At 40.1% G+C, this 144,179-nt stretch overlaps 9 protein-coding genes and 1 pseudogene across 10 annotated transcripts in view; 4 read left to right on the forward strand and 6 right to left on the reverse strand.

The window, feature by feature from the left end:
- Nucleotides 1–6,660: 6,660 nt before the first annotated feature.
- Nucleotides 6,661–14,070, reverse strand: LOC133997618 (sterile alpha motif domain-containing protein 9-like). Its single transcript, XM_062437287.1, has 4 exons — nt 13,970–14,070; nt 12,370–12,507; nt 11,571–11,604; nt 6,661–11,484 (listed from the first exon to the last, which is right to left on the reverse strand). The coding sequence occupies exons 1-4, from the start codon at nt 14,068–14,070 to the stop codon at nt 6,661–6,663; spliced, it is 5,097 nt and encodes a 1,698-aa protein (XP_062293271.1).
- Nucleotides 14,071–30,283: 16,213 nt separating this feature from the next.
- LOC134001039 (adipose secreted signaling protein) lies at nt 30,284–36,198 on the reverse strand. The gene is made up of 5 exons (XM_062440576.1): nt 36,180–36,198; nt 35,341–35,477; nt 35,003–35,156; nt 32,559–32,684; nt 30,284–30,384 (listed from the first exon to the last, which is right to left on the reverse strand). The coding sequence occupies exons 1-5, from the start codon at nt 36,196–36,198 to the stop codon at nt 30,284–30,286; spliced, it is 537 nt and encodes a 178-aa protein (XP_062296560.1).
- A 6,403-nt stretch (nt 36,199–42,601) lies between these two features.
- On the forward strand, nt 42,602–46,633 carry LOC133997726 (GTPase IMAP family member 9-like). Its single transcript, XM_062437428.1, has 3 exons — nt 42,602–42,617; nt 43,134–44,128; nt 46,622–46,633. Exons 1-3 carry the CDS (start codon nt 42,602–42,604, stop codon nt 46,631–46,633), a joined length of 1,023 nt encoding a protein of 340 aa, XP_062293412.1.
- Nucleotides 46,634–64,120: 17,487 nt separating this feature from the next.
- LOC133997822 (GTPase IMAP family member 4-like) lies at nt 64,121–66,057 on the reverse strand. Its single transcript, XM_062437538.1, has 2 exons — nt 66,021–66,057; nt 64,121–65,193 (listed from the first exon to the last, which is right to left on the reverse strand). Exons 1-2 carry the CDS (start codon nt 66,034–66,036, stop codon nt 64,121–64,123), a joined length of 1,089 nt encoding a protein of 362 aa, XP_062293522.1. The 5' UTR covers nt 66,037–66,057.
- A 2,620-nt stretch (nt 66,058–68,677) lies between these two features.
- Nucleotides 68,678–78,657, reverse strand: LOC133997977 (GTPase IMAP family member 9-like). Its single transcript, XM_062437720.1, has 4 exons — nt 78,494–78,657; nt 76,899–76,947; nt 75,473–75,566; nt 68,678–69,672 (listed from the first exon to the last, which is right to left on the reverse strand). Exons 1-4 carry the CDS (start codon nt 78,655–78,657, stop codon nt 68,678–68,680), a joined length of 1,302 nt encoding a protein of 433 aa, XP_062293704.1.
- Nucleotides 78,658–80,922: 2,265 nt separating this feature from the next.
- LOC133998361 (uncharacterized) lies at nt 80,923–86,616 on the forward strand (annotated as a pseudogene).
- A 14,826-nt stretch (nt 86,617–101,442) lies between these two features.
- On the reverse strand, nt 101,443–107,332 carry LOC134001570 (zinc finger protein 239-like). The gene is made up of 3 exons (XM_062441063.1): nt 107,292–107,332; nt 105,614–105,703; nt 101,443–104,028 (listed from the first exon to the last, which is right to left on the reverse strand). Exons 2-3 carry the CDS (start codon nt 105,629–105,631, stop codon nt 103,018–103,020), a joined length of 1,029 nt encoding a protein of 342 aa, XP_062297047.1. The 5' UTR covers nt 105,632–105,703; nt 107,292–107,332; the 3' UTR covers nt 101,443–103,017.
- A 9,392-nt stretch (nt 107,333–116,724) lies between these two features.
- On the reverse strand, nt 116,725–128,947 carry LOC134001586 (P2X purinoceptor 3-like). 2 transcript variants are annotated; one of them, XM_062441064.1, is made up of 13 exons: nt 128,928–128,947; nt 127,138–127,260; nt 126,103–126,238; nt 125,702–125,773; nt 123,790–123,859; nt 123,546–123,639; nt 122,634–122,711; nt 122,393–122,534; nt 121,057–121,193; nt 120,404–120,497; nt 118,287–118,352; nt 117,468–117,545; nt 116,725–116,850 (listed from the first exon to the last, which is right to left on the reverse strand). In XM_062441064.1, the coding sequence occupies exons 1-13, from the start codon at nt 128,945–128,947 to the stop codon at nt 116,725–116,727; spliced, it is 1,236 nt and encodes a 411-aa protein (XP_062297048.1). The 2 variants fall into 2 exon arrangements, with proteins under 2 accessions (XP_062297048.1, XP_062297049.1); XM_062441065.1 differs by lacking the exon at nt 128,928–128,947 and having other exon boundaries at nt 127,138–127,262.
- Nucleotides 128,948–134,642: 5,695 nt separating this feature from the next.
- Nucleotides 134,643–140,358, forward strand: pold4 (DNA polymerase delta 4, accessory subunit). Its single transcript, XM_062441069.1, has 5 exons — nt 134,643–134,736; nt 136,442–136,560; nt 136,683–136,766; nt 139,216–139,327; nt 140,147–140,358. The coding sequence occupies exons 2-5, from the start codon at nt 136,455–136,457 to the stop codon at nt 140,169–140,171; spliced, it is 327 nt and encodes a 108-aa protein (XP_062297053.1). The 5' UTR covers nt 134,643–134,736; nt 136,442–136,454; the 3' UTR covers nt 140,172–140,358.
- Nucleotides 140,359–141,832: 1,474 nt separating this feature from the next.
- The window catches only part of si:dkey-28b4.8 (sarcoplasmic/endoplasmic reticulum calcium ATPase 2), a 30,872-nt gene continuing 28,525 nt past the window's right edge, over nt 141,833–144,179 (forward strand). Inside the window, exons 1-3 of the mRNA XM_062440991.1 lie at nt 141,833–142,215; nt 143,622–143,741; nt 144,156–144,173. Coding sequence (XP_062296975.1) covers nt 143,624–143,741; nt 144,156–144,173 — 136 coding nt within the window. The 5' untranslated portion in view covers nt 141,833–142,215; nt 143,622–143,623. The remainder of the gene's footprint in view (nt 142,216–143,621; nt 143,742–144,155; nt 144,174–144,179) is intronic.

Raw genomic sequence — 144,179 nt, forward strand, 5'->3', positions numbered from 1 at the left:
CTAGTTAAAGTCTTGTGAAATTATGTTTTTGTAGAGAAATTACAAAATAATCTTCTTTAATTTCCGCGGCTCCACTTTAACGTCATCTCCTGAGCTTACCTTCAGCAGGAGTTTGGGTGACAGCAGCTGACGGGAGGGCGTGAATCACAGTAGATTAAAAACATGAAACAACAACAATTCGCTGCCAATAAAAGTGGGCGTGTCCGGGGCGCACTGAGCTGCGCCCCGTGAGAAATGTGACGCAGGCCAATGAGAGAGCAGCCTCAGGTCATGTGCTTGTCAAAAGTTTGAGGGCTTGCACTGACTCCCATTAGGTCGGCGCCCCGCATACAGGAAATACATATAGAAATTAATAAAATACAATTTGGAATGGATTTATAATGAATGCTGACCGGTGCTGAGAGACAGGTGCATTTTACAAGCAAATACTTTTTATTTCATAATGATTTAGCATTATCTAATTAATTTATATTTAATATGTTTAAGTAGACTTTCTCTAGATTATTGGATGGGGCGGCGCCCCAGCGCCCCGCATTGACCAGCCGCCACTGCTGTCAATCCCTCTGCGACTGCTCTTCCTTTTCCACATTCAAGTCTGAGTTAAAAACTTTTTTTTTCAATTAACATTTATCTTCCTCCTCCTCTGTTTATTTTTATTTTTATCGGTTTTGTTTGATTTTTTAATCATTTTTTTTCTTTCAGTAAAATTCCTTTAGGATTGTGAAATATGCGCCATATAATTTTAACTGGGACAGTTTAGATTTTCTCAGTGTCCTCAGAAAATACAGTCGCTGCTGTGCCTTCTTCACCAGAGCAGTGGTGTTCTGAGTCCGTGTAAGGTTCTGTGAAATATGTGTTCCTAAGAATTTAAAGGAAGGCACTCTCTCCACGATGTCTCCTTTGATGTGTAACAAAGCAGGATCCTGAAACTCACTATCATCTCCTTTGTTTTGGAGATGTTTGTGGAGCACCACTCAGTCAGTCTATAGACTTCATCCCTGTAGGCTGGCTCGTCACCGTTCTGTATCAGTCCTACCACAGTGGTGTCAACTGTAAATTTAATGATGGTGTTTGTGCAGAAGGAAGACAGTAGAGGACACAGCACACAGTCCTATGTAGTGTCAGTAGTGGTCTAGTTGAAACCAATTGCAGAGACTGAATGTAAAAGCAGGGCTGAAGAAAAAGGTTTTTAATCTTGGAAGTGTGGCCAAAAACCAAAAAGCTGCTGAGCTGAGAAACAGTGAGAACAGATGACTCAACAAAGACTGAACTGAAAACTTGACTTAAACACAAACTGAATTAATCAGACAACAAGAAACAGGTGATAGATGTGAGGAGGAGCACATACACGCAGGAGGAGTGAAGGAACACACAAGAGAAACAGAGCAAACCAAAACCCAGAAAACACACCTCAATAACAGCCTAGTATAAATCAAACTGTCCCAGAACACAACACCACAAGCTAAGAATTCAAGAAGGTCCTTTACAGTCAAATAACATAACTGAGCAAAACCAAATGACCCAGAGGACTAGGCAGCATAAAACCGAAAGATCAAAACATAAAGATTCCCAAAACTATGAGATCACGACAACCTTCTCAGCCCATGTTTTACTCTCCTGCATTTATATCATGACAGTAGTCGGTCAATTTTGTTACCTTGCCCAATTTTTGCTCCTAAAATTTAGCTCATTCAACTTTTCATTCACATTAATTTATTATTATTAAACCTTTATTTAACCAGGTTACACTCTGAGATTAAATCACTTTTCCAAGACAGACCTGGACATTAGCAGCAGAACAAACAGTTCCAACACATAAAACACAACACACACACACACACACACACACACACACACACACACACACACACACACACACACACACAAAATAAACATTTAGACAATAGACATTCCAAATAAATTTTATTCAATCAAATAAAGTTCTTGGAGAATACCATTATCAGTCAAAACATTTCCAAGTTTGTATGGACTCAAGAATGCTCTGCTATTAATTCTATTATTCATTTTCATATTATGCTTACATTGTCAAAAAAGTGATAATTCTACTTTATGTTTATAATTGAGGTTGTACTAAATGGTCCTAATATTTTGTTCTCTCTGTTAACATACATGAGGGGGCAAAATATTATGAACACCAGTCAATATAATGCACCCCGTTACACCACCATCACCCACTATGACCTCAATAGTAAACATGAAACAGTTTATTCAAGAGAATTTATAGTCATGATTGCTAAGATCACTTCTAATATTCATGTGTAAACATCAGTACATTCTCCAAAAAATGAAAGTGTGGATGCCAGGCAGAGCAGGAGGTGATGTATTTATCTACATCTCACAATACCAACAAGTGTACCTGAGAGACAAAAAAGAGAACCACCGACACCTGGTGGTGAAATACCTGAATGACTACTGTATAACTGTAAAAACAAGCAAATGCCTGACAAAGTTTAAATATTTAATTATCAACATCTTGTAATGAACAGCACAAAACAATCCTGTGGCTACGGGATTGTTTAGCAGTAGTCAGTCCAAAATCCAGCCTCTGATTTAAAGCCATTTTGAAATTCCAAACACTAAGATGTCTCAAATAATAAACTACTATTTTTTAAATTTAATGTAAACTTCATAGCTGGTGATATTTAACTAATTAATATGTATGTAGATCTAAATCTTAAAATGTCCATATCGCACATGTTAAAATAACTATAATGGCTCATCCCTCCAACATAGAGCATACCTGTCAATTTTGAGCTTTGAAAATAAGAGAGATTTACCGGGATTCTGACCCAAAATAAGGGAAAATTTGCATTTCTTTACGAAGAGATGATGAAAATATTTTCATTGTTTCTTTGAGGTTTTGATCTCCGAATCATTTAAACAATCTGTAGTAGACATACAAAAACACCTTTTATGAGTTTTTTACAAACTTTATTAAATATCTCACTCTTTTTTTTACATCAGTAAACATAACAAAAATTACAATTTCAGTGCTTTGTTTTTTTGAGACATGTAAGAATTTCATTGTTTATGAGCACATAACATGAAACTTAATACAAGTGTGACAGAGGTGTGTGTGTGTCTGAGTTGAGTGAGGTGTGTGTGTCTCTGAGTTGAGTGTGTGTGTGTGTGTGTGTGTGTGTGTGTGTGTGTGTGTGTGTGTGTGTGTGTGTGTGTGTGTGTGTGTGTGTGTGTGTCTCTGAGTTGAGTGGAATGAGGTGTGTAGGGGGGCTGTGCCTCTCCTACCTCGACATCCATGACGACCACCCTGCGATTGATTCAGCCAGTCACTTCCTCTAGTTCTAATCCTGATATAATCGCAGTTTTTGAATAGCCCACGGACTCGCTGCAACCTGCTGTTATGGAGGCGACCTGCACAGATTCTGTACCTCACTGACACTTTAGTTCTACCAGGTTCCACTCTCTTTCCAATCTTAAAAAATCACAATGTACAAATACTGGATTTTTCCGGGAAATTGTTCAAATTGGATACCAATGGGTTTTTTGTTTTTTTTTATTACAGGAGAATTGGGGGGAGGGTTGACAGGTATGATTTAGAGTGCCCACAAATTCACAATTGATCATACATTCACAGGTCTTGAAATTTTACAAAGAATGTGTAAACTTGAATACATATTAATTTTTATATATATTTCCTGGAGCACAATCAAGAATACCCCACAATACGGCAATTAAATTGGATTCCTCACGAGGCTATGCGCTCAACGTCTTACAAACTGTAGATATCCATTAATTTTAAATGAGCATCACTTGATATTTCATACCAACAGTCACAAGTTTTACAAGATATTTACCTTCAAAAACAGTCCATACTGTCTCATAGGCATAGCGTGGTCATGTCACTGTAGAGTAAAGATGTAGTGTGACCCCAGCTCCCTCTCTAAACCGTTCCTCAAAATCCCTTTCCCTCACAGGAGTGTCCTCTCAATGTACACAGTGCCATCTGGTGGCGTTAACAAATAACATCACATTTTCCAACCCAGCCACATACACTCACTGGCCTCTTCATAGGTACACCTGTGCAATCTAATGCAATCCAAACAGCTCTGCTATACATTATGTATAATTACATATTATTACATTACAAATACATGACATAATAATTCTACTATATGTTTATTACTGAGGTTAAAGTGGGTGATGGTGGTGTATTAGGGTGCATTATATTGAATGGTGTCTAATATTTTGTCCACTCCATAAACCTACATAAGGGGGGCAAAATATTAGGAACATCACTCAATAACATGCAGCCCAGTACACCACCACCAGTTAGTACGACCTCAGTAATAAACATGAAGTATAATTATCAACTTTCTAACACTTCACAAATGTAGAATTTATAGCAGAGCTGTTGTATTTAGTTGAATTAGATTGCACAGATGAAGTGACTGTATACACACTACTAGAACAAAATTATTGGGACATATCTGTTATTCATTGAATTGAAGTGTTTTATTCATACCTATGGCCACAGGGGTATAAAATCAAGCACCAAGCCATGCAGTCTACATTTACAAACCTTTGTGATAGTATAGGTCGATTTGAAGAGCTCAGTGTATGTCTCTCTCTCTCTCTCTCTCTCTCTCTCTCTCTCTCTCTCTCTCTCTCTCTCTCTCTCTCTCTCTCTCTCTCTCTCTCGCTCTCTTTAAGTTAATCAATATCAGGGGTGAAATCTTAAGTCTAGGTCTTGTTGTTATTATTATTATTATTATTATTATTATTAATGATAATAATTAGTAAAGCTTGTATATTTAGGCCTAATCATTTTTAAAAAAATATTTTTTGTTTTAATATTCTATTTACATTAGAGACTATACAAACAAAAACTACATACAAAAACAACTATAATCATACCTGGTGATATATGCACAGTATTAAAATAATCTATAATGCTCTGTTCTGCAGTTCTTTATGTTTTTTATGTCATTTTGGATTTCTATAACTGATGATAACTGATGACTGATTTCATCAGTTAATGTGACTGAGGTGAGAAAGACTCAGTGCCCCCATTTTGTGTGCACGTACTGGTTATACTTATACTTGAGGCCCCAGATGTTGCAACCTGGAGGGGAAATTCATTATAGGCTAGTAAAGTGCTATCAGTGTAAAGGATCTTCTCATGCTTAAGAACACATTCAGTTTGTCATCAGTGTTACAATTTTAATCCCAGATCATAATAACAGATAATATCATCATTACATCACATACACACATGTATGATTCCGCTTTCAATATGACAGTATGCCAGCTCTCAGTAAGAACAACAAAAACAACAACAAAAAAGTAATCTGAATCATATATTAAAAATTGTTACTGACGAGATAAACATGATTTCAACCTTAACAACTCAGACCTCAGACACACATTTAGATAAAGGCACTTGTGATTGCGTGGAATGTTTTCCCATCATTGAGATCTGTTGGAGGAAATACAACCCAACATTCATAATCTTAAAAAAAATAAAGAAATAAAAAGTTGTCCTCAGTAGCAAATACAGTGCATAACAGAGTAGAATAATCTGACAGCTCTCAATCAAAATAACGACTAAAACAACAAAAAATCCAATGAAAATGAACCAGAAACATATATTCAGAAATGTTTTACTGATAAGAGATAAACATGAATTCAACCATAGTAATTAATCAATCAATCAATCAATCAATCTTTATTTATATAGCGCCCAATCTCAACAAAAGTCATCCCAAGGCACTTTACACATAGAGCAGGTCTGAACCGTACTCTTTACTAAGACTTCAGATAAACATTTAGGTTAAGGCACTTGTTATTGCGTGGTTTGGTTTTCCCATCATTGAGATCTGTTGGAGGAAATACTATACAAACATTCATAATCTTTAAAAAAAAAAAAAAAAAAGGTTGTCCTCAGTAGCAAATATGGAAGAGTCACAACTCTGACAGCTCTCAAAACAACAACAGATAATCCAATAAAAAATGAATCAGAACATTTATTTTTTATAAAAGATAAGATAAACACGAATTCAACCTTAACAACTTAGACCTCAGATACACATTTAAGTAAAAGCACTTGTGCTTGCACGGTTTGGTTTTCCCATCATTGAGATCTATTTGAGGAAAGTATTCATAATCTTTAAAAAATGCCTTCAATAACATATATAATGCGTAAAAGAGGGGAATAATCTACCAAGCATGCATTAAACAATGAAATTAATAGACTGACATAGAATCGGATCTTGGTCTTTATGAAGAAGTCTAGATGTACTTTATGGAATAAATCATAGTAATAGAGTAACTAGCTTGGATGTACACATGTTACATACAAATTATTTTCAAAGAAACTGTACATTTGATATCAAATAAACATTGTTTGTTCCTTCACTCTGTAATGATGTAGTCCTTTGAAGGACTACAGTCCAGATGCTCTTGAAGAAAAGAAGACTGGGTTACAGTCTTGCATGTTGAGCATGCTTTAATGGCCTACAAGTAAGTAATCAGTCTCAATACTGGGTGATATGCCATTCACTTCTAGATCAAAGCCAGACATAATACAACACCCAAAATATATGAATTGGTAGGGAGGTGTGCACCAGCTATATCTTTTTTTTCTTCTAAATTGTCATTTTGTTGGATGAATATATATGCTCATTGGTCATTTTCATACTTAATATCATAGGCCACAGGGCCTTCCATGGTGAATCCCAGGTAGAAGGATACTTCCTCCCTGCTGCATCCGCTTCGAATATCACCCAGGTAAACTGGGCGCACCAGCATTTTTAGGTTGCCACCATAGTTGACATAAATGTCTCCATTTTCTGATTGTCCTTTAATGCGTAACAGCTTTTCCTGGACCTCAGGCTCTTTCCATGCTGCACCACTCTGCCAGAGATAGTGCAAGTTACGTGGTTGAGTACTTTGACTTTTGCTGGAGGCTTGTTGCTTTGAAACACGGATCAAAATTTGATCAAGCCTCACTTTGGAAACTATTCGCTTCAGTCCATTGGAATTCCCAAGGAAGAAATGAGCAATAGAACTCCTTGCTGGAAACATGTGGGAGAAGCGTCGATGAAAAGATTTCTTGGCTGATGTGACATATGTGCTGATATTTTTATATGCCGCTGAGTTTTCAAGCCTTTGGTCTTTTGTAGGCCACATGAACAGCATTGAGAGGTAGTACAGCTCTGTCAAATTTGAATGTGTACCCTCGATTTGCAGTGCCTCATTGAGAAGGTCAACCAATTTTTCATATTTATACAGCAGTTTGGAGGATGGCTTGATGCTGTGTAGAACTATGTTTGCCAGGATGAAGTTAACTGTATCTGACACATATCTACTTGATGACTTGTCAAAGATGAACTGCCATTTTTTCACAACGTGCTCCATTTCCATACCGTGGACTTCTGAAGACAGGCACTGCAGAAGTCCAGCAAACGTGTCTGCTCGCTTCATTTCCAGATACTGCCTCTGATCCTCAATTTCCTGTCGGAGACTCAGATTGGGTTTACTTACTTTTTCAGATGCTTTTTCTTGTTCTGAAATGCTAAATATTTTCAGGTATTTTTTGAAGTACTGAGAAAGTTTTTGTTTGTTTCTTTCATCTGCAGTTACCCTTTCCTGTGGCACAGACCTAGGTCTGAGGTATGTGAAATAGTTCTCAAAGAAACTGAAAATTTCCTTCAGTCTTGTCTTCAGAGAGACTAGAAATGTCTCATGGTGTGCGAGGACAGCCACAAACTGGTTGATGTTTGTGTTGCTGTGATCATATAAATTGCTCACTGGGTGGTGACCTTTGAGAAATTGTAACATTTTATCTCTTTGGTGTTGGTCATGAACAGTGAAAAGAGGAAGCTCTTTAATGATATCAAGAAGGATCATTATGACTTCAGTCTCTCCAACATAGCCTGATGTGTTGTAGGACTTTGGTCTGTTTTTGTTATGTAGCTCAAATGGATCAACTTGTTCATCTTTCTTGGCAAGTTCCTGTGAATCCTGGAATGCCATTACAGCTTTGGATCCTAAGGTTAGGCATTTTTCAAGTAATTCAGGAGTGAAATCCTTTGAATCTTCAATTTCCTTTTTGAGCTGGCTTTTGTACACTTGTCCAACTGTATCTGAAATATAAGAATTAGATCTTTTCCCTTGTGCATCCAAAGCCCACTTGAGGGCAGATTCAAAGTCTTTCTCTGTCAAGCAGAAATGTCTTGCTAGTGCTTGTGGCAGTGTTGCACTTCTGTCGAATCTCTCAGTGGCTCTTTTCAAGAGATCTGCAATTTTGTCTAGTCCTTCCTTACCTATTTCTTCAATCAGAGGAGAAAAGAATGAGTCTGTGTCATCCCCTTGATCTTTTCGGTGACGTTTCACAAGCATGCTGTGGATGTTGTGCACCAGGAAATCCTTTCCCATGCATGACTTGTAGACTTTGTCATATAACAAAAGGTCAGTAGTTATCTCAGCCAGAGAAAGTTTGTGTTTCTGGGAAATGACTTGAAGACAGTTACTAGCAATCATTTGGTGTAAGAATCGTACTGCCTGATAGGTACCATGCTCTTCAACAGTGAAGGTGATCAGCAATGTGGAGTAGGGATTCATTTTATCATCAAGAGTTTCTTGCTTCCACAGAGGATTTCTTATTCCCACTAACTCCTCACACAGAGAGAGTGACATGTAGGATCCATTGACATATGTGTTTAGCAAAGCTAGGAAGGAGAAAAGCCTACCCTGTTGGGTGGTGGTGTCAAGATCTTTCAGAGTGTTGGTCACCAGATTAGTGATGTAATCCTCACTGAAATTATTAGTCATGATCATGAAGGCATAGAAAGTCTCAGGCTTTTCATGAAAATCCTTGAGTTGTCGAAGTTTCTCAGAAAACAAATTCTGCTCTTTGCCTGACAGCTTGTTGGTGATGAACACATTTGTAATGCGGCTGCCTGTTGAGTTCTCAACAGGGAACTGGGTTCTCTCACAATTCAGTATTATTACCATGAGATTGTTCCGTTCCCTGGCCCCATTCAGAATGCACTGCTTTAGGTGTTCTACATCATCCCAGTTGTCCACCAAAAGGAGAACAGGTGTATAGCCTGGCTGCTCCTGTTTCCCATAAGTCAACAGTGTCATGACTTGGGCTGCTATTTCAGGATTTGTTGCCATGGTGTTTTTTACAACGGCACATCTGAATTTACTTCTCAGGTCCCAAAGAACATGTTTTGCTAGAGTTGTTCCCCCACATCCTGGATGATGAAGGAGATTGATCATAACACAAGGATATGGGTGGCCTTCCACAGGCGTGATCAAGTCATACAACTCTTTGTATTTGTCTCGTTTGATGAATGGCAGGCAGCCTGGCGTCTCAGAGAGGTAAAAGTTCCACCATGAGACTTGCCCTCCTCTGTAAAAATTCTCCTCTGTTTTCAACTTGAACTCCTGGAAGGACTCCTTTGTTTCAATTTCTGTGTTCTCACATTCATTTTCACATAAGATGTCCAAAACAGTCATCAGCTCCTCATCTTTTTTTGTTAGGAGGACCGAGCTTGAGCCTGTGGATGGCAGATATCTCTGAGAAGATCGTGTTTGAGGTTCTTTAAGCATTTTGATGGTGCTAGATATTTCATTTAGACTCAGTTCATAGATGCATTTACTGGTGATGTCTTCCTTACAGCGATATTCTATCAGCGGCTTCCACTGGTTGAACACAGTGGAGTCTTTGCATATGCACAACATATTGTCAACCCCTTCCAGTGTACGATACATTGCACAGAAGGCCTCCAAAATAGGACTTGAAATGTCAGCAACAACTGAGTGAAGAATGAAGACCACTAGGAGTCCATCTTTGGAGAGCAAATCTGGGTTGCAGAGAAACGAAATCATGGTATTGATATCACCAGAGCGTTTCTTGAGCCATTCACTAGTTGTTAGTGGTTTGTCTGTCTCACCCTCCTCATTCATCCGTCCGTTGCAGAAAATCCAACTTGTTTGCTTAAACAAGTTCAGCTTTCCAATAACTGCAGTTACATTGTCCTGAGTGGTGTACATGCGTGGGTAGTGTAGATTGGCTATGCGATCTCTTCTGTAAAAACTGCATGTTCCATTCACATCAGACTCTGGGTCAAATTCAAGGACAGCAAACAACTTCATCTCTTTCAGAAAATCTAAGTGCTCAAGTTGGCTTGAGTGACATTTGTCAGTGACAACGATGACTTGAATGTAATTCTCGAATGCATCTCTTCCACGAGTGATCAGTTGTTTGAGTCTGTGGCCCTGATGGCCTCGGGAGGGCTGTGTTTCTGGCTTTTCTTCAGCTGACTTGCGTGCTGATGCCCAGCATTTGACTTTATGAATCAAATCTTTCATCTGCTCTTGGACTATTCGAGGATTTGGATCTGCTAAAATATTGATGGACCTCGGACCATCCCGGACAAAGAGACATTCAGTTTTGGATTGTTGCGTCTTTTCTGTTGATGCAATACTCAAGAGAGTATAAAAAAGATTCTCTTGTGTCTCGGAATATGTTGGAACAACATCGACCTCAATCACCCATTTGTCTGAAGTTGTTCCATCTTGATTGTGAACCTGAATGAATTTAGGAGGCCTTATGCACATTCTGGCAGCATTTATGTGTTGTTCTTCAAAATATTCACTCAGACATGATTCAAATGCCTCATTGTATTTACTGAAGGAGGTGATATTGTGCCCAACTACATGACCATATCCCTGACCTGGCTGGGTTTTCACTCCAAAATGAATAGTTCCGTTAGTTCGTGAGTTCATGCAGCTTGCTGAAAAACTAAATACTTCCTTCGTGAATTCATAAAGGATTTCTTTTTCACTGGCCTCATTTGCACTAGGCAGGAGCTGGTACTCATGGACAGGGTCAAGAAGATTACTTGGACCTGCTACAGCAGGAAAAATGTCATTTTGTGCATAAAAGATGGAGGTGTTGCTTTTGTCAAAGGGCTGAATCTGACATATTGGCTCCTTTAGCTGCAGAAATATTGCATTGTCAGTAAGTTCTGCTGTATATATCTGCTTGTCATCTGCTGTTGTCTGATCTATTGCAGATCGTATTCTGCTTCTTACCTTCTCTAGCATCAGCACTGTGGAGCTTACACTTTGAATTCCTGAATCTGATGACATTGTATCATCTTCCACTGATTCATCCATATTTCCTGATACATCGTGCATCTTTACATCTTTACTTTTCCATTGTTCGCCTTCTCTGGATTCATTATAACTCTTTTGTATCCTCACACTTGCCTTAAACTTCTCAACCTGCCGCATGATTTGTATTGCTGGTGCTCGGGGAACACCTAATTCTAACAGGTCTTGTTTCTCATAAGAGAGCAAGCAAGCCCCTGACAACTCTTGGTCATAGAGATTCTGTGCAGTTTGCGGTGATACTCTGAGTGTAACAATCAGCCATTCTTTCACGTGTTCTTTAGTCCAGTCCTCCATCAGTGGTGGAAGTGGGCGGTCCTGTGCACCAAGAAGATAAGATTTTTTTTTTTAAATGATGAATTTGAAAGCAAACAGGTTTTCAAAACCGAAGGTACTATACATACCGGTTTTGCCAGTGGCTCATCTGGTGGCACATTTCTGTAAACAGACAACAAGGAACACACTTAATTATAGCAAAAATATTCTGTATGATTACTCCAACTGAGTTTTTATCCAACATTTCATGAAGTGATTTTAACTCCACCCGTGACAGCAAATATGGTAAAAGGCATTGTGTCCACATTATGCCTTATTAAGACCAAAATTTGGTCCAACTGTGTGACAATCAATCAGCATACATGCATGTAAAGTCAATGGTATGTTTCTGTGCTTTCAGATATTGAAACAGATTGTGAAACTTGTGTACATACTTTATTTTTTTGTCTCATCTTAATTTAGACAGAGACACTTGAATGGACCATTTATAGCAAATTGTTACACAGATTCAGTAGAGAAGGCTTTAATCTGATTTTAACTCTCAAAAAATCTCAGCAGCATTGCTGAAAGAGATAATCACCCTAATACATTTACATGAACACAATATTAAGTTAAATCAACAAAATGAAATACCACTTAAGGGGTTGGGAGTCGGGGGTAGATGGACCTGTGGCATTGATATTAGTATAATTAACAAGTAAATAATGGTAGTGTCAGGTCAGCACTGTACACCTGCATGACTGGATGATACTTGCCACACAGTTTATGAATGAGCCAATGTTTGAGAAGCATTTTTTTAAAACTGCTTATGCCAGTCAGTCATATGCCAGTTCACTTTCAGTGCTTTGACTGAACTAACATTTTAGTTTAACTCTAACATTGTTACATTACTACAACATAAAGTGAGAGACAGACAAAAAGTCTTGCCTGTCTTCTGTATTTCCAGAGTTAAAATCTGGTGGTGGAGTCCGTGATCTTGCACTCTTCAGAGACATACAAGTTGGTGATGTAACTCTCTCCTTGCAGTTTGCATCCATCCTGTCTGTCTCAGCAGATGTAGGATTCCTAGAAGTGACATATGCCGTATTATGAAAGGTGCGAGGCGAGTTTTGGTATTGCACTGCATGTAAGTTTCATGTATTTAGGTCATGTTTTTGTTTTTTTCCCATTATTCAGTTCTGCATTTTCTGTTTTACTTGCTGTTTTACTTTTCTACTTACTTTGGTGACTAACTCCACAAGGAAGTGGGCAGATACCTGTACACTTCCGTGACTTGGGTGTCTCCCTCTCATGTCACCGTAATTATCCCATAACGTAATTCACCTGTGTCTTATTATCATCCTTCTTCTTGAGTATTTAGTGTGTGTGCTCCCTGCTTCCTGTGCCAGTTCATTTTAGCCTTTTGTTGCAAGCATTCCAGCCTTTGTATTCCTAGTGATAGTGTCCTCGCCTGTACTATTCAGCAGAATTTGGGGTTAGCAAGGTAAATTCAGGTTTAACCCTTTTCAGTCCTACAAAGGTCTGGTTAAATTCTTACTGGGTACATCACCATGGTAACTAATGTTGAACAGCAAATCAGTTTTGGAGCAGGTTGACTTCAGAGGATCGGATCATAACCTGTCAACACTCAGACCACTGACCAATCAAAACATTGGATAAAAAGTGTCATAATTCCTTCAGGATCCTGACGTGGACAAATCTCCTGACTTTAAAATAAAGTGACAAGTAAAAAAGAGAAATATATATATATGTGTGTGTGTGTGTGTGTGTGTGTGTGTGTGTGTGTGTGTGTGTGTGTGTGTGTGTGTGTGTGTGTATATGTTTTTGGGGTTTTTCTTCATAGGTTAGTAGAAACCTTTCATTGTTCAAGGCTTCCTATATCCACTTTGGTGCTTATAACAAACAGAGAGATCAACAGAGCTCCAAACAGAGATTTTATCCCTGGAGTGACAGCTGACAGTGTGGATGATTTTACGCTCTGACTCCATCACTGCAGCTCAGAATAACATGAGACAACTGTGTGATGATAATTGATGTTAGCTAGAAATAGAAACAAAAAAAATTCTTGTAGCAGAAAAATAATGAACGGCCTGTTAATTGGCTCAAATTAGGCATTTGCGTCAGACAGACCTCGTCGGTCATTAACTATCACTCTCAGTCAATTTACTTTTCACTTCACTGAATATGACTTTTGGCTGCCTAAAACAGATGTTCCCCACATGTTCAAGCTGCAACAAATTCATACATAAAACATTTGTACACACAATTTAAGTGCACATTTATGTGTATGCACTGTTTGTGAATGAGGCCCATTGTCCAAAAGAGAGATTGTAGGAAAGCCACCTTAACTAATAGCCTAATAACATGATATCTCTATGTATTATTCCCCTGTTAGAAAGGATTTCTTTAATTATACACTTAAATGATAATAACTACAAAAGTTCTCTAATCATGAGGTAGCACGTGGCTGGGCTCATTGTCTTACCTACAGAGTTGCACCTGGTTTAATGTAAGGTGGTAAACATACCTGTTTTTGTTACTGAAATATGGAGGATCCTCTTTTGAAGCATGACTGGTCATAGAAACACAGCTTGATGAACTGCCTTTTTTCCTCTGCTTTGGATCCATGATCTGTCATGAGGTTTAGGACCGGCCTCCTTTACCTTTTCATGATGCCCTGCAGTGCAGAGGGACAATTATGTTAAAGTCAATACTGGACACACACATTCATCTCTACTGCTCAAAGAGGACCTATTATGCTCATTTTCAGCTCCATATTTTTATATTTGGACTCTAGAGTACCTTTGCATGATAGTTCAAAAAACTCTTTATTTATCTTATACTGGCCTTTAATGTCGCCCTTCAGCCTCTGTCTAACAGTCAGCCTTGGCTCCTCTCTTTTAGGTTCCCCACCCAATAAGTAAACTCTGTTCTGATTGGCCAGCTTTGCAGAAGCCTGCTGAGGAAGTAATACCAGACTTATGTTAAGTTACTGCCATGGATGTATTATAAGAGCTGGATAGGATGCCATCACTTAGCCTGTCTGCCAACTTTTGCTAGTGGCTGCTAGCTAAACAATCCCCATGTGGCCCAAAAAGCATTTTCCCCATAGACCACCATGGTAAAGAGGGGTCTGTAAAACTTTTGACAGGGCACCTCAAGCTGCAGACAAGGTCAATTATGATTCTCTATTATCCAAAGTGTTTTTTTATTTGTAAAAATTTCCTTGAGCCCATGTAATGGCAGATTCGAGACAACAACGACCACAAAGGTCAACACATGCATCAGTGTGAACATGTACAGGCTGTTGCCACATGTCCACAGCCTTAAAAGGATGTTTCGAAAACAGTATTGTGAAACAGTCTTATTTTAGAAGCAACCAAATCTGGTGGACGTGCCGGTCACTTCGACCTGGCACACACCACCAGAACGCCTACGTGCCAAACCAGTGTATAAGTAGTCTAGAAGATGGGCAGAGCGTCAGCTGTTTACGATAGTCTCTGTTGATGAATGCTGTGTTTTACCGCTTCTTCAATAAATCCCAGGTGGCTGACCTACTACATCTGTTCTCAGACTCTTACTTTAAAAGATTAGTAAAGTATAGTTATCAAGGAATTATCTTACATATTGGCGTCACGAACAGGATACGAACCTGTGCGGGGAAACCCCATTGGATTTCGACTATGTAGTGGCAGATTCGAGACAACAACGACCACAAAGGTCAACACATGCATCAGTGTGAACATGTACAGGCTGTTGCCACATGTCCACAGCCTTAAAAGGATGTTTCGAAAACAGTATTGTGAAACAGTCTTATTTAAGAAGCAACCAAATCTGGTGGACGTGCCGGTCACTTCGACCTGGCACACGCCACCAGAACGCCTACGTGCCAAACCAAAGATAGCCAACCAGGGTCAGGAACAACCTAAGGGGTGTAAAGAGACAAGTGTTGAGACTACTGAGACAAGTCCCACTCAGACAGAAAATACTCAGAAAGAACAGAAAGAAAGCAGGTATCCTACCAGACAAAGGAAGGCTCCAGGCCACTTAAAGGAGTACCAGTGTAAAGCTGAGTGTAACAATGATGAGAGTGAAAATGTTGATTATTTCTACAGAGTGACTTATGGTGTACCAAAAACACCATAGAGAGGCTATGGACTCTAAGAAGTCAAAAATGTGGGCTGACGCGATGGAAGAGGAGATGAACTCTTTAACAGAGAATGAGACTTTTACTCTGACCCCACTGCCACAGGGCAAGCAAGCAGTGGGAGGTCGCTGGGTATATGCAGTAAATGAGAGCTCAGATGGATCTGAAACGTGTAAAGCCAGATATGTCGCAAAGGGTTATGGTCAAGTGGAAGGGATTGACTATAAAGAGACTTTTTCACCGACAGCCAACATGACCTCTGTCCGAGCATTGATGAAGGTGGCTGTACAAGAAGATCTCCTCCTACATCAAATGGATGTGAAGACTGCTTACCTCCATGCTCCGATGGACTGTGAGGTATACATGGAACAACCGGAAGGTTTTGAAATCAAGTCAAAAACAGGAGAACACATAGTATGTAAACTCAACAAGTCACTGTATGGTTTAAAACAGTCCGGGCACAACTGGAACATGTTACTGCATGATCACCTTACAGAAAATGGTTTTGTACAAAATGATGCTGATCATTGTGTCTACAGCAGAGAATCTGAGAAGGAGAAAGTGATTCTGTTAGTATGGGTAGATGACTTACTCATAGCAGCAAGTAACAACACCTCACTCAGTGATGTAAAAGAGATGTTGAAGAGAAGGTTTAAGATGAAAGATATGGGTCCACTTAAACACTTCCTGGGTATCGATTTTAAACAGAGCGAAGGAGAGATCAAAATGACTCAAAAGAGACACATAGAGAAGATGTTGACTAGGTTTGGAATGTCTGAATGCAAACCAAGATCAACCCCATGTGAGCAAAAGTTAAACTTCGACACTGAGGGTGAAGTTATTGACTCAACAGGCTACAGGGAGATAGTAGGTAGCTTGATATACATTATGACATGTACTAGACCTGATCTGAGCTGGGTTGTGAGTAAATTATCACAATACCTAGCATAACCAAAACAACAACATTGGGCTACAGCAAAACACCTACTCAGGTACTTAAAAGGTACTATAGACCAGGAACTACACTACAAGAAAAGTGAGGCAAACCTACACCTTGAGGGATATAGTGATGCTGATTGGGCAGCCGATCAAAATGACAGGAGAAGCACACTGGATACTGCTTCAGCTTAACTGAAAATGGTTCAGCTATATCTTGGAAAAGTAGGAAACAGCCTACAGTGGCACTGTCAACCTGCGAAGCTGAGTATATGGCACTAGCAGCCACTACTCAGGAGAGTATGTACCTTGTACAACTACTTAAAGGAATAGACAGCAACAACCAGCATGTACCAGTGAAGGTATACGAGGACAACCAGGGGGCGATAGCTTTATCAAAGAACCCAGTATGTCGACAGAGGAGCAAACATGTAGATATAAAGTTTCACTTTATAAGGTCTGCACACACAGAAGGGAAAACTGCTATAGAATACTGCCCTACTGCAGACATGGTAGCTGATATCCTTACCAAACCAGTGGTGAAGGCTAAGCTTGACAAGTTCAAGAGGTATTTGTTTGGAGAGTGAAATGTAGTGAAAGATGTAAAGTTTTTATTTTGTTATTAACACTGTCAATAAGCCAAATGATTATTTTTGGAGTTCTGTAAATTTTTGTTTACTATTAGAGAGAGCTATACACATGTCTTTGAGTGGGAGTGTTGAGTATAATACTGAATGGTGCTGTTGCGGTTTGAGTGTCACATTAACCTGTCACCTTCAGTACCCTGGACAGTGCCGCAGAGGAGCCACGGAGAGGCCGCACGCTGAGTGCGTCTGCGCTCAGAGCTAATTAGGACCTGATGTGCATCACCTGGGAGACGCCACTGAGAGAAAGCCACTCTCGCCACAAAGAACTTTTCCCCCTACCCTTTCCCCTGATTTTATAGTTGTTAAAGTATAGAAAATAAAGTAACACATTTTTTACCTGCAACTTCGACTCCTCCTATATCCGCACCTTACATTTTGGTGCCGAAAACCCGGGAGAAGAAACAAAAAGAACGCATGACAGCTGAAGACGCGGACAATAGGACAAATCAACAATGTCGAACCTGCAAAGACAAAAGAAACTAAGGGGAGCAGTACGGGCCGCTACGACGCGACTCTTGGACAAGATTGATCGGGAGGTTGGAAAAGAAGATCCCAGCATAGATTTGCTGGATGAATACTTGGAACATCTGACGGCGAGAGAAAGAGCTTTGTTGGATAGTGACCATGACATTGAAGCGGAGACAGCAGTGGATGATTTGGAAGATGAGGTTAATTCAACCTTTGAATACATGGATCGAATCATATCAAGAAAGACCAGGATAAAACGCAACCTGAGAAATACGGACGACAATCAGAGCGCAGCTTCAGTTGCTTCCCAATATTCAAACAATGAGGTGAGAAGATTTCCAGCAGTCAAGTTGCCAAAATTGGTCATGGAGAAGTTTTCCAGAGATGTCAGTAAGTGGCAAAGTTTTTGGAGCCAGTTTGAGACAGCAGTTGACAATAATGCAAGTCTAACCAAGTCTGATAAATTTACCTATTTGAAATCGTTTTTATATGGCACAGCAGCTAATGTAGTTATGGGACTTTCTTTATCAGACGAAAATTATGACAATGCAAAGAAAATGCTTATCAGCCGATTTGGGCGTAAAGATCTCATCATAAATGCACATATGAATAAGCTATTAAATCTGGCACCAGTAAAAAAGGCCTGGGATGTCGCAGCTTTATGCAGGCTATATGATGACATTGAGATACAAGTGCGCAGTTTAGGCTCAATGGGAGTAGTCTCTGACAGTTATGGCAACTTGCTCTGCCCTATTCTCATGAAGATGATACCAGAAGAAATGGCTTTGCAGTTCACCCGTCAAAACGGTAGTGAACTGGATGATGCAAATAATGACAACACGTTCAGTGTCCAAAGCCTGATGACGTTCTTCCAAAAAGAGGTTGAAAGTCGTGAAAGAACAGCTAATCTCACCCAGAATGTGCAACAACCAGATAAAGAGAAACAATGGGAAAGGCCCTATGCGGAGAAGAGAATACCGGAAAAAAGGAGATCTTACATAGCCTCTACAGCCTCGTTCCACGCTGTCAGCGTCAGAGATGAGCCAAGGTGCGTATTCTGTGGAGGAAGCAATCATAGATCTAAGAACTGTACAGAACTGACTCTTGAACTGAGGAGAGAAAAATTGAGAAAAGAAGGAAAGTGTTTTGTGTGTTTAGGTAGCAGACATATAGCGTGTAATTGTAAGACGCAGGGAATTACCTGTGAAGAATGTGGACGAAGACACCACAAAGTAGTCTGCCCTCAATTATCCAATCAACAAGAAAAACACACAGAAGAGAGACAAGAAAACACACAGCAACTTGCCCGAAATCTTACAACAGATGCAGTGATAGCAAGTGCAGCTCCCAGTAGTTCTATGAGTAGTACAGTTTTACTCCAAACAGCTACCGTTTGGATAGACGCACCCACTCAAAGTCAGGTGGCTAGATGTCTTTTGGATGGAGGTAGCTCACGTAGTTTTATTCGAGAAGACATATCCAGAGCACTTAACCTGCCAGTAATAGGTAAAGAAACACTGAATGTTTTTGTATTTGGCTCCAAAACACCTCAAAGACTGATGTGCAAGAAGGTGAAGGTGCATTTAAGGAACATCAGAAATAATCAGAATATCGAAGTTCAGCTCCTGGAGACGCCCAAGGTGAGCTCTTCAGTTATTAAAATGGCAAATGAAACGATAAGAAATGATTTGGAGTCAAAAGGAATGCCTATGGCGGATGTTCCCGTGAGAGGAATGGAATCAGAAGAACTGGGAGTCCTAATTGGAGGAGACCAGTACTGGAGAATTGTCACTGGCAAAATGGAAAAGCTGGAAGACGGACTTGTTGCGCTGGAGAGTGTGTTTGGATGGCTTGTGCAAGGAGAAGTCACCACACTGAATATTGTCACCGAAGCTGTTGACGTTGAACTGCTGCATGTCTGTGTGGAGCAAGACCAAGCGCTCTCCAACCAGTTGCGCAGTTTTGGGAACTGGAGTCACTCGGAATAGGTAAGGAAGAGTTACATTCCGAGACAGATGAAACAGTTCTGAAAAGATTTGAAGAAACTGTGAAGTTTGTTGACGGCAGATACGAAGTCCGACTGCCCTGGAAAAATGAGCATGTAACTATGTCCTCAAATTATGTTACAGCTAAAAGCAGATTTGATAATCTAATGAGAAGGCTTAAAATTAATCCAACTCTTTTTGAAAGATATGACGCTGTTATTCAAAACTATTTAAAAGAAGATATAGTGGAAATAGTCAATGATAATGTGACAAATGACCCAGTGTACTATTTACCACATCATCCAGTCATAAAAGAAGACAGAGCTACGACAAAATTAAGAGTTGTATTCGATGCCTCCTCTCATGAGAAATTTAGCTGCTCATTAAACGAAGGTCTGCTTATAGGTCCAAATTTAAATCCTGACCTTTTGAATATTCTGATCAAATTCAGACAATATCCAGTAGCTGTAATGGCAGATATTAAGTCAGCCTTTCTGCAAATCTCCCTCGACAAAAGAGACAGAGACGCACTGCGATTTCTCTGGACAGATGACAAGCTGATGTCGCAAAAGGAGATAAAGGTGAAAACACTCAGGATGACCAGAGTCCCGTTTGGAGTGTCATCGAGTCCTTTTCTGTTGGCAGCTACTGTACGACACCATCTGAAACAACATGAAGAAGAAAATCCTGAAGTCGCATGGACAATAAAAGAATGTCTTTATGTGGATGATTTCATAAGTGGAGCCGACAACAGTGACGCAGCGGAAGAGCTGTGTGTAAAGGCCAGAGAAATCATGGCAAGTGCGGGGATGGATCTTTGTAAGTGGAAAACAAACAGTCCTGAACTTCAACAAAAATGGTCACAGGAACAACAGGAACAAGGGAACGATTCCACTCCATTAAAGGTCCTGGGCCTCGTCTGGAAAAGTGAAACGGATGAATTCGTCTTTGAAATAGCAGAGCCTGTCCAGGTCACAGACAACAGGAAGGTGGATGGAGAACAGCTGACGAAGCGCTGGAGTTACCGCCGCAAACTGGTGGGTGAGTTTTGGAACAGATGGAAAACAGAATATCTGATGGAGTTGCGTTCTGCTCACTGTACCAGAAGTGTGAAATCAACTTTATTCAAGGTTGGAGATTTTGTTCTTGTTCATGATGAAAGGCTGCCACGTCACATGTGGAGGATGGGTCGAGTGGAGGAAGTGTTTCAAGGCCGTGATGGAAAAGTAAGATCATGTTCTATTCGTTTACCTTTCAACATTATTCTAAGAAGACCTATTCAACTGCTTTATCATCTGGAAGTGGAGTGATGAACGTGTTAAACGTCCATCGGCCCAGAGTTTGTTGCGGTTTGAGTGTCACATTAACCTGTCACCTTCAGTACCCTGGACAGTGCCGCAGAGGAGCCACGGAGAGGCCGCACGCTGAGTGCGTCTGCGCTCAGAGCTTATTAGGACCTGATGTGCGTCACCTGGGAGACGCCACTGAGAGAAAGCCACTCTCGCAACACAGAACTTTTCCCCCTACCCTTTCCCCTGATTTTATAGTTGTTAAAGTATAGAAAATAAAGTAACAAATTTTTTACCTGCAACTTCGACTCCTCCTATATCCGCACCTTATAGGTGCAAAGCCATGTTTAATAGCCTACAATGTGACGTCATTACGTCAGCGTGCGTGCCTGCGTGCACTGTTAATGTCATGTGAAGAATGTCTAACGTAACACATATGCACCAGCCAAGCAATTCTTCTAGAAATGAATGGGCGCCATCTTTGGTCCGGTATGCAGCTCTTATAATATACATGGTAACCAGAAAGCAGAAACAGCTACATAGATAGATAGATAGATAGATAGATAGATAGATAGATAGATAGATAGATAGATAGATAGATAGATAGATAGATAGATAGATAGATAGATAGATAGATAGATAGATAGATAGATAGCTTTTATTGTCATTTCTCAAGTACATGTACATAAGAAACGAAATTGTGTTTGATGACGTTTCACGCAGAGTTGCAGATGATCAGCACACCTCCAACAGCTTATTTATTCAACTTTTTTGTACTTTGCAATGGGAACACTCACAGTACTACAATCATGGCTCAGTGTGAATAACACCAAAACAATGGAAAAATTAAGACAAAAATAATAACGTTAGCAGAGTGGAGCAGTGAAGTGGCACACTGTGTGTGGAGCAGATGACCATATAAAGAAATTCATCACAAGACGACCAATCACAGAGGTTACTTGTACTTTTACCTCCATTATTTGACAATTCAGCTATGTTTAATGTCAACATCCGACATTGTAACATTACATCTATGATTAAAATTAAGGAAAAGCATAATAGGTCGGTTTTAAAGACCAATTTTACATCATTGTTTGTGCATTGTGGGGGAGTGGCATTACTCACCAATGGCAGCTTTCTATGTGACAGATCTCCTTGTTTGCCACAGATGTACAGCTCTTTCCTGGGGGGAAAAATAATTTAAAGTTAGTACAAGGAACTTTCATATTGTGTTCTTTTGGTGACCCCTCTGGGCAAAAATAGGAGTGCTTTCTTGGAATCAAGACTGCATTTCCCATGAGCACCACCGTATGGTGTCGTAAAAATGTCGATCTGACTGGCACATGCATTTGTTTTGAAAGCAAATGAGATTTTTTTAGAATGCATAGTGATGAGGGAACATATGTAGTATTAATAATTGTAATATGACGATGGTGAAGTAAAGTAAACGTTGTTATAGTACCGTTCATACACTCATGTGTATGGCATGTAAGTCATTTACATCAAATCCAGCAAAATAACATTGCTATCATATTAAATAACAAACAACACTGTCCTCTAAAGGCTTGTCAAATCACACATTAAAGAGACATACAAATCTACATAACTATAACATCTCCTACCACTGGCTCAGACAATATAAACTAACATTCAACTATCTCTTTTTGTCTTGCATGGAAGTTTAAAAATAGACACAGTATGAAGATGTTTGGAACAGGCATGGAATAACAAATTAACACTAAGCACTTAGTTTAAGAACACCATATGTAACATGTATTATATGCAGTACTGCTTGAACGTTTGTGAACCTTTTAGTATTTGTTCTATTTCTACATAAATATGACCTACAATATGACCAGATTTCTGTCCAAGTCCTAAAATTAGATAAAGAGACATCAGTTAAACAAATGAGACAAAAACCTTGTTTATTTATTAAGGAAAATGATCCAATTTTACATATTTGTGTGTAGCAAGTGTAACCTTAGAATAAGTGATGCTGATACTCAGCAGGCTGGAAAGGGTTACAAAACCATTTCCAAAGAGTTTGGACTCCATCAGTTAATTATCATGCAGATTGTGTAGAAATGGAAGACATCCAACAGCATTGTTACCCTCCCCAGGAGTGGTTGAACAACAACGATCACAAAAAGAGCAAGTGTGTAATAGTCCAGGGGCACAGGGATTCCAGGGTGATGTCTGGGAAACTAAACGCATTTATTGCAATGGCTACAGTCAATGTTCATGAGTACACCATCAGGGGGGTATTCCAGGTAGGAGGTTCAACAAGCTTTGAGTCTAACCCAGAACTCTGAGTTGACTTACTCTGAGATGGGAAACTCTGAGTATCCGGTTCCAGAACAGCTGATCTGAATTAGTTCAATCAACTCTGAGTATGTTCACCTTGAGTTTGGCGCGTGCGCGTCCACTATAAAAAGTCATCATCAATGGAGCCCCGATACCTTGATTCACCATGGCAACTACTGAGAAAAAAAGCTCGAGTTACGTCACTGGAACTGGAGCTCCCCCTGCAGGCCTGTAGTGAATGTTCATGTTCATATTTCACAAAAAGTAACACCGCTAAGGAGAAAGAAGCGGCATGGGAGAAAATTGCTACCCGAGTCAATTCTTAGGTTTTAATGCACCACTCCACTGACTTAACTTACCTCACTTAAAATTGTAGCATATGTGAAAAAGTGGTGTAACGTATTTGGAAGCAGCTAAAAATGAAATAAAAAAACAAAATTCAGAAAAGTAAGGCACATTTTGCTGGGCTATGATTGTACCTCGCTTTGATTTTATTCATAATTGACGTAGGCTATTAAACAAAGTAAATATTAATTCAGTGGCTATTTCAACATTTAAACCCCCAACAGAAAGATGTTTAACACATATGTCCTCTCATCTAATATCCTGCTTAGTAGATTAACACTTAAAACAATTTTAACACTTTTATTTAACACAATTTTACCTATTATACACATTGGAGTCATTAATTTTAAGACTAACATGTGACGATGTGTACATGAATATTAAATAAAATACTTCCTAAAAATAAGATTAACAAGAAGGCAGATATGGCCGGACAATGTTAAGAAAGGATTGAGTGTAATGAACAGTGATACCGTTCTAACAGATATTCATCTCGGAATGAAAGCACATCCAATTGAGCCCTGAGTACATCTCCCGACATAAGGCATTGCGAATTAATTCTGCCTCGATATCTATCGGATTGCGAAGAAACTGACAACCCATGTGTGGCAGCTTGCTTCAGGTGGGAGGAGACCGGTAGAAACTCAGGGTTTCTGAAAGAAAACCTGCCAGCGAGCAGGTTATGTTCACAGTGTCAGTTACCATGGTAACTGACTCAGAGTTTCAGTTACCTCTCTTTCTGGAATGGATAACACGGAGTTTCCCTCATCTCAGGGTTAACTTACTCTGAGTTTTCACATAACCTGCTTTCTGGAATACCCCCCAGGAGAACATTGAGCATCAATGGTGTACATGGCAGAGTTACAAAGAGAAAGCCAGTACTCTCCAAAAATATCATTGCTGCCATCTACAGATTGCTGAATACCACATGGATAGGCAGAAGGCCAAAATAAAACTTTTCAGCTTGAATGAGAATCATTTTGTCTATAAAGGTCAAACACTGCATTCAAACACAAGAACCTCCTCTCATGGTTTGGGTCTGCTTTGCTGAATCTGGACTAGATCAGCCTGCAATCACTGAGGGAGCTATGATATCTGAATTGTACCAGCAAATTCTACAAGAAAATTTCAAGGTATCCATCCATGACCTGGAGCTCAACAGGAAGTGGGCTATGAAAAAATACAACAACAACAACCACACAAGTTGTTCTACCAAAGGATGGTTGGAGCAAAGGAAAGTCAAAGTCCTGACCGTAATCCTACAGAAATACTGTGGAGAGACCTGAGGCAGGCAGTTCATGCCAAGTAGCCCACAAACATTACTGAGTGTAGCTGTTCTGTGAGGAGGAACAGGATAACATTCCACCAAATTGATGTGCATGGATGACTAACAGTTACAAGAAATGTTTGGTTGAAGTTATTGCTGTGAAAGGGGGTCACACAAGTTGTTTAAAGCAAGGGTTCACATGTTTTTTCCTCGCACAAATAGGAAAGATAGAAGACGATGTAATCATTTTCTTCAACAAATAAATGAATACACTTAATGTTTTTGTCTGGTTTATTTTATTGGGTTCTCTTTATCTAGTTTTAGGACTTGTGTAAAAATCTAATCACATTTGAGGTCATATTTATGCAGAAACAGAGAAAATTGTTGTGGTCACAAACTTTCAAGCATCACTGTATATAAGAAATACATCAAATGTTAACCACTATTGAAATCTCTCTCACACAATAACTTTAATCAACAATCAAATCTTCGAATCTGTCCCACTAACTCACATATGGACAACAGCAAACCTGTTTTAACCCGATTTAACCTGTTTACACAAGGTACAGTACTGAGATTCAGAAGACTTTCCCCCAAATCAATTTTTAAATCAATCCAAATCTTTAATAAACAAATAAACAAACACTTGAATGTGGTATATCAAGTCATTTGTTATATAGTATTTGTAATGAACATGTTTTTTATTCTCAGTAAAAAAATCCTTTCATTCAGTGAAACCTTCCAGTGTGGCACGCCTTAACCAGTTTATCTGCATTCCAGAGAGGACAATCTTCCCTATAGGCTATAGGCAAAACACATAGAAGAACAGAGTAGCATTTATCTTCACAGACTCAAACAACTCGTTAACCAGAAGCAGCACAAATTTCACGACATAGTAAATGCAGTGAAAAACAGATTAAAAGATCAGATTTATGACGCAGTTGAGGATAGCACAAAGTTTCTTACCTCAGTGTCGCATTTCCTTGATTTTCGTACTTCATTCTTTGCAGACCAAACTGACAAATATGATTAAATCTCTCATCTTGTTTCTTAAAACCGACATTGAACAATCTCAGTTTATCGTCAACTTTTAAATCTACTCTGAAGATGAAACCTGATCATCCCAGATTTTTGTTCCAGGACTGTGTGCCACGTATGTGTGTGGGTGTGCCCATATTGGTCATAGCAACCTGAGCCAGAAAAGAAAAGAGCTCTGTTTTTTAGAGGAAACAGTATGCCATTCAAACTGATATGATCACACAGGAACAAAGGAAGATAGTTTACTGCAGGTTTGCCTTGCATCTCAACATTTATAAGGTATTTTTAGACCATGCCAGCTTTGTCTTCCAGATATTAAATTCTTACCAACAGGATATAATTATTCGGAGTGTCTATTTGCACCCCTGGTACAAATAGCCTTGGCCACACAGCTGAGCTATTTGCACCCTAGACGTATAACAACGTGAAAACATGGCCACGCCAGCAGAAAAGTGCGAATTTAGAAAGGATTCATCTCTAATGTTTGTTCTAAAGACATTCTGAGACATTTCCTCAGTGAATGCATTCGAGCGTCAGTTTATCAGTCAGAAATTATTTGTCGCCAATATTGATCTTCCGTATTAGCAAAGATATTGGGCTGTCACATTCCTTTGTAGGAATGAAGCGGTGGTGTAACGGGCAGCGTGTCTGTCATTAGTTCAGGAGACTCTGGTTGGAGTCTTTGCAGCTGCAGCAGTTATATATTGATGTTTTCAGCGGAAAAACTTTGCTACATTTTCACTTGTTAAGTAAATGCATGCAACCCGAAAATGTCTGAATTTACAACTTTCAGTTTGTTATATGATGGGTATCACATTTTGACAGATCTATGGTTGCCATGGTTACCAAATACATTTCAGACCTCTGAAGTCTCAGGCCGTGAGACATGCATTTCAAGCTGCTCTCACGCTCACACGCCACACAGCTGTCCCGGTGGGATACGGGAGTCTTCCGCATATCTCCAGACGCTCCCCTCCGACAGCATGCACTCCTGTACTGGGGTGCAAATAGCATTCATTGATATTTGCACCAGGGGTGCAAATAGCCTTTGCCATAATTATTTCACTGAAAAACTAACTAACCTTGCTGAGTGCTGGTGTATTACTAATCTAAGTTCTGTGTATGTCAGCCTTTTCTGGCCCGTGGGGCTTGTTGTCAGTTTCCAAAGTTCACCAGCAAATAACAGACAGAATATATGTGATATACATTCAATTCAAAATAAAAGTACACAACCATGTCTAGTTTACATGTGACGATGTGAGACGATACTTTATTTATATTCAGGTAAATAGACACATGGTATAATCCTGATGGACACAAGTGGAAAATAATACTTGCTGTATTGCACCATTAGTAATGTTTAATCTAACAGAAAATGTAATCAGATGGGTCAATCAGTCTTTGGGAGATTGGAGGCATCAGAGCTCCATTCCAACATTTACAGTAAACATTCAGTTCTGAGTACAGACCACTGGTATGAAAAGTGTTACTGTGGAGTCAACTAGCCTCAACTTCGCTGAATGATGAGAGGAAAATCGACCACCAACTTGACCCTCCATACAGACTGGTTGTTCCTTTCTTCTTTAGTCTTTAGTTGGTAGCACGTAGCATGGGCAGTGGCATGTAGAGCAAGACAACAGCCAAAGCTTACATTTTATAGTTTGGTCAACTGACAGGATTCATGTTAGTTTGTGACAGTTATATTTTCCTGACAGTTATCATTATATCCTGCAAAACTGACTGCCAGCTTACTGAGATATTGTTACTAATGGTTTAATTACCATCACGGTTCACGGTTGCAGTTTCAGTTGAAGAATAATTTATCAATGAGAACAGTGACTACTCAATAGGCTACACAAAATGCAATCATTGATGTGCTTTATGCTAAAGGGATAGCATACAGACTCAACAGAGTGAATGCTGAAATGCTGGCATGGAGCTGATGATCTGCCATGAACACATTATAGTAGTGTTACAATAGCCTCATTCAAAACGTATTCAAATCAGACAGTCCACCAAATACTTGGTCTATTCAAATAATAAAGAAGTGTAACACTGTTGGCTACAGATTCCTTTTTTGAAGTTACATTATGATAAATACAGTATAGTCAAACCAGAACAAAACATTTCACACATTCCATTGCCACTAAAGCTAAACATTCACCTGACCGGTCTTAGTTCTCCGGTCAGGACAGTTGATTTGGTTACATTTCATGACATTTACAGTGCTGATGAAAGTTTGTGAAACCTTAAGAGTTTGGTCTATTTCTGCATAAATATGACCTAAACCGGGACCAGATTGTTTTGGAATGGTCGAGTCAAAGTCCTGGCCTTAATTCTATAGAAATGTTGTGGAAGGAACCTGAAGTGAGCAGTTCATACTAGAAGCCCAACAACATGCCTGATCTGAGACTGTTCTGTGAGGAGGAATGGGCTAAAATTCCTCCGAGCTGATGTGCAGGGCTGATAAACAGTTACCAGAAACATTGTAAAAGTTACTGCTGAAAAAGGCGATAACACTTGTTACTAAGAGCAAGGGTTCACATACTTTTGCCTCACACAAATATGTAAGATTGGAGAATTTTCTTCAATAAATAAATAAATAAGTTGAATTTTTTGTTGTCTTATTTGTTTAATTGGGTTCCCTTTATCTAGTTTTAGGACTTGCAGAAATAGAGGTAACTCTAAGGGGCTCAAAAACTTTATAGCAGCACTGTCAATCATGCAAATATATGAAGAAAATAATTTAATCTCTTTCTCTGTTACATTAGCAGTGTCTTTTAAAGAACTCACATTTGACATGTATCATTTGCTGATGAAAGCTGTCATCATACACATAAAGAATGGTATGCTGATCAACAGAAATAAGCTTAAGGCAGATTAATAGTTGTTGTTTTTTCACAACAGAAAATGCAAAGTATTCTTTAGTTTTGAAAGATTTGCAGATGATAATAAGAATTATAATAATAGTATTTCCAGTGCAATAACAGAGTGACAGATTGTTTTCAATTAATGTAATTGCCAATAATGTGCCACATACAGTAAAAAATAGTAAGTAGCAAATGATTTAAATAGTATCATGCTGTTTAATACTTCGAAATGCAATATTGCAGTTATACACGTTTATTGGCGAGCCACAGTTAAAATACATACAGACAAAGTGGTTATATGGAAAATCCTCATGATTTTATCGTCTTCATTTATGGCTGCTCGGAAATAGAATGGTATACCCTCGTTTTGTCGTGTGATTGTAAAGTGTAACGGCAGACATTGGTTAAGAAAGCTGCTGTTCAGTCACAAGTGGCTTATTTCAAACTGTTAATGCTGCTAAAGTGCACTTGAGCAAGTGGTCCCAAATAAACTTCAGTCACTGAAATCAAATCAATTGTCTTAACACGATTGGTCAAAAGTACGATGAGAATTATATTGGAGCAATCTTAAAGTGAAATCATTATATTTGGTGGCCGCAGTGGGAAACTACAGCAGTAAAAATGTCATCCTGTATAAACGCTGCTAACAATAACTAGTTTTTAGCAAATTCTATATTGGGATTATATGTTGATTTTCAACCTTACTGCCTGTAAGTAGTAAGTAAGTAAGTAAGTAAGTAGTAGTAACTTAGGAGAAGACCTAAGAAATGTGGGTGACACCAGGCCAGCTGGCTGTTTTTGAAGCCATTTAAGTAACAGATGAGCGACCGGCTTGGATCAGCAACATTGAATGATACTACCAAATTATTACAAGTATAATAATTATGCAAGTCTACTGTGTGTATCTGGATGAAAATCACAAACATTGTGCTGAAGCATATTCTAAGGAATGTTCTTAATGGTAGGTGGAAAAATGATCATCTCTTTACTTGCAGTTACAGTCTAATATGTGTGTGCTCATCATTTCCTTATTATTCCTTGGTGTGTGTGTGTGTGTGTGTGTGTGTGTGTGTGTGTGTGTGTGTGTGTGTGTGTGTGTGTGTGTGTGTGTGTGTGTGTGTGTGTGTGTGTGTGTGTGTGTGTGTGTGTGTGTCATGTACAGGCTGGCATGTGTTCAGTGCTGGTTTACTGTACATCTCCAGGGACAGAGGCTTCATGGCTATTTCAATTGGATAACAGTTGTTGCCCATCCAGAGTCTTATTATCAACTATAATATAGTTTTGGACTGACATGACTCAGCATGATTGTTGTGAAAACACATCTATTTTAATTTGTTCTACCTATTTCTTTCCAATGAATACTTTGGGAATATCACAATAGAAAACATAGCATCACACAGACTCATTATTTTCCAGTCAAGTGTACCTGTTTCTAATTTGGGGAACAAATGTGGATGTTTCCATGCTAACACTCAGAGTCTCAGCCTAGTCACTGAATAATAACTGTTGTCAATACATATAGATATACGTGTGTGTATCTTTTGATCACAACCTCTTACGGTCGCTGCTGTGCCTTGTGTGGGCGTCTCTTTGAGCACCCAGGCACCTCACCCCCTCCATCAGCATGGGAGTTCCATGGTGTGGGTCTGGACAGAGGGAGAGAAAGACAAACAGACAGATAAAATGACGTTTGCCATTCACTTTTGTTCTGACACTTGCCAGGTGTCAAGACTAAAATGGCAAAAAAGAACTGAACAACATTAAGCTGACTGAAAGACTAAGCTTTCTTAGGAAACAAAGAGGACTGAATGAAGACTTTAGTATTAGAGAGTTTGTATAGCATTCTTAACAATAATTAATAAAGGTTTTGCTGTTCTGTTGGAGTTCTTTTTCTTTAACATTTACCCAGGTTTTTCCTTATTTTGTGATGGTATGTCGTGACTGTGAGATGTCTCTCATGATTCATTTTATTGCATACTTTCATTTCTGTGCTGGAGGTGCATCACCCTCTGGAGGCTGGCCATCCATGTGTCTAACTCTCATTGGATAATAAGGATCCAGCCTTTTTGTAGAGTATACAATATGTAGACTTTTTTTTACACACCCTGATGAAAGGCCCATTGCCAAAAAAGCATTGGTTAAATGAAATAGATTCTTCCAGATCTGCGGCTTAAAGCTGCCAAGTTGTTGTTTATTCACATTTGTTCCTTTTTTAACTTGAGCACACAGTTGGCTGGGGAAGTAGTCACAGCACATTCCTCTTACAGGTGTCAGACTGAGACAAAGCAGAATTACAGCAACACACTTTCTGATGTCTGTTCATTGTACATTACTCTCATGAAACTATTGTGTATGTTATACTACCATAACCATTGAGTGTAGTACTTATACCATGACCATTTAGCAAATAAAAAAGTAGGCTCCGTATATCCTTGTTATAAAGTTTGTTTGTACTTGGTTTGGTTGATTTTGTAAGTGGCATTAAATACTAATGTAGTGTGAAGCATAAGTACTACCCACCCAGCATGTCCATGTGGGCCCGATAAAGGTTAAATTTGGGTCCCAGGTGGGGTTGTCCCCAGTTTCCATGGTGGCCCCACTTGTGTCTGCCCATATGGGCTTCAAGGGGTTCTGACTGAGTTTCAGGTTGGGCCCAAATGGGTGAGATCCATATAGGCTCCATATGTTTGCCCATATGAGGTCTAAGTGGGATCAGATTGGACCTGAAATGGGGCCCATTTAGCTGACCCACATGGGCTTCACATATGGGGTCCATACAATTTTCCCTGTGTATGCCCATGCCCGCTTAGCCCACTTACATCCCTTATGGGGCTCATGCAGTCAGCCCACATGGGCTTCACTTACCCACTTAGTACCCACGTAGCCTGCATTTAACCCATGTGGGGCCCACATGGACATGCTGGTTGGGTATTGGTATGCTTAATCACTGTTAAATACTGCATATCTTAAGTTGATTTAGTAGTACTTTGTTTATTGGGAGCATGTACAGTGTTAAACATAACTGTTACTATTTGATGTAATTTATCAGAGTTAGTTCATTTTCATCTGCAGTCCCTTCAGTAGGTCAAAATTAAAACATTACAATAGCAAACAGTAGAAAGCAGAAACCACACAGGACACATACAAAATACAAAGCTACACACAATAGCACATCACATACAATGTAGAGTCAGTGGTTACCAAGCTGAGAAGCTTTTAGCGGACTTTTTAATTTGGTTTTAAATGTGCTGAGAGAACTGCAGCTCTTCATATCATCAGTTAGATCATTCCACTGAGTTGTGGCTTATACTGATACTGATAAATGTAGTGCAATGAAATGTTATGGTACAATGTCTTATAGAAGATATTTTGGAGGATCTAACAGAACTTTTGAGTATACATAAACGTATCACTTTAACAATTTAGGTTACTTTCCATTTATATTGACATTTTAATGCAAATGAGGCATCTACTGGCAGCAATGCTCTTTTAATTATTCATTATTTCCATTTATTAATATTCTGTTTGTAAGTTTCTAATCTAATAATCCACATTATGATGAGAATGTGGATAGTAGCATGTATGTTTTATGGGAAGTGTGAAAATATATAAATATATCTCATGTGAAAATACCCTACCTACTTCTATCAGGTTTCTACAGGAATGTTTAACCTCATAGAAACTGATATTTAATTAAAATGTGTTTGTTGCTGCAAGAGTGTGTGTATGTGTGTGTGTGTGTGTGTGTGTGTGTGTGTGTGTGTGTGTGTGTGTGTGTGTGTGTGTGTGTGTGTGTGTGTGTGCGCTCACATGCACTTACCAATGATCCTGGCCTGAAGTCTGACCTTCAGACTTCTGTCTTTCCTCCCTCTGGTTACCATAGTGATCTCCTCCTGCAGCACCCCCTCCTGGTGAGTCCTGTACTCACACGTCACCTTTACTCCTCCTACAGAAAGGAAGAGAGAGTATTCATCATTTATACATTTACTAACACTATTTTGTTTGTTTTTTTCCTGTATTTTCATGAACCCTGTTTAATAAGCTTTGCATGGAACAGGTTTTATCGAGCGGGTCAGACGAGCTCTTTGGACTAATGTGAGTGGAGCAGAGAGAGGGAAGTGATATTGAGACACAGATAAATTAGAAGAGCTAGGACAAGAGTGACATTAATTTCCTTCATTTAGCATGAAAGGTCATCAAATCAAATTCTGGCATAGGGGAGTTTTCAGTCATATAAGCTTGTGTTTGGTATCATCTTTTCCATTTCCAAATAAGGGGTGTTGAGGGCCTTTCACCCTCTAGAAACAAACCCCCTTACCTCAGACCCAAGCTAAGACAAGCTTACTGGGAACACTGAGACCTACACATGTGGGCAGGTTTTGCAACAGTAGTCAGCTAAGTGTGAGTCCTGGAGCGAGGAAGAGCAGCAGGTATCAATCACAGCTGTCAATCAACGCCCACACTGCAGACATTCAAGCTCCTATAAGTCTTCAAATCTTATTTATGGAGCAATAATTTCCAAAGTGATCACCAGCACACTCTTTAGAGGGCCAGAATTAAGAGATTAAGGTCATAATGACTCATTGAAAACAATGATTGACTTAGTATTTCAAGAGAGAAATGAAGGTCTTTGAATGGGAGCATCTAGTAGCTGTCATGGGCACTTCAAGGTTCTTCAGCATTGGCTTCAGCCTCAAGCTGTGATAACTGCCACTTGGCTTCAACATCATTTATCTGTGTAGTGTATCGCCCACTTAGTTATGCATTTAAACGGTGTCAGTCCCTTGAGCTGCATCATACATATTTGATGCATGAGCTTAATTATTTCTGTTTGGCAGACTGTAGAGGGAGGCTGAGGTAGTAAGGTCTCCCTTCACTTTACTCACTTCTGTACCTCAAGTGGGTTTTATTGCCCTGAACAGCTGAAACCTGTTTTTGGAGTATCTTGTCCATACCTATGGGATAAATGGCTTGAAATAAATAGTTTAAAAAAAACAAAAGCTAATATAAATACATTTTTTAATGGCTAATGGAGCCCCTTAATGTGTTGACAGTGTGCCAGTGGTTCATACCCATGGGATATGTTGTTGATGGTAAAAGAAACCCTGTGGGAACAGGAACCGCAGCAGGCTAGGAGACGGTGTGGGATATCAGTTATGATGGCTGCTGGTGCTCATCCCATTTTAACTCTCCATGCAGGCTCTTTATGTCTGCTTAATATTAGATTCTCTGGATACAATAACTGCAGGCCACCTGAAATCACTACCCCAGAAAGAATACTGCTAACCATTTGATATGCCCAGTAATCTAAACGTAAACCTGGATCTCTTGCCAAAAAAAGGCAAGCCTGAAATCTCAGAGGTCAGCTCATATTTCCCTTTGTGTCTACAGATGAGTGTGTGCATGTGTGTGTGTGTGTGTGTACTTAGAGAATATCTACTAATGCACAATCTTTAGGTTACCGTCTGATGATAACAGTGGTTTAACCTCTGTGTCCTCTGTTGGATTGATTTAGAAGAAATTATACAGAAAGAGCGTAACAGGAAAAAAGAAAGGCAGATGAATAGACTGGGCAGCGAGCCAATCAGCACACTGCACACACAGCCAGTCCAGCCAATTATCATGGAGGTAGACACAGAGGCCTGCTATGTATATTTATCCACCATCACTGCGACTCCCTTCAGTTTGACATCAAAATCTATGTTTCTATATCCATTAGTAATTGTTTTATCATTTCTTTAGATACCTACTCTCCCCAGAGGAACCTGCTGCAAGATTTTGGTGAACCCTTGACCTTTCATCATCAGTTCAAAATTTCTACTGGAGCACAAGAAATATATTAATCTCATGGGGAGACTGTAATGAATTGTACGTTCTCACTCCAGAGGGAATAATCTGTTCCTCTTGTGCCACCCGCAGGACAAAGTTTACATTTTCAGCCCCACTACTGGTGAGCTTTATGAGGCTATTTAGACTGAAAGTACCACTGTGTTGAATACACTATAAAAAGTAAGTTACAAATAAATAGAGGCTTGATAGTGCACTTGTAAACAGAGCTCTGTGTAACTTCAGTTTAGAAATGTTTGTTAACACTCTGATAATACTAAAACTTATAGATAAATCAACCAATAAGTAATTATCTCACCATCCTATTAATGACAGGTAGACTTTCTACTTTTTTCCCTAACTGGTCCCAACTGGTCTTGCACACTTAAGCAAGAAAGTAAACAGTTTTCTGTTGCTGAGGCTGAGGCTGCGACTTACCCTCCAGTGTGGAGTTAATTTGATGGACCCGGAGGCTGGAGGACCTCCGAGTCGGAGAGGACATAGGAAGACAGAGAAGTTCTTTGCCCATTGTGTGGACATCTGGGAGGGTGAAGATTATCTCATAACAGTGGTGGCTCTTCAAGAAACCAGCCTGGAGAGAGGAGCAACAGAGTGGAGGCACCAGTACACCAGTATATCACCCAAACCTTTGTCTGGTAAATGGCGTGAACAAGTGCAACTACATTGTATGCAAATGACTGCTTGAATATCACAGGCCATTGGACAGCCCCCCCTTTTTGTTGCATGTAGACACGCACCCCACATTATGAACACACCTTGACTAGATAGCTGCCATCCTTCTCTTGTATGGCCATGAGAGTCGAGAGGTTTGACTGGTCATCTCTGCGTGTTGGAGAACCGGGGGGCTCGTCATCATCAGGGAAACGCACCCCACCTGCTTTAGAGGTGGAGCCTGGAGAAAGAGAGAGAGAATACTTTACATCATCGAGCAACCAAGGCAAACACAATTATAGAGAAAATAGTTACTCCAAAGTCACTTCTAAGCAAAAACATTTAGTTTAACACATGCTGAACATCACAGGGTGTAAGTCAGTAGAAACATCTGGATCAATCAGTAGCATGTCCACCACTTCCTGCTGGACTACACCACTGTAGCTACGGCACTACAAGCAACTAATAGCCAAGACAGATAAACACTACAGACACTAGACTGACTGATCTTGTGAAAGCAGGTCAGTTAGACACTAAAAACACCCTCCTTGATTTTGTTATAGATACTTCCCAATCCCTGATTTTTCTCCCACTCATTGACTTCCTGAGTTTTAAAGCATTATATAAGATTTTGGGATGTAGCTGAAATATTTGGAGCTATAACAACACTAGAGGGGGTATTCTTAAAGCAACACAGTTAGCTGTAGCCAGAGGTGAAAGTCCAATATATGGAGGCTAGAGTGTGTGTTGGATCATCACACACACAGACGCTCAACCTGTGTGACTTCTGACTCTTTTGTGGTGTTGCAGCTCCTCTTCTTTTTTTTCTGTGTGTTAGCGTTGAGCTGTTTGAGAAGCCAGGAAGAGGCTCACTGCTCTCTGGTGATCACAGACTTAACCACATGAAAGCCAGACACACGGACACATGCAGTGTCAAACGTACCTTTTCTTCCTGTTGCCATGGTAATGTGGTTAGGAAGTGGGAAGTGTCAGACAATACCCGAGTGATGTCATCACTGACCTCCTAAACACAGACAATGAGGGAGAGAACAGAGACAGAAACATGTTATTGTTATGTTTGAGTTTCAGCTTTGTGTTGAATAATTTACTGAAGTAAAAAGTCTTCACACGTCTTTGCTGTCACAGGCTTTATATGAGATGGTACAGAGTGCATCGATACACAAAAACCATCAGTACAGTACATGAGACAACATAAAAGGTCCCATTCCACATTAAAACAGTTCATAATTGTAGCTTGCATCTTATTAGTCACTCTGCTGTGTCAAGGATGCTGACAGCACATGGAATGATGGATTTCTTAAAAACATTTTTAGTAGTCAGAGGGACTCTATAGCTCAAAGCCTTAAACTGGCTATATAGAGGATGGAAACTGTCCTTTAAAATGAAGATGTGATGACAAGGCCTTTTCAGGTTTGCCAACAGTTTTGCTGGCCATTGACATGATCCTGGACACAGTGATGAGCACAGGGTCATCAGCGGTACCATACCCCCAGAGGTATTTCCCCCCCTTAGTTACTAGATCTTGATCTTATACATCAATCCCCTCGTGTCTCTCTGTCCTACGCTTTTCTCTCTATCTATTATACCAAAAGATGCTGACATATGAAGTGTGCAGGTTGTACACATATTTCCAGCTATCCAGTTTTGATAGAGAGGCTGGCTTGTGACCCTAAGGTCCTTAGTTCAGTCCCCAAACTGACAGGAGAAATGTGGGTAAGAGTGACAGTGATTACCACCACTGAGTGAGGTCCTTAAATCTCTCTCTACTGTAGATCAGATGTACTGGGCAGCTTGTGAGTGAGTGTGAACAGCTTGTTCCTAATAAATACATGAAGTATTGACTATAATAATGAGTCACTCTGACTCATTTCCATGTTTACACAGAAGAGAATCTGAAGTACCTGTCAAAAAAAGGCGTCTTTCTGACCTTGGAATCGGAATTAGTACCTTTCTGAAACACACAATGAGACAATAACACCAACTATCCACAGGTATGCAAAGTGAGGGTAGGTAGAGCTTGAACATCTGTCTCAGGCTCTCTTTTTGTGCGTACAACAAAGTGCAATAACATGAATGCCTTCGAGGAGGGACTTAGCAAGTGTGCAACGTTCTCCTCATATATACAATCCACCGAACTAAGGCTACAAAGATTCACAAGACAGATACGTCTTGGAGAGAGATCAAGGAGTCTGTGGGATGCAGCCAGGAGGAGCTCCCACTTTAAAGTGTGTCCGTGTGGAGCTGCTGACTTTATACATGGTCACATACATACTTGAACCTTTCTATTTGTATTTAAAGTTTTTTTGGGGGCAGTATTGACTGATGATCATAGATTTACTTTGTAATGCAGTCTCCACTCTCTTTAGGGCAGCTGTGGCTCAGGAGGTAGAGCGGATTGTCTACTAATAGGAAGATCAGTGGTTCAATCTCCTGCTCCCCCAGTCTGAATGTTGAAGTGTCCTTGGGTAAGATACTGAACCCTTAATTGGTCCCAAAGGTTGTGCCATTGGTAGAATGGGTCCAAAACACAAACAACGATGCAATCCAAGAGTAATAAATACTAGCCTACCTTTAGTATTACTACCTGAAATTTCACAACATAATATTTAGTTAACCCATAAAAAACTAAAACTATATGCAGGATAGATACTAGGTGGGGTATTTCTTTCCAATTTAGGTTAACCATGTCATGAACTCAAAGCTTTTGACACAAAGGGAAGCTATTCTGAAATCTTACACCTCATTTGAAGACAATTCACCATTTGGATCAATAAGGTTTTGTAGGAATGATATATTGCTAGCAGTATAACTTGAAGCTCCTATGCCAAAAGAGTCCGTTGGTGATTGCCTTGATAGGTAACTTCAATAGTGAGTAGCTGCTCCATTTGAAAGTAGCAAATGGGATGAAACTGCCATAATACATTCTTCATATTCATATGTTTTCATAATGGTGCTTATCACTCCACAAGACAGAGAAAGGAATCACTGAGTACCAGAGGAAATACAAAATAAGACATACCAAACATGTCACTTTTTAAATGTATATACTGGTCATTGTTATCATGCATACCTTTGATATACAGTGGACACAATCTTAATGCCAGCTAATCTTAGTAACACAGTGTCAGCAGTTTTAAAGCTTTTGCAGAATTTCACATATGCTCTTACTGTGCAGCAGAGAGCTTTGACAAACTGGGACACAATACAGTGTCTGCATTAAAATATGTGATAGTCTACAAGGAAGAAAACAAACAAATGTCCTGAGAATGTTGTTGTAGGGGGGAGGGGGGGGGGGGGGGGGTCATTAAATTAATAAAAAACGTGAATATTTTCGGCGAATTTAGTTTGAAGTAGGGCGACACTAACAGCTTTTTTAAATGATTATGAATTACTAAAGAATAATCTGATGTCCCATTTCTGGGTTGAGTGTTCCTCCTTCCAAACCGTCCGAACAGGAGGCAAGCAGACATTATCTGACTGTCTCGTAGAGCTCTACTCCACCTCTAATCGTGATCCTACATCAGTTTGCAATATAACATCGAGCTTATTGTGTGTGTGTGTGTGTGTGTGTGTGCGTGTGTGTGTGTGTGTGTGTGTGTGTGTGTGTGTGTGTGTGTGTGTGTGTGTGTGTGTGGACTGATGAATGCAACTGTCTCAATCGTTTTAAAAACACAGATACACGCCCATCAATCCAGCATCCTGCAGCATCCCTGCCGCCGTTCTCCGCTATCAACCACCAGAAAACAGTCACACAGATACGCACCGTTCAGTGTGGATGAGCTGGATGTTCGCACCGCCTGTCTACACCCATAACACCAGCTCTGACCTGCTGTTATTCCCCTCTGAGCAGAACTAGTAGTATTCGTCCTCACTGCATTGAACAGACTTCTGGGAGAAGGCTCAAATGTGTTTAGCGCGCACGGGTGTGTACCCTCTCAGCGGACGCGCGCGTGACGTTCGCGTCGCGCGCTTGCAGCTACGTCTGCTCTGTAGTACCTTTACATACAATCCATCATCTGGAAGTATCTTTATATACAGTCCATCATCTGTAGTACCTTTACATAAAGTCCATCATCTGGAGGTATCTTTATATACAGTACAGTCCATCATCTGTAGGTACCTTTACCTATACAGTCCATAATCTGGGGGTACCTTTTTTATACAATCCACAATCTGGAGGTATCTTTGTATACAGTCCACAATCTGGAGGTATTTTATACAGTCCATAATATGGAGGTATCTTTATATGCAGTCCATAATCTGGAGGTACCTTTATATACTACAGTGCTATATATAGTGCTTTATATACTATAGTACTTGAAGATATACACTGTATATGAAGTACCTACGCAGTATACACTGTATAAAGGTAGATTATACACTATATAGAAAGTGCCTATAAAGTATACACTGTATATACACTTTATATATACCTTTATATACAGGTAAAGGTATACCTTATACAGTGTATACTTTATAGGCACTTTGTATACAGTGTATAATCTTTAAGTACCTTTAAGTGCAGTTAATGGTCTGTCGTTGTATACAGTGTATACTGAGTAGGTACTTCATATACAGTATATACTCGTCAAGTACCTTTATATACAGTGTACACTTTGTAGGTACTTCATATACAGTGTATACTCTGTAAGTGCTTTGTATACAGTGTATAATCTTTAAATACCTTTATATACAGTGTATACTGTGTAGGTACCTTGTAAACAGTGCACAAGCGTATACACAGCGTGGTCAAATTAGCACAAATATAAATTGGTTTTCTTTTAAAACTGAGCACTGCCACAGCCCGGCTCTAAACTGTATCAAACCGGGTCATATGGGTGTTATTAAAGTTATATTGTTTAAAAAGAAATTTCTCAAAACAAACAAAACTAATAAATTGGAGGGGTAAGTCTGTACAGTCAGGAATGTAGGGAGTGGATATGCTCTATGGTGAAACATAGGAAAAAAGAACCAAAAACCAACACAGGAGTGTGTGGGGAAGAGAAGAGAGTCTCGACTGATAACGTCTCTGGTTTTATACAAAGGGCACACCAGGCCCAGGTGTGTCCCATGCTGCTAATCAGTCAGCCCTCAGTACTTGGCCCTGCAGACAGAACAGCAGCAAGAAGAGTGCAGTAGAGGGGCCATCACAACACTAAATAGGAACTAAAAAATAAATATAATGTTAGGCTAGTAGGTGTTGCCAGTAGACTGGTAACTGGTTTGTATTCGTTCACACCATCAGGCAACTCTACATTGACATACTGTACTTGACTCAATTTAAACTTTGTCAGGTTCTGAGATGAATTTTGATAGTTTCAATTGGATATTATGTGCCCAAAGAATGAGGTCAGCTGCCTACCTGCATATACTGAATGACCAGGTTATTACATCAATGGATTTTTCCTTCCCTGATGGCATGGGCATATTCCAAGATGACAATGCCAGGATTCATTGGGCACAAATAGTGAAAGAGTGGTTCAGGGAGCATGAGACATAATTTTCACACATGGATTGGCCACAACAGAGTCCAGACCTTTAACCCCATTGAGAATCTTTGGGATGTGCTGGAGAAGGCTTTGCTCAGTGGTCCGACTCTCCCATCATCAATACAAGATCTTGGTGAAAAATGAATGGACTGAAATAAATCTTGTGACATTGCAGAAGCTTATCGAAACAATGCCACAGCGAATGCGTGCCTTAATCAAAGCTAAATGCGGTCCAACGAAATATTAGAGTGTGTGACCTTTTTTTTGGGTGGCGGCTTTTTTTTTGTCCAGGCAGTGTAGTTCATAAGTATGGATGCTCACATTGTTATCTTTACAGTTATAGTTATTGTTAAAGTTATTGTTCTTAGTGTGGACGGGCCGTTAATCATATGCAGATCCAACCTCTCTTTGTATTTAACTGGTGAATAGGACACATCGGTGTATAAGACGCCCTTCATATGTCACAGGCATGAAGTGCCACCACTGGGAGTCAGCCTGCACAGTGCAGACGGGCAGGGAGCCTCTCTGGTGGGGAACTCCAGCATCAGTGACACACAGAGCTTCTTTTCTTGACTCCTTCTTGCTTTCTGTAGCATTGGTTCAAATTGGGACTCCTACCTGTTGTTTTACCTGCTTCCAGACGGACATTTGGTCTTATTATTCTCTTATTTTTGTAGTCAGTTATTATTATTTTCCCTCCTGACAGTTAGTTTGGAGGTTTTGGGAACTTGGTTTCATCTAGAAGGATTTTCTTTACTAGAAGCGATAACAGCAGGGCTTTAACTGGAGGAAAAATAAATGAAAACACCTGTCCTGTGTGAGGAGTGTATGTGGCTGGCACAAAAGTAGTTTCACAAGTGACAAGTTTCTTTTTCTGTCTAAACTAAATATGAAATTTGAAAATTACAATAACAAGGCTTTGGTTCATTCTTATCGTTTTCATTTGTCAACATTTTTTATTACTGTCTCAGGTGTTCTCACACTTCTGCTTGTTCTTTGCACACTGTACAGAACTCCAGGATAAATTGCCTTGTCAATCATCACCTTGACAACCTGTTCAGCTGTGTGTCATCAGCTTTCTCACTGTTACAGTCTTAAATACTCACTGCTGCAACATGAAAAACAAGGTAACATGAAGTTGAGTCAGTCCTGTGCATATCTAACTTTTTATAATACAGAATAGTTTAAGTACACAGCCCCTCCCACCCCACATTAACACAGTCTGACCTGGATCATCTCTTCCTCCTTGATTTACAAGAAATTAGAATATTTCCTTTAAACTGCAGAAAGTACCACACACATCTGCTCCCCTTATTAACTGAAAAAGTGGTTGCATGTTTGATATGAGGTTAAAATACTTAAGTCAACTTAAACATGTACATAAAAAAAGATACTGTTGTTGTCCTCATCCTGTGCAAAAGAACCATAGTCGACTAAATATAGCCCACAATATACCTCATAATGTAAATGACCTGTGTTTTTACAACAGTGTAACTGGACAGTGCTGTTTGAATCGACATTTAAATGAGAGGAAATTGTTATTTCATGCTTTAAAATGCAATTTCATATTTTAGCATTTGTAAATTTAATTTGATTAGTTTACCATATCTGGACATAATTAATGTCATTATGATTATGGTGTAATATTAACTAAAGTACTCCTTATCTGGATTTACAGGAATTTATAAGTGCAAGGTACACTTTCTGTTTCACTGTGACGTCTACAGTGAACATATTTGTGGGTGTGATTTGTTGCATTGGAACCTTTATGAAAAGAAGACTGACAGCAGGAAGACTCTTAACTCTGCAGCTTCACTTCAGTAGTAGTAGTTATTCTGCACTCTCTAAACCAAACATGGAAAACACATTTGGTAAGTTGTGATAACATTGTGTACATGTATAGAACATTATCTGAAGATCTAAAGTATTTTGTTATCATCATTACAACTCAGTCTCTCTCATGAGAATTTTGAATATTTTTATCTGTGTATCCTCCATGCAATGGTTCATGTTGTATAAATGGCTTTACAGCTAAGAGGATTTCTTGTTTATGGTGGATGCCAAAGTTATAATTAATTATGGAAATGAACTCAACAGTTCTGTGCTTGTGAATATGGTTTTAGAAAATATTACAATCATAATGAGGTAGAATTAGTACTAGATCGAACTAATAAAAGTAAAAAAAGAGTGAAAGTGAGAAATGAAAGTACAAACTATCTGTTTTTGACGTCAAATGCAAAAAAAAGAAAAAAATCTTTAAGAAGATCAAGATCCCTTTGCTTCTGTAATTGTGAAAGATGTATTGATTTGATTAAGTCTTGTATGAAAACCCAGAGGACTGGGACCAATACCAATACCTAACTAATATTAATCATGCTTTTACTCAGAACCCATCAGAACCAATAATAAGGTGCTGAGGATGGTGATGGTGGGGAAGACTGGAACTGGAAAAAGTGCTGCAGGAAACACCATTCTGGGACGAAAGCGCTTTGAATCAAAGTTCAGTGCTGAGTCTATGACTGTAGACTGTTCTAAGGGCAGCAGTGAGGTTGATGGACAACAGGTTTCTGTTATTGACACTCCGGGCCTGTTTGATACCAGGTTTGGCATGGATAGAACAACTAAAGATGTGACCCAGTGCATCACTTATGCTTCTCCTGGACCCCATGTCTTCCTGGTGGTCATCAGACTGGGAAGATACACAGAGGAGGAAATGAAGACGGTGAACAAGATTCAAGAAATCTTTGGTGAGGCTGCAGACAGATACAGCATGGTGCTCTTTACTGGTGGTGATCTTCTTGAAGGTACCACTATTGAAGAGTTCTTGAAAGGAAGTTCAGGCCTGCAGGAACTTGTATCCAGATGTAACGGCCAGTATCATGTCTTCAATAATAAGCTGAAGGATCGTACTCAGGTCACTGAGCTGCTCCAGAAGATCAGAAATATAATCCAGAAGAACGGAGGAAGCCACTACACCAATCAGATGTTCCAAGAGGCTGAGAGGGCAGTCGAAGAGGAGAAACAACGCATCCTCAAAGAGAAAGAAGAACAAATACGCAGAGAACAAGAAGAACTGGAGAAGAAACTAAAGGAAAAATATGAAAAACAGATGGAGAAAATGAATGCCAAAGTCCAGGCTGAGAGAAAGAGGGAGATGAAGGAGAGAGAGGAGGAGAGGAAGAGGGAGAAGGAGGAGATGAATGAGGAGAGGAAGAGGGAGAAGAAGGAGAGAGAGGAGAGAGAAAGGGAGATTACAAACATTATGAATAAATTAAGGGAACAGCATGACAAAGAACTCAAAGAGGAAAAAGAAAGGTTGCAGCGCAGACATGAGAATGATGCCAGAAAGGAAGCTGAGAATTCTAATCCTCTGCATCGTCTTGTAAAAGCTGGCAAAATGATAATAAAGGGAATTATACAGTTGGGGAAGGTATTTGGGGGCTTGTTGTAGTTTATAGTTCAGAACCAGAATTGTCTTACATCATTGCACAGTGATACAGCTGTATTACTGATGCCACTAACAGTTTTATATTGCTTATGGGATTTCAAGTAATTTGTTGTCTGTTTTATTTTCTCATGATGTCAAGGTTATGCAGATGTTATGCTTGAATGTTTAGTTGCATGATCTGAGAACCTCAAAATCTGCCTTCAGATTGTTCTGAGACCCTGAGATAATTGCAGTGTGAGAACTGTGAATGCAGATGTGCAGATTCTTTTTTGTTTTTGTTTTGTTTTTATAAAGCGGTGTTTCTGTGTAATCTTTTTTTTTTTTCTTAACTTTAGCTTCTTGCCATATTCTCATATATAAAAATCAACATGCAATCATAGGATAAATGGATTTAAAATAAACATACTCATGATCATAATCTTTCTTTTTGTCTCTTTTGGATTTGGTTTGCTAGTTACATACACTCAGTGGGCACTTCATTAAGAACTGTGCAATCTAATTCAATCCAATACAACAGCTGTGTAATACATTCTACATTTATGAAGTTTATACATTTTCAGTTTTTGTTGACATTGTCAGGAAGGTGATAATTCTACTTTATGTTTATTATTTAGGTCATAGTGGGTGGTGATGGTGTACTGGAATGCATTATATTGAATGGTGTTCCTAATATTTTGTGCACTGTGTTAACGTACATGAAGGGGTCAACAATAACGGAAACTCTATAAGCTTTATAAAAGTAGTAAAGCTGTTGTATTGTATTAGATTGCACAGGTATATCTAATAAAGTAACCAGTGAGTAAATACAACTAATGTCTTTGCAGCTGAAATATCAGCTTGTCTAATCAGGTGAGAAAGGAAACTAAATACCACAGACAGTTTTTTTTTTGCAGTCCAACTGCTTTTAATAAATCAGTAAAGTATTCATAGAGCACACTGAACAGCTCAAACAAACATTTTTACTTTCAGTCTCCATCATAACCAACCGTGAACACATGCACGTCGTGTGCAGTCACACTTCACTTTCTGCAGACCCTTGTTTCCTGCAAGATTATCATAAACAATTCCATATATGGTGTCATGTCTGTATTGCACAGCTAGCAGTTTTGCATTTAGTTTCACTTTTTCATTCACCATGAAACAGGATCACCATGTATCATGCACTTCATGACCTTTTCTATTTCCTCTTTACTAACAGATGAGATACTAATTTTGTCCACATAAGCAAGATACGGGAGATGTCTCAGTGAGACAAATATTGTTACAGCATATGAAAGGTCATAGACACAGTCATAATGTGCATCCTCAGTTATCAATATTTCCTGGGGGTTATTCCGCAGGTGGCGTAGCTAGATGGTCCGTCATTATATTTAGTCTCTCACAAACCCTCAGCACCACCACATTCGCAAAGCAGATCAGGATAACTTTTGCCGCTGTAATTGGGAGAGATGTATTAAATAAAGTACATTTACAGCCTCAGCACATCCTCAGAAAGAAAGGGGAATAAATATGCAGAGAACAAGAAGAACTGGAGAGGACACTACAAGAAAAATTTGAAAAAAGATGGAGAAACTGAATGCCCAACAGTGTTAGAACTGTAAATGCATGCAATGCTGAATGTGCTGTTTTAAATCAATGCATCAGTCTATATCCACTCAACGCTGCGTCAGTGCTTCATTATCAAATCCATTCTGCTTACTGATTGAGAGAAGGCCCAAAACAATGGCACTCCATTCCACTGCTACCTTACAGCCACCATTCTCACATAGTACACACACACTGTTGAGCATTCTAGCTTGTCACCGATGCCAGGTAGCCGAGTAAAGATGGCTCACACACCGTCACAAGAAAATGTTCAGGAAATTGTTGGCTTACTGAAATCAAAGCTAGGCATTGAACTGGTACTGTTTAGATAGGTAACCGTCAAAAATTGATGCAGTTCAATGCAGTATGTCTGGCTAGCTGAGACATTATGTTGCATGCCATATAATAGCAGGGTCTCTGATTCAAATCTACCCATATTTTCAATGCTTCTGACAGCCTTGGATCAGTTGAATAGACTTCTGGACTGGAGTAATGATCATCAAAGTATTTAAACAACAACATAATAATTTCTCCAACAGTACAGTGTTATGAACTGGCTCAAAGTCCGCAACAAAGAACAGAATAACACATGAATAAAGCATCTAAAATAAGATTCAAGATTCAATAAGTTTATTGTCATATACATGGTAAAAACACAGAGGTTCAGACAATGCAATGAAATTCTTACTTTGCTGCTCTCATTACACACAACAAACACATGACAAAAATATGCATACAACAATAATATATTAAAGTTTAAAAAGGTAAAAAATAAGATTAAGTAAGATCAAGAGAAGTGCCAAAAACCTGAGTTAATTGTGACTCTGTGCTTTGTGCAAACAGATCCTGTCCTGAGCAGTGCAGTTTCCATATCACACTGTGATGGAGCTGGTGATGACACTCACGACTGTGCATCTGTAGAAGTTGCAGACGATTTTGGTTGGTATGCCAAACTTCCTCAGCTTCCTCAAGAAATACAGTCTCTGCTGTGACTTCTTCAGAAGTTCTGTTCGAAGGGTGATAGTCGTTCAAGCAGGTCACTGTGTTTTTCTTTGGGATGGGCAAAATAGTTGTTGTTTTAAAGCAGGTGGTAAATAACATTTATTATGAACTTAAGTTCAAATAAAATAATGTTCAGTAATGAATGCAATGTGTGGATGAGTGGAATGTGTGATGTGTGCAAACAAAACCAAAACCCTATCCCATCTGGCTGGTGGAGACCTGGAAGAAAGAGAAGAGAGATTGTTCAGTAAAGCAGCCAGCTAAATAAACTGAGGCTGAAACTAGCCAGGTGCAGGTAGTTTCCTGACATCCTCTCTAGTACCGCCGACTGGCTCCTGGGCCAGGTAGCCCAAGCCAAATGGAAAGAGGGATGCCACAACAGTTCCTGTATAACTTTTTCTCCATACTAATACATCGAGTATCAACTAATAATACACCAATAAGACATTACATGGAATGAAATATCCATCCAGACATCCTTCTCCTGGGCAGCACCAATCAGCTCCTACCGGGGGATCCCAAAGCATTCACAGGCCAGGAGAGATATACTACATATAGAACGTAGAAATTTGATCTTTTAAAACAGTGTGTTTATAAGTTAAATTAAAAACCTCCAGAAATTGAGCCTTAGGGAACTCTGTTCTGAGAGCCCGGCCCAGTTTTACCAGTCTGTCTAGTCATATAGTATGGTCAACTTTGTCAAAGGCAGTCAGTAAGTATGTTTCCTTGAATCCCTTTTTTCCGATTGAATGTTTTCAAAGTAACCATCCAAGATGAAAGAGTTTTAGGCCACGATACACAAATAGTTCATAATCACATATCTTTCTAGGCTTTTATAGAGGAGGCTTGTTGCAGTTTACCAGTAAGACAAATATTTGATATTAAATGAATAATGTTGTAAAAATTACATTGAAAAGTAAAAACTATTTATATTGCGCAACAGCACCTGCCTCTGTAGTTGTGAGAGATGTACGGTATTAAGTAAAGTACATTCATACCATCTTCTTCCGCTTATCCGGGGTCGGGTTTGCTGGGGCAGCAGCCTTAGCAGGGAAACCCAGACTTCCCTCTCCCCAGCCACTTCGTCCAGCTCTTCCCGGGGGATCCCGAGGCCTTCCCAGGCCAGCCGAGAGACATAGTGTCTCCAGCGTGTCCTGGGTCTTCCCCGGGGTCTTCTACCGGTGGGACGTGCCCTGGCGTCCGGGAGGCATCCTTACTAGATGCCCGAGCCACCTCAACTGGCTCTTCTCAACGCGGAGGAGCAGCGGGTCTACTCCGAGCTCCTCCCGGATGACCGAGCTTCTCACCCTATCTCTAAGGGAGAGCCCAGCCACCCTACGGAGGAAGCTCATTTCGGCCGCTTGTACGCGATCTCGTTCTTTCGGTCACTACCCAAAGCTCATGACCATAGGTGAGGGTAGGAACGAAAATCGACTGGTAAATTGAGAGCTTCGCCTTTCGGCTCAGCTCTCTTTTCACCACGACGGATCTGTGCAGAGTCCGCATTACTGCAGACACCGCACTGATCCGCCTGTCGATCTCCCGCTCCATAATTCCCTCACTCGTGAACAAGATCCCGAGGTACTTGAACTCCTCCACTTGGGGCAGGATTTCATCCCCAACCCAGAGAGTGCACTCCACCCTTTTCCGGCTGAGGACCATGGACTCGGATTTGGAGGTGCTGATTCTCATCCCGGCCGCTTCACACTCGGCGGCGAATCGATCCAGTGAGAGTTGGATGTCACGGTCTGATGAAGCCAACAGGACCACATCATCTGCAAAAAGCAGTGACCCAATCCTGAGGTCACCAAACCGGAACCCCTCAACGCCCTGGCTGCGCCTAGAAATCCTGTCCATAAAAATTATGAACAGGATTGGTGACAAAGGGCAGCCCTGGCGGAGTCCAACCCCCCACCGGAAACGAGTCCGACTTACTACCAGCTATGCGGACCAAGCTCTGACACCGGTCGTACAGAGAACGGACGGCCCATATCAGGGGGTCCAATACCCCGTACTCCCAGAGAACCCCCCACAGGACCCCCCGAGGGACACGGTCGAATGCCTTTTCCAAGTCCACAAAGCACATGTGGACTGGTTGGGCAAACTCGTGTCAACCATGACAGCCCCACAACATCCAGAACTCCGGGCGGATCTCGTCCAACCCCCGGGGCCCTGCCACCAAGGAGCTTTATGACTACCTCGGTGACCTCGGCCCCAGAGATAGGAGAGCTCTCGTCCGGGTCCCCAGACCCTGCTTCCTTACCGGAAGGCGTGTCGGTGGGATTGAGGAGGTCTTCGAAGTATTCTCTCCACCGATCCACAACATCCCGAGTCGAGGTCAGCAGCGCACCGTCTCCACCATACACAGTGTTGACGTTGCACTGCTTCCCCCTCCTGAGACGCCGGATGGTGGTCCAGAACCTCTTCGAAGCCGTACGGAAGTTGTTCTCCATGGCCTCACCGAACTCCTCCCGTGTCCGGGTTTTTGCCTCAGCGACCGCCGCAGCTGCCCCCCGCTTGGCCTGCAGGTACCTGCCTGCTGCCTCCGGAGTCCCACAGGCCAAAAAGGCCCTATAGGACCCCTTCTTCAGCTTGACGGCATCTCTCACCGCCGGTGTCCACCAGCGGGTTCGGATATTGCCGCCACGACAGGCGCCGACCACCTTGCGGCCACAAGACCGGTCGGCCACCTTGACAATGGAGGCACGGAACATGGCCCACTCGGACTCAATGTCCCTCGCCTCCCCCGGTACATGGTCAAAGTTCTCCCGGAGGTGGGAGTTGAAGCTCTCTCTGACAGGAGACTCTGCCAGACGTTCCCAGCAGACCCTCACAATGCGTTTGGGCCTGCCAGGTCTGACCGGCATCCTCCCCCACCATCGGAGCCAACTCACCACCAGGTGGTGATCAGTTGACAGCTCCGCCCCTCTCTTTGCCCGAGTGTGCAAGACATGCAGCCGCAAGTCCGACGACACGACTGCAAAATCAATCTTTGAACTGCGGCCTAGGGTGTCCTGGTGCCAAGTGCACATATGGACACCCTTGTGCTTGAACATGGTGTTCGTTATGGACAATCCATGACGAACACAGAAGTCCAATAACAGAACACTGCTCGGGTTCAGGTCAGGGGGGCCGTTCCTCCCAATCACACCCTTCCAGGTCTCACTGTCGCTGCCGACGTGGGCGTTGAAGTCCCCCAGCAGAATGATGGAATCCCCAGAGGGAGCACTCTCCAGCACCCCCTCCAAGGAGTCCAGAAAGGGTGCTGTTTGGGCCATAGGCACAAACAACAGTCAGGATCCGTCCCCCCACCCGAAGGCGGAGGGAGGCTACCCTTTCATCCACTGGGGTAAACTCCAACATACAGGCGCCAAGCCGAGGGGCAATAAGTATCGCCACCCCTGCCCGGCGCCTTTCACCAGCAGCAACTCCAGTGTGGACATGAGTCCAACCCCTCTCGAGAAGACTGGTTCCGGAGCCCTTGCTATGCGTCGAGGTGAGGCCGACTATATCTAGCCGTAACTTCTCAACCTCGCGCACCAGCTCAGGCTCCTTCCCTGCCAGAGAGGTGACATTCCATGTCCCTAGAGCTAGCTTCTGCAGCCGAGGATCGGACCGCCAAGGTCCCCGCCTTCGGCCGCTGCCCAGCTCACTTCGCACCTGACCCCTTTGGCCCCTCTTGCAGATGGTGGGTTCACTTGAAGGGGGTCCCATGTTTTCTCTTCGGGCTGTGCCCGGCCGGGCCCCATGGGTGCAGGCCCGGCCACCAGGCGCTCGCCATCGAGCCCCACCCCCAGGCCTGGCTCCAGGGGGGGGGCCCCGGTGACCCGCGTCCGGGCAAGGGAAACAGAGGACCATATGTGTCACTCATCATAAGGGGTCTTGTGAGCTACACTTTGTCTGGTCCCTCTCCCCGGACCTGTTTGCCTTGGGTGGCCCTACCAGGGGCATAAAGCCCCCGACAACTGAGCTCCTGGGGTCATTGGGACACGCAAACCCCTCCACCACGATAAGGTAGTAGCTCAGGGAGGGGTACATTCCTGAGCATCATACCCTGATGCAAATTACTTGATGAAATCTTGTTTGAAAACCCAGAGTGCCAATACCTATCGAATGTTTATCATTCTTCTACTCAGAACCCATCAGAAGAAATTACTCAGAGCTGAGGCTGGTGATGATGGGGAAGACTGGAATTTGAAAGAGTGCCACTGGAAACACCATTCTGGGGTGACAGTGCTTTGAATCAAAGTTCAGTGCTAAGTCTATGACTGTAGACTGTTCAAAGGGAAGAGGTGAAGTCAGGGGCGCCATAAGGGGGTGAAAAGCTAGGACGATTCTAAGGGTCCATGACTGACAGGGGCCCTAAACAATATTCGATCATTAATTGTTTTTTAAAAAAATTATTAAGTCATCATCATGAATATACAGAAGCGTATTGCATTCACTTGAATTTTTTTTTTTCTTAAAGCTCTGTTTTTCTATCTGATGTATTTATTTTCCTTCAGCTGTTAGAAGTGAGGCTTCATGTTTGGGTTGAGACATGACGAAATTCTGCTGGTATTGATCACAGTGGATGATACTGTGATATATATACACAGAGGGATTTTAAAATGCATGGGGCTGTAAACGGAGGACTCATTCATCCTGATGTATACACCAGGATTAATCAGTCCCAGGGTCATTCATTCATTGAGTCCACAAGCACTAACACTCATATTAAGGACTCCTTTAGGGAGCACAAACACAGATCTCTCTCCTTAGCCTTCATGGTAGGATGAAATGGCCGCAACATGTCTTGACCACATATAGAGCCTCACTTAACAGCTGAAGGAAAAATAATCACATCAGGTGGAGGGTAGGTGCTATGATGAGGGGCACACCCTCTCCACACACTGTGGACCATCACAGGGAGTCTGTGCTTGAGACCAACTATGACTTTCACGTTATAATGTGATAAGTTTCATGTTAGAATGTGATTAGTGACAGAAATACGTTTCCATAAGTTATGAGCAGCAGAGGTAGGTTGATGTTACTTGCAAGTGGAAACTTCTCGCAGAAGTATTCAGTGTTCAGAAAACATTTCCCCCTAAAACAGAAAAAAAAAAAAAATTTAATTATTTTTATTTTTTCCAGGGAAAGCAATGCGCTTCTGTGTGAATAGAAGTTGATATAATATATCTTTATCTTTATTGCTTCTGGCAAAAATGAACCACCCAAAGTCTCCGTACTGCCCAAACACCCCCCTTTAGTTATAGTGGAGCGGATAAAAGCAACATTTGAGTGGAATTGTGCAAATTATGATACAAGCATGAAATTTGGTATATTTGTTCTCCAGAGGCTTCTGATCAAATCTGTCCGACTGGACATTTGAAAATCCAAGATGGCGGCCATTTTCCAAGATGGCTGGCAAATTAGCCTCCAGAATCGCCTTTTTTATATTAATATGTGTAGTTTTTTTATTTGATTAATCTTGGTGTCCATTCATATGTTTTCAAGTCTGTTGAGTTGGATTTTGTGATTTTATATAGGGTAGCGCCCAACAAATTAATTTTGTAAAACATCTATACATTTTATGTGAGGATTTTTTTGCCCAACTAATAAATACATTCAACTCAAGATGTCAATCCAATGTTTAAATAAAATCTTGAATTAGGCTATATAGAAACAAATTTAGCAAACAATTATTCAAATGTGTTGTTGTTTTGAAGCATTTCATGAAGTAATTCTTGATATATTTCTAGACTAATGTCGGCCTTTCAGGGCTATCATAAAGGCCTCAGTGCAGCAGCCGGATCCCATGACAGTCAGCAGAGAAGGCATCATTTTAAAGCCACGGACAAACAGTTTACAGCTCTTGAAAGCCTGAATTATGCACTTTCATTTAGTGATCTCCGGATTACGTGCGTGCCACACCGTTGCAGCTCTAACTAGTAGCTAACTAGTAGTAATGCATTGCTGGTAAGTTAATAAACAATAACTTTGTCCCTGACATTCCTCTTGTCATTCATGCTTACCTCATCTGTTTGCCATGTTAGCAAGATAGTTAACAGTAGCTTATATAAAGAATATTGACAGATATATTGATGTAAGTTCTTTTCTTTCTAACATTCGTATCAGCATCAAAAATGATCAGACTATATTTTTATAGGCTATATTTTCTCTGTTCCAGGGTCGTAACAGGATGAACCTTTGAAACTAAATGTCAGACCAGCCATGGATGTTAGCTCTACTAGTAAATCAAGGAACACCAACTGGACCAAGTGTTGCATATGTCAACAAGATAAAAAGAAAGATCTAAAGTCCCCCCAGACCAATCCTGTCAAAAAAGGAGAAGATGGGTATGTGACCATGGCAAGGAATATTCCACCACAAACTCAGAGCCCAATCCCAGACTTAAGGAAGCCATTGTTTTGTGGCCTTACACAGATCCAAAGGCACTCAGATCTACCAGACCCCAGTCAGTTCAGTACCTGGCAAGACCTTATTGAGGCAACCCATCAACGCCTTCAGGATACAGTCAACCACACCCCCACTGGAACCCCATCTTTCACCCAAGCAGAGTTCGAAATGCTCCTTCTCTCAAAAGCCCAATCAGAAAGCTTCCCAGAGGATTTCCATGCCATCAAGTCAAGTAAAGAACTTCCCACTAATAGTCGCCCCTCTTCCCTTGCTCCAAAATTTGAGCACAAGCTAGTTCAAGTTTAACCCTCCAAATGGCCCCCACTTTAGAGGAATGTGGGAGAGGGAGGTGAGATCTATCAAAACTATGTGTACTGTATATACAAATACAATACAATGTATTTTAAAGAAAAAAACGACACTAATGTCATTCAAATTAGTCAACTACACACATTTCTACGAAAAAAAAGAACTTCAGGAGGCTAATTTGGCAGCCATCTTGAAAAATGGCCGCCATCTTGGATTTTCAAATGTCCAATCAGACAGATTTGATCAATAGGGCCTAGAGAACAACCAAATCAAATGTCATGCTTGTATCATAATTTGCACACTTTTTCTGTTATCTGCTCCACTATTACATGACATGGTTCAGTCCTGTCTCCAAACCAGGTGCATCATATGCATTGAATTGCATATGATGAGGGGTGCAGCATGAGCGTGATGGCCCAATTCCTTCATAAATACAGTAAACATAAACAAAAAGAAAGACAAGAACTGAGAGAATTGAGAGGGCGACAATATGTCACCCAATGTTTAACAAAAGAAGGTGTGTTTAGCAGACATTCCAACATTCCCGCAAAATTCCCGCAGACGCCCGCAAATGAGATCCAATCTCCCGGAATCCCGCATTAGAGAGTGACTGCGCGCGTGTGTGTGTTTGTGTGAAAACGTGTAAATGCAGCGCGCGTGTGAGCAAAGCGTAGCTCTGTGTTGCCGCTTATTAGACCGTGTAACCCCCTCCCCTGGAACGGACCTCCCAGAAATGACTTTATGTAGGTTGGGATGTCTGGTTTAGTTCATGATGAGTGGTGGAAATGAACTTGTTAGTTAAGGTTAGTCCACAGTCAAACAGATTAATGTTACATTTGCCCCTTAAATGTTAGTTATTTCTAATATCAAAGAAAATTGGAAAAGTGTTTGCTTTTTATCCCTGTTCTATCTGACATTAAATCAATGCAGGTAAATGTTTGTCAAGCTATTCATATTAACTCAGTTGTCCCAGGGCCAACATGCATCTCTAGGTGCAACAGCCCTGTCCCCCCTTAATAATGAACCAACCCTATTTCCAACTGAAGTAAGAGGTGAGCAGCATCATGTTGAATGACATGTCCCTCAACAATACTGAAGGACGTCTGTAGGAATTTATTTTTTTAATTCTTATTCTTATGAAGAAATAATAATTATTAAGTCCTTCTCAATGGTCAGAATTGGTTGTATACTTACACTACTGTTCAAAAGTTTGGGGTCACATTGAAATGTCCTTATTTTTGAAGGAAAAGCACTGTACTTTTCAATGAAGATAACTTTAAACTAGTCTTAACTTTAAAGAAATACACTCTATACATTGCTAATGTGGTAAATGACTATTCTAGCTGCAAATGTCTGGTTTTTGGTACAATATCTACATAGGTGTATAGAGGCCCATTTCCAGCAATTATCACTCCGGTGTAATGGTACAATGTGTTTGCTCATTGACTCAGAAGGCTAATTGATGATTAGAAAACCCTTGTGCAATCATGTTCACACATCTGAAAACAGTTTAGCTCTTTACAGAAGCTACAAAACTGACCTTCCTCCTAGCAGATTGAGTTTCTGGAGCATCACATTTGTGGGGTCAATTAAACGCTCAAAATGGCCAGAAAAAGAGAACTTTCATCTGAAACTCGACAGTCTATTCTTGTTCTTAGAAATGAAGGCTATTCCATGCGAGAAATTGCTAAGAAATTGAAGATTTCCTACAACGGTGTGTACTACTCCCTTCAGAGGACAGCACAAACAGGCTCTAACCAGAGTAGAAAAAGAAGTGGGAGGCCGCGTTGCACAACTGAGCAAGAAGATAAGTACATTAGAGGCTCTAGTTTGAGAAACAGACGCCTCACAGGTCCCCAACTGGCATCTTCATTAAATAGTACCCGCAAAACACCAGTGTCAACATCTACAGTGAAGAGGCGGCTGCGGGATTCTGGGCTTCAGGGCAGAGTGGCAAAGAAAAAGCTATATCTGAGACTGGCCAATAAAAGAAAAAGATTAAGATGGGCAAAATAACACAGACATTGGACAGAGGAAGACTGGAAAAAAGTGTTGTGGACGGATGAATCCAAGTTTGAGGTGTTTGGATCACAAAGAAGAACGTTTGTGAGACGCAGAACAAATGAAAAGATGCTGGAAGAATGCCTGACGCCATCTGTTAAGCATGGTGGAGGTAATGTGATGGTCTGGGGTTGCTTTGGTGCTGGTAAGGTGGGAGATTTGTACAGGGTAAAAGGGATTCTGAATAAGGAAGGCTATCATTCCATTTTGCAACGCCATGCCATACCCAGTGGACAGCGCTTGATTGGAGCCAATTTCATCCTACAACAGGACAATGACCCTAAACAACCTCCAAATTGTGCAAGAACTATTTAGAGCAGAAGCAGGCAGCTGGTATTCTATCGGTAATGGAGTGGCCAGCGCAGTCACCAGATCTGAACCCCATTGAGCTGTTGTGGGAGCAGCTTGACCGTATGGTACGCAAGAAGTGCCCATCCAACCAATCCAACTTGTGGGAGCTGCTTCTGGAAGCATGGGGTGCAATTTCTCCAGATTACCTCAACAAATTAACAGCTAGAATGCCAAAGGTCTGCAATGCTGTAATTGCTGCAAATGGAGGATTCTTTGACGAAAGCAAAGTTTGATGTAAAAAAAATCTTATTTCAAATACAAATCATTATTTCTAACCTTGTCAATGTCTTGACTCTATTTTCTATTCATTTCACAACGTATGGTGGTGAATAAGTGTGACTTTTCATGGAAAACACAAAATTGTTTGGGTGACCCCAAACCTTTGAACAGTAGTGTAGTTGGATACAACTATATCATATGTTCTGATACAGTAGTGATCACTGTTATACCAAGATAAAATAATTGTACTGTGACTTACCAAAGTTGCTGGCCATGTCTGGATTGTTGTAGTTGCCGTCTATGTTTAGGTTCAAGAATGCAGAGTTGATGCTGCAGCTGAAGTAACGACAGAGTTCAGAGTGTATCTGCTGCAGCTCCTTAAAAGCATCTCTATGCACCAAACCACTCCCACAAGCTACACTAGTGTCACAATGAAAGTGAAACTAAATACAGTACATCCTTCTTATGTAACCACCTTTCCCTTCATTAACTGTAAATTTGCAAGGTCATTTGATAATAGATAGATAGATTGATAGATAGATTGATAGATATACTTTATTGATCCCAAGCTGGGAAATTACATTGTAGCAGCAGCATTACAGGGACACATAGTGGCGATACATATACTACGATATACTAAATACGGTAACTATACATACCAAAATAGCAAAATATAAATATAAAGAATAGGCTATACATAGTGAAATAGCAAAATAGCAATAGTAAATGAAATAAAATGTAATGTGTAATGTACAACAGTATATACAACAGATTGGCAGTGTTATTTTAGTGCAAAGTAAATGTGCGATGTGTGTAGAAAATAAATTGTGCAGTGACTGTAAGTTATGACTGTTCCAGTGTTTCATTAATGTTTTCTATTGCATCATCTGGGCTTACAAAATATATTCTTAGCCTAATTAATTCACTTTTGCCAGAAGCAATGCTATTTTCATTTCAATAAAAGTTTGTTCTGATTGAATTGCACTCGTTAATTACAAAAGATACAAGAAGTTACAGTTCTTGGTGGATATCATCACATTCTCCCTCATTCCTTGAACAATTCCTCTTTATGATAACTGTCCAATAATTGTAGCCAGTCTTTCATCCTGGGCTGTCAGATCTGGTGCTCCTTGTCTTTCTCCTGCTTCCCTATTTTTTCTGGTTTGTGGTTTTACTTGTGCCACTGTCTGAACCTCAGGGGACACAGTATTCACTGCCTCAGTTATTGCAGCCAGGTCTCCTTTTTTTATTCTTTTTTTTTTAACATTGTCACTCCGAACGACATGTTACAGTAAAGTGTGCCTTTTCTGGCTTCCACCTCTTTATCAAGTATAAGTAATACATTACTTACTTTGTAATCAGCAGCACAAGAGCATGAAAGTGAAGTTATATTTCATAAATAAACAAACATTGTACCATTTATCAAATGACTTCAGCACATGACCAAAGACTAACCGTCCATCAGCTACAGAGCAGAGCACCTCCTCAGTGTACCATTAGTGTTTTATTCACACGTATTTATTCATGTAGCTCCTCACGCTTTCTTAATGATCTATCACATCTGGCTCTAAGTATCACATTCCCTGCAATAATGTTTGAGACTAAACAAGTGTACAAACACACACATATGCATGGTTGACAAGAAATATTTGTAAAGCATGTTTGAAGATCTAAAAGTTAGTTTACATATTAGCTAGTATCAGACGCGGTTTTACGATAGAGGCAAGGTAGGCAACTGCCTGGGGCCCCACCAACTTCCCCGAACTGCAGGGGCCCCCAGACCAGCTGCCCACTCTCCATTCAGCTGGGAATCGGGGCCCTCAGTGATCCCCAGCCATTGCGTTTTTAAATGTAAATGTAAATTTGTATGTTTAAATCGGAAACAAAGACAACACACTAAAATACAAAGAAATAAAGTATCCGTCTACACCCCCTCCCATTTCGTGTTATAATGGACTATTCCATCCAGGCCATGATCGCGAGAGTTCCAAACTTATGTGACGGAAGTGGAGGGAAGTTGGGAAGACGTGAGCGGTGAAATTGATATCAACAGTTGGAAAATGAAGCGAAACTACCCAAGTGGTGCCACCAAAAGAAGGAAGCGGGAGGAGGCGAAATCAAAAAATGACGCACTCCCGAAGTTGACAACATTTTTTAATGTTTCGACAACACAGCCGGTTGTCGAGGAGCAGCAGGAGGCGCCGGCTAATTCAGAAGGGGAGGAGGTAACCATAGTAACCGCGTCATGCTCGAGCTCTGACAGAAGAGATGTCAACAGTGAGGAGGTGGTGAGTAGCAGTCCTGATTCTGTTGACCACCACGAAAGTGTTGTCATCATCGGAGATGATCCGGCGTTGTGGCCCAACGTTTTCAGTGACTGTCAACGTTGTGACTTAGTGAAGAGAGGACCCGTACAAACAATAATTATATGCCATTACACAGCTTAGAATTTATATCCCCCCCCATCCACCTAAACACATGTCCATGTTTGCTTTACTTAATTACTTCTCTCTCTTTAAGTATGCAAAATGGACATGTTTTAAGACCAAAGACCAGGAGATCTGATGGCAAACTGAGAACAGCTGTTTCACAGGCTGGCTGTTTCTGACATAAGCTTTGAGGGACAGAAAGTGGATGCAAGGTATTTCTTTGTGCTTTTACAGACCCAAGTGCGTGCAACTGTTACACATAAATTAAGGCTGAGATGATCACGTACTTGTCATATGATCGGTTCACTGGTGCCACTAATCTACTTACCAGGGCCATAGCTAGTGTTATTGAAATACTGAAATCAAGTCCCCATAACATACTTTAAAATACTTCAAATGTGGAATTAGTTGTCTAAACACAGTTTCAAAGCCTTCTCGCCAGAATCTGGTGGGAAACTACTTCTTTGCTCATTTGTCCTTTGTTGGTCTAAATGTTGTCACATTTTAAGGGATTTAATATTGCTGATTTATCCTGACTTTTAATCCCTAGTATGCATAAAACTCTGAAATCAGTAGAAACCTAAATTTTCCATAAGGTATCTCCACAGCATCTCTCATTAGATCTTATAAATGCACACCTCTTTTAAAATTGACATCATTTGGGTCATTTTTTCCAACTTTTAAAAGCTCACTCCACAGGCACAAGCCATTGTACTGTGTACACAGGCTGAGTAGTATTAAATATGTAGGACATACCCCCTTAAATATTAAAAACTGGGGGGGAAACTCTGGGATTGCTGAGTCACAAATTACAGAGGACCTTACCCCAGTGCTCTCAGTGGTAGCTGCCCTGTCACTTACACAAACACAGGGTGATAAGTATCGTTGTGAATCCGTTGTGAAGGGCCCCCAAATTGCTAAATCCGCCACTGGCTAGTATAGTACATACCTAGATAGCGAAAAATGAATTGCTCAAAAAAGAATGTGTACCCATTCTCCAAGTTCATAATAGGTGAAATATAACTCTCTGGATGGATGTATAAAAAATCCTCTGCTGTGGACAGTGAAAGCTTTAATAGAAAGAAAGAAGATTGGTCAAAAAGCAGTTGAGGTGTCCAGTGCATCCTCTGTTTTTCTATAAACTATTCTTAGAATGTAGGCAGACATTGAGGCAGAAATGTGCAGGTTGGTGACAAAACCACCTTATTGTATTGCATTCATTAAAAGTCAGAGGAGAAATAAACATATACTATAAAAAAAATGAGATTTTGAAAGTTAAAAATGGTACTACATGTAGAGAATGTTGATATCTTTAAAGAAAATGTTTTCACAATGAATTGGTTCATTTTTCATTCATGGTCTTAATAGTAGTACATATGTTGTACATTATATCATAAGAAGTTTCTTTCAATAGTGTATATACACAAAGTCAATTCAAAGTTCTTGTGATGACTGTTTCTGTGATTGCTCTGCCTGGTTGGTCTGCTTGTCCTTGTTTTCAAGCATTACATTATAAGTAAATCACACAATATTTTAGTTAACAGATGAATAGTAGTCATTCTCTGATATTAAAAAAGAAAAACAGAAAATAAATACAAGATACAAGGTAAATATAAAGCAGTGGAGATGAAAGAAAACCTGGATTTTAAGTTAGTTCATGTTGTAGGAATTGGATATAGTCTCATGACACCAAAATGTAGGAACTAGTCATAACTAGAAATCATGAACTCACAGCTGAGCACCAAACTGTAAGAACTAGCTTCACTAAGGAGGGACTACTATAATGTAGGTGATAGACTTGCTACAAGGCAATCATACATTTAAGAATAGAAAGGAATGCATTAATAATGACTAATAATTATTAACAAGAAATTAAAGAATAATCACTTCTAATGATTAATATGGGGCACCACCGGGAAAACCGGAACAATAACCAAACTGTCTGATTAGCCTCAATCAGTCATAGAATTAAAAAAAAGGGTGAAGATGTGAACTCCATCTTTACATTGTTAGCAAAACACCATCAATAAAAATGTATGAGATGACCCTAAAGATAAAATTAATCACATGCAACCATTTTTAATCACAGTATTTACATTTTTCTCATAATCAGCTTCATTTACTACTTTTTCAAATCATTTCCTAACCATCAGGGAGGGTCGGCTACCACTGTCTTGATAACCTTATGGTTGGTATCAAATGATATAGTCCTTTCTAGAAACATCTACTGAAAATGTATTTAAGAAATATTCAAAAATTGTTAACCAAATAAAGTGTTACCCAATTATTTATATATAATTAAGTCAGGTTTGAGTCTCTATACACCAGCAAAAGAGTTAGAGAGGACTCTGTTTGTTGTTCTACTTTCTTATATCTTCCATCTTTCAGTTCTTTTCATTTCCAACTTGAATACAGTTGTTGAACCTCACAATCAGGTTGATTTATTTGTGTAGATTGAAGATCAGACTTGATTTTATCTATCCTCCCCGTCTGCATATCTAGGATGCTCCACATTTACTCCTTACTGCAACCACTGCTCACCCCTCCCTCCACCATTTACAAGAAAAGGCAGCATTTCTTTCCAGCTGCATGATGTTACAACTACACATGTTCCCCCTATGGACAGAAAATGGAACTGCATTTGTTCTTTGTTCCTAAACTTATGACCAACCTGATATTTTGTGATGATGAGATATCATGAATGTTAACCAGAGTGGGGTTCACTTTAACTGCAGTCAGAGCCATTTTAAAGGGAGACAGTCTATGCTCTTGAGAAGAATGAGGGCAGCACATCTACAGTATAGGCACCTTTTTGGTTTTCTTAGTGTTGACTTTAACATAAAACAGTCAAGCTAAATACAAAGGCTGCAGCACAGAAAGAAATATGTCTTTGTGGTATCTGACCTCTAGAAAGGAAACATATCTGGCTGCAAAGCCGGTGATGGTTGTAAACAAAGGTAGAAAGGTTCTCTGGTAGGTCTTGTCTGAGACTGGTCTTTGTGCTGTCTATCTTTGTGACAGTAATGATGATTGCTATAAATGAGGGTAGAAACATTCACTGACAGGTGACGTCTCTATGCATCCACATATTTTTGCTCATTTCTGTTTTTTATCTCTAAAGCATGGCATGCACTGAATATTTTCCAGCACTAATTTAGCTCTGGGCGTATTTTGTCATTTTCTGACCCTGCAGCCTGGCTCTGTAAATCTACTTCCCAACAGGTTTTATGTCAAACACTAATCAGACTGGCCACACCTCATTTGGGTGCAAGTGCATTTGTTATATAAATAATGTGGGGGGTGGATGGTAAAATGGTTTATATCAGCTATGTATATCATAGACTATACCGCCAACTTCTGGCAAAACTACTTTGTGTGGCCTAGTTTATTTACTCCAAACCAGTTGATGGGAATGTCACTAATTCACTTCTTTTTCTTTTTGCAACATTTAAAAAGTTTGCTTGGTGTTGTAGTAGTGACAAAGTTAGTATCAGTTGTTTTTGAAAAGCTGTCTCAGGGTCACATCCATGTAATTTTGTGAGGTTGCCTGATTACAGGTTGCTTTTAAAATCTGTTGGTTTCCAGTGTGTAAATATGTGCCACAAGCCACATGAAGACTTGAGGAGAGTTTTAGTTAGTTTTGGTTCGGCAGTCAGGGGGAAATTGTCTGGGGGTTGTCAATTGTCCGAGTGTGTGTTGGGCAGTGATACACACTACTGTCTGCATCAGTAATTATTGCTTCCTTGTCAGTGGCAGATGTCTGTCAGATGTCTAGATGTCTGTTGAAAGGAGCAGTTAGTTATTACAGAGAAAAGTTGTAAAGATTAGATTAGAAAAGTTGTTTTATTGCCTTTTTTGAACAAACTGTGTTACAGAAGAGTTTTGTCCAGTCACGGCAGAGCCAGCACCCGTACCTGTGCCAGCAGCTGTGCCATGTCAAATGTCATGATTCATACAGGAATAGATCTTTGATAAAGTATACACATATATAACTGGCATGAGACAAAAGTTCCACCACCTGACTCTGTGAAATGTACTGAGATTTTTTTTCCCAACAGGTTTTATGTCAGACACTGATCAGCCTGGCTACACCTCATTTGGGTGCAACTGCATTTGCTATTTAAACAAAGTGTATCATAGACTACACCGCCTTCTGATCATTTCTGGTAAAACTACTTGTGTAGGCTAATTTATTTACTTCCTTTTTTTTCTTCTTTGGAACATTTCAAAAGTTTGCTTTAAATATACTTGGCATTAGATGGAAACACAACCAGTGTGTTAGAACTACTTGAAAGCAGACCAAACTTCTGGTCATGACACTCTGCACCAGCTACATTTTAAATCATAAAATATGTGTAACCTTGATATGTATGTCACAAGTTTTTCCTAATAGATGAAAGAACTACAATTTGACTACATTAAAAATAAATAAATGTAAAAACATAGTCTGGGAGGCAGTGTGACCATGAGATGAGTGACTCAACCTTGAGCTATACTGCTTTAGGTTAGTAAAACTAATCTACATAGAACAGTGTCTCATTATCCAGACTAAAGGAGAACATGTGCAAAAGTTACTTATAATACAATATGAGCAAAATTAAGTATTAAACAGACTTTCCCTTTGTTCAATAGTATCCGTCATGATATACAAAATATGCCCAGTCTGGTCTTATTGAATTGTTGACATGTTTTCATTTTTATTAAGGAAAATACATCTGAACTCAACTCATCAGACATACATGCATACAGTAGAAAACACAAACTGTAATTAAACTCAATGATTTTCAAACTACAATAAGTGAAGAACTAAAAGATTTCTGAAATATTTGAACACAATGCATTCAGGGAAAAACATTTATATAGTAACTGACTGATCATGTTCTAGAATAAAGTTAATGTAATGAGCTTAATGAACACACAGTAGCAGATTTAAAGTCAACATGTAATTATTAGAAGTTGGACTAGAAGGTTTTGAATATACCAACTATATATTATGAGACTAATAATAAACTCGATATTATGATTGAAGTTGAAATTGATCCACTGATGTAATGAACAATGAAAAATGATTTCACTGAACTGATGATTGTCTAGCTGACTTTTCATAGCCTTCCCTCAACCTTTGTCTTTCCTCTATAACTTCTCTGTCAAGCTTCTCCTTTAGTGAATCAAAGAAAAGTTATAATACAAACAAGTAAACCAGAGTGACCATAAAGAAGCAATCATTAGTTACTGATGGAAATATTAATTTACCCAATTCACCCACTAGGTGGCACCACATCAAAGGTAATCAACCATCAGAGGTAAGTACCATGGTTAAATGAAAATGAAACCGTAAAGACACATTTAAAGCATTTATTACCATGAATTGTAAAGACTATTAAGAACATTTTCAAAAATACATGTGAAGAGGAAAAGAAGACATGAGAACTGTGATATGATGACTTAGCCTTACTAATCTACAGTAGAGCTTTACCTCAAATACAATGAGCTAAATCATTCATTTAGATCAATGAGTGTGAAGTGTGTCTTTAGATGAACTACCTGAATATGAGAACACTGATTGTTCTTCTTACCACCTAAACAATCCTAAAAATCCCTTGCCAATGTTTACAAATCCGTCACCTATCTGTTTCAAACTTTTTAGCCAAGGATTCATGTCCTCAGCATTCTTTCTGGCCTCCTCTTCATGTCTTTGCTGTAACCTTTCTTTTTTCTCTTTGAGCTCTCTGTCACACTGTTCCTTCATGTTTGCCATCTCTCTTTCTCTCTCCTCTTTCTCTCTCTTTCTCTCTGCCTCTCTCTCCTCCCTTTCCCTCTTCCTCTCCTCATTCACCTCCTCCTTGTCCCTTTTCCTCTCCTCCTCTCTCTCCTTCCTCTCCCTCTCTCTCTCAGCCTGGACTTTGGCATTCATTTTCTCCATCTGTTTTTCATATTTTTCCTGTATTTTCCTCTCCAGCTCTTCTTGTTCTCTACGTATTTCTTTTTCTTTCTCTTTGAGGATACGTTGTTTCTCCTCTTCGACTGCCCTCTCAGCCTCTTGGAACATCTGATTGGTGTAGTGGCTTCCTCCGTTCTTCTGGACTATATTTCTGATCTTCTGGAGCAGCTCAGTGACCTGAGTACGATCCTTCAGCTGATTATTGAAGACATGATACTGGCCATTACATCTGGATACAAGTTCCTGCAGGTCTGAACTTTCATCCAAGAACTCCTCAATAGTGGTACTTTCAAGAAGATCACCACCAGTAAAGAGCACCATGCTGTATCTGTCTGCAGCCTCACCAAAGATTTCTTGAATCTTGTTCACCGTCTTCATTTCCTCCTCTGTGTATCTTCCCAGTCTGATGACCACCAGGAAGACATGGGGTCCAGGAGCAGCATAAGTGATGCACTGGGTCACATCTTTAGTTGTTCTATCCATGCCAAACCTGGTATCAAACAGGCCCGGGGTATCAATAACAGCAACCTGTTGTCCAAACACCTCACCTTTGCCCTTAGAACAGTCTACAGTCATAGACTTAGCACTGAACTTTGATACAAAGCACTGTCTTCCCAGGATGGTGTTTCCAGTGGCACTCTTTCCAATTCCAGTTTTCCCCACCATCACTATCCTCAGCTCCTTATTATTGGTTCTGTCATATCCTGTGTAGAAGAATGTGTAACATGTATGTAAGAAAAGAAAAAATCTATTCATCTGCATTGAAAGACAAATAAGGAGCTGGGGGATTGTGAATCAATTAATGTCTTCTACAAACCAACAGTTTTTACAGTGTGGGAAATTGACAACCTTTCGTTGGCAGAATTTTTCCAAGATTCACAAATTCACTCATAAACTTCTGTGGCTGGCTCTCCATGATCTAGTCATGACCATTTACAGGAAGAGGCAACAGTTCATTAAACCTGTTGTTTTGGTTGGCCTGAATGTTAGACCTATACTGTTGTTTTTTCTTATGAGGACGAGTTTGTTTCTGTAACATCATGTAGCAGCCAATAATGTAATAAGATGATAACGTAATAACATGCCAATGACGTAATAACATTTTTAGACCAATAACGTAACAACTTTTTTGCCAATAAGGAAAAAAAACCTTTACTAACGTAATAACGTAATAATATACTAATATACTAATATCACCTTTAAGTTTTATTTATTGGATATAAAGTTTCACACATCCATTGCGCATAGTCTTACTATTGTCTGAGACCTGACCAAACACATACAAAACGCCCTACTCTCTCTCTCTCTCTCTCTCTCTCTCTCTCTCTCTCTCTCTCTCTCTCTCTCTCTCTCTCTCTCTCTCTCTCTCTCTCTCTCTCTCTCTCTCTCTCTCTCTCTCTCTCTCTCTCTCTCTCTCTCAGTTCAGGCTGTTCTACCAACTATATGTCAATAGCAGTGTTAGTCTGTCTACATACAACTATATCATATGTTCACTGTTATACCAAGATAAAATAATTGTACTGTGACTTACCAGAGTTGCTCGCCATGTTTGGATTGTAATAGTTGCCGTCTATGTTTAGGTTCAAGAATGCAGAGTTGATGCTGCAGCTGAAGTAACGACACAGAGTTCAGAGTGTATCTGCTGCAGCTCCTTAAAAGCATCTCTATGCACCAAACCACTCCCACAAGCTACACTAGTGTCATAATGAAAGTGAAACTAAATACAGTACCACCTCTCTCCATTTCCAGAAAGTCCCTTCATTAACTGTAAACCTCAAACCTTGCACTCCATCTGTCTTTCACTTACAAGAAATGGCAGAACTTTTTCAAGAACTGCAGACAATGGGCTTCATTCAGTGCGTACGCACAAAAACCTGTGCTTAAACCATGCCTACCAACACTGTTCCATTGTTTCATTAATGTTTTCTATTGCATCATCTGGGCCTACAAATTATATTCTTAGCCTAATTAATTCACTTTTGCCAGAAGCAATGCTATTTTCATTTCAATAAAAGTTTGTTCTGATTGAATTGCACTCGTTAATTACAAAAGATACAAGAAGTTACAGTTCTTGGTGGATATCATCACATTCTCCCTCATTCCTTGAACAATTCCTCTTTATGATAACTGTCAAATAATTGTAGCCAGTCTCTCATCCTGGGCTGTCAGATCTGGTGCTCCTTGGCTTTCTCCTGTTTCCCTATTTTTTATGGTTTATGGTTTTACTTGTGCCACTGTCTGAGCCTCAGGGGACACAGTATTCACTGCTTCAGTTATTGCAGCATTAACATTGTCACTCTGGAGGACACGCTATGGTAAAGTGTGTCTTTTCTGGCTTCCACCTCTGAAACAATTATTTCAATCTCTGCTGTTGTGAAATTCTTCTTATTTTAAGCTTTTGAGTCATAACTCAACTTCTTTCAACTTCTCTGTTCAGCACAGTGCTCTCTTCATGGTGCAGCAAATGGATGTCCTTATATAGACAAAATAAGCTCCTATTAGCAGAGTAGTCAAATCATTCTTGTATTCTTACCTGTATTTGTGCTTAATTTTCACTCTTCTTGCATAATTTTTATGTTTCACACAATGTAACTAAGAGCTCAGACCAACACATTTTGCACTACAAGCCTAAGAGAGCCAGAAGTGAGACCACATCAGACCAGGTCCACAAGACCAGTTTAATATACATATATATATATATATAACTGTGTTTTAATGAGTGTGTGGAGTATTCTTGTTAATCTGGTGAATATTTATCAAGTATAAGTAATACATTACTTACTTTGTAATCAGCAGCACAAGAGCATGAACGTGAAGTTATATTTCATAAATATTGTTCATTTTGTATCAAAGAGCACATGTTAAAATATGTTATGTGTCACAGTCTGGATGTATTATCAATCAGATGTGTATATATATATATATATATATATATATATATATATATATATATATATATATATATATATATATATATATATAGTAAATGTGTCCTAGATATTTAAGTTAGTTCATTTTTTTTTCAATTATATAATTCAGAGGGTTTTATTGCTTTATTGTTGGTGGCAGATGTGTGCCAGATATCTAGATGTCTGTTGAAAGGAGAATAAAGTGTTTTGTCAAAGACATCATTGTGAATTAAATCAATACATTGCTGTTATCAGTTACGTATACAACAGCCAAAACTGAAAAGGTGTGTTTATAGAAACTAACACAATAACACAGATGTTTTCATGCCAGGAGGCCTAAGACCACCAGGAGTGAGACCACATCAGACCAGGTCCACAGGACCAGTTTTCACAAACAGGAAAGATTTACAAATCTGAAACTGAGTGTGTGGAGTCTTTTTGTTAATCTGGTGGATATTTATCAAGTATAAGTAATATATTACTTACTTTGTAATCAGCAGCACAAGAGCATGAACGTGAAGTTATATTTCATAAATATTGTTCATTTAAACATTATTGTATCAAAGAGCACATGTTAAAATATGTTATGTATCACAGTCTGGCTGTATTATCAATCAGATGTATACATATATATATATAGAAAAAGAATGTGTACCCATTCTCCTAATTCATACTTTTTACATATTTTTGAGATTTTTCTCTTTCTGGATCATTTTATTCTACTTTTTTTATTCACAGGATTATTTCATTCATTTTCTTAATAGTAGTACATATGTTGTACATCATGTTATTAAGAAGTTTATTTCTATAGGATATTTGCACAAAGTCAATTCAAAGTTCTTTATAAGATGCTTTAAAAGCATTAAATTATAAGTAAATCACACAATATTTGATGAATAGTAGTCATTCTATGACATTAGAAAAGAAAAACTGAAAATAAATACAAGATACAAGGTAAATATAAATCAGTGGAGATGAAAGAAAACCCAGATTTTAAGTTAGTTCATGTTGTTTTCAAGTATATGATTCAGAGGGTTTGTTACAGCTCAGTAGTTGATATCAACTAAATACAGTTTGAAGGGTTAGTCTGAACTTTGGAAACTATTAACAGACTTCTGCTAACCTGAGAGGCCAACAGTGTTCATATGGTAAAAGATGAGAGATGCATGTTGGTGCTAAAATGTATGAATAATGAAAGGAAGAAATTTTGAATTTAAAGATTGTTTATTTCACATCAGCTGAGTAGCACACAAATACAAAGAATAACAGTATAACCAAATCAGAGAATTGTACACGGGTCATCATCCTGCTGCTGTCTTTGCCTTCTCAGCCTTTCTCTTTCCTCTTCCAGTTCTCTTTCACGTTCTTCCTCTAGACGTCTCTGCATATTTGCAATTTCTCTCTCTCTCTCCTCTCTCTCTCTCTCCCTTGCTGCTTCTCTTTCCTGCCTCTCTCTATCCCTCTCCCTCTCCCTCTCCCACCTTTCCCTCATTCTTTCCTCCTCTCTCTCTCTCATCTCCCTCTCTCTCTCAGCCTGGAGTCGGGCATACCTTCTCTCCATCTGTTTTTCATATTTTTCCTGTAATTTTCTCTCCTGTTCTTTTTGTTCTCTGCGTCTTTGTTTTTCTTTCTCTTTGAGGATACGTTGTTTCTCCTCTTCGACTGCCCTCTCAGCCTCTTGGAACATCTGATTGGTGTAGTGGCTTCCTCCGTTCTTCTGGATTATATTTATGATCTTCTGGAGCAGCTCAGTGACCTGAGTACGATCCTTCAGCTTATTATTGAAGACATGATACTGGCCGTTACATCTGGATACAAGTTCCTGCAGGTCTGAACTTTCATCCAAGAACTCCTCAATAGTGGTACCTTCAAGAAGATCACCACCAGTAAAGAGCACCATGCTGTATTTGTCTGCAGCCTGACCAAAGATTTCTTGAATCTTCTGCACTGTCTTCATTTCCTCCTCTGTGTATCTTCCCAGTCTGATGACCACCAGGAAGACATGGGGTCCAGGAGCAGCATAAGAGATGCACTGGGTCACATCTTTAGTTGTTCTATCCATGCCAAACCTGGTATCAAACAGGCCCGGAGTGTCAATAACAGCAACCTGTTGTCCATCAACCTCACTGCTGCCCTTAGAACAGTCTACAGTCATAGACTTAGCACTGAACTTTGATTCAAAGTATCGTCTTCCCAGGATGGTGTTTCCAGAGGCACTCTTTCCAACTCCAGTCTTCCCCATCATCACTATCCTCAGCACCTCATGATTTTGTCCTGAATGGAAGAATAAATAACATTACATGAGATTATTGGTATTCAAAAGCTTTCATTTTTATTCATTTCTGTGCATAACAAAGTGATCTCTTGCACATTGAGTCCAACATGTTCCTTCATCTGTTTTAAATTTCAAAAGTAAGGGGCAGTTTCTGAAGGAGCAGAAACTGACTGCATATTGTTGTGCACAGTAGGTTACACACTCAAAAACTACTAGTGGAACATATTGATAATGATCTAACATGGGTGCAGTGGGTGAAGTTAGTTCATATGAATTCTTTGTAATTCTATTTGAACACACCATACCTCTTATGTTATTTGACACTTGACAAGTTCCTTTTGTCTTTTGTTGAAGTCATGGCTGTCAATTTTGTGTAATTTATTAGAGATATACTGTGTACTTTAGTAGAAAGTCATTGTACTATGTCTTAGGTTTGAGGGTGTAAAATATCATGTGTGAGAATGTGTGCATCTTTGGATTAACTCAGCATAAGTCTGTGTTATGAACACTCTCTGTACAGGAGCCTTGCAGAATACAGCTACAGTGCTGGTTCTGCATTTAGCATCTGGTATGTAAGGAGGAGCCATGGCTCTGGACAACAGGAGTCAGTTGAAAAATAGGAAAGTTTTTCCACTTCTCTGAAACACTGATGGATAGTTAACATAAGTTTGATGGAGGCCCCCGTTCATGAGATCTTCAACTCCCACCTCCAGAGGAACTTCTCCTGCATTCCTACAGATGTTACATACCTCTGTAGGAGATATGTTACATACACAGTGCAATCCAATCCAATACATTCTCTTCTAATGTTATCTTTCCAACATTTTAGCTGTAATCTCTGCTTTAAAAGAAATATTTACACTGTTCAACACCCAAGACACACTATTGTTGGAGCCATCTGGACTGGCCACAGTTACTCGATTAGCCTTCCCTGTTAAGCTAGTTACATTTAACCTGCAACATGAAAACGGAAATATTCAGTAAACAATATTTGTTCATTTTTTAACATTCATTGTCATGCTACATCTGGATTGCAATTAAATATAAACATATATTGCTCAATACTTCCAAAAATACACTCACTGACTGTGTTATAGCACCCACCATACCTGTAGATGAATAGTAATGTTTTGATAATCAGGTTTCATAATATTAACAAAGAGCTGAGAGGAAATGGTAAAATTTGAGTAGTTGGGTGCTATATATCTTGGAGTGTATTTTGACAACAGCTGAGTAATATCACAATGACTTACCAAAGGAGTAGTAATGGCTGGCCATGGTACAGAGTGCAGATGCCAGACCTTTCAGTCTCTCTGCTGCTGTTCTGCTCTTTATGTCTCAGAGCAGCAAACCACACCTACAGTTATTGAACTGTGAACATCACAGTGAAACTGAAACTGAATCCTGGCCTGTTCAGTTAAAACTGTTCAGTTTTTACAATTTGAATGTCTATCATGTATACATTTACAAGAAAAGGCAGCATTTCTTTCCAACTGCACAATGAACTGTGATCCCCCTATGGACAGAAAATGGAACTGCATTTGTTCTGTGTTCCTAAAATGCTCTGTGTCACTATAAACAGAATTGAGTCCAGACTGAGAACTTATGACCAACCTGATGTTGTGTGATGATGAGGTATCATGAATGAGCTCTCAACCAGAGTGGGGTTCACTTTAACTGCTGGCTTTGATGTAAAACAGATAGGAGCTGCAGCACAAAAAGAAATATGTCTGTGTGGTATCTGACTTTTAGAAAGGAAACTTGCTGCAGAGCTGGTGACAGTTATGAATAAGGGTAGGAAAGCTCAGTGACAGGACATATCTGAAACAGTGGTCTCTATGCTATCTACCTTTGTGAAGTTAAAAGCTACTGCAGCTGCAGAGGTGATGATTTCTATAAATGAGGGCAGGTCACATCTGTATGCACACTGCACGGTGATTAGCAGGATGGAGCACAGGATGGGCGAGACTGAGGACTTACTGAGTATTTTCCTCATTCTCTCTTCCTATTTCAACTTGACCTAGAAACACAGGATTCTGTAACAATCCTATATGTTTATATCATTACCACCAGGTTTAATTACTTCAACCTCACTTCTGAGAAACCACATTTTGTCCGTAATTTTGCTTGACAGATAAGAATATTACATTATCCATGAGCCTATGCAACCTTTGCAGTGTAGAAGAAGCCAATGGCGGAAATCATATCATCGATTTTAGTGGGAGCCTCCTTATTTTTAATCCTATCTTTCTCTCTGCTTCCAATTAGTAATTTCTTCCATTAATCTCCTGATTTCATTGTAATAGAAATCAAATGGGTGTTTGTCAGTGTCTGTTTCAGGTATGTGTTGTTGTACCTTAGGCCTAACCAGTGTGCTGTGGTTGTTTAAACATAGCATTGGTGGATGGGACACTGCGGGCAAAGCAGCTTAAAATATTGCTTATCTACAATGTAATGCTTGCTTGAAGTAATTGTGATGGTTTTGTTGTACTTGCAGTGATGAGCATTGTTTACTTGAGTTAAATGTTATCTTCTACTTCATGTATGGAATCAGAGTGGTAATGAATTCAAGAGGCTTTGTCGTTTGAGTTTTAAACAAAACACACCGAAAACTGATTTGCTCTGTAGATTTAATCAAATCTGCACAATGTTTAACTTCTGCTGGTCATTAGTGGCGCACATGACCAAGTTTTAAGATCAGTGATTAACTTTTTCTTGCTGAACTGCTGTAGTCACAGTCCAGGACCTTTGACTTTTTAAACAGCTTTTTCAATCAAAGAACCAATACAGTGTAAGGCTTCAGTTTGCCACACACTGGTAGCATTCATTAATCAAGTCTGATAAACGACAGCAGAGAGCTGAAGTCGTACTTGAATGGGAGATTAAGGTTCATTCCTCTAATATATATTAGAAACACCACCACAAAAAAAAAAAAACTTTTGGATTAAAGTTTATAGGATGACCTAAAAATGAACTCAAGTAAAACCAGAATCAGAAAACAATATAGTATGAGTTTCAATCATTCTTGATTACTTAATTAACAATTTGTTCATTTAGTTAATTAACATTTTGTTTTGTTTTTTACTGTTTTTCTTTCAAATTGAACTTTTAATCATAGTCTAACATCATTTAAGAATATTTTAAATTGTGTAGTTACTTCAATTATGTCTGACCACATTGATCACTAATTACAATTTAATTGACATTTTGAAAAATTGTTAATTGGTGTGGTTGGAACTGATTAATGACTCTACACGAGTCATTAGTCATAGTTCCTGCCTCTCAACTTTATTCTGTTAGTTTAATAAAAGAACATCCCAGTTGGAGTTCTACACTTTAGTGAATGTTTCAAAAAGAATAAAAACAGCAGAGGGAATTATGCACAACCATAATTGTTTATTACCAGATTATTGCACGCAGGTTTCTAGTTGTAGAAGAACAGAAGATGGAAATGAAGGAGAACCATGGTTTAACATCAGAAATGATGGGATAAAAATGATCCTGCAAGTATCCATCACTCTACCTTTTTCCCAAAAAGCACAAACACACACAGTGTGTGGAATGATCTGTACAATAAATATTCATACCTTCTTCACATGCCACTTTTTAAGTTACAACAGTGTAATCAAAATGCACATGTACACACCCGCACACACAAACACACACGCACACACACACACGCAAGATACATGTGAAGGGGAGTGGATGTTAAAGGGTAAAAGGTGTGTCGCTTGTCAGGCCAGAAGCACACAGACACACTCACACACATTAAACACCAGTAGCACAGATTTAAATAAAGCACCATCTAGTAAAAGCCTGCTGTTTTACTGCAAAGCGCTCCAAACTCAAGTGCAAAAATAAAGAATCTACATGACAAGCCCCAAAAGTTTCTTCCTTTAAATCCCCCAAAGCATCAAATATCAGCCTCTTTATCTCTCTCTCTCTCTCTCTCTCTCTCGCACACACACACACACACACACACACACACACACACACACACACACACACACACACACACACACCAGAGTAACATCAAGTATAAATAAACATATAGGCTTTAAATAAGGAGTTACACCTTTATACAGATATTCAGTTCATTCTTATGTTACAATAGGACTTTTTTTTCAAAGCTTTGTTTGATGTTTTGAATTGAAAACAAATATATAACATCTGCCCATAACAGTCTGCAATAAGGAAAAGTTCAAATAAATAAATACATTAATTAAATGTAGCAGAAAAGAAGAGTTATAGTTCACATACCTAAACATTGTATGTATGGGCAAACCTACTTCCACACATACATACACTCATATAAAACAATTTGCGCATACACATATACACACACATACACACACACCCAAATTTGCATTCACACTTGCACCTATTAAGAGTGTATCCACATAATTTAGAAAGAAGTATTCCCAAAATACTCTTGATTAACCATAGTACTAATATATATATAGAATAAATACACCCATACCTACACTTACATATACACATGCATATATATATATATACATATATACATATACATTCAAATATATATAAATTCAGCAAAAATACTTTTTTACTGGGCCAGTGAGATGGGATTACTGGTTGACAGTTACCCCCCTCCCACACACACAAACACACACAAAAAAATGGACAAAATGGACAAAACAGTATTCCATTTTAAGTTAAAAAAGAATCGATGGAAACTGCAGCAGGTGTAAAGTTGATCCAGTTATTACTCTCATATCAGCATTTCACTGTCAGACTTGAGGATTTAGCGACGAGTCACAGCATGTGTACTTATATAGCCCAAACTCACAAATTTCCCAAACTTTCCCCTTGAATGAGGTTTGGAGATATTTTCATTTTCACAGACACATTCTAACATCCAGGGTTGTAACAGGTACTTCCCGGGGGGGGGGGGGGAGTACCTGCAACTTGCTGAGTTGCTGACAGTTGCTGGGTCTGGTTTGGTATTCAACACTATTCTGCATATGAGTCAGCCTTGAAGTATATCATCTCTGAAGGGGAAAACCTGACATGAAGAGTTCATGTCTGAAGGCAGGCATGTGTCAAGCCTTCAAGTACATGAAACTGGGGCGTTAATCTATGCAGTGGAAACTCAGGTTTATATGTTTATTTTTAAAAATGTATTTAACAATAAAACAGATCTACAACACTGTTAAAGATTGTATCTAAAAGGGAAACTGGCATCAACACAGCATTTCTCTTCCTCTGCCAAAAGTTGTTGAATTCACATATTAAGCTTTAATTTCTGGAAGGTTTATTGGACCTTAGACAGTTTTAATGTCTCTGCTGGTGTGGGGGCAGTATTAGATGTAACAAGGATATATGACAATAATTAGGATTTACAGGAGGCTTGTGATTATATTGCTATTTGTAGATTTGTGAAAAATGATATTAGATTAATGTCAGAATTTGGGACTTTTTTTTTTCTGCAGGGACACATTTGGCCCACAGGCCGCTATTTGCCTACTTCTGGCCTAGATCATATTTCATGTCCCCTGCTTTATCATCTGATCTTGGGGCCTTTTCTTAAAAAGGGGCTCTGGGTTAAACTTAGTTTCAAGACCTTCACTGTTTCAGTTTTGTTCTCAGTGTTGCACACTCCTCAGCTCATGTGGAATATGAAAAGAGAAAAGTCTGGACAGTGGTTATAGGTGGTAGCATCACATCTGTGCAGTTACTGTAAAATGACGTGCACCCTCTGGATAATCAGAATCAAAGGTATAAAAAGTATCAAATCTACAAGTGACTAAATAAAAAATCTTTATTTGATCTTTTTACCAAGTGCAATGGGCTTCTCTTCCTCTTCTCCTCTCTCCATGCTCTCCAGTGTGAAGACAATGTCAGAGAAGGAGGGACGCCTCTCTGCACTCATCTGAAAATAACATCATTATGACTGTCAGTAATTATGAATCCTCAGAGAGATCCAACAGTCCATGATGATGTCAAAGAAGAGTGAAAGTGTGTGAAACATTGACTAACACAATAACAGTCATGAGTTACACTTACATTACAGCAGGTGACGGCCAGGCTTAAGAATGCTGGTGGACAATCACCAACCATGTTCTCAAATGTCTCCACATCCAGACCAAAGTCCTACACACACACACACACACACACACACACACACACACACACACACACACACACACACACACACACACACACACACACACCAGAGTAACATCAAGTATAAATAAACATATAGGCTTTAAATAAGGAGTTACACCTTTATACAGATATTCAGTTCATTCTTATGTTACAATAGGACTTTTTTTTTCAAAGCTTTGTTTGATGTTTTGAATTGAAAACAAATATATAACATCTGCCCATAACAGTCTGCAATAAGGAAAAGTTCAAATAAATAAATACATTAATTAAATGTAGCAGAAAAGAAGAGTTATAGTTCACATACCTAAACATTGTATGTATGGGCACACCTACTTCCACACATACATACACTCATATAAAACAATTTGCGCATACACATATACACACACATACACACACACCCAAATTTGCATTCACACTTGCACCTATTAAGAGTGTATCCACATAATTTAGAAAGAAGTATTCCCAAAATACTCTTGATTAACCATAGTACTAATATATATATATAGAATAAATACACCCATACCTACACTTACATATACACATGCATATATATATATATACATATATACATATACATTCAAATATATATAAATTCAGCAAAAATACTTTTTTACTGGGCCAGTGAGATGGGATTACTGGTTGACAGTTACCCCCCTCCCACACACACACACACACACACACACACACACACACACACACACACACATACACACACACACACACACAAACACACACAAACACACACAAACACAAAAAGTGTAGAGTCAGATGATTCTATTCAGCAGTCAACAGAGTCCTCTGCTGGTGAGGGCAGCTATGTTCACCTCTCTCTCCACGGTAACCATGTAAACCTTTCATCATGAGTATGGAAGACTCCTTTTGTAAACGTCTACTACTACTGGAGCATAATAATTAAAGCAGACTCACACTGATGTACACACTGTATAGCAGCTGTATTATAATTATCTTAATAATAATAATAATAATGATAATGAATGAAACCAGGTGAAGGTAATAAAAGGCCAGTGCGAAAGTGAGAGTCACTAGAAACGTGACACAGAATGAAAAGGAGAGGTGTGAGTGATGGGTTTACCTCAGTCAGAGCGTGGAGTTGACCCTCGTGCACACAAACCCCAAGAAACCTGAGGAGAGGTGGAGAAACTATGATTTAAAAGAAGACATTTCATCATTTATGAATCTACAGTCACAGTATCTTCCTTCATTGTTACAGCCTGCATTCAACCAATACATGTACAAATGTGTCGATTCAGCGCCACCTTGTGTTCATTAACAGCAGTGAAGCGCTTCAATAGTATTTCAGGTATTTCCATATGATGCTACTTTCTACATTTCAGAGGGAAATATTGTACTTTCTACTCCACTACATTTATTTGACAGCTTTAGTTACTTTTCAGATGCAGATTTGATACAATGGATAATATAACAAGCTTTTAAAATACACATTGTTAAAGGTGGACTCACATTTCAGATGTCTATGAGTTGTTAACAGATCCACCAAATAGAGATTTTTCCCTTTAAACTTCTCACATGATTTCATTTCAATAAATGTTCAAATGATCCAATATTTCAGCAAAAATCAAAGATTAGAGAAAAAGTCCAGAAACTGAAAACACATTTGTGTATCAGAACTTAGTTTTTTCTTCTTTCCTCTCCCATGAATCATCTCACCACCCCTCACATTTATCTGCTGACCCTTTGGAGGGGCCCCACCCCTAGGTTGGGAACCACTGGACTAAACTAGCTAACTGTATATAAAGTAGTGTAAACTAGCTCCACCTCCAGCAGCTACAACAGTAACATGCTGCTCTAACACTGATGCTTCACTATTAATAATCTAATGATGTCATATATAATAATATATCAGTCAGAGGACCAAACCACTACTTTTACTGTAATACTGCATACTACATCACTATAATACTGCAGTACTTTTACTGTAATACTGCATACTACATCACTCATAATACTGCAGTACTTTTACTGTAATACTGCATACTACATCACTCATAATACTGCAGTACTTTTACTGTAATACTGCATACTACATCACTCATAATACTGCAGTACTTTTACTGTAATACTGCATACTACGTCACTCATAATACTGCAGTACTTTTACTGTAATACTGCATACTACATCGCTCATAATACTGCAGTACTTTTACTGTAATACTGCATACTACATCGCTCATGATACTGCAGTACTTTTACTGTAATACTGCATACTACATCGCTCATAATACTGCAGTACTTTTACTTTAAGTAGGACTTTAACTTGTAATGGAGTATTTCTAACTAGCTGTACTAATACTTGATATTTTTCATCATTGGCTCAGATGCTCTTTCATGCAGCCTTCATAACCTGCCAAAATATGTGGCCATATTTATTATTTACTTTATTATTTAGTTGATAATTACTTTAGAAATATGAGAATATAGTAATTAAATGTTTTACTCCGTTATAGTGGTTGGTTGGTTTCAATTTATCTTTATTCACTTTCAATTGAATCTTTTTTCTTTGATTCTTTGTAGATTTTGTTCAATGACTATCATGCCATAGTACTGAAAGTTACTGATCTAACCTCACTCAGTACTATATCAGCTTCAGGCAGCCTTATATGTTTAAAGTGTGTTTTTTAGATGCACAGTGTATACAAAGTGACCTACCTGAGTATATTGGGGTGGCAAAGTCTGTTCATGAGCTGCACTTCTCGTAGCATGTTAGCTTTGTTGCTGGCCAGCGTGTTCATTTCCAGTGCCATCACCTGTCCCGTGATGCGATGCTGCACCTGGAAAACAACCAGGAAGCAGGTGAAAGGTGAGAGTTGCATCTACTGATAACTACTAACACAGTCCAGATCAAATGAAGCATGGCAAGTACCAAAGTATCTGATTTGAATACATATTATGCACCAACTCTGATTCCATATGAGCGGGCCCACACGGAATATGTGTAACGGAGTAGATTTGTGCTTGGTAAATTATGGCAAAAGAGGTGCAACACTGCCATCTATTAGCGCAGTGGTTGGTGTGGGAACTGCACAGAGAAAAGAGGACTTCACTGTGGTAAGATGTCCTCTTGCATGGTCCGGGATAATGAATGATTTTGTTAAAGGTTTCAGATGTTCATATTTCATATTTTGCTGTGTAATCTATTCATTGAGATTTGTGCTAACTGTTTTGAGCACTTACTGTGATTTGTCAAGCCATAAAGCTACTTTTTGGAGACTTGTAATGATGCTAAACTAGCTTAAATGCTTACCTCTATTTAATGTGTTGTTCAGATTATCCTGAGGCCGATGATAATTTTCACAAGCCATTGCTGTGCTGTATGCTGTGTTGCAGGTAATATGTTGTGCATTTTGTTATGTTACTTTTCATGACGTTTTATTGTATAATTTATCTGTGTGAGCTGTCACCTGTTCAGCTAAAAGGCTCACATTCATTCACCTAACTCTGAATTCAGTGTATTTTTATACTTACCTCATGGTAAATGTTAACAGTGTTCTTAAAATCAATTTTATGTCACATAATGGGTATGTGGGTTTTTTTTACTTATGTTTGTGGAATAACAATATACACTATACGATCACACTAGGATGTAATTTTTGTTTCTGATTTATGTGAAGAGATTTGTGTATTTTATTTTATTTGTTATTGAACTGCACAGAGAAAAGAGGACTTCACTGTGATTATCCTGAGGCCGATGATAATTTCCACAAGCCTTTGCTGTGCTGTATGCTGTGTTGCAGGAGGGAACTGTGTGTAATAAACCTTCCATAATCCACCTGGTCGTCATCTGTGGTCTGTAGAAGCGACAGTAGTGGGAAACTGCATTTCACTGATAGCTGTACCCCGTCACATATGCACCAGCAGAATTCCGATGACACCTCCACAGATTTTCCATAGATTTTGTAAACGACTTTTCCCCCACCTTTTAATCCTGTGTCCCTGTGTTAATTGCTTATTTATCTCTTATTTTATTCCAAATATAGGTCATAAAATCAGTATCAGTATTTTTATGATAAACGGAACTGGCTAGCTGGATGCAGTGTGAGTTATTCCTTTTATTGCTTTATCTGCTTGCTGATTCAAAGTGTCAGCACCGAAACGTTGTGGACAACGACAGGGGAACGAGACCTAGAACATCTCTCTGAGAAAGCTGCAGCCATCGAGACGATAGCATGGAGCTAGGTTGTTTTTAGCAGACTTGGCGTTGCTGCTGTTTCACCACATGTGGACCTCCGCTATGCCAAGCTCCAGAAGAGGAACATAGATTCAGTCAGTGGGTGCATCCAGCAGCTCCAACAGGACATATAAAAGATCAGGTAGTAGCTGCATTCCTCTTATTAATATTGTAAAGTGTTAAAAAAGACTTTATAAAAGACATAACTATAAAGTGTAGAAAATTAAAATGCATAAATGCAGGATAAGAAATGATGGAAGTAATTTTGACTATTACAGTTGATTTGGGGTACATTTCATTATTAAAATAAGTTAAATAAGTTATGCTTAATCACAGCAGTGCATAGTGCTTAATGCGCCATCTATTGTCATGTTTAGGTATTGCAACAGATTACAGTGAAATCAGGACTGAAGACACCATAACTAAAACATAGGTGGTGTCTCTTTTTAAGCATATTACCTTATTGATAACTCTGCTTTAACTGTTGGTAACTTTAGGTGATATGAGTGAATTTTATCATGTCTAATTATAATTTTTTATTCCTCTCTCTGTGGGTCAGAGAAACCATACTGGGACAAACCAGGGAACATTATAGTGTGTTGTGTTATTTTTAGATTGGTTTTCCTTTCTTATTTTTATTTTTTTGCTGCGGTATGAAGTGGTGCTATGGTTTGTTTGAAACGGCATCAAACTGCGCCCCCCCAAACATTTTTGTCACCAGCCGCCACTGCTAATCAATCAAATGTATTTTTTGTAATTCTTGTAATTGTAATGCTTATGGTGTTAAGTGGCATGGGTCGTAAGACGAGACACGAAATTCATTCATAGGTACTTCTATGCACGCTGTTGGCGACGCTGAAAACCTCAGCAAAAACGCATAAAGTGGCAAGGGCCCTGACTGGGCTACTCGATGTATTTGTGTTTCCCCGGCCACCTGCCCATACATTCTATCAAAGAGGAGTTTCATGTGATAGCAGGTAAGATAATATAGGCTATGTAAAATACACATAATGTACACTCACTCAGCTGTATACTGAATGCAGCATGTCCCTTTCACAGGGTTCCCTAAGGTAATAGGTGCAATAGACTGCACACACATCCCCATCTGTGCAAGTCTGGGGGGAAATGAGGCGGACTATGTCAATAGGAAAAACATTCATAGCCTCAACAGTCAGGTAGTTCACATAATACAGAACTATTTGCAATGCACAAACATTTCACATTCAGTTAGTTCATTATCAATAATATTATCAATCATTTTAAATCATAATTAAACTGTCCACATATACAAAGAGGCCCACACAACACTGTTGAACTATATTCAAGTCTTTTCTAGTGTACATTGTCTAATGTTAACCCCAAATGCTTCTGCAGATGACATGTGACCATCAGATGATGGTCACCAGCCTCGTGGCAAAGTGGCCAGGGTCTGTACATGACTCCTGGATCTTCAGGGAGTCTGCACTGTCCCATAAACTTGAGCAGGGTATGACAACATACAAACATTTAATATTTGAATCATGTTCATAAACTCTATTTTGTTGTACTTATCAAAGCCATTCCTTTTTATCTTTAGGGCTGTGCAGTGGAGTGTTATTGAGCGACAGGGGCTATGCCTGCCAGCCCTTCTTAATGGCCCCCTATTCGGACCCTGGTGCAGGGCCACAAACAAGGTTTAATGTGGCCCTTGCAAAAACCAGGGTCAGGATAGAGATTACATTTGGGATCATTAAAGCCTGGTTCAACTGCATCAGAGGGCTCAGGGTGGCCCCTGACTGGGCATGCAAAATAATCTCTGCATGTGTTGTACTACACAATATTGCTGCCATGAGGAAGCAGAGGAGCCCTCCCGTTGTTCATTACATCTCTTGACTGTCTTGTCTTGAGGTGGAGGCCACAGGCTCAGGAGGGTTTCCCTCTTCCTGTAAAATAAGCATAGCAATTGATTATTTATAGGATAAAGAGCACTTGGGCACACTTATTAGTACAACGAGCGGACCACCACCATTAGTGATACGGTAAAGATACACCAGGGGGCGGCCGTGGCTCAGGAGGTAGAGCGGTCGTCCTCCAATTGGAAGATTGGCGGTTCGATTCCCGGCTCCTCCAGTCTACATGTCGATGTGTCCTTGGGCAAGACACTTAACCCCTAATTGCTCCCGTTGCTGTATGAATGCAAGTGAATGGTTAGTTTCCTCCTGATGTGCAGGTTGGCACCCTGCGTGGTAGCTGCCATCAGTGTATGAATGTGTGTGAATGAGTTGTAGTGTAAAGCATTTTGTGTGGTCGAAAAGACTAGAAAGGCTATATAAGTACAGTCCATTTACCATTTACCAGCATCCACCACATTGTCCAGACTCTATCTGTGTCAAGACAGGCAAATTGTTAAGTGCATAAAATTAGAAAATAAGGACTAAGTTGTACCAGCGATGGTCTTTTTGAGCACACAGAAAGTGTATCTTCATTAGATAGATGTAAACTTTATTGATCCCCTAGGGGAAATTTAAGGTCCAGCAGCCTTGTGCATAAGGGCTAACATATCCAGTAAACAAGTGAGGTAAAACAGTTAGGTACAGAACAGTGAAACAGAGGTGGAGATTAAGCAGAGAAGTCTATCTCTTTTCCTTTTATTGCCAGATTGTACAGTTGTACGGCTCTGGGGACAAATGAATTACTCAGTCTGTCAGTTTTGCATGACAGTGAGCGTAGTCTCCAGCTGATCATGCTCTTCTGCTGGATGATGGTGTTGTGAAGTGGATGACCTTCATTGTCCATGATGGTGAGCAGTTTGCTCAGGGTCCTTTTGTCTGTTACTGAAGTGATGCTCTCCATTTCAGCTCCCACAACAGGAGAGCATCACTTCAGTAGCAGACAAAATAATAATTAATGGCCTCCACCTGAGTGGGCTACATAAGATGTGGAAAAAAAGTTTTAATGTATTGTCACTAACCACAGCTGAAATATATGACAGATTGATTTGACTGTTATTTTACTGTTTACCTCTGTACAGGACAGAGTTTGTGTGGGTGGGGGCAGCAGTGTGAGGGTTAGAGTCTCACTATCAACTGTAGAGACAATGTATGTTAGCCTAGGCTACTTACTCTGTAACGAAGAGCGCTGACGGATGGCTTTGGCCTTGTAAATATGGCACATTTGGGTCTTTGTATTAATGTCACTTTTAACCAAACAATTTAATTAGGCACTTTAATAATGGCACATGACACTTTCATTGTGATAGTTGCGCTTTATTAGTAGTTTGCACATTGCATACTTGCACATTGATCTTTATTGAATGTGTGAAGCATGTGGGTGAACAGTTTAAACCATTGGGGAAATGAGGATTGATGGGTGTTGTCTTCTGCCAGGTGCGATAATCGGCTTCACCTGAGGGAGAGAGGGAGTTAGATTATATAATACTGTGTGTGCACCTCCAGTGTATAATTGATAGACAACAGTGGAAATGTTGAGCTTTGTCTCATCAGACACAACATAAATATGCGTTTAATATTGCAATGTGAAAGTGTGTATTAAGTGTGTTAAAGTTGCTGCCTGTGTTTGAGTTGTTTGTGTGGATTGTGTGGATTCTTACCTGTCCTTTTGGTGTCTCCTTCAGAGTGTTCGGCCAAAAGAGTCCCCGGGGGTACGAACACCAATTTAAAGGTTCCGGGAGAGACCAAGTGTTAGGATAGGAAGAGGGGGGTTTGGTAGTTGGTGTATATATGTATATTTATTGTAGTGGGTTTGTGTTTATTCTGGGGAGGAGTAAATAGCAGTACAGCAGTAGGGATAAATATTAGGTAAGGGTAGGCTGCTGATATTGTCTTGGGTGATTAAAGTCTGCAAGAACATCCATGGCTTAAAGATCCACCGAGCGAGGATGAAGTGCCCGGTGGGAGCAGATGCATCACTACGCACAGGTGTTACACCTGGTGAGACGCAGGAGGAGCTAGGCCTGGAGTGCTGGTGCTGGGGCAGAAGCGCAGTGGCAAACTGGCCTCCCCGCAGGAAGACATAGATCAACATCTGAAGCAGTCGTACAGCGACCCCGCAAGAGAGCAGGAGTTGGGAGAGTGTAACACCCTCATAGAACCCCCTGAACCAGACATGCAGTTCGACATGTCGGAGCTGCAGCTAGCAGAAGTCAGGGAGGTTGTCCGCAAAGCAAGGGCAAGCTCTGCTCCGGGACCGAGTGGCACTTCATACAAAGTGTATAAGAACTGTCCCAAACTCCTGCTGCGTCTGTGCAAAATCCTGCAAGTCTTCTGGAGAAGGGGGAGGATTCCTGATCAATGGAGAGTGGCTGAAGGGGTCTGGATCCCAAAGGAGGAAAAGTCCACTCAGCTTGACCAGTTCCGCATCATCTCCCTGCTGTGTGTGGAGGCAAAGATTTTCTTCAGCGCTGTTTCCAAGCAGCTGTGTACCTACCTGGCAAAGAACACCTACATCGATACATCAGTCCAGCAAGGAGGCATTTCCGGAATGTCAGGATGTCTGGAGCATACCGGTGTGGTGACACAGCTTATTCGGGAGGCCAGAGAAAACAAAGGCAATTTGTCAGTGCTGTGGCTTGATCTGGCAAATGCTTTCGGTTCCATTCCACACAAGTTGGTCCAGCTCACCCTGGTGAAACACCACGTACCCAGCAGGTGTAGAGACCTCATCGCTGATTATTACAACAACTTCAGCACGAGGGTCTCTTCAGGAGCATTAACATCCAGTTGGCATAAGGTGGAGATCGGTATCATCACAGGGTGTACTATCTCTGTGACGCTGTTCTCCCTAGCCATGAACATGCTCACCAAGTCTGCTGAACCAGAGTGCAGAGGGCCCCGTTCAAACTCCGGACAACGGCAACCACCCATCAGGGCATTTATGGATGACCTCACAGTCATGACAGAATCAGTCCCAGACTGCCGGTGGATTCTGAAAGGGCTCGAGAAGCTTGTGGGGTGGGCCCGGATGCGTTTCAAACCCATCAAATCCAGATCAATGGTGCTGAGAAAAGGGAAGGTGGAGGACAAGTTCCGGTTCACCATCACAGGCACAGCCATCCCAACCATCACAGAGAAACCAGTCAAGAGCCTGGGAAAGGTTTATGGCTGCTCTCTCAGAGACACTACATCTATTCAGTCAACCTGCACTGAGTTGGATGGCTGGCTGAAATCCGTGGACAAGTCTGGCCTCCCTGGGAAGTTTAAAGCCTGGGTCTACCAACATGGCATTCTTCCCAGGATCCTATGGCCCCTCCTGGTCTATGCTGTCCCTATCTCGACAGTTGAGACCTTGGAGAGAAGGGTCAGCAACCACCTCAGGAGATGGCTTGGCCTACCAAGGAGCCTGAGCAGCATCGCTCTCTACGGAAATTCAAACAAACTGCAACTCCCTTTCAAATCCCTGGAGGAGGAATATAAAGTATCGAGAGCCAGAGAAGTGGTTCAGTACAGGGACTGAAGTGACCCGAAGGTGGCTAAGGCAGGGATCCAAGTGAGGACTGGCAGGAAATGGAAGGCAGAGGATGCAGTTCGAGAGGCTGATGCAAGGCTGCGCCAAAGGAGCCTGGTGGGAGTGGTCACACGAGGCCGAGCAGGGCTAGGTTCCTTTCCAACTCCCCAAATCAACACCAGGGGGAAGGAAGGGCGGCACCTTGTCCAGGAGGAGGCGAGAGCAGCAGTGGAAGATACGAGAACCTGCATGGCAGTGGGGATGAAGAAACAGGGAGCTTGGACGAGATGGGAGAACGCGTTCGAGAGGAAAGTGACCTGGGCAGAGCTGTGGAAATCTGAGCCTCACCGCCTTAAATTCCTTATCCAGGCAGTGTATGACGTGCTTCCGAGCCCATCTAACCTGCACACATGGGGCATAGCAGAGACACCACCATGCCCACTGTGCTCCAAGCGAGGAACCCTGGAACACATCCTCAGCTGCTGCACAAGGGCACTTGGAGATGGACGGTACAGGTGGAGGCATGACCAAGTGCTTAAGGCCATTGTGGAAGCCATCAGCACAGGCCTGGAGTGGGCAAAGCAGTTCCGTCCCTCCAAGAAATCCATCACCTTCGTCAGAGCTGGAGACAACCCAACTCCTGTCAGACGAACAACATCTGCAGGCATTCTCATGTCTGCAAGAGACTGGCAGTTGTTGGTGGATCTCGAACACCAGCTTAAGTTCCCCAGCCATATTGCTGTCACCACCCTGCGACCAGACATAGTTCTTGTCTCGGAGTCCACCAAGCAAGCAGTGCTGCTGGAGCTGACAGTCCCGTGGGAAGACCGCCTGGAAGAAGCCTTTGAAAGGAAGCTCTCCAAATACACGGGACTGGTCAGTGACTGCCAGCAGGCTGGCTGGAGAGCAAGGTGTTTCCCTGTGGAGGTTGGATGCAGGGGTTTCGCAGCCCGATCATTGGCCAGAGCCTTCAGTAGCTTAGGCATCGAGGGAGAGAGAAAGAGGAGAGCCATCCGCAGCACCACCGAAGCGGCAGAAAGAGCGTCAAGATGGCTTTGGCTCAAAAGAGGGGAGCCATGGAGTCATGGTAGTTAGCTAGCCGCCTGGACGCAAGCTGGGGTCTGATCAGCCCTGGCTGGGTCACCTGGAGGAAGGCGTATGATGTTGAAAGACCCGAAACGCCCTATGAGCCCAGGAACATCACTGAGGATGCGTCCAGACTAAGCATCAGTAGATGTATGTACACAGCTGTGAGATAATATCTTTTGTTAATAAACCTGTGAGTGGAAACATCCAATTAAGTAAGCCAGTGATGGGGTATAAAAGGCGCCAGTTTCCATCTGTCCTTGTTGCTGGTCAGGTCTCATCAGGAATGCTGCCATGCCTGTACCACTGTCTGTATTTGTCATTTTTGTTTTGGTGAATAAACAACCATGATTTGGTGCACCGTACCATCGCCTTTTGACTGCTCTTTTGCTGCATCGTCCAACCGCTCATGGTCAATCTAACAAGTGTTGTCAAGAAACTGGGGCCCACGTTGCAGTAAAATGAATACAAGAGCTGGAAAGAAAGGTGAACAAGAGGACCCAGACCAGGAAGCCTGCACATCAGTCGACCCAGGCGCAGGCACCGACGCAGAGGTTGCAGCCAAAGGAAAGTTGAAGGAGCTAGCAGGTCTGGTGAAGTCTCTCATACAATCTCAGGCAGTGAGAGATCAGGAAATGGAGGAGTCCTCTCGTCAAGAGCGGAGATGGAAATGTGTGCAGCATCAATTTTCACAAATACAGCAACAGGTAAATGTAATGAGAGACGACCACGGTCAAGAGTGTGACATACAGTATCAAGGCCAGCCTCAGGAAGAGACTGGTGATGATGAGGATGATGATGATCCAGGGGAGGCGATCAGCCGGATGAGTCAAGGGTTCAGACCACGGAGGGAATCCCTGGTCATAGGGAACCCAAATTGCTGCCATTATCCACAGAGGATGACATTGAACATTTTCTGACCACTTTTGAGAGAATGGCCCATGTATGTCGCTGGCCCAAAAAGGGATGGGCTGTGCGTCTTGTCCCGCTGCTCACTGGTAAGGCTTGTAGTGCCTATGTTCTGATGGACATAAAAGACTCGGAAAACTATGACAAAGTCAAAGCAGCAATTTTGGCAAAATATGAAATTACACCTGATACCTACCGAAGACGTTTCCGTTTCCTGACGATGGAGCCTGGTGAGACACCACGAGAGCTGTACGTTCGCCTGAAAGACCTGTTCTCTAAATGGGTCAAGCCAGAAAAGTCAACTGTGGAGGAAATAACAGACTATTATCCTGGAACAATTTCTGAGAATGGTTCATCCAGAATTGGAAATCTGGATCAAAGAACAGCGGAGGAAGCAGCTCGTTTGGCAGGGGTCTTCACATCAGCCAGAAAAGGGAGCCGGAATGCCACCTTGGGTCGAGAGAACTACCAAGCCCATGCAAGTAAGTCCATTGGGGGTGAACGGGGGTCTGGTCAGTCACAAGGGAAAGCATTTTCCAGTAACAGGCAGTCCACTTCTCAAGCCTCAAGCCATGCTAAAAGACCTCCACCTAGATTCACTAAACAGGAAGTTAGGTGCTACACTGTAATGGTCTAGGTCACACCAAGCCATTTTGCCCAGCTTTAACCCACACCAAGCCATCTCTCCTGTGCTCAGTGCCAAGACCAGCAAGTAGACCAGTAGACACAGTACATCACCACGCTGGATCTGAGCAAAGGCTATTGGCAGTTAGCCTTGGCACCGGAGGCTAAGGAACTAACAGCCTTCAAGACTCCATTTGGTATGTATCAGTTCAGGGTCATGCCATTTGGTCTCCAGGGGGCGCCAGCCACATTCCAGAGACTGATGGACCATGTCCTGAGAGATGTTGGTGACTTCTCTGCTGCATATTTGGATGATGTAGTTATTTTCAGTCAATCCTGGGAGGAGCACAGGGTCCATCTGCAGCAGGTCCTTCAGCGAATCAGAGGGGCAGGACTCACCATCAACCCGCACAAGTGTGCTGTGGCCCGAAGGGAAGTGGAGTACCTGGGCTACATTATTGGCTTTGGGAAGATCAAGCCACAACTGGGGAAGCTGGAGGCTATCCATGCTTTTCCTGTTCCCACCACCAAGAGGAAGCTGAGAGGGTTCCTGGGCCTTGTGGGTTGGTACCGGAAGTTTGTTCCTCATTTTGCGGACAGAGCAGTGGTGCTGAATGACCTGACCAAAGCCTCAGCTCCAAACAAGGTGCGATGGACCGAGGAGTGTGACAGAGCTTTCAAAGGACCTCAAGGATGCCATCTGCACTCAGTCAGTTCTCCACAGTCCGGATATTGAGAAGCCTTTCACCCTGCAAACTGATGCTTCTGGAGTGGGCCTGGGAGCGGTGCTGCTGCAGGAGGTGGAGGGAGAGCGGAGACCAGTTGTTTTCCTGAGTCGCAAGCTACTGGATCGAGAGACAAGATGCTCTACGGTGGAAAAGGAGTGCTTGGCAATGAAGTGGGCCATTGACACCCTCGGGTATTATCTGCTGGGACGGCACTTCATCCTGGAAACGGACCACCGAGCTCTACAGTGGCTGCATCGTATGAGGGATGCCAACATGCGCATCGCTGGATGGTATATTTCCCTGCAGCCATACAACTTCACCGTTTGCTACAGGTCAGGGAAGTCCAATGTGGTCGCAGACTGTCTGTCCAGGATGTCAGAAGAGTGAGGTACTGTTCTCCTTGAGGAGAGGGGGGAGGAAATGTAACGAAGAGCGCTTCGTTACTAGTGACTGATGGCTTTGGCCTTATAAATATGGCACATTTGGGTCTTTGTATTAATGTCACTTTTAACCAAACAATTTAATTAGGCACTTTAATAATGGCACATGACACTTTCATTGTGATAGTTGCACTTTATTAGTAGTTTGCACATTGCATATTTGCACATTGATCTTTATTGAATGTGTGAAGCATGTGGGTGAATAGTTTAAACCATTGGGGAAATGGGGAGTTGTGATTGATGGGTGTTGTCTTCTGCCAGGTGCGATAATCGGCTTCACCTAAGGGAGAGAGGGAGTTAAGATTATATAATACAGTGTGTGCACCTCCAGTGTATAATTGATAGACAACAGTGGAAATGTTGAGCTTTGTCTCATCAGACACAACATAAATACGCGTTTAATATTGCAATGTGAAAGTGTGTATTTCTCTGCCATCAGTGTGGAGAGTGCTTCGTGAGTCAGCTTTGATGTCCCGAGCTGCAGGAACATTGAGTCCAAGATTTTTCTTGCTACGCCAATCATTCTCTCCCATGAACCACCCATGTGAGAAGCATGGGGAGCATTGAACATCCACTTGCAACCTTGGTCCAGCAAAAACTTCTTGACAGAAGTGTCATCAATATTGGAAGGAATCTTGAGCTCCTTGCACGCACTGACGAAGTTGGTTCCTCGATCAGAGCGGATGAGTTTAACTGGGCCCCTGATGGCAAGGAAACGCCTGAGGGCGTTAATGAAGCTTGATGTATCAAGAGACTCAATGAGTTCTATGTGGCTCTTACGCTCATACAGGTGAATAACACCGCCCACCGTTTGCTCTGAGCGAGGCCACCCCTAGTCCGGCGTGAGGACACAGTCCATGGGCCAAAAACATCCAGGCCAACGTTTGTAAACGGAGGTTCAGTTGAAAGGCGATCTGCTGGAAGATCAGCCATCTTTTGTGTCAGAGGTGTCCCCCGAAGTTTGCGGCATGTGACGCAGCCGTAGATAACACTGCTCACTCGCCTTTTTCCACCAACAATCCAGAGGCCAGCAGCTCGTAAGGCACCTTCGGTGAACAATCGGCCCTGGTGTTGTGTTTTCTGATGATAATACCTGACCAGAAGTGTTGCTATATGGTGCTTTCCAGGGATGATGATGGGGGTTTTCTCCTCGGACTGGAGTTCTGCTTCTCTGATACGACCCCCGACTCTTAAGAAGCCATTGGCATCGATGAAGGGATCTAAAGCTTTAAGAGGACTGTCCTTAGGGAGATTTTCCCCCTTTCTTACACAGGCATACTCTTGAGCGTATGTCTCATCTTGAACTGCACGGATGATAGATCCCTTAGCTCTTGAAAGTTCCTCGACTGAAATTGCTGAGTGGCAGTGATGCCAACATTTGCAGCTACTGACTTGAGTTGCAGGAGTCTTCTGGAAGAGACGAGCAATATGAGTGAGGCGAGCAATGGCGTGAATCAATGACTTCCAGCTAGAAAACTTTGAGAAGCGCTGAGACCCTAGTTATTTGCTTGACATGGTCGTTTTCATTGTGGAGACCTGCGGGCGGATCTCTGCATCCAAAGAGGGGTTCACCAGCTCGAAGCTGCATTCCTCATGATGGGTTTGCTGAATTTGTTTCAGGAACGCTGGTCCGGAAAGCCAGCTGGTGCCTGAGAGATCAGCAGCAGTGACAGACCTTGTGGCAACGTCTGCTGGGTTTACATCTGTCGGTACATACTGCCATTGTTCAGGAGAGGAGAAGCTCCTTATCCGCAGGACTCGATTACTGACGTAAAATCGTCTGGTATCATTACTGATATAGCCTAAGACTACTTTACTGTCACTGTAAAAGACAGTGTCGTCCAACCTCATGTCGATCTCCGAAGAGATGAGCTCAGCAAGCTCCACCGCCAACACTGCAGCACAAAGCTCAAGTCTCGGGACTGTATGCTCAGGGACGGGAGTGAGCTTAGCCTTGCCCATGACGAAACCCACGTGGATAGCTCCATTGCTGTCTGTCAGTTTGAGGTAGGCGACGGCCACAATTGCCTTAGTTGATGCATCGCAAAAGACAATTAGCTCTCTACGTGACACTTCTGTGGGAGAGATTTCTGTGTAGGGAACCTGGAGACTACCTAGATCTTTCAATGAAGATCGCCATTTGATCCACATCTCTTCCATCTCTTGAGGGAGGGGTGAATCCCAGTCACCATGGTCCTGTGTAAGCTTTCGCAGGATTGCTTTTCCTTGTATGGTGACTGGGGAGACAAATCCCAGAGGATCATAGATGCTGTTCACAGTCGATAGGATGCCTCGACGAGTGAAAGGCTTCTCCTCATCAGAAATTTTAAAAGGTAAAGGTGTCTGACATAAGGTCCGAGTTGAGACCCAGGCTACGCTGCACGGGAAGTGCGTCAGAGCCGAAGTCCAGGTCTTTGAAGTCGTTGGCATGGTCCTGAGATGGGAAGGCTTCCATGACTTCTCTTCTGTTTGAGGCAATCTTGTGTAGACGTAAGTTGGAGTCTGACAGCACATCTTGCGTCCTCTTGAGCAGGTCCACCGCTGCTTCAACTGTAGGGAGAGACTTCAAGCTGTCGTCCACGTAAAAGTCGCGGTTCACAAACTGCTTGACATCGGGCTCTGCATCTCTTACAGACTGCCTTAGACAGTATATGGCTACTCCCGGGGAGGGACAATTCCCAAAAACATGAACCCTCATGCGGTATTCGACAATGTCTTTCAATGGGTCGTTGTCCCTAAACCACAAAAACCTCAGAAAATTGCGATCTTCTTCTCTTAAGGAAGCAGTGGTACATCTGCTGGATGTCTGCTGTTATAGCCACAGCTTCCTTGCGGAATCTGATGAGTACCCCAAGGAGGGTATTATTGAGGTCGGGTCCAGTTAACAATACGTCGTTCAGTGACACTCCGCTGTGCTGGGCACTGGAGTCGAACACTACACGGATGTTCCCTGGTTTTCTAGGATGATATACGCCGAAGGACGGCAAATACCATCGCTCTTCGTCTCTCTTAAGTGGAGGTGCCACTTCAGCATGATTGTTTTGGAAAACTCTTTCCATGAAAGTGAAAAAGTGCTCCTTCATCACTGGCTTCCTCTCTAGACTGCGTCTCAGTAATGACAGTCGATTCAAGGCCTGGACTTTGTTGTCTGGGAGACAAGGCCTTGGAGTTTTGAACGGCAGTGGAGCTATCCAACAGTTGCCTTCATCCTTCTCTAAGGCCTGTTCCATTATTCGCAGGAATGAGATGTTGTCGATGGATGGAGCCACTTTGTTATCATCCTTGGTCTGCTGAAACACTGTGCAGCCTAAAGCCTGATTTATACTTCTGCGATACGTCGAAGCGTAGTTACGCCAGTGCCCTCACGCCGTCGTTGGCCATTTATAGTCCCTGCGTCGAGGGAACGCGCTGCTCTGCAATTCACCGCCATGCGGCTAGGGGGTGTGATGTGTGTGTGTGGTCTATAAAAGAGGAGTCATATCCGTATCCTTGTTTATCTTTGGTCACAGTAAACAATGGCGACCGAGGAAGAGCGTGCGTGTTTGGAGTTGGAGCTCCTTGATCTCGAGGAAGAATTGGTTTTATTACTAGCGTTGTTGCCCAGGCGACAGAGAAGACGTTTGCGGAGGTGGAATGTACGACCATTAAACCAGTCGAGGCAGAGAACGGGTGAATTTACGGCACTGGTTCGCCCACTGAGAGACTTGGATGAAGAGATTTCGGTACTTCCGAATGTCTAAGGGCCGATTTGACGACCTTCTTCGCCGGATACGGCCGTTAATTTTGCACCACACAACGCACAGTATGCCCGTTGATGCTTGCCAGAGACTGGCGGTGACGCTGTGAATTTTAGCTTCTGGTGGAAGCCAGCAAGCTGTGGCGGCGAGCTACAAACTGGCGTCGAGTACTGTGTCCTCCATCATGTCTGAGGTCTGCAAAGCTTTGTGGACAGCGCTTCAGCCAGAGTTTTTGCCATGTCCTTCAACCAGCCAGTGGGAAGCCATGGCAGCGGATTACTGGCGGCTCTGGAACTTCCCAAACTGCGTTGGAAGTCTGGATGGCAAACACATTAATTTGAAAGCACCGCCACGTGCAGGGAGCGACTACTTCAACTACAAAGGGAGTCACTCCATTGTGCTGATGGCAACGTGCGATGCCAGGTAATTTCAACCGAGCTAAATAATTTGTAACTTGTTTGATCTGAATTCATGTTATACTCGTTTACAAATCCACAGTAAACAACAACACTAACAACATGCACTGCATTTTTTTCCCTTTACAGATACCGATTCACAATGGTGGACGTGGGAGGATATGGAAGGGAGAGCGATGGTGGCATTTTTAAAGAGAGCAGGTTTGGGTCGATGCTGCTCGACCACAAACTAAATCTGCCCCCACCAGCTGAACTTCCAGGGACCAGAGTCCAGATCCCTCATGTAATCGTCGCTGATGCTGCCTTCCCCCTGCACTCCAACCTGATGCGACCCTTTCCAGGTATGTAGCAACAAAACAACAAAATAAGAATTCATTATGGCTGTTTGTAATATCTGTATTATAATAATGTGGTCATTAATATTGTGCTTTCCTAAACAGGACGTGGCATGACAATGGACAAGAAGGTGTACAACTACCGCCACAGCAGGGCTAGGCGGGTGATTGAGAATTCATTTGGCATCATGGCGGCGTGGTGGAGGATTCTTGGGAGACCAATAGAGTTCCGGCCCGAGAAAGCTGTAGATGTTGTCAAAGCCTGCCTGGTCCTACACAACTACCTCACCTACACCGATGAGGCAAGCACCTCCGAGAGCAGATACATCCCACCGCATTTTGTGGACACAGAAAGATCGGGATCGGTGCAGCCTGGCGAATGGAGAAGGGTGGTGGCCAGCGATTCAAACCTAGTCCAATCTGTGGATCCTGCACTTATGTCCAGGGCCCGTTCCACCAGAGCTGCCATGGCTGTACGGAATGACCTGATGGCTTTCTTTCAGTCACCCCAAGGAACTGTCCCATGGCAACACGAGGTGGTGTGTCGAGTCACGCTCAACCAGTGATACACATTTTAATAACCGTGTGTATGGTGTTGAAAATGTATATGGTGTTGACAATGTATATAGTGTTGAAAATAAACATAACAACTGTTTCAAAACAAACTTGTCTTTTATTGTTATAAATTGTAATATATACAAAATATAAACAGATGCGTAAAATATATACAAAAAATATATATACAAAAACGTAGCAGCAAAAAACGCAACAGCAAAAAACAGATACAAAAAACGTAGTAGCAAAATTCGACTCCGTCTCGCGGTGCTTCACGTGCGGAGCCAGCCACGATAGGAAATGGTAAAATGCGGGCACTTTTTGGCCGCCTGGGTCGCCGCTTCTTCTTGAATGTTTTTTCCACAGCCGGACATATTTGTCACGGAGGTTCTTCCACCTCTTCATGCAGTCCACGACCGCCACCCCCGTATTGTTCGAAATTTCCCGCCAGGAGTTATTGGCCATTTGGGAGTCTTTGTAATTTTTCGACGACGAGTTGTAGAGGTGCTCGTACCTCCTGACCTCCTCGATTAATCTCTCTTCGACTTGATCCATCGTGAAATTGAACAATTCTCCATACCACAAGAACTTTAAATATGGCGGTGTTGTCGGAAGAAAGACCGGAAAAAACAACTGCCGGAGGAAGTGACGTTTTGAGCGGACCAATCACAGCCCTTGCGGTCCGCGTTGCCGTGAGGCGTAGTTAGGATTTTTTGGAGGTGCACGTCAGGCTACAGCGTAGGGGTCCGCTTCGACGCAGAGAGCTCTGCGTAGCTACGCTTCGACGTAACGCAGAAGTATAAATCAGGCTTAACTCCTCAACCTTTTCATTGCAATTGAGCTTCTCTGTAGTGTGTGCTCTAGGATAGTCGGGACATTGGAAATGATTGTATCTCTCCTTCACACGGAAGACGTTTGGGCATGGCTCAAAGATGGAGGGGCGATTCTGTTCTGTAGTTCTGGTGTAGAACGTATTCACCGTGGTGGGTTTGTGAACACCTCCCAAGCACACATTACCAACTATCACCCATCCCAGGTCGAGTTTCTGGGCGTAGGGAGCATCACGTGGGCCATTCACCTGCTTGCGCACTTTGTGGACCGAAATAATGTCTCGTCCGAGGAGAAGCATGATGGGAGCGCTCAGATCGAGCTCTGGGATGAGGTGAGCAACTGGTTGGAGGTGAAGGTAGTTAGATGCAGCACTGGGTGTCGGAATTTCCATTCTGTTGTTGGGGATATCATTGCATTCCAAGAGACTAGGTAAGGGGAGACTGACTTTTCCATCCATTGATTTGATTTGGAAGCCTGAAGCTCTTCTCCCTGTACTCTCCGTCAATCCAGAGCAGGTCCGGAGAGAGTATGAAGAGGTGGGGCTTTGGACATTGAAGGCATCGAAGAACTCGGAACGAGCTAGAGATTTGTTACTATGCTCGTCGATGATTGCATAGACTTTCAAAGTTCTATTGCGATGGCGTACAGGGTGGATATTGACAAGGCAAATCTTAGATCATGATCTGTCACTCTGATCACCACCACAGACTTTTGTGCAGCTAGTAATGACTTCTGAAGATGGTGTGGAGTCTTGCTCCCCGCCATGCTCCATAGAGTGGGATGGGTCTTGGGTCCATGGTGCTGGTCCAGGGTGGAGGGCAGAGATATGTCTTTCACTCTTACACTCAAGGAATGTTGTTCCTTATTTGCACTCCTTAGCCATGTGTCATGTGGATGTGCAACATTTAAAGCAAATCCCGTTCTCCTTCAGGAATGCTTTACGTTCCTCTAAAGGGCTTTTCACAGAAAGCCCGGCACTTCCGGAGTAGATGAGGCTTTTTATGGATTGGGCACTGTCTCTCGGAATCATCAGCTCTAACATCAAGTCTGTCTGAGGCAAGAGAAGATGGAGGAAGTACATCAGTCTTGTGCACTGAGATTTCCTTTTGTCTTCTTAGTTTCCATGTAGTCTTGTCTCCTTTTAAAGGGACATCTGCTTGGCCAGTGAACTTGAAGCTTGGATCGTTTCGTGTTATAGCTTGTTGCCTTACGAAGTCAACAAACTAACACTCTAAAGGGAGAGAATGAGACTTGGCACTGTAGTTTGTAGCTGGATCCAAGCGAAAACCACTTCTCCTGTATGTTAAATGGCAACTTTTGGACTAAAGGATTTATTCCCTGTGATGTGTCTAGGTATTGTAGGCCTGGGAGATCTCCATCTACCTTTGCTGCCTCTAATTCCATAAGGACATCGCTTAACTCGTGGAGTTTCAAATAATCCCTGTTGGAGATTTTTGGAAAGCTATTGATACGTTGGAAAAGTGCATCTTCAATCACTTCAGGGGCCCCATAAAATGTATCCAGTCTATCCCATATCATCCTGAGTCCTCTATCTGGGAAATTAACATGGACAGCCCTGATCCGTTTAGCATGCTCAGCCGACTCTTTCCCTAGCCACTTGACCAGCAAGTCCATTTCCTCGCTGGACGTCAAATCTAGACCTCTGACCGTATTTCCAAAGGACCGTTTCCACGCTTTGTAGCTATATGGTTGGTCATTGAATTGGATCAAGCCTGTGGTGACTAGCTCCCGTCGAGCCAAATATCTGACGAAGTCAGTCATGTGTGCTTGGTCTTGATGGGCATGTGGAGGTGTGTGACTGGGCATAGAGGAAAGAGGAGGACCGTAGTTTGCTCCATGTGTGCGACTATCATGTTGCACACTACTAGAGTAGCAACACGTATCTGAAGTTGGTTGTGGCTGCTGAGCTATTACTGTTTGGTTTGGTGTTGCAGGGAAAAAGTCAGCGTCGGCTTGACTATGCTCTGTTTTGAAGTGTGAGGGTTGGATAGGGTACTCTGATGCTGGCTCTGCACGTAACTGTCTATTCACATCTTGATAGAGCTGATGCAGTGCTGGTGTAAACTGTACTCTGTTTTCCTCTTTGGCCTGTTCAGCGACATATTCTTTGGTACGCTCCATGGGGTCAAGGGGGGTAGCAGATAGTTGGTCTGAGTGAAGCTTGGAGCTACTTCACTACCAACGACAGCTGCCTCTAAGACGTCTGCTTCGGCCACAGCTGCGGCTGTTTCTTGCTCTAACGATAACATGTTCATCGTTGCTTCTAATTGTGCTTTTTCTACTTTTAGGGCCATTTCCTTCTTTGCATAAGATAGGCGTGCCTTGGCTCCCTCTGCTTTCGCACGAGCCATGGCGGCAGCAGCCCCAGTGGAAGAAGCTTTTGACCTTTTTGAAGAGCATGAGGGGTAGGATCTGGTCTGTAATGTGCCTTCTTTCAATTCCATTTTCTGTTTCCAGCGTAAACTGCGTTATCTTCTGCGCTGAAGCCGTTGTTTCACTGTGCCGCCCTCATTATAAGGTCAGAATATAACTTGGCGGTAAGATAAACACCTTCCATTCATCAAAACTCTGGAGACAGTGATCAATTTGTCCACAGGTTTATTGACTAAAAAAGGGTGAAACTGAGAACTGACAAAAAAGAAACATGCTTAGAAAATATACTTCTTATACAGTACATATTTCCAAATCTTAGTAATACACTAACATACTTTTATCAGAAATCAAATTACTCCTTTTTAACTCACTCATGCTTACATATGAATTGCCTATTTATTGCTCTGTCAATAAAGTAACCTGTTGAGTTTAAATGTGTTGCCACTCATACTTTTTTAATGTCCTATAAACATAGCTTAAATTGTAAATGAATCTGCGAATTAGCTAGGTAGCCCTTTTATGTACAAAACATCAACAGAAATAATACTATCCTCAAATTCACACACAAGTCTTAAACCAACAAATAATGCACTATAATTGAACACAAACACATATGATACGATTACATACCGACGATGCTTCATACGGCATGAGATGTAAGCAGATGTATTTAGATAGAAACAGGCAGCCGGACTATCTGATTTATTGCCATGTGTCTCCACTTCCTAATTGACTTGTGACAACACTTAACTTCCTGTGACACACTTCCTGACTCTCTTAAAGGGGCCACTGCTAACAAATAAAAACTACTAACAAAAATACAATAACAGAACAGTATTAGTGTGTTAAAGTTGCTGCCTGTGTTTGAGTTGTTTGTGTGGATTGTGTGGATTCTTACCTGTCCCTTTGGTGTCTCCTTCAGAGTGTTCGGCCAAAAGAGTCCCCGGGGGTACGAACACCAATTTAAAGGTTCCGGGAGAGACCAAGTGTTAGGATAGGAAGAGGGGGGTTTGGTAGTTGGTGTATATATGTATATTTATTGTAGTGGGTTTGTGTTTATTCTGGGGATGAGTAAATAGCAGTACAGCAGTAGGGTAAATATTATGTAAGGGTAGGCTGCTGATATTGTCTTGGGTGATTAGCTGTGAGATAATATCTTTTGTTAATAAACCTGTGAGTGGAAACATCCAATTAAGTAAGCCAGTGATGGGGTATAAAAGGCGCCAGTTTCCATCTGTCCTTGTTGCTGGTCAGGTCTCATCAATGCTGCCATGCCTGTACCACTGTCTGTATTTGTCATTTTGGTTTTGGTGAATAAACAACCATGATTTGGTGCACCGTACCATCGCCTTTTGACTGCTCTTTTGCTGCATCGTCCAGCCGCTCATGGTCAATCTAACATACTCCAACAGTAAATGGTATATTGGATAATTGTGTTTTATGAGCAACCCAGTGTTTTAACATGGACTCACTGAAACATACCCTGAACTCATACCTGCTACCTCCACCGGGGTCTGATGTCTGATTTGACATGTGCATACCCATATTTGGTCATTTAGTAGTGGTACAATTTTGCTTTCTTCATCAGATAGTTTTAAAAAACTAGTAGCCTGTATGTTCACATGTGTTATGTTAAAAAAAATATAGCATGCATATAATAGTAAGCTTAGAAATGATTTAATAGAATAGATAAATGCACTGTAGCTTAGTTGTCCCACATCACCCTAATAACCCAATACAGTTTTTGAGCCAAACACTTAATGTACACAGATATCCAAAACAGGATAAGTTGTCATTGTGTTTCTTTGGAATAATTTTTAGATATTACACATCAAACATCAAGCATTCATCATTCTTGCAGTTCTTTGAGAAGGTAGACAGCATTTGAAAGGCTAGGGGGGGGGAAAACTAAAACATTTTAGCTGAACGAGGACACTGTAGCCCATTTTAATATGTCAAAGCTTTAGATTTACCTCTTTAAACTCAGAAAGCACCATGGATGTTCATGTTTACAGGATGTGTCAAAAACTCCAGTGTCATCCAATTTGGAGTCTTTGACCTTTGACCTGAGGGCACTACCTGCCTGAAAGCAGGCACAACTCTGTAAAAGTTGGATTGTACATGTTTTAATAATTCTAAAGATGCATCACTTTCTCACAAAGAACTTGAACTTGTAAAGTGCATATACTGTATATGAACTGGCAATTAACCCATAGTTGATTAACACTTCTTGTATTTTAACATCACAGTAAAAAGGGAGGGGAGTAATAAATATAGTCACATTTTACCTCCTCAGGTGAATGCTGCTGTTGTCTAATAAAAACATCAACATCATCTTGTGGGGAAAAGAAGTGGTTGAAGTGCTATGGTCCTTCAAAACTGCTCCCAGATGACTTCTTCCTTGGAAGTCCAAACAGTTCATCTGCAGCTACACTCCAGCGCCCCAGGTCCTCCCACATCCACGTCAACCGCATTAAACCTCTCCGGGTTCCCTTGTCTTGTCTAGCTTCCTTGCCTCCCGTTGATAGCCTCCCTTCCTCTAATGTGATACACCTGTGTCACGTTATCATCCAGTGTATATATGTGGTGTGCTCTCTCCCGTCTGTGCCAGATCGTCTTGTCAGATTCCTGTCAGCGTTCGTTTCTCAGGATATTTTCCTAGTGTTATTGACCGGTTTCGTTTTTCAGATTCTGAGTTTTTGCCTAGTGTTTTGTACCTCTGCCCTGTGAATTGGATTTTCTGGCTTTTTGAATTTTGGACTGATTAACTCTTTTTCCTTGTGTCCACCTGGTCTGTGCCTGATATAAACTGAAAAAGCAGAAAAATGAGCTTACTGTATTTTTACTGCTTCACCAAAGTATGGACTGAATCCATGGTGGCTGCTGATGAAGAGCTGGCTATACACACATTGGCAGAACATGTTAATTAAAATACCTGTTTTTGGATTAACTTCTGGCCTACGACACACTACCAACAAGAAAGAAAAAACCCTTCTTAACACCAGCCCAGAATTTAGCCACTAAATGGGTTTCAATAGATGATTTTACAGTTTATCTCAACAGTAATGAGGCAGGGCAGCAAAAGGTGTTCACATCTGCTTAAAGAAAACATGCTGTCAAATACAGCAGGTAGTGTACCACATACCTTTGATATCAGTCCCAAACAACCCAGGGAGTGTGTTTGTTTGTGTAGAGGATGTTGTTAGTGTAGAACATACATCATGCATGCTGCCTGACTCTCTTCTCCATCACCTCTCCTCTGCTTCTAAAACAAACTTGAGCTCTCTTTATGTCCACGTTACTTCACAGGCATTGTGAGTCAGTTACAGAGAGAGGACCTACTTACTGTAATGACAAGGGCTTCCCATAAATAGTCACATATGCCAGTCATATGATTTTGCCATTTGGGCTGAACTGAGTCATATCTAATTCAAAATTCTATGATCAAAACCTGCAACGTGTGTTCTTTGTTCTGTGTGCACTGTGATCTCACAGTCAGTTTACTGTTCCAATGTTCTAAAGGAAAATGTCTGACTTCCTGTGCTTCCTGGAATGTTTTTAATTGTGCAGGGAGAAACTATATATATACACACATATACATATATATACATACACACACATATGGTGTGATAAGTCCTTTTCGCAACTAAATGTTGTCAAAACAAAGGAGATGTGTATTGATTTTGGGAGGCAGCCCACATCCTCCCAGATCACCATCTGCTACCTGTGGATGTAAGCACTACTTGCTTGACATGCTGTGGAGGATGTGGACAGTTAGAGTGTATGCCATTATCGTTTTTTTTGTTGCTGTTCAGACCTGAAACCATCAATAACTCAGACTCATCTGTGGATCGTTTGATCACATTTTCAAGACATCAACAACAACTAGAAAACAGTTGAGCCTGTGCTTTAATACAGAGAGTGAGTGGGACGAATAAAATACATCCAAAACAAAATGGATTACACACCTGGATCCATCAGGAATAAGTGGTCTAACAAACCTCACCAACAAAAACTGGAAGTACAGTAAAAACTGGTGTAGAAGATTTACTTTTGATATGATTTTATTCATCGTCTTATACACCGGCGGTGTGTCCTATACACTGGTAAAATACAGAGGTTGGATCCGGATTTAGATGTAGGTATGTAAAGGGCTGTCCATACTAAGAATGATAACTATAGCTATACAGATGACAATGTGAGCATCCACACTTATGAACTATAACGTCCTATAAACAGCAGTGTCAGCAGCTAATGAAAATGGATATTGATGACCTGTTACTGCTGTATGTTGATCACAAGTATTTCAGACACTAGTTGCTGTGATGTTTCAGAATTTACACACCAACTTGATGTTGAAGTGCACAGATGAGCAGCATTTATTGCACACTGGCAGTATGAGCACAGAGCTGAAGAATAAAAGATTCAATAACTTTGTTTTTTTTCCACTGGATGGAACAGAGGATGATGCTTGGTTTGACTCTGGGACTGAGATAGAGTCTGAGGACAGTGAGCTTGGTGAACCTTACAGTGAAACACAGCAACAGCTCTGATGAAGAGTTTTTGGGACTGGAATGTGCATACAACTACACACTGTATTAGATATGTAAAGTTACTGTGTTCTTTTAAAAGGTTTAAACTCATAGTCTATCCCAAAACCGGTCAGAGTTAATATACCGGTCCGGTTCAGTCAAGGACCATTAAGTATAAACATAAGAGTATAAACATATGTGTTTATAAAGGGAGTTTTTCATTGCCACTGTCACCAAGTGCTTGCTCATTTGGTAATGTTCTGTCCCTTTGATTCAAATTTAAAGAGTACAGTTTAGACCTGCCATATATGTAAAGTGCCATTGAGAGTACGCACAAATAGATTACACAACAGCTTTTACGCTAAAGCCATAAATGCACTAAACTGCATTAAATAATGGCAATTATTTATTTATTTTTGTTTCTGCACTTTAAAGACGGCATCTCAATTTCGTTGTGCTTTGTACAATGACAATAAAGACTTTCTATTCTATATTCTATGACTTTTGTTGTGATAAGGCGCTATATAAAGATTGATTGATTGATTGATAAATGACTACATAACCCTAACCCAACAAAAGTAGCTATCGTGACAGATCTATAAGAGTAGGCATGGATTGACAAACTCTGTAAGTGTCTATAAGTTGATTTGTATTAGAAAAGCCTTTTTCCCTGCTTGACACCCCCCAAAATACACTGCATCTTATACACCGGTTTTTAATGGTAGACAGGCAGGAATGCCCAAACTATTCCATAAAGGTTGTGTGGCTGCAGGTTTTCATTCCAACCCAGGCTTGATTCATTTAATCAACTGATCTCAATCATCAGATATCTGATTGGCCGAATCATGTGTGTGTCAAAATTTGATTGGCTGGAACAAAAACCTGTAACCTTTCATGTTTTGCCCGGCTTAGGGAATGCACATACACTGAATAGCTACTGGTGACCACGTATGGAATGAAATCCTAATAAGTAACGTTAAATATTGAAACCCATTTCATTACTTCTTACACAGTCAGCACTCTCTTCATTTAGTTTGCTGCATCTGTGATTCTTCAAGGACTTCAACCAGGCATACGACTTCTTACACAGTGAGCAGCTATACAGTTTCTCTCCGGTGTGGACTCGCAGGTGTCTCTTGAACGTCCCTAAATGATAGAAAGTCTTCCCGCATTGCTCGCAGCGGTGCGCCCTCTCTTCAGAGTGAACGAGCAGGTGTTGGTTGTAGCTACTCGAGTAATAAAAGCTTTTCCCGCATTGCTCGCAGCAGTATCGCGTCTGTCCGGAGTGAGTCCGTAGATGTTGGTTGTAACTCTTCAACTGACTGAAACTTTTCCCACATTGCTCACAGCAGTATGGAAGCTCTCCGGAGTGAACCTGTAAGTGTTGCTTGTAACTACTTGAGTAATAGAAACTTTTCCCACATTCCTCACAGCTGTACAGTTTCCCTCCAGAGTGAACGAGCACGTGTTGGGCGTAATTGCTGGAACTTCGGAAGGTCTTACCGCATTGGTCACACCAGTACGGTTTCTCTCCAGTGTGGATGCGCATGTGTTGTCTGTAAGTATACGAGCGACTGAAGCTTTTCCCGCACTGCTCACAACGGTGTGGTTTCTCTCCAGTGTGGACTCGGAGGTGGTCGATGTAGTAGCTACGCCGACTGAAACTCTTCCCGCATTGGTCGCAGCAGTATGGTTTCTCTCCGGTGTGGACCCGCTGGTGCAGCTTCATTTCATCAGAGCAGCGGAACCTCTTCCCGCATTGTTCGCACTGGTACGGCTTCTCTCCGGTGTGGATGCGGAGGTGTCTGTTGTAACTGCTTAAATAAGGGAATCTGTTCCCACACAGGTCACAGCGATATGGCTTTTCACCGGTGTGGCTGCGCACGTGTTGTTTGTAACTAGATTTGAGAGAGAATGTTTTCCCACATTGGTCACAATGGTACGAGTCCTCTTCAAGGGGGGTTCTGTCTGAGTCCATTTGGTTTAACTAATGAAAAGATAAGAGGCAGAAAGATAAAGGTCAGACTGGAGGTCCATAACGTTATTATTGTGACAGGCCTAGCAAACAACCACAAAATCTAACAGGCTGAAGTCGTCACATCAAGTTTCCAGGAAAATTACTGTCAAATCAAACATTTCCTACAATGAACACATTAAAGAACTCTTTAATGAACACTCAAACAAGTGTCTCCACCTGGACATCGCACATTTTTATCAGTGAAATGTAGGACCTGGTTACAGAATGTGGGTGTCACATCTCCCATTAAAAGAAACGCTGTTCATTATACAGAGTTCTGGATTTTTTTGTGCTGAGATACAATCATGTGATGCAGTGGAAACCTCTAAGGCTTGTATTTGAGTATGGCTGCTCTATGCTAGCTGAAAGGCTTTTAATTTGAAAAAGCGAAGGAAATGTAGCATTTCTTTAATGGCAGCTTCACACTGGATGAAAGAACAACAAAGTATATACTTATTACACAAAAACCAGGTAGATATTTATTGTGAATGGGAGAACAGAGACACTACAGGGGGAAGTTGAGATAGATTCCTGTGGAAATGGAAGCACACAGTTAATACTCCACTTCACTATGTGAAAAAAATCAACAAAAAAGGAGGACACACCGATCATAGCAGTCTCCAGTTTCCTAATTCTTTCAAATGTGTCTTTAACAAGCTACTGTGATCCTAAAGAGAACCATCATTGTTGGTCCATGCTACAGACAACACACTGTAGGTACTGAATATAATTGTGGTACTGGATGTTGTGGTGCTACAAGGGAACTATATCTTTTATTGTAAGTATGTTTTGTAAAAGGTCTACTTGTTAATGGACTGGATGTGTTATACTGGCTGCAGTTTTAAAGTTCTGTGCATGTGAGAACCATCAGGTGAGACAGCAGCTGACAAGATGATGCAAACTGACAAACTCTTACCAGTGTACTACAAGAAAGAACTGAGAGGTAATCTTGGCTTGCTATTTTATAATTATATAATTATTTTATTTTATATTCACAGGTCTAAATTTTCCAGTTAAAAAAACAAAAACATTTCCCAGAGCTTACAGCTTATTTCAAACAATAAATGTTTTCCATCTCAGAATGTACAAATAAAAAAGCTGTTAAAACTTTATTTTCTTTCCATCTTTTATCCTCCTGGTATGGTTTCAAATGTGTTCTTTATGCTCAAGTTTTATACACAACCACTTTAAACATATTAATGTTACACTGTATATTTGAAAGATATGAAAAAAAAACCTAAAGGAGGCTGTCAGGACACCAAGAAAGTGAAATATTGGAAGGAACACAGGTTAAGATCACAGTTAAGATTCTGCTATGCTCCATCTCCTTACATTGCTAGAATATTTTGGTGTTCAGTACTCCACGTGGGTGCTCAGGAGCTCAGGCGCCCATATGGAGTTTCTGAGCATGAGTTCCTGAGCACCCACAGAATCAGTACCTATGCAAACAGCCGTAGTGCAACAGACAGTGTCCATGTTACTGTTAGTCTCTGTACAGCCTGCATCCTGCAGAAGGACAAACTGGACAATGTTAGTTTTTTTTATTAGATCTCACCTCTTCTGAAGAACTCATTTCACTGACTTATTGGCGCTGACTTGTAAATGCTCCTCTACTTCTTCTTCTTCCCATCAGCACATTTCAGCTCTGAAATCAAATAAAGCCAGGCTGGTCAGAGCATGAACACCTACTAAGAAAGTAGTAGTTTAATACTGAATTTTCACTGCTAAGCCCAGTGTTGGAAATATGAAAGTTGAAGGGAAAATAATACCAAAGAAATTCAGGAATGAAGTGAAATTTGAAGGAAATCTGCTTCATATAGTTACTACCTTTACATGATCAGGGAAGAACAGATTATTAGTGTATCAGACATAAAGACATATAACAAATTAGATTTTCTTCCCGATTTTGAATATTGAACACTTGAAATTTGATTAATGAATATATATACATTTATAAAGAGCTGTCAATCATGTTTAATCACACTTTATTTTTAAAAAATCTGTTCAATATTTACAGTAAATGACATTTTTCAAGTTTTAATACTCTTCTCAACATGGGAGGTTATGCTTGATGTATGCAAATGTATGCATTTATTGTTGGAAATCAATTAGCAACACTAAACAATGATATAGATTGTCAATAAACCCTCCCAGGTACAGTATTTATGCATTTATGTATATACTCTAATCATAACTTACACTCAACAGGTAACAGATGGGCACAGTAATCAGCTACACTTTCCATTAACACTTTACAATTTAACTTTTAACTGTATGTATGTGTGTACATTTTTCCAGTTTTGATTAACATTTACTGTTTAATATCCCAATGTTGTCTGAAATGAAAGCATGCAGCCCATAAACAACTACAGCTTAAAAATAAAGAAATAATTAAACGTTACATGTGTTGCACTGTCAGGCTGCTTTGCTTTTCTAAATAATTTGAAGTTTACCATTTTGTAGGTAGTATGTACTGTGTGTGTGTTTCAGATGCATGGCTCTGCAGGATGCTGTGGTTGCCCCTTTTCAGTAAGGCTGCCAGTCACTCTGTGCACAAGTCACCAAATCCCACCACCACCACCACCACCTCCTCCTCCTCCTCCTCCTCCTCCATACTTTTACACAGATAATCAACTAAAATGTGACACTGTAGGAACTCTTGGTATTAACTTTCAAGGTCTAACACGTTTTTTATGTCATTGGTGAAAAACAAAACGCAGATCAGCCGCTAAATATCAGTATTATTTCTATTTCCTTTAACTATCTAAAGCTAACTTGAGCTACATGACAGTAACTGAGCTCACAGGTTGAAAAAACAGAACTACTTCGTGGCTGCAGTTTGCTGAAGCTTGTCAACACAACTGTCTTAATATAAGCTTCTACATTTGAGAAAGCTTCGTTTTAGACAGAAAGACAGCTGTCACAGAGCTAACACAGTAGCAGCACAGCATGTTAACACTGTTTGTAGCTTTAAACACACAGAGCTAACACAGTAGCAGCACAGCATGTTAACACTGTTTGTAGCTTTAAACACACAGAGCTAACGCAGTAGCAGCACAGCATGTTAACACTGTTTGTAGCTTTAAACACACAGATAACAGATAGCAGGGTTCACTGAGCCTCACATAAAGACGGCAGAGACAGCCGCAGGAAGACTGGAAAGCTTTGAAGCTAACATGCTATCATGAAGCTAACCTGGATAAATGATAACACAGAGCAGCAGGTAACGTCACCTTTTCTGTCTTCTCTGACGCTCTTATCAATGTAGCTGTTTTCTTCCTCATCTTCTTCGTTTCCTTCTTTGGTGTTTTTTGGCGGTTGGTATCCAGCTTATAGATGCATTACCGCCACCTGCTGGACTGGATTGGTGTGTGGGTCAGTAGATGAAAACAAAAACCTCACCTAAATTTGATTCTATGCCTTTCCACTGAGCACAAACAAACTCCCTAAAGTGATGCCAAGTGAAAACAGATTTCTACAAAGTAATGTCAATAAGTTAAACATATATAATGTAAAATAAGTGACTGAATAAATATTCACCCCCCTAATTTAATAGAGGTCCAGCCAATTATTGCTTGTATTCTCACAAATAGTAAAATGGAGATCACCTGAGTGTCTCAAGCGATTGTAGTATAAAGACACCTGTGTCTGGAAGGTTCAGTTACTGGTTAATCAGTATTCCTGCTATAATTACACCATGAAGACAAAAGAACACTCCAAGAAACTCCAAGAAAAGGTTATTTAAAAGTATAAGTGAGGGGATGGATACAAAAAATGTCCACGTCACTGAACATCCCCTGGAATTCAGTTAAATCCATCATTTAGAAATGAAGGAATATGGCTTTTGTGTAAATCTGCCTAGAGCCGTACTCACAAACTGAATGACAAGAACAAGAAGGAGACTGGTGAGGGAGGCCACCAAGACACCTGTGACTACTCTGAAGGAGTTAAAGGCTTCAGCAGCTGAGATGGGAGAGACTCTGCATATAACAACTGTTGCTTTGTGGGAGAGTGGCAAACAGAAAGCTACTGTTGAAGAAAAAGTATATTAAATCTTGACTAGAGTTCCCCTAAAGTCATGTGGGAGACTCCAAGGCCTACTGGAAGAAGGTTCTTTGGTATGAGGAGACCAAAATGGAGTTTTTTGGCCGTCAGACTAGACATATTGCTTGGCGGACATCAAACACTACACATCACCACAAACACACCATCCCCACCATGAAGCATGGTGGTGGCAGCATTATGCTGTGGGAGAGCTTCTCAGCATCAGGCCCTGGAAGGCATTTAAAGGTAGAGGGTAAAATGAATACAGCAAAATATAGGGAAATCCTGGAGGACAATCTGATTCATTCTGCAAGAGAACTGCAGCATGGGAGAAGATTTATTTTCTAGCAACACAATAACCTGAAGCATACAGTGGAAGCGACACAGAAAAGGTTTAAGACAACAAGGTGAATGTTCTGGAGTGGCCGAGTCAAAGTCCAGACATCAATCCAATAGAGAATTTGTGGCTGGACATGAAAATGGTCGTTCACATCTGATCCTCTTGCAACATGACAGAGCTTGAGCAGTTTTGCAAAGAAGAATAGAGTAAAATTGCAGTGACCAGATGTGTAAGCCTGATTGAGACCTATACACACAGATTCATTGCTGTGACTGTAGCCAAAGATGCATCTACTAAATACTGACTTCAGGAGGTGAATATTTATGAAATCACCTATTATACATTATATATTTTTAATTACAGTTTTTCTCAGTCGCTTTGGTATATTTCTCAGATCGGAATTTAAATTCTCAAAACTACTTCTTCACATCATTGTGTCACTTGTGCACATCAAAAAAGCAGTTTCTCATTTCTTTGAACAAGTTGCAAATGCTTTGGTACATCCATGCAAATGATTATGTACAATTCTCTGCTCTTTCCTACATTATCAATTGCTCATGTCATGTTGATCAAAATGTATTATAATGGGTCTCTGTTGAATAGTCTCACCCCCCACAACATTTAGGCATTAGTTCATCGCATAAGTCTTTACATGCAAAATGGTTGAACATAATATGTCAAGCATATTTCTATACATTTACATTTACATTATACTGCTAAGTAGTGCTAAGTAGTTGTAAGTTAAGAGTGCTACAGTAAGTAATTGTAAGTTAAGAGAGGAGGCACTCTCTGAAGAGCTGGGTCTTCAAGTGCTTCTTAAAGACAGAGAGGGAGGCCCCTGCTCTGGTGGTTTTTGGCAGCGCGTTCCACCAACGTGGAACTACAAATGAGAATAACCTGGATTGCCGTGGTTGTACGGCCGGCAGAGCCAGACGACACTCATTTGATGAACGCAGCATCCGAGGGGTAACATGTGCTCTTACAAGAGCATTTAAGTAGGTGGGAGCATTTCCAACAATCACTCTGTAGGCAAGCATAAGAGACTTGAACTTGATGCGAGCAGCTACAGGTAACCAGTGGAGCTTGATAAGCAGCGGAGTGACGTGTGCCCTCTTTGGCTGGTTGAACACCAGTCGCACCACTGCAATCTGTATCAGCTGTGCACGTCCTTCGGTGGACGTGCACAGGTAGACGTGCGTCTTTACACTATACCGTCTTCACACTAGAATGGCTGCACACAGGGGCTGCGATTGAAAGCTGCGCTTCAAGGGCTATACATTTCCATTAGACTTTTTTTCTAAATCTGTCCTGAACTGGTAAATTGCTCCTAGGTGAATCTTGACTTTCTCTAACGAAGGGAAATGTGTGAAGCGGTAGATCAACCAACGATCAACCAGTTTTCTGAAATAGCTCAAAGGTGCATCTCATGAACCATCAACTGGCAACTGGCAAGTATATATATAGCTGGAGCACAACACAATGTTACAATGTCTGATAATGAAAGGACAAGGAATTGGACGGGGTCAACAGCCAGAGAAAAGAAGAAGAGGAAGAGGAGTGAGGCTTCGTGGCGGAGTAGTTGGGAAGCAAAACAGAGATGAATTGTTTTGAGAAATGTACTTACTGTTTTGCAAATGTCGAGGATGATTCGAGAAATGTACCAAAGCGACTGAGAAAAACTGTAATTGACATTACTTCGTAGAAATCTGTTTTCACTGTGACATTAAAGAGTTGGTTTTTTTTAATTATTTAAAAAAAAAAATTATAATAAAAATTATATTGACCATGATTCAATTTATAAAAGCAATAAAAAGGGAAAACATTCAATGGGGTGAATACTTTAATAGGCTTCTGGTTGTTGTTCTTGCTCTCACCAATATATTAGCAATGAAAGCTAGAAATGTTCCCTCGTCAGTACCATCATGTCAGGGGAAACTTGCCCCAAAACTTTCTGCTGATGTCTTTCAGGCTGCACCAACCTGGTCTGGACAACCTGGTCCCCTAACTCATAGCATTAGGAGACTTCTACCTTACATACTTGTATTTCATTATATGTATTTCCTCACCATATTTTACACATTTACCCCGGCAAGAGCGAGCTACATGTCCGGTGATCTTACGTACTTTATTACACAATATGCCATCCTTCTACACAATTACACAATTTCATTGTAAAGCTGTGCAATGATGCAATGACAATAAAGGCATTGAATTGAATTGAATTGAATTCTAAGATATGCTCTTTCTGTTTCTGTTTTATGGTGATGTTTAACTCTTTGGTGCATTGATCAGCATCATTAATCAGGAACAGCACTTAGAGAAAAGCAGAAACTAGCAGTCTTGCATTCAATAAAGTACAATGCCTTAAAATCCCAGTACAGCATCAAGCACAACCATGGTGTGACTATATGCTGATAAATCAGCAGAGGCTAATGTGGTATTACATCTGTTGTCTTTTTTTCTCGATTGTCACTGTATATAGATAGATAGATAGATAGATAGATAGATAGATAGATAGATAGATAGATAGATAGATAGATAGATAGATAGATAGATAGATAGATAGATAGATAGATAGATAGATAGATAGATAGATAGATAGATAGATAGATAGATAGATAGATAGATAGATAGATAGATAGATAGATAGATAGATAGATAGATAGATGGATAGATAGATAGATAGATTATTAATCCCACAGGAAATTAAGGCACCCAGTATCTTATATGACACACACATACAAATGGAAGAAAAAAAAACACTCACAGAAGACAATTGTGAAAACCTTCCAGATACCAGGAAATATGCATAGTGGAAGTGGTGTAGTAGGATGCTAAGGTAGGATAGAATGTGTACCATGGCAGTAGTGCAAAAAGTGACAGTGCAAGGATATTGCCAGTGCAAGAGTGTGAATTAAAAGATAAAAACACAGGTTAAAAATTAGGACAACACTTTCAGTCAAGGTTCAAAAATAGAGGGTGATGGTGAGTCTGATTACTTCCGAATGTACTTCTGATTTGATACTACCATATGCATTGAAATAGCTGGTTTTAAGATAACTGTAGATTACATAATAACATAATCAGATAAGAGAGAATCAGATAAAATAACTAATTGCTTAGTCTATGTCCATCCTCTATCTTACAGTGCATTTTACCACCACAGTGTTATTACAGTATGTCTTGTAAACTCAAACACAGTATACACAGCACAGTATTTACTGTGGTGGAAAGCACCATTAGGAACATGAGAAGACATCACATGGTGCTGCTCTCCTTATTAAATTAGCTTTCTAGCATCCTTAATCTCTTTTTGCTATTGTCCTGTGACTCATCCAGCCCCCCATTCCTCCATATAGTATCTCCACCTCCTCCTAATCACATCAATATATCTCTTTTCTTTAGATTTACTAGTTCTTACTTGATGCAATCTTTTCATGATTGCATCCTCCAAGCCCCCAACCTTCTACTATTGTTGAGACACACTGTATGGAGATGCGATGTCTTAGATCATCTGATTTGCCAGTATATAAGTTTGTATCTTATGTTTAGACATTAGGAGGCTACTGGGGGTAACCAAGAGATAAAAGCATGAGGAAAAAATAACAAGAATTGTCCAAGTGTAAAAGCTACAATTGGACTATATCAGCTGATCCTTCACGGTTCAGTAAGCAGCTTTGATCCATAATACTAAATGGACTGTACATATATATAACTCTTTTCTAATGTTTTTGACCACTCAAAGCACTTTTACACTACATGTCACATTCACCCATTCATACACTGATGACAGGAGCTACCACACAGGGTGCCAACCTGCTTATCAGGAGGGAGACTAACATTCAAACACCCACCACTGGCGCAGCCATCGGGAGCAATTCAGGGTTAAGTGTCTTACCCAAGGACACATTGACATGTGGACTGGAGGAGTCGGGAATTGAACCACTGACTTTCCAATTGGTGGACGACTGAGCCACAGCCACCAATATGGTGGATCATAATACTCATAAGAGATTGAAAAACCTCCTCATCCAAACTAATGACAATGCTTTGTTTTACTTTGTAATACTGGCAGGTCTATGCAGCTCTTTGCTGGACAACAAAGAAATGCAGTGAATAGCACCTGTTTGTATGTGTGTTGTGATTTCATTTTAATGTGTCATGGAAAATTAATGTCTTAATGAAACACAGTTCACTCACTTATAAAAGATGAAAAGTCTTTTATGACAGTCTTTTAAAATGTCATGCTTAAAATGTCAGAGTCACCTTTGACCATGAGATGAGCAAATTGGACTAGGTTTGGTATAGAGACTGATATGGTCTCTCTCTTGGATAAACAAAGATCCATTAACATTCCATGGAGCAACCCAAAGTGACAATAACTACATAAAAGTAACAGACAGATTTTGGTGTCTCCTTCGGACGTCATAATTTATCGGAGAGACTTCTATCCCCTTTTCTACCATCAGATAAAAGTCACACAGACCGCCGTCATACATTAAAAGGCACATTCCTGAATTCCCCCTCTCTCCCAACACAGAGCACGAAAGTGAGAATTAGTGTTGAAACTCATACAAAACATCTTAGTAAATAGTATGGTTTAAACTATACCAATTACTTCTATCAGTATCAATTGCCTAAAGAAACCTCCATTGTAACAGTTATTACAGCGATCACAGATAAATGGGTATTTGAAGAACTGTCATTATCTTTTCTCTTTTCATAAACACAAATGTTAGTATGAGAATGTTTACTTAATGTGAGAAAGTGTTACATTGATGTTATGCTTACATTATGGTCATAATCAATTATCTATCATACAGGGTAGAATAACAATGCTTGATCATATTAATTCTTTTCAGGTTTTAATGAACATCAGCTTGAATAATCAAGCTGATGTTATATTAATGTCAGAATGATACTTCCTGTGTTCTGTGTTACTATATTGTAGTGTGCATTTTATAATCAGGAACAAATAGTGAAGGAATGATGATGATAAAATGTTTTGCGGTAGAAAGCTGGAAATTAGTATCCTCAAAGTAACTATGATGAATCTGATTGGCTGACACAAGGGGAAAAACCAGCTGCACCTCTTGAAAACCAGCTTTGTTTTTCATTCTTTCTCGCTGAGATCTCTCCAAAAAGTTATTACACAGTGAACAAGTTAAATTGGACTTTTTCCTCCATCTGTCATCAACCTATGAAAGCTTTTCGGCAGATAAACGTCTGTCAACCCTATGACTCATCATAATTGAGAAGGACAAAGTCTGCAGGCAGACAATCACCGGGACCAGGCAGTCTGACAGAAGGCCAGCCGACCCGGATCATCCTCACAGCACCCCGCCCGGACCTGCGAAGCTCTCTGAGATCTTCCACTTGGTGTGCGTACGCGTGGTTCTGAAGGACGGACAGCTGAGGCCCTCCATGGATGAAAGTAGGATCCAAATATTTCTTTAAATCAAGGGTTGATGTCAGATCGAGTAATTCAAATTTTCTTTAAAAGTAAAACTCAGTAAAACTTACAAGGTTTCTTAATTTCCACATTATTACATATCCTTCATTTAAAGTAATCATTCACCATCATCTTTCATTCATGTCGCTATATGGAGAAACCATCTGTTGAATTCATATTGTATTGCAAACTCATCATTACATTTATTTATAAATCATTTATTAGTAGTGTGTAGTTAATAAAATCCATAAAACTCAATCAATTGTGTATGTCTATTCTTTGAAGTGATCCAGGGGATCTATTGAAGCGTAGAGACACTAATTCCGAAATTTGACTGATTTATCAAAATGTATAGATTTATTAAACTTAATTAGGCAAATTAACCAATTAAGTAAGTACAATCTTTCCTCCGAAAGACGGAGGTTGTGCCCCTGATAAAGAGAGCTTATAAATTTAAACATCCAAAATTGCTACAACCTCATAGTGGAAGAAAAGTCACAGGATTACCAAAGTCAGTAGGATTCATCCTCTGGTGACCATAATGGTAATTCATCAGTATTCTGGACAGGGCAGTCTGTTGGACTGACTTTTCTATCCTCAGGTCAGAGGTAGGGGATTTTACTTTCAAAAGTTGGTATCATTCTCTGCAATCTTTGAAAAATGGACTTCCTTTCCGATCTTGAGCGGGGCATGTTTTCTCAGTGTTTTAATCAGATCTCTCAGCATCACTTACCATCACTCAGACTTCAAGGATCCTGGTTGATTTCTTCCATGTAATCTGAGCTGTGCAGATAAGAGAGTCCCGCTATAACATCCAAGAGTTCATGTTCATCCACTTTCCTAACCACAAGACCACAGAGTAATGATCAGATACAGCAATGTGGGCTTAATGTGTTTAGGGTGTGATGGGCTCTGCTGGTTCAGCCTCAAGCACAGAGGCTGGTTTTATGTGGCCAAACTTGTGGACACTACATAACAACATCATTACACAAATGCAATCTAATACAACAGCCCCGCTATATATTCTGGCTTCATGAATGTTAAGATTTTGTTGTAACAGTTTCAGGGAGATGTTTATTCAAATGATTATCATCTTGGAGGTTGTAGTCTGTGGTGCTGTTAAAAATATCATATTTAGGCTCTTCTCATTGATATAAATGGTGTCACTGTCATAGCTTCGTTTAGAGTCTTTCTTTAGAGTTCATAATACAAAGGTTCAAGGCTCAAAGCTTTTTGAGCTGCAGGACATATTTTGTTGCAGTATCGCAGTTGACGAATGGGATCAACTTTTAGTTATTGTAATTTTGGACTGTTAAAGTTATGGTTGGAAATTTATTTTAGAAACTTTTTTGTTATATTTGTTGAAAATCTCTTTACATCCTGACAGCAATCTATAAATCAAATTCTCTAACAATAAAAAGAAAAATATCTGGTATCTGTGGCTATTGGAGGCTTATAATAAGTGCGTCCAAATATTTCATTCGACCCTCATAAAATGATTGGATGGCCAACCTGCCTGTCTACCTGCACACACTCTGCCTTCTGTACTAATTGAAAAAAAAAAGGTTGGAAAAGAAAGCAGTAAGATAGGAACTGACAGAACAGCATGAATTGTAGAAGGAGAAAAGAAAAAAGACAGAAATATCAACAGAAAGCAGAATGAACAGCAGAGGCGATCATTGGACTGTTGCCTGTAGGGGGGACGGGGGCAACACTGGATCTTGTCTTGACTTCATGCCTTGAATAGCCATAGCTTTCTTGCTGCTTTCTTGTAACAACATTAGCTGGATAACTGATTAATTCCTGCTACCTTGCTTTTTTGGAACAGTCGCACGCTATTACATATTTCCACCCACACGGTTGTTGTTGTATGTGCACTGACAACGCTACTGCATTTACAATTGTGTTCAATGTGCTCAAAATGCTTCTCTGCTATGGAGGTGGTTTGACTGAATGGATCAATGCATCTTGGTTGCATTTACTGTACTTTCTGGTCAAGCACCATCTGATTATGATCTGATTACCTGAAATGCATCTTAATGCAACATTTCCTGTTATTCCTAATGGTTGTTGCACACACACAATATACTTTGGGAACAGTGTGCATTTGATTACTTTTGTGGCTACACCCAACTGGTTGAAGGAGAGTATAGGCACCTGACAACAACATCAATGAAAAAAGTTACTGGCTGCACAGTTACTCCAATTCACAAAAGTTTAATAATGACAATATTTCGTCCTGCTTGGACCTTCGTCTGGTTAGAATGTGTGAAAGCAAACATTTTGACCTGATGAAGGTTCAAACAGGATTGAAACTCTTGTGGCTAGAAGTGTGCAGCTGTTACCTTTATTCATATGTCCAGCATGCCGAACATACGACAGCTGCTTTTATCTAATCAAACCACAGAGAGTAATACCACACCGCAATACAGCTACTAAAGAGGCAAGTGAACCAAATCATGCAATTTTTATATTTATAATGTAGTTATTATACATCACAGTAGTTATTATACAAAACTCAAATATGAAATAAATCTTATTCATTTTGTATTTCATGTATTCTCGTTCAGAAAATCTCGAGCCACATGCCTAATGGTCACCATGCAAATAAACTCATGCTTTTGTAAATGTTTCTCATTACATCATCACTTGCCATCTAGAACAATTCAATACATGTTTCTCTACAAATCTGCACATTCTTCAGATCTTGTTTGGGGGGCGTTTAAGTGTCATTTTCTATGAAGCCGACGTTGAGTGATTGGATAAACCCAACCCACATGTTTCTTCCTTAATCAACTGCTCCCTTTGCTGTCGCTGTTGCTTCTGTCCATTAGCTGTAATGTTCAATAGAAAATGCTCCTGAGTCACTGGACCTCATGATGGTCTCATTATCTCTGAGTGACAGCTGGGAGCGGTACAGCCCCCTGCCCTGGGTATCCATAGGTGTGTCTGACACCTACAGGAAACGACACAGAGAGAAAGTGATGTTTTGCTTTTTAGTTGCATCTATTGCCATTCATATCGCTTTCTGAAAACCTCCTAACTCTGGTTGCGGTGGTTGTATAAAAATTGGCCATTTGATCCAAACAAATAGGAGGCAGCTTAGACATAGCTGGTGCAACCCAGTACATTTTGTCGCATCAGCTGACACGAACAGCTGATGTCTCACATGGCCAGTGTCTGCAGCAAGTCTAGGCAAGGCAAAATTATTTGTATAGCACATTTCAACAAAAAGGCAATTTAAAGTGCTTAACATAAACATAAAATGCATCAAGACAAGATATAAAAGCAACAAAATAAACGGACATTTGATATGAAGTGTTCAATTGGAAATAAAATGAAGCTGAAATAGGGTAAGACAGATAGAAACAGGAGAATAAAAAGTTACAGTGCAGTGTCTTCAGCCTTTAGCCATGATTTTTTTTTAAACTGAGAGTTGGAGCAGCCCTGCAGTCTTATCGGGGTTTATTCCAGACATGTGGAGCATAAAACTGAACACTGTTCCTCCATGTTTGGTTCTGAGAAACTCGCTGTCAATCAATTATCAATTATTTTAAGAAGTGGGTATTTTACCTCTTCAAATTTCCTGGCCTTGTACTGCTCTGCTCCTTTCAGGAAGTTCAGCAGTATGATGTCACACAGCACCGTGCCCTAGAATAGAATAGAATAGAATAGAATAGAACTTTATTGTCCACCATGGAAAATTGGCTCACCAATATAAGACATACAGTAGACAGAAATTACATAAGTTCCATAGAATCCATAAGCTCCATAAAATAATTCTTAAAGTACATATAAAAATATGTAAAGTATAAAATATAAATGCATATCAGTTCCTGTGTGCATATTGCGTATTGGTCGTACTGGAAGTGTTAAAAAATTTCAGCGAGCTGGTAAGAAATGTTCATAATGTAGTAAAGGTCAAACTGTACCTATGATGATATTTAAAGGTACTTTGTGGAGTTTTCTTATAAACAAATCAATTACGTTTACATCCAGTGTTTCCCACCAAAATGCATTGGAAGCATACAACCCTTTATAGTGATTCAAACCACAAGCAGCCCTGCATGGAAACAGACATGGGAACATGTTGTTTAAAGTACCTGTGAGACAATTAAATATGATTCATGGCATCCAGTAAGACTAACAGATGAATGCATTTGAAAGCTTATCAGATGGTAAAACACAGTGTAATGGTTTGTAATAATCACACACAGGATTTTACCACTCTGGAAATATAGTGATGATGATGTGTGGTGTTGGCATGTATGTTTTTTTATCCATATTTAAGTTTGCTCATATAGTGTGTTACACAAGAACCTTTAAAATCATAAAATTGGCAATTATCAGCTCAGTTTATCATTTATGAAAACCACTACAAATAAAACTCACCACTCCCACTGAAGTGAAGGCTGCCACCATGTTGATGAGTGTAGGGATCATGTTGAACTTCCCTGCCTACAAAAGGAAAAATCACAATTTACATCAGCAGGTTTTAATCTCCTGATTATCACTTGTACTTGGTAAATGAAGGAGTGCAATGAATTACTTCTAGTATTCATTTTATTCCCTCGATTCATTTTGATTAATGTGGTGGTTGCTATGAAAAGAGGTTTCATTCAAAAAGGTGCCCTATGCTGACAAAGAGATCCCATATCAACAAACTTGCATGACTAAACTGTGGGGGGAAACCAAAGCACCCCAATAAGCACACATAGTAAAGGGAAGAACATGAAAACATGACACCAGAAAAGGTTTATGTATAATAGGCAAACATCATCTCCTTATCTGACTTGAAATCATTTCATAGATAATTAAGCCTTCAGGGTGACAAGCCCAAATAGTAAGACCATACTGTTACCAGGATTGCATGAAATGTATTATATAAATTATTCGGTTAAGACCTAGTTATGCTAACAGATCCCTGATATAAATACATTTAAATGAAAAAAATTGAAAAAGACAATTCATACAAGTCATACACAATATAATAATAATAATAATAATAATAATAATAACAACTTCAATTTATATAGCGCCTTTCAAGATACCCAAGGTCGCTTTACAAGAGTGGGAGTAGGGGGGTAGGGGCAGGGTGGGGGTTTAGGGAGGGTAGGCAAGAGAGAAGAGGTGTGTTTTGAGGTGCTTTTGGAACTGTGTCAGAGAAGTAGCGGAACGGATAGGAGGGGGCAGGGTGTTCCAAAGGGTAGGGGCAATTGCACAGAAAGCCCTGTCACCAAAGGTCTTGAGTCTGGTGCGGGGAGTGGAGAGTAAGTCCTTGCTGGTGGAGCGCAGGGACCGTGACTGGGTGTACGGGTGGAGGAGGTCAGTGATGTACTTGGGTGCCAGTGAGTGAAGTGATTTGTAGGTGAGGAGGAGGATTTTGTAGCTGATGCGTTGTTTGATTGGCAGCCAGTGGAGTTTCTTGAGGATGGGGGTGATGTGCTGCCAGGGCTTGGTGTGGGTTAACACCCTGGCAGCTGAGTTCTGGACATACTGCAATCTGTCTAGGGCTTTGTTGGGCAGCCCAGACAGGACACCATTGCAGTAGTCCAGACGGGAGGTGACAAATGCATGAATGAGGGTTTCGGTGACTGAGTCGGTGAGTGACGGCCGGAGTCTTGAAATGTTACGGAGGCGGAAGAAGGCAGATTTGGTGATGCTCTGGATGTGGAAACTGAATGAGAGTGTGGGGTCCAGGATGACGCCCAGGTTCCGCACTTTGGGAGATGGCGAGGTGGGACAGCCGTCGATGACCAGGGTGAGGTCTCCAGCCTTCCTGAGCAGTGGTGCTGGGGCCACCACCATGAGCTCTGTCTTGTTGGTGTTGAGTTTCAGAAGGTTGTTGGTCATCCAGGTTTTGATATCGTGCAGACAGTTGTTGAGTTGTATTGGTGGGAGTTGTGAGGAGGGCTTGGTGCTGACGCACAGTTGGGTGTCGTCTGCATAACAGTGGAAACTGAGTCCATGGTTGCGGATGATCTGACCGAGGGGGAGCAAGTAGATGGTAAAGAGGAGGGGGCCAAGGACAGATCCCTGGGGGACGCCATGGTTAACTGTTGCAGTGGTGGAGTAGGAGCCTTGCAGAGTGATGTATTGTTTACGGTTGGAGAGGTAAGACTGGAACCAGGAGAGAGCAGTGTCGGTAAGGCCAATGAGCTCAGAGCGACGGGAGAGCAGGATGGAGTGGGAAATGGTATCGAAGGCAGCAGAGAGGAGGATGAGGATGGAAACAAGGCCGTTGTCTGCAGCAATCAGGAGGTCGTTTATTTTGATGAGGGCGGTTTCGGTGCTATGATGGGGTCTAAAGCCCGATTGAAGAGGTTCAAAGAGCTCATGGTAGGACATGTGATGTTGTAGCTGGGCAGCCACTGCTCTTTCCATGCAGATACATTATGCAGATACATTATTTAACTTAAAGTGAAGCCATTTCAACACAAATGTATTTACTGTATTAATTATTTCTCAATGTAAACATTTAATAAATAATAAATAAGGAGTATACTCACATTCCCATTGACAAGCACATCAAACCTAATAGCGTATGCTTTGATCAATGTTCTGTAGTCAGTCCCATTATCCATTTTGTAGTATTTGGCAAACCTTTAAAAACAGGCAAAAAATCACATTTGTATATTGTACAACACATGTTGATGCCTGTGTATCTGTATGCAATACACTTTGGATTTCCAAGTGAAACGCTCTTGCTATGTCCCCACATAGAAAAATGCCAATGTTGAACAAAAACGAAGATGAAAACAACATGAAGTATTCATTCTCCCGGACTCATGGATATTGACAGCAAACATCATAAAGCCATGCCCATGTGTTATTAATATATATTGCGTAGCGAGTCAGCATTATGGTGGCACTATAGCGAAGGGGTAGGTTTGTTAACAAACTTGACAAATCCGATAGCACTCAGCTTTGAATTGACCTGTAACAGGTTAGATTTTTTTATGTACAAGTGGAAATTTGAGTGAAACAGTAAAAGATTAGGGAGTTATTTCAGAAATTTAAAATCCTCCTCTAGGGTCCAAGATTATCCAGAGAATTGTATTGCTATTTGATTGATTGATCTTTGTATAGAAACATTATAAAAAGAAACCCAAAACTGAACAAAGTGACCTCTCACATACCCCAAACCTGGAGCTATGTATACCTGAAATTGTATCCAGGTGAGACAGCATTCTTCTGTGACATGGCATCCAGTCGGGTGAATGAGTATGACGGGTTACACTGGTCGTCTGATTTGTCCAGATCACACATCCAGCCGATCTTTATTCCTATCACTCCTCCCTGGCAGAAGAAAGGTACATACTGTAGATGAATATGTGTACACTAGGTCCCAATCAGTAGGGTCTTATTTTACTACCGTGGGTCTCAGGTCTGTGTGTCAATATGTCTAATTCAGAGTGAATATGAATGGATGTAGTCAGTATTAGCTCTGATCATGTGTTAGGAGCTACAGTGTATCAGTAAATAAATGTTGCAGCTCCTCAAGACCCAACCCATGTTGCTGTGTTTTTCTTGCTAACTGCTGGGTAAATTGAAGAGGTTAACTCTGAAGTTAGCAACAACTTTACCACTGAAACTGAAAAGTCTCTCCTAAGCTTCCTAAACACAGTCTGAAAGCAAAAGTAGGAATAGTTAACACTAAATGACTAATACTTAATATTGCTGGTGTATGTGGTCTCTATTTGGGTCTGGTTTGATGGAACAGATTTTAGATTGCATCTAGCTATACACAGGTCGATTCAAATGGGTTCCGGCTGTGGTCAAGTCCCCTTCAGATCAGGTCGAAGCATCAGGTTCAGTTGGGTTTTTTCTACATAACCGTTTTTTGGACCCGTGAAGACCTCTACTGTTCTTAACCTTGCGTCCCTGGAATGATGTTTATATGCAACTAATTTACACAGGCTAGTAAGTTTGGGAGAATTGTTTCACTTCCTGGGTTATGTTCACAAGTAACACATGGTTTCTTTACAGATAGTAGTACATTCTACTATCACAGCCAAACCAGGATTTATAACGTGTCTTATGTTTCTCTCTTCTTCTCTTCTCTTAGAGTTTTTCAGTATTGATTTAAGCCAAAACAAGGTCATAAAAACTGTGAGTAAACACTCTTACTTGTGATTTGACTCAGACTCTAGTCATAAAAATGAGGACTTGACACAAAATGGATTAAAGTTTGACTTGACACTTGAATCAGGCATACTATAAAACTTGACTCCCTAAAGGCAAAAACAAGTCATGTCTCAAGTTTTCTGGTAATAACCCAGAATGATAATAAATAAGACAGCGACAACCAATGTATTATATACTCACACACCTTAGTCAGTAATTAGGCCTTCGCATAGCAAGGGTGTGATTTTAGTTGAGTAGAAAAAACTGTAAATGCTCAAAAGCTATGTCATTTTAATGGTCAGCACTGATGTCTCGTGTCTTGCAAATTTCTTCTAAAAAACCTTGATGTGGACAGCAGCCTTTGACTCTACCTTGTCTGCCAGTTTGGTGAAGTTCTGGTTTGCGAAGCGGACCACGTCTCCCACTCTAAAGATGGGGCAGTAGATGTTGTTGTCTATGTCAAACTTACATTTTTTAATGTAATCATTGGTGATGTTGGGGAGGAAATTCCCTCTGCGCAAACACAGACATATCAGCATTTCAGTATATCAGCATATCAAGCTTCATCAACAGTGTCGTCATCGTCATATTTAAAAATGATACTTGTCATACTTGGTGTAGTTGAAGGATGGGAAGCGGATGCTGTTTTTGATGAAAATGGTGAAATTCGCCACCTCCATCATTGGTGTACTGAGAGAGAGAGAGAGAGAGAGAGAGAGAGAGAGAGAGAGAGAGAGAGAGAGAGAGAGAGAGAGAGAGAGAGAGAGAGAGAGAGAGAGGAACATAGAAGAGACACAGTTACTTGTGTAACACAGCCAACACACAATTTTCTCTCTCTGCTTATCCCGGTGTCTCTTTCTACCAATGGACACACTTCCTTTCACCCTCACTGTATTGAGCTGGAGGCAAGAGACAGATTTCACATAACCTTGACTAACAAAACCAGAACCATCTGCATGGATAGATATTACTAACATATACAACTGCATATCATGATCTTGCAGGAAACACTGGTCCCCTTCAGTGTTTTAAGCATGGATGAAATTATAAGCGCTGGATAAGGCGTCGCTGCTCAGCCTACCAGACAGTTTTTCCCAGTGGCCATTTCCACCCCAGACCACCATTATAAAAGAGACGTCTGTAAAACTGTTGACAGGACACCTCAAACAGCAGATAAGGTCAATTATGACTCTTTCTATTATGAATTTTTGTGTAAAACCTTCCTCGAGTCAAGAAAAGTGATTTAAAAATCTGTGACATCATCACAATGCAAAGTCTATGGACCGATCTGGAAGTCGTGGGCGGGGCCAGTGGGGGACACACTACTTTTTTCAATGAGCTGCATAATGCAGAAGTAAACTCGGATATGCCAGCTGAGACATTTTTGCTACAGTATCCAACTTTTATAATACTTCCATGGTTTCAAGTCAATATTCTTCACAGTACACAACAGTGATAGCAAAGCCTGGTCAAAAAACAAACAAACAACAAAATCGGTCTGTCACATGCAAAGTACTGTCTTACGTCTTGATGGTGTCGATCTCAGCAGGACACCACCCTTTTATCTCACACGTCTTTAAGGTGGCGTTGAAAGGAACACACCTCCCTGTAGGAATTCCTGAGCAGGAAAAGAAAAGGACTTATACAAACTGGAAAATCCCAAATAAATAGGAAGCTCTGAAACAAACAACTGTAACACATTAATTCAACACATGTTTATATGTGTGAGCAAGAATAGCAGTAATTAAAAAATGATGGAAGATCTCACCATTACTTCCTGGCTTGTTAATGAACTTTGAGCAGTGGCTGTCCTTTGTACAATTATACTTCTTCTCACTCTGGTTAACACACAATCACAAACACACCCATTGAAGCCGCATGAATTATCATTTTCTCATCAACAGTGGATTAAATAACTGGGTGTAATATGAAAGTGAACACTTGTAGTGACCTATCCACAGAGAGTTGTCACCACCAAATGGAAGACAGACAAAGATAGAAGGAGAGTAAGTGACATTTGTCAGGCTAACAGAAAATGACTCAAAATGAATGTTATTCAATTTGCCATATCAACTCTATACTGTGATAATATGTCAATAATGTGTTTACAGCTTGATCCGAGCAAAATCAGTGAATGCATGTTTAAGTGAGCCTAAAGACCTAATGGTCCCAATATGTAAAATCAATGCAGATTTAATGAACTGCACTGAAGTTAAAAAGGCATTTGTGTGTCAGCTGTGGCTAATCACAGCATAAATTGTTTGATCTCTTGACCAGCACTTTGTCTGGTAGCTCGCTGCCATCGATGCGTGAGTGTGTGTATATGTGTCAATGTGTGATATACTGTAAATGTGACCATTTACCATTAAAGAAGCTGTTTATTTCTAGATCATGATGTAGATCTAAGAATCATCATCCTGATCCCCTAAGTCGAAAAATCTGCAAATGTAAATCGGTTTCTCTGAATTTGAAAGGAAACTTTTTTTTTTAACTTACATTAGGAAATAAACAGATTATCTGAAATATTGGTGGGAAACACAGAACGCCAGGATTTGTCTACATGCTAAGAGCGGACAAGCATACCTTGGCATCTCTTTTAGCCAGCTTTCTGAATTTTGGTATGGCAAACTCAATGAAGCACTAGTGCAGGAAGGAACCCACTTTACAGCACTGAGGTCCTGCAGAGTTTGTAAAGAATAACCTCATGTTTTTCTAAGTTGACATATTTTGTATACTGATAAATCAGTCATTATGCTACTTTTTGGTAGCATAGTTGGGATACTGTATTCATATTGGAGATGTGCTACATTAATACGTCACAACTGTATTACTAGTCAGCACAACTCAGACAAAACATTAGTTTACTGTTGATAAGTGTTGAGTCCATATGACTTTTTTTTCAGACTGGTCGCATTATATTATTATTTGCAATAACAGTGACAGTGAAGGGCAAGTTAGACAGAATGCAAACGTTGAAAGTGGCATGAATGTGTACAAAGTCAATGAATGTTTTTTGTGTTTCTTAAAGCTGCAGTGACTGGTTTTGGGCCACTTGGGGGCAGCAGAAACAAGTTGTGAATACATTGTTGACCGTTATGTAGCTGCTATGGCAAAGTTGTTAGCATGCAGCTTTTTTCCACATCCAGCAGCTACAGAGCAACATTATCATTCATTTGGAGTCATGTTTTTGTCCAACCGGTGAATATAAACATAATATTCACTCTCTTTTAGCTCTGTTTTTACTCTCTACCAACTCCTGGGGGAAATAGCTGACTCTTTAGCTGCTAAATGCTCTGCTATGTTCACCAGCTGGTCTACAGCTAACTGTGTCTGTTTACTGAGCCTATATACAGTGAGTTTTTAGAGAGCACTAAGAGTGAACCAAAGCAGTAAAGTTGTAGGCCAGACAGCTAAACTGAATAAGCTGGAACGTGATATAAAGCTCCATAAAGCAGGATAATTCAATAATAGTGATAATTCAATTGATAATTCTCTGTAGGTCCATCAGTACGAGTGACAGTCTCATATTACACACTGTCATTTGATAAATTGCTGTAAAAACATGCATTATAGCTGATTTAATGTTGATGTATAGTAGTTGGAAAGGTGTTAGCAGTGTCAATATGGTGGAGTACTACAATGGTATGGAAGTTGCATTAATAGTTGTGACAGTAACTGACCTCAGGACAGTATCCTTGGACTTGGTTCTCTGTTGTGATCATTTTGGTGATAATGCAGAACACTGAAGCTCCCTGCAGAAAACACATAGATGGCACATAACAATCACTGCATAAACTGCCAGTCATCCATCCATCCATCCATCCATCCATCCCTCCATCCATCCATCCTGCCTGAGGTTTCTTCCCGTTAAAGGGGAGCTTTTCCTTTCTGCTGTCACCAAGTGCTGCTCATGTGGGAATGTTGGGTCTCTGTAAATTAGATTAAATTAAATTAAAGAGTATGGTCTAGACCTGCTCTATATGAAAAGTGCCTGAGATGACTTTTCTTGTGATTTGGTGCTATATAAATAAAGATTGATTGATTAATTGATTAATTAATTGATTGATTGATCCATACATACCTGTGTAGGAGTGACGTAGTCTGCAACATCCATGACTTTGTCATTGTAGACCCCAAAACCTTTGACCTTGGTCATCACTGAGGATTCAATCGCTGTGTCTCTCACCTGATAAGCCTTCTCATATACAAACACCCACCTGAAATACACATAACTGTGAAGGTCACAGATCTCCAGTTACAGGGTTCATGGTTTGAGCTAATGGCCAAGGATTTAGAAGGTCATTAACATGGGATGGTTGGGAAGGAGTTATTATATTTAAAATGTGAGCTTTCGCTTTACCTCTCCACCATAGCTACAAATCCTGAGCTGGGTAATGAATCACTACAACTGCATAAAATTGATTTATATTGACAAACAAATTAAAGTAAGTAAATAATAACCAAGCAATAATGTGAAACCATAAGTGGATGCTAGTTTCATTATATATTTTTTTTTGCATAGCTATAAATATGAAACATTTCTGGAAAAAACATTCATCTTGCTTTAACAAATATGATTTAACTACAAATGCATCCTCAAACATATGCCAGTATAACTTTATTGTTTGACCAATTATATTAATAATTAATAAGATTGAAAAAGGTCAGATTCAATTAAAATCACAAAACAATGACCCTCATATGGCTTGTATTTTTTTTAATGGTTTTACTGTTTCAACATTAACCTGTGGATGTTTGACATTTGAATAATAACTGTAGATGTAAAAACACAGTTAATTATTTAACATAATAAGAATGGTAATATAACCTGACAGTGCATTCACATTTAAGCTTTTGCTTGCCATATCATGTCATCATCACCATCACAGCATTTAGTTAGTAGTTAGTAATTAAAGGTCTGTACAATATGATCTACAATATCAATGTCTATCAATATAAATGTATTATAATATAAATATACATTTATGTAAGTGGCAGCTGCTGACTCCATCTAACCTACAAAATCCATTTTGTCACTTTTCCATCACTGATTTATGTCATTTTTTTGTTTTTATTAGATTCAGGATTTCAATTAGAAACATAGAAACATACTCACCCAATAAAGTAAGAGATGATGATGAGTTGGACGACACGATTGATGATGCCAATGGTCCAGCTCTTCACTACCACCGACTTGGTGGTTTCGTAGGTGAAGAAGTCTGTAATACATGACCACATCCTAGCAGTATGTGTGTGGGAGCAGATTTTTAAAAAGAAAGTGTTTTGTATTTTGTGATATGTCTAACAGACATTAAATGGAAATGATAGAAATATCCCAAAAAATCCCACAGTATGAACTTAACTCCAAATAAAGCAGTATGTGCCTACAGCATTCACAGATTTAGGTCCCGATTTGTGGCTGACATCTTCATCATTATTCTGTGTTGAAAAATAAAGAAAATCAACACTGAGAGCAGCATCCAGATATCCAAGAGTTATATCTCCTCACACAGGAAACAGAGCTGCTTTGGAGAATACAGTGAAGAAATCCCTGCAGCTCAATGACACCAGCCTCCACTGAGCCTCCTCTTCCTGTAACTTTAGGCTTTGACAAACTAGTAAACAAGCAAACAGCTGTCTCTGTCCCTCTCTTTGTCCTTATCTCTCTCTTCATCCATTCTGCCAGTCTCTTCTTTCCTCCCACTTACTCTCGGGTTTTCCCTTCAATTATCTAAGTGACTCCTCAAATTCCTCCTCCCTCCCTCTGCTCACTGGATCATGGAGGTTTAAGTAACCACGGGTTTACGGTCAAGGAGAACAACGGCAGCATCTGTTTTCAGAAGCGTTAACATTGAGCTTTCTTCCTATGTAATCTGTTAATTTAATGAGTATGTGTAACTACTGGAGATAAAAGTGTTCTTTTAATTAGTTTGCCTAAAGGACCAATCAAATATTTTGGGAAATACATCTCCTTTGACTCTTTTTTGTTGAGTCAGCGAAATAAATATCAATTTTATATCAGTTTCAATGTCTTAGCATCCAGAGAAGAGAAAGGTATCGAATGTGTTTAGTTTAGCTTGGTAAAAGGTGTGGAAGCAAAGAGAAGATACTAACTTACAACTATCTTTAAAATCATACCTTTAAAAAAACAACAACAACAACAAAAAAAAAGCTGATTTAAAAAACTGTTCAATTAAAAAAGCCTAAAAGACACTTTTGATGTAGCTGGGGTAGAATCTTCACCATACTGCCAGTCTTCAGGCTAAACTATGTTAGCTGGTTCTCTTTACCACCTTTTTTGGTCATAAGCCCCAACTGAGCCAAGAGGAATCTACATGAACCCAACAGATGAGCCAGTTATAAAGGGACAGTCAGCCAGTCTGAGGATAATCAGTGGAAGCATCAATCAGCTCAATCAAAAGTAGAGAGAAAGAGAAAATAGAAATCATTGAGTTTAAAGAGAAAGGACACATTTGGGGTTGTTGGAAAGTTTATTTTTTCACTTGTTATAGATATTATACTGTCTCCTTGCTTCCAGTCTTTAAAATAAGACAAGCTTTTTTTCTTTTTTTATTGTTGACTTAGGTAAAGTAAGGTACAGGTAAGGGTAGACTTTATTAATCCCACTAGGGGGAAATTAAAAAATTGACCCAATGGTATTCTTGTAATAAGTGATAAAATAAAATAAAATATATAGACAATCTCTTAATACTATATATAATAAACAATAATAATCTCTATAATAATCTGCAGTGTTCCTGGGATTAAACAGTAAGGATTTATTAGTGGGAGTGGGAGGTACTGGGAGCTGTGGTGTTGTACAGTCTGATGGCTGATGGTATGAAACAGCCCCCCAAGAGCTTTGAGGCATGTGGCTGAATGAGTCTGTGGGCAGGTTCACAAAACCTAAATGAACACTGAAACATGTTTTTCTAATCATTCCTCCTGTTCATACTGACCATTAGAAGATCTCTTCATAATGCTCTTACAATGGAAGTGATGGAGGACTAAATCTGCAGTCCTCCTTCTGTGTAAACATGTATTTAAAAGTTGATCTGAAGCTAATATGAAGCTTCAGCCGTCTGAATGAGTAAAATCTTCATCTTCTATGTTTCAACATTGTTTTTAGTGCCAAAGTCTTTTTGTTACTATACTTGCACCACAGCTCAACAGGGAAACACTAAGAGGGAATTTGATGCTAAAAAGACTGTAAATGTGTCAGATATAACTTGATATAACTAACTCACACTGATGAAGCTGAATAGAAGCTTCACATCTACTTTTAAATGACTGTGTGGACACACTGTGGATACAGTCCTCCATCACTTCCATTGAAAGTACATTTGAAGGAGATCTTTTAATAGTCAGTATGAACAGGAGGAATGATTACAGAGAGGAAAACCTCTTTACTGTTCATGTGGACACCTGACTGCTGTATTAAGACAGACTTGAAAAGTTAATGTAAATGGTAAATGGACTGTACATATATAGTGCTTTTCTAGTCGTTATGACAACTCAAAGCGCTTTTTTTTTACACTACGTCTCATTCACCCATTCATACACATTCATACACTGATGCCAGGGCTACCAGACAGGGTGCCAACCTGCTCGTCAGGAGGAAACTAACCATTCATACACATTCACACACCGTTGGCATAGCAACGGGAGCAATTTGGGGTATCTATTTAAGTATCTTGCATAAGGACACATGGATATGTGGACTGGAGGAGCTAGGAATCAAACTGCCAATCTTCCAATTGGTGGACGACCGCTCTACCTCCTGAACCACAGCCGCCCAATAAAAAAAAAAGAGAGCGAAGACCTAATCCTAAAAGAATCAGAGGACACAGACTCATAAAACCTGCTAATGGGGGCCCTAACATCGCCTGATTAGACTTAATATTATTTGAAGACCACTTCCATTTTCATTTACAGGATAATAATATGACCCATGAGTCTGGATCCTGCCTGAATCAGACTATTAACTGGATGTATTGTTACACTGCATGTTGTTGCAATGTAACAATACATCCAGTTAATCACTCCCATCAGTATTAATTCATGACTTCAGAAGATGTCTTCCCTAACACAACCTGTGAAGGATAGCTGATCAATTCTACAATAAATATTTAATGACTGAATTCAAACTGCATTATATCCGTCATGTTAAGATGGACCACAATGAGTAGACCAGACCTCATTTTGTATAAAAGGCTACTATCAGGCCCATGTATCAGTCTCTACATCCGAATACACATCACAAACCATATCGAGGAGATAACATTTCGTACTAATGCAATCATAGCTGCCTTCAGTCTAATGCGTTCAAGAGTCTCTGAATGCCTCCATTAAACAGCAGTCACTTACGACAAGTCAATAATGGACTGCCATTGGATGAGAACCAGGAAGTGGTAAAATATCATTATTTTTCTCTTTCTCTCTGTCTATTGAGGCAGGGGAGATAAAGGACGTGGAGGGAAAAGGACGAAGGGAGTGAGTAGTTATGGGAAAAGAAAAGAGGCAAAATAGGTGGGAGGAGTGGAGGACAAGAGAATGGGGGGAGTAACAGGTAAGGAAAAACAGACGAGTTGACAGCAGATTTACACACACACATAAAAGCTAAGCAAACAGGAAACCAACTGATTTATAATGTAGCCAGTCAGACTGACTACTGATGTCCAAAGAGATGGACAACATATATATGTTCACACACACACACACACACACACACACACACACACACACACACACACACACACACACACACACACACACTTTTACCCAGCTATCCTTCTTAGTACATTGTATTGATTTCCATTGACTGTGGACAGCCTAACATTATGGAAACCATTACATAACCTCAATTCACACCTTACCCCTAACCAGGCCTTCAGAAATCAATTTTAACAGAAACACACACACACACACACACGCACGCACACACATGCGCGCTCACACACGGAGTCGTTCAGGTTAGTTCATCTACTCTTCTGTACAACTTCAACTAGGATCTTCACCAGGCTACACTGTTATTTTTTATCATTAATGTAGTTGTTAATGTCTTTTATTTACTCTGTAGGTTATGATGCAACACCATATGGAGAGAAATTAGTCTGGTGACAAGTTAATGGTGTTAAAAGACTGTTTCAAATGATTGATGAAGCTGTTATCATGTTGGAACAGAGGAAGTTGATATGCATGTCTGTAGGGAACAACGCCTCTACATGCTTGGTGAGACGAAACGCACAACAGTCAATAAAAATGAAGTTACCAACATTAAAACCATATGAAGGACATATGATGTATTGTCTAATCAACTGCTGAGAAGCCCAAATGGCTCCAAATGGAAAAGCTTTTTTCCCCATATGCTGGAGCTATTAATCTCCACTGAAACCTACAGTAGGCCCCTATATATAAATGATATCTGGCATTTGTGTGCGTGTGTGTGTGTGTGTGTGTGTGTGTGTGTGTGTGTGTGTGTGTGTGTGTGTGTGTGTGTGTGTGTGTGTGTGTGTGTGTGTGTGTGTGTGTGTGTGTCATATGTTTTCCATCTCCTTGGACGTCAGTCGTCAGTCTGACTGGCGACCTCAGAATAATAAACGAGATGGTTTCCTGTTTACTCCACTTTAATGTGTAAATCTGCTCCCTCTTTACTCTTTTCTTTACCTGTTATTATCCACACTAGCTAATAGGGCCAATTAGCAAATGTTAGCGTGTTAACACGCAAAATTAAGACGGTAAAAATTAGACTATAGCTGTTTAAGCACTATTATTGTGAGTATGTTAGCATGCTAAATTAAGACAGTAAACATTAGGCTATAGCTCTTTAAGCACTATTATTTTTTGAGTATGTTAGTATGCTAAATTAAGACGTAAACATTAGGCTATAGCTAAACACGCACTATTATTGTGAGTATGTTAGCATGCTAAATTAAGACAGTAAACATTAGGCTATAGCTCTTTAAGCACTATTATTGTGAGTATGTTAGTATGCTAAATTAAGACGTAAACATTAGGCTATAGCTAAACACGCACTATTATTGTGAGTATGTTAGCATGCTAAATTAAGACAGTAAACATTAGGCTATAGCTCTTTAAGCACTATTATTGTGAGTATGTTAGCATGCTAAATTAAGACGTAAACATTAGGCTATAGTTAAACACGCACTATTATTGTGAGTATGTTAGCATGCTAAATTAAGACAGTAAACATTAGGCTATAGCTCTTTAAGCACTATTATTGTGAGTATTTTAATTTAGTATGCCAAATTAAGATGGTAAACATTAGGCTATAGGTGTTTAAGCACTATAATTGTGAGTATGTTAGCATGCTAAATTAAGACGGTAAACATTAGGCTATATACCTATAGCTCTTTAAGCACTATTATTGTGAGTATGTTAGTATGCTAATTAAGACAGTAAACATTAGGCTTTAGCTAATTAAGCACTATTATTGTGAGTATGTTAGCATGCTAAATTAAGACAGTAAACATTAGGCTATAGGTGTTTAGGGCACTATTATTGTGAGTATGTTAGTATGCCAAATTAAGATGGTAAACATTAGGCTATAGGTGTTTAAGCACTATTATTGTGAGTATGTTAGCATGCTAAATTAAGACGGTAAACATTAGGCTATATACCTATAGCTCTTTAAGCACTATTATTGTGAGTATGTTAGTATGCTAATTAAGACAGTAAACATTAGGCTTTAGCTAATTAAGCACTATTATTGTGAGTATGTTAGCATGCTAAATTAAGACAGTAAACATTAGACTATAGGTGTTTAGGGCACTATTATTGTGAGAATATATGAGAATGGAATAATGATTAGTTTCTATGCCTGGTGGATCTCTCTAACATTTTAGAGTGCCATTACCTTATTAATAGCATTTTAACCTAAACAAAAACATTTGTAAAAATTTAACAAAGGTAAGGGTAGCTTTAAGTGAATGTAGCACATCATAAAAGTCTGTTCTGTCAAAACACTGCTCGGCTTTTGTATAATTGTTAAGATAAAGAGGTCATTATTAAATCATATTACCATCATGTGTTGTTTTTATTTCTTACATTATCAGTCTCATCTTGTTTTTCATGTGAATACAGAGACATAGAGTGGCATTTCTCTCCTGTAGTTAACACTGAAGCACACAGACAGACAAAAGTAGCTTAGATTAGATTAGATGGTAAGTGATCTGTCAGGATGGAGGGATAAGAGAGACATGGAGAGGGAAAGACCAAGGAAGAAAGCTGTAGGACACGTCAAAAAGATTTGTATTGATTTGGATATTTTACAGCCAGTGAGACAGAGAAGCAGCTATTGTCCTCTGCTTTCCTGTCACCCATCACCACATCATCACATTAACTTCCATCTTTATCACCATCATCATTTTTAAAGTCGGGATTACATCCGTCCACACCATAAAAGCATTATAGATATAAAGATCATGTCAGTACACTTTTATATGCCCCCCAAAAAGACTAGCAATCACTTTATAGAATCTAATGGGATTCCAAATAAAGAATAAAGTCTTTTCACTGTCTGCTGTGGTGGAAGTGGTGAGGAGATCAGCCATCACTGAGCTGAGTCCAACTCTCTGTGGATGGAGCTCAAGCAGCATATAAATACAAATTACACTTATAACTTGAATCCTTGTGTGCACCTGTAATTAATTAATGTTTGAATAGATATGAGTTGTGCCTGAAATGACTCTATAATATACTCATACATTAATAATGATCTTGATTGTTCACAAATGTGTAATTTTTGCCCTCGGCTTCACATGTTGGTTATAACACATAGTAAATCATACATGCAATAATACATAACACAACATGCACAGTACAGACAATAACAGACATGGTTTCAGTGTGAATGATGTTTGAATTTAGCAAAGTTTTTGCATTTGGATTGAAATAAAAATATTCTTGCTTGCTACAGCAGCTCTATAGCGTCTATAGCAGTTTTATGAATTCAGTAAAAAGGGGATGAATAGGACCAGATACAAGTTATCAGGCTTTTTGTTTCGCCTGCATTTTACATTTACATCCCAGTTGTTTCTTTGACCATGCTCTGTACACATAGGCTACTAAAAGTTAAAGCTCTTTCAACAAGACTTTTTGGGACACACACACACACACACACACACACACACACACACACACACACACACACACACACACACACACACACACACACACAGACACACACACACACACACACACACACACACACAGGGTTTGGTGGTATTTCTGGAGTATTAATACTCACCTTTTATTAACTCCTACACTCACACTATGAGCTTTAGGTCATAAATGTAGAAATGAAGTGACTTCTCATATTGTGTTATTAAAACAATCTGCAAATTCTTCTTAAACTAATTATTTATACATCTGAGTAGTATTATCACACTGTTGACTCAACACCATATCCACTAATGAACACAATGTAATCATAATACAAGTGTATGACGCAACAAATTACAACCTCTGCGCTATAAACATATAAGAAGGGTAATTCAGTATTTTATTTATACTTCTGTGCTGTAATATACAAAGAAAACCGCAGGGGGCAGCACCTGGACTCCAGTCTACTGTAGAGACAGTAGAGGAAGAGTTGTTGTTTTGGTCGACTGGTTTTGCTGGCAGATTGAATGAAGAAGAAACACTTTGAACAGGAAGATACATCCGATTGAGCTTCTATTGTTTACATATCCAGGTACGTGTAAGACAACAAGATCGAGGATTAAAAAATGGTATATGTGCAAAACATTAATCTCGACATAAGTTATGCGCCTTGTAACACGCTTAACATTATCTATCGAGCTACACCCAAACATCTGATTATTTCCTGTCTTCTCCACCACAGACTGACAGACATTAGCTCGTCAGTGTCTTTTTATAGTGACCAGAGTGTCCTTACAGAAGTACATAAAGTTGTAATAACATATTAACGCTCTCATGACTGTCCGTCCAACTAAACTACCGTCCAACCAAACCTCTTTGTGTCTTTGTGGAATAATTGTCTAAAATAAGTGGCCATCAAAAGAGAAGCTTCAAGGGCTGAACTTTCATTTATCATAGAGTACTGTCATTTATACCGAACTGAAGCTGAAATCGTCCTTAACATTATAATGTAATACATATAACCTCACCAGCCATATGTATTTGCTGAGGCGCAACTCAATACAAAATCATCATATTTTTAAATGGACTTTGGTGTTACCTCGTCAGCGTGCAGCTTTAAGGTTTAGAACATATGTGCTATTGTTGTAATTTGTATTTACATGCAGTTTTTGACCATTTAGACCAGGAGTGTCAAACTCATTTTCAATCAATCATGTGGGCCGGACCATTAAAAAGGTGGAAGGAAGGAAGGAAGGAAAGCAGGAAGGAAGGAAGAAAAGGAGGAAGGACAGATGGATGGAAGGAAGGACAGATGGAAGGAAGGACAGATGGATGGAAGGAAGGAAAATAACACACGAAGGAAAGATGGAAGAAAGGGAGGAAGTGCAGAAGGAAGGAAGGACAGATGGAAGGAAGGAAGAAAGAAAGAAAGGGAGGAAGGACAGATAGATGGAAGGAAGGAAGGACAGATGGAAGGAAGGAAGGAAGAAAGGATTAAAGGGAGAAAGAAAGGAAGGAAGGATGAAAGGGAGGAGGGAGGGAGGAAGGAAGGAAAGTGTGGTTTAACTACATAAGAGGAAGAAGTGGTGTATTAAGTAGTGTTGTATTAAAAGTGTCAAATGAGATGAAATGTGTGTAAAGCATGCTTTTATTTTCTATTAGGAGCACAAGTAGTGATGCATTTTCCCAGACATGCTGAAGCACACACTGACTCAGCACTAATGCACCACCATACACTGATGATATGTTATTATTAAGTTATGGTTTTCATTGGAGCTGCTAATAGAGTGATTTTACAATATGAAATAAATGAATGCTAAATAATTACATCATCATTGATTTCCTCACTTTTATGCATCATATATATCTAAACACTGGCAGATAAAGATGGAGCGTTTATATCTAAGTCTTTCTTTCCTGTGCACATACATTGTTTATTTTTTATCTTTATGAGGGTTTATTCTGTATGTGAATATCAGGAACTTCTGCATATTACATATTTATATATTAGAGATTTATTTAAACAAAGATCCACTTTATTGTATAGAATATTTTATAATTGTTTTCTTATTCAATGTTGATTTTCATTCTATTTTTAATACACTTTCACTCTTATGCTGCTACTTTTTTTTCCACTCTCCGATTTGAATTTCTCCCAAGTGAGTTCAATAAAGAAACATCTTATCTTATCTCATCTCTTATATTAATATTAGTGTCAGTGGAGAATTTGAGTGACTTATTGTGACTTACTCCAGTGACTTCTTCCTAAATATGTGCCTGTGCGTGTGTTTTTCCAGATCATCTGTCACCATGACAACCAAGCGAGGACTGATAACCGATTCGTACAAGGTGTTGAAGAAAGTGAGGAGAGGCGGGAAACGAGGGAAGGCGCCTACTCCTCCTCCACCAGAGATAGGTGAGGAACAGCACAGTGAGGATTTCAGTCACTTATAATATATGTAGGCTATATTTAACATATACTTTGTTCTTACATAATAGTGACTTGAATTGTGTGTGTGAATCTTTTTGATGGAGCAGAGGCTGAAAATCAATCAGTCAGAGAGGAGGAGCTGCACAAGCTCATGCAGTTTGATCTGGACTGGAGATTTGGGCCCTGCACAGGTAACACAGCCACACATCTGGATTTTAATAGAGATATAATCATTGAATTTGTGTAAAGGCTGAAGAATCTGTGAATATTGAAAAATAAAAAGTCAGTTGTTGAGGAACTTTTACACACACTGTGTAAAAGTCTTAGGCCACCACTAGCTTTGTTTTAGTTTTAATGACCATCCATATTTATTTTTCAGTCTCTTTATTAAGATATAAAACAAAAAATACAGGAAATATGTACATAATATGTAAGATTTATTATTATTCAATTAGGGTTCCGTTCCATTGAGGTTTAAGAGAGCCAGGTTCCTGCTATTGCTCAAGTATAAGAGGAGGTCACACTACATGTTTGCCACTTTAATCAAAAGAAGCTGTTTTAAAAAAATTACTGCATATACATTTCCTGTATTTTCTGGTTTTATCCTATTAAAGAGATCATAATAAATGATCATAATAGCATTGGTAAAACAACAAATCTAACACTAACACTTTAGCACAGTACTGTATATTCTAAATGTACTTTTTTTTTTTACATAATACTTCAACTTCAACATTATTCATATAGCACTTTAAACACAACATGGTTGAACCAAAGTGCTTCACACATAGGAAAATGTATAATCATTAGAAGTATAAGTAGGATCAGCTGTAACAAGGACAGTTTTATTACAGCAGGTTAAAAATCACACAAAATCCCTAAAAAGAGTCATCTGACTTGTTTTTGATGAGATCATTATGAGTGTTCAGCACAAAAATAGATCCAGGATGTGTCTCACTGAGATTAGCACAACAATTAGCCGATAAAATAAAGAAAATAGACCCTGCAACAACTAAAAAGAACAAGATACATGCCATAAGACAGTTGTGAACACACTATTATTGGCTGTTTTTAAACAGAACAGGATACATTACATCTGATAAACAGCTTATCTATATTTTCCGGTTGCAGAGGATGTAGTTTGTCATTCTTTATCACACAGATACATATATTAAAGCTGCAATAATCAACACTTTACACAGTCATTTAATGGACTGCACTGTGTTACATTACAGGTTTATGCAGCCTTATTATTGTATTGTATTATTGTTGTCATTATGTTCTCAGTTTGTTCCGTTCTATTCTTCTGATCATGATATCTGAGGAACGCCTCGAGGGAATTGAATCACATCGAACACAAAACGTCCACTTTGACTCAAGGATGAACCGATTAGAATTTGGTGGTCAGGGGGTCAAAGGTCAAGGTCACTGTTACCTCACAAAAGATTTTTGAAGTTGTTAAGAATTCATACACTAATTATGACAAAAGTTTCACGCAAATGTTTAATAGTTTCAAGCTCAAGTTTAAAGTTTATTTATTTGTCATTCCTGCCATGTTTATTAAATACATACAGTGGAAGGAAAAAGAGTGCAAAAGAAAGACAATAAATAACTAATCATAGCTGAGAAACACATAAGAACAATTAAAGACAATAAAGAAGCAGCAGTTCAAAAAAAGATCAGTGCTATATTAAAATAAAGTGCCATAAAATCATAATAAATAACAATAAAAATAATTGTAATAGGATGAAATTACATTTTACAACCAAAAGGTCAAAGGTCAACTTCTGATCAAGGTCAACTGTGACAAACCATATTTCACTTTTAGTCAGATACTGACATTAATCTTGGTGCCAAGATGTGTGTGAAGCCCCTGTTGTCATGGCAACAACTTGATGTGTTCATTATTGGCCGAACACTGTTTTTTGTTTATCTCAATGAATTTACACACCATTAAACATACAGCAGAATGAGAAGAAGAAAGCTGAGGCAGGTGGAAAGACAACAAGCACAGGGAGAGTTTTGCAAAGACACATGACTGGAGAAAATTCCCTCAAAGTCTACATATATTATACAAGTATTTATAGACATGGATGTAAACATAAAACCACAAGGAGGTATTTCAAGTGTTCTACCTGTCATGATGCCTTCAAGTGGCCAAAAAATCAGAAATGCTTTAATAGTGTATATAGAGATATCACACAGCTGGAACTGTCTACAGCATGATTACACTGAGGGTTAGGGTCCTGTAAAATATAAACACTTTTTTGTTTTTTTTAAAGATCACAAAAAAAGAAAAGCAGTTGTAATGATGTATTAAATAGAGGTGCAGTAGTAGTAGTTGTGAGCATGTTTGATAGGAGTCTCAGCATATACTGTAGGCTAACACTATATCCTTGTTTCTCTATAGTCTGTATGTCCTCAACTGACATCTACATTTATATACTATAGCTATTTATCTCTATTATTCTTCGATCCACTCATTTTCTTTAATGTCAGGTGGTCATAATGATGTAAAAACAAGATTTCAGGAGGAAACATATCATCTCTCTCTCTCTCTCTCTCTCTCTCTCTCTCTCTCTCTCTCTCTCTCTCTCTCTCTCTCTCTCTCTCTCTCTCTCTCTCTCTCTCTCTCTGCAGGTATCAGCAGGCTGCAGAGATGGGAGAGGGCAAAGCTACATGGTCTGAACCCACCTGAGGAGATCAGATACCTGCTGCTGCAAACACACACTGACCGCGAGTACAACCTGAGGTAACACACACACACACACACACACACACACACACACACACACACACACACACACACACACACACACACACACACACACACACACACATACACACACACACACACACACACACACACACACATACACACAGTTTAATCCCAGGGACTGCAGGGGTTTGGTGGTATCTCTGGAGTATTAATACTCACCTTTTATTAACTCTTTCAAACATAAGAATAAAAAACATGAAGAAAATAAACAAAACAAGAATAACAGTGGTCGAAAAGGGAAGGAAGTATATAATTATAAATTCCTAGCCCGTTCTCACTCCTCCATTAACATTAACATTACAAACAACGATCCCAATTTTATTTACAACACAAATATTCACCTAGTGTCAAAAAAATCAATAAAACCAACCCATTAACACAACCCCTCCTCATCCTTGTTAAAAGTAGGGATTTTTTTTGTATATCTATTTGAAGTGATGTACCTCTAGAAGCTGGTCAGTGTCAGTAACACCTGAATCCTGATTGGTGCTCACACATGTGGGACATCATTTTTTCCTAGCTGAGTCTCATCAACAGCAAAACCAATGAGAATAGCACAATCATTTCTTTTTCAGTAACATAATCCGTCTCATTATTCAGTGTAGAATGTTATAACATGATATTGAACTCTTTTTAGAGCTGCGTATTGAGCCTTTCTACAATATATCGTTGGTCCCAGTAGGATGTCAGTAAATGAGTCCTCTTGTTCTTCTTTGATCTTTATACTTTTGCATTATTGTAATTTGCATTTAATTTAACAAAGTTAAAACGATTGTGTTGTTTGCCTTTCAGCTTATGGAGCGAGTATCCTCTGTGAGCACGAAGATTCAGAGGATCAAACTCCCAACAAATGTAAAGTCGGGTCTATTTTTATCACCTCAGAATCATCAAAAACATATTTCAGAGGGATTGCACAGTCTGCTGTTAAACCCTTAAAAGCTTCAGGAAAAAAAGAGGCAAAGTTTAACGGTAGGGTGTGTGTGTGTGTGTGTGTGGGGTGGGGGGGGGTGGGGGGGGGGGGGCGGGTGATTAAGGAGACATTTGGAGCAACAGAGGATCCATCATCCAGGACAGAAACAGAAGAATGTCAGTTTGCTCTTCTATAATGTTGTTTTTTTAACACACTACAATTTTATTCCCATTTTAATTAAACATATTCTACCAAACTGCTGGACTCTCCTTTCCTATTATGTATAATGGAGTGTGTGTGTGTGTGTGTGTGTGTGTGGGGGGGGGGGGGGGGGTCCACTCTTTATTGATGCTGTAGAAATTAAAGGATGACGAAGTCTTAAAATGACAATAAGTTACATGTTCGCATTTTTTTCTCCCCCTCTGCTATCTCCCATGTGGTCGACAACACTGAACATACATTGTCTTCAGCCTTTTTATAACTGACCTGACATCACACACTCTATGTGAGATGCGCAAGGGAGAGAATGAGTGGATGTGTTCTACAGTACTAAATCCAACACTGAGTACACACAGATCTTAATGTTGGAAAGAGTTCAGCATTTGTGAAAGGTCATGTTAGTCAGATATAATATACTGTTAAATACACTCCCTAAAGAGATAATACGTGTGTGTGTTCTTTTAAGGACATTAGTCTTTCTCAGAGTGCTGTAAACATATTGAGAATGCTGTTTAGAAAAGAGATGAGATATACTTCTCACTTTAAGTTAAAAAAAACATGTCACTTAGCCTAACATGGAATTGCAAATAATATTGATTGTGTTAATTTAAACGCAAAATACTTAAAATAAGTCTTTCACAAATACAGTTTGCTTTACAGTTATTTTATTTTATTTTTTACAGTTTATGATCTATTACTATGGGTCACTCACAGATGGACATAAGGGAAAAGGTGGGTCTGCCTGTTGCACTTTAAGCGCATTATCCCGCCTCCAGCGCCGTTCTATTGGCCTGAAGCGCCGTCAAGTACTCCCAGCTCAACGCTCATTGGTTCTCCTGAAGGTCAGTTGAGCGACAGCAGACGCACCGCCAGCTGATTGATCAAGAACTCGGTGACTAAGCTTCCAGTAGGCGGGATATTACAGGATACTACGCGCTGATTGGTTCAGATGTTGCGTCGGTCTGATTCTGAGGCCTCTCATTGGTTATTTCTGTGCACCGTAGGGTTTCTGTTGGCAAATACTGTTAATCACGTTCATTCCAGCCGCGTCAAACACCGGAGGTAAGACGAATTTAATTTCAAATAAAAGCCTAAAGCCCGCACTTTTAGAAGAAACTTAGATATCTGTCACCCTGTGGTTGTGAGTACTTTTGGTTGATTATCAAAAATAATGTGTATTGATAACTTTTATGAGATAAACATTGAGAGTACATCACGCCGTGAGGCATTTCTGCAGGGGAGAAGTCTTTACTGTGAAAACTGGGACCGGAAGTTTCATTTTATTATTGCGTAGCTTAATATTATTGAATTGCCTGAATATCAGTGACCCACAGGCACTCCTGCAGCCAGGATGAGGAGTAATAGCACCAGACTGTCAGGATAAATTAATCTTTAACCATATTTAAAGAAACATCTGCCTTAAGCAAGCCTTATTTGTTAAAGATACAACGTTTTTACCGCTCGGGGATTCAGCTATTGCTTGAATGGGAATGTCGTCCTGATGATTTCTCACTCATTAGCGGCTTTCACAGTATAACCAGATAGCCTGTAGATACTATTTTTTTCCAAACGGTTTTTTTTTTTTTTTTTTGGCTGCTTGGTTTTTGTTGCTGAGTGTATTTTACACTCAACACGCATGGTGCTGTGATATATCCTGTGTGACTAACACTGCAGGGCTGGTGGACAGACGACCTCTCCGGGCAGCAACCTGTTCATCTCCGGAGGATTAACGGTAAACACACCGTTAGCTGTGAGGCTAGCTTACTGTTAGCTCCGTGATGATGCTTCACCTGTCGTTTGACGCATGACTGTTGATATATATTAACGCGTAACCTGCTAATTATGTTGTCATATCAAACTGCTGCCAAACCTCACCAGTCGTGAACAACATGTCATTGAGTATTTGGCGTTACGTGGTTTGTACAACTCAGATTTAAGGCGAGGCGTAAGAACGTCGAGAAAGTATTAATGCTAAAGCTAACGTTACATGTTATGTCGTGTCATAATTCATTCGCATCCTGTGTAGTGTTCAGGGGCCTCTGGACAATATCGTATTCTGCGGATGCTGAATTTTGTCAGCAGTGATTGAGTGAGATGTGAGTGCCCGCCTCACAATAGGCCTGCCTCATATGATGTGAGTCAGGACATTTAGGAGTCATTATGGGTCGAGTCTTGTGCTGAATTCCATCAGGAAACACTTGAATTTAAAGTTGTTTAATTATTGCAGGTTCTCACACACACGGGCATAGTGATGGAACGAGATCATGGGAAAAACAGGGAAATTACCATTACATTTGTATTTAAATGAGTGCAAACTAACATATTTGGTGTATTAGACATAAGCCGAATTGACAAGTAGGCCTTTCCTGTTTGTAAAATACATCATGTCTTGTTCTTCCCTATACTGTTCATTTGTCTGTAGGAAAGAGCGTTTAAATTGTCACATTTTTTAATGGAGTTTGGTGCAAGGCGAGAACATTTAAGGCCGAAGTTATCTTTCAGAGAAGCAAAGCCTAAATGATACACACCTAAATATAGTCTAATGTGATGGGACACAGGGGGGGTGTTTTTCAGAGCATGTTCATGTTCACACCCTGTGGACAGTAGCTCAGGTCTCCTGGGCCTGTCTGCAGGTTCCAGTTGGTGTGGTTGCTTGGCTGTAGAGTACATCTGATTCCCCAGCCAACTATTGCTGTTTATTACAGGTGCCAATGCTGAGAAGCATTCTACCTTACAAGTGTGGAAAATACTGGAAAGCCGTCTTTACTGTCATAAATTGAAAATCAGATGTGTTCCAGTCAGTTTGCTTCATCTCTCATGACAATGTTAGATATCTTTTTTTATTAGATTCTTATTTGTATGTTGTTATACATTCCTATATTCTCAGTTTTTTTTTTCATGTCACAAATATTTGCTGGTTGTACTTTCAATCTAAAATATTATAAGCAGCCTTATGAATACCTCATTACCTTCCTATAGTATGACTGGATGTTTATATACACTACAATTTAACATTTATTCTTTTAATTTCACAACTTCCTGTGTGAGTTAATAAGATCTGAAGACTGAATGTGATATTTTTCCATTGACAAAACTTACTGTTGATACTGACATTGCTCTGTCTTCCCCCCTCCACAGTGATGGATAATGCTCATACTAAGACGGTGGAGGAGGTTCTGGGCTTCTTCAGTGTGAATGAGTCTACAGGTCTGAGCTGTGAGCAGCTGAAGAAGACCAGGGAGAGATGGGGACCCAACGGTAAAAATGAAAATATTATGGATTTTTAAACAAACAATAAACAGTTATTACATCTCTTCAAAGCAAATAGATTATTCACTGTAGATACTCAACAGTGACAGTGATGTTAGTAGTCATTTTAATTTGTTTAATAAGATGACTACTATTCTTCCTACTACTAATAATGATTATGGGTATAATTATAATAACAAACATATTCATATAAAATGTGATTTTTAGAATTCATATAGGTTGACGTGATGATGAAATTGTACGCAGATTCACATTTGCTGTACAGTGTTGTCAATCTACATCACATTCTTCATTGTATTGTGAGTCAAAAAGTGTATCCGTGGTGATGATGATGTAACTGTATTTATTTTTTCCCCACCCTCTCTCCTTTCTTTCTACCTTTAACTCTTTATTTACTCACAGAATTGCCAGCTGAAGAAGGTGAGT

The sequence above is a fragment of the Scomber scombrus genome, chromosome 2, assembly GCF_963691925.1.
Source record: "Scomber scombrus chromosome 2, fScoSco1.1, whole genome shotgun sequence".
Classification (NCBI taxonomy): domain Eukaryota; kingdom Metazoa; phylum Chordata; class Actinopteri; order Scombriformes; family Scombridae; genus Scomber; species Scomber scombrus.

What these genes read in the sequence shown, in the direction of transcription:
- LOC133997618 (XM_062437287.1), bottom strand. Translation starts at nt 14,070, where the DNA reads ATGGATCCAAAGCAGAGGAAAAAAGGCAGTTCATCAAGCTGTGTTTCT. An exon ending in TCTGGAAATACAGAAGACAG is followed by an intron (nt 11,605 to 12,369) that starts GCAAGACTTTTT and finishes GTCTGTTTACAG; the next exon opens with AAATGTGCCACCAGATGAGC. An exon ending in ATGAGCCACTGGCAAAACCG is followed by an intron (nt 11,485 to 11,570) that starts GTATGTATAGTA and finishes CTTGGTGCACAG; the next exon opens with GACCGCCCACTTCCACCACT.
- LOC134001039 (XM_062440576.1), bottom strand. An exon ending in AATTAACTCCACACTGGAGG is followed by an intron (nt 32,685 to 35,002) that starts GTAAGTCGCAGC and finishes TCCTTTCTGTAG; the next exon opens with GAGGAGTAAAGGTGACGTGT. An exon ending in ACTTCAGGCCAGGATCATTG is followed by an intron (nt 30,385 to 32,558) that starts GTAAGTGCATGT and finishes CCCTCTGTCCAG; the next exon opens with ACCCACACCATGGAACTCCC.
- LOC133997977 (XM_062437720.1), bottom strand. Translation starts at nt 78,657, where the DNA reads ATGCAACTCTCACCTTTCACCTGCTTCCTGGTTGTTTTCCAGGTGCAG. An exon ending in TGCCACCCCAATATACTCAG is followed by an intron (nt 76,948 to 78,493) that starts GTAGGTCACTTT and finishes ACCTCTCCTCAG; the next exon opens with GTTTCTTGGGGTTTGTGTGC. An exon ending in AACTCCACGCTCTGACTGAG is followed by an intron (nt 75,567 to 76,898) that starts GTAAACCCATCA and finishes TGTTATTTTCAG; the next exon opens with ATGAGTGCAGAGAGGCGTCC.
- LOC134001586 (XM_062441064.1), bottom strand. Translation starts at nt 128,947, where the DNA reads ATGTTTCAGTGTTCATTTAG. An exon ending in CCATCCTTCAACTACACCAA is followed by an intron (nt 122,535 to 122,633) that starts GTATGACAAGTA and finishes GTGTTTGCGCAG; the next exon opens with AGGGAATTTCCTCCCCAACA. An exon ending in CCTTCACTTCAGTGGGAGTG is followed by an intron (nt 117,546 to 118,286) that starts GTGAGTTTTATT and finishes ATTCTATTCTAG; the next exon opens with GGCACGGTGCTGTGTGACAT.
- pold4 (XM_062441069.1), top strand. Translation starts at nt 136,455, where the DNA reads ATGACAACCAAGCGAGGACTGATAACCGATTCGTACAAGGTGTTGAAG. An exon ending in TCCTCCTCCACCAGAGATAG is followed by an intron (nt 136,561 to 136,682) that starts GTGAGGAACAGC and finishes TTGATGGAGCAG; the next exon opens with AGGCTGAAAATCAATCAGTC. An exon ending in GAGATTTGGGCCCTGCACAG is followed by an intron (nt 136,767 to 139,215) that starts GTAACACAGCCA and finishes CTCTCTCTGCAG; the next exon opens with GTATCAGCAGGCTGCAGAGA.